This window comes from Cyprinus carpio, chromosome A15 (genome assembly GCF_018340385.1).
Source record: "Cyprinus carpio isolate SPL01 chromosome A15, ASM1834038v1, whole genome shotgun sequence".
Taxonomy (NCBI): Eukaryota; Metazoa; Chordata; class Actinopteri; order Cypriniformes; family Cyprinidae; genus Cyprinus; species Cyprinus carpio.
In genome coordinates this window covers 27410410-27554588 of record NC_056586.1, presented here as the reverse complement: position 1 = coordinate 27554588, position 144179 = coordinate 27410410, and the positions used below count along the sequence as shown (strand labels likewise).

The window sequence follows — 144179 nt, the reverse complement described above, 5'->3', positions numbered from 1 at the left end:
GAAGATGATTCTGAATCAGGTGTGTTAACAAAGAAGAAGACATGCAAAATAGGCAGGAGCTGGGGCTGGGAGCAAGGACTGCATGTGAGACGGTGATAAAAAAAAAAAAAAAAAAAAAAAAAACATGTGAATCAGAATTATAAAATACTTCCATATTCCCATCCATACATTACAATTTGCAAAGTTGGGCAGTTATGTAAGCAGTTTACTAACATAAAATTTACCACCACCTCTAATTCATCTGTGAAGCCTATTCCACGATCTATTTAACATCTGCTGTGGGCAGATCCAATATTCAGCAAATGCGTGTCCAGCCTTTCTTGGCTTATATCTCAGAGATATGAGGAGCTTAGGTTTTGAGATCAGCGGTCAAGACCGGAAGTTGTCACTATGATGAGCTTCCTCGAAGCACATTTATGATAAGGAGGGAATGGACAGAAAAAAGACAGAATTATGAAGCAATTAATTCGCTTTACTGCATGACCTCATGAGCGACAATAGACCATCCCGTAACCCTATAAATGTTCCGGTAACGGCCTACTCAAGATTATCAATGTCAAACTGTTCTCAATATGAAGAGGAAAAAAGTGCCCAGTTTAAGGCTTCAAGTGAAAATGTGGGAGAAAATGGGAAAGGTGGTTAAAAAGGCAGGAGAATTAAAAATTAAAGAGAATTTACAGAAAAGTTTCAGCTTTTCTTTTCATCTGCATTCATTTTAAGTGTGTTCCACTGAGGAGTCTTGCAGAGTAAAGACCCTGACCATATGCTGGGAAAGGTGCCATGGAGAACCGCTCTCCACAGTAAACTCCATGTGGACAGGTTCACTAGGGAGGACACTGAAAGGAGAGAAAAAAATGTGATTCAAAGGTCTTTTGATTGTGTCGAACCACGAGGGAAGTTCATCCAGACATTGCTTCTATGAGCCACAATATCAATTTGGTGTATTTTTTTTTCACGGCTGAATAACAATCATTACTGTAATTTCATTATTGTATGGGTAGGTTTAGTGTAACGGGTCGAACTTAAATATAACACAATCTTCACTAGAGTAGAAAGTCATTGAATGTTTATCTTCCGGCGGTAGCTTCAGACCCTTCTCGCCACACACTGCTCACACCAAGGGGCCACTAAGGGCTGCCAGCAAACGTTGTCCGGTTGGTAAGACTTAAAAATTATTAGACAGTGGGTGGAAAATTATGAGAAAATTATCTAATAAAATAAATAAATGCTACAAAATATTGTCTCTGATTAGGTTGAACCTTCTTAGCTCTATCGATTGTAATGAGGGTTTCCGAGGACAACAGAAATCCGTTTGCAGCTTTATTCGAGAGAAGTGTCAAACAGGCGGAGAAATAGGTAACAACCAACAGGGGTATCAGAGACAAATCCAAAATCACTTGAACGGGTGTACCAGGACAGGAGGTCAGGGCAGGCAGCAGAGAATCCAGAGAATCCACAATATCATCCAAGGTCGTACACAAGGAATCAGGAATACAGGGGAGGAAACGCTCAGTAATTAGCTAGGGCAAAACAAGGATTCACAATGACTGAGAGTGAGTTGACTACTGCTTAACTAGGTCACGGAACATGGGGGAACACCGGTGCAGGCAACAGTTTAGGTGTGGGCTGTATTGTGGGAAATGTAGTTTAAACTAATACTCAGGAGAGGGATCCCTCCGGTGGTGTTCAGGGAGTGCCACAGAGGCCGGATTCATGACAGAGCCCCCTCCCTGCGAGCAGCTCCTGAAGCGAGGGGCGGGGTTCGACGCCAGGCCTCCACGGGGTCGAAGCACAGGCCTGTTGGGATGAGCATGGTGAAAGTCCTCCGTGAGTGTGGGGTCCAAGATATCCTGGGCATTAACCCAAGACCTTTCCTCAGGACCGTAACCTCCCAGTCAGTAAGGTACTGTAGCACCCTGCCTCAGCTTGCCTGCCTGAGCTTCTTGCATGGGATATGAAGACAAAGATCCCTGGTAGAGAGCCAAACCCACTGACCCGGAGCGTATGGGTGACCCAGTCTTCGATGGCGGTTGGCCTGGTCTCAGACTTGGTGTACTGCGTGCTGGAGGTGAACATGAGTGGAGTTCCAGGTCTCCTCATTACGATGCAGCCATCATTAACAGCGGGCAGCTCAGAGGGCTCGCGGACCAGGGGAATAGCGGGGCTGGAAGCCAAGCACGCACTGGAAGGGAGTTAGACCACTGGATGGTTTGCGAAAGGAGTTCTGTGCATATTCAGCCATATATATAGCAACTCCAGTTGTTCTGATTGCTGTGAAATTAGGAGCATAGGAACTGAGTTTCGTTCCTGCTTGAGTCTCTCCACCTGGCCATTGGACTGGGGGTGATAGCAAGAGGTTAGGCTGACGTTTATGTTAAGTTGATGACAGAAAGCAGACCAGACTCTGGAAGTGAACTGCGGTCCGCGGTCTGAGACTTTATCATCTGGCAGTCCGTAGAATCTGAAGACCTGCTCCAGTAAAGCCTCAGCGGTCTCAAAGGCAGTGGGAAGTTTCGTAAGGGGAATAAGGCGGCATGCTTTGGAGAAGCGTTCAATGACTGTCAGTATGGTGGTGGATTTCTGAGCAGGAAGGACGGGTTACAAAGTCTATGGCAATGGGAGCCCAGGGCGTTGAGGTATGGTTAAAGGTTGAAGTAAACCGGCTGGACATTGATTAGAGGATTTGGTGATGTCACAGGTAACACAGTTGGAATGAATGGGGTAATGTCTTTTTTGTAATGACGGCCACCAAAACAGTCCTGCCGTAAAGATACCTGTAGCAGGATAACTGGATGACCAGAGTTAGGGGGACTCCGTGAATCATCTGGATGACTCTCTGCTATCGGCGACCTTCAGGTACATATGTTAGGATTATGTGGGCAATCAGGTGGTGCAGGGATCGGGCCAGATTGAGCCTGTAATCTCTGTCATAATGTCCCATTGTACCGAGCAAGGATGAAGTAGCCACGATGGACTCATTGGAGTGAGCTGACTCCAGGAATCAGAATCCAAATAGTTCTGAGAGAGCATTGGCCTTATCACTTCCATTCTGGCACTGGCGGTAAGTTACACGGAATTCGAACTGCGAGAAAAAACAACAACCATCTAGCTTGCTGTGAATTGAGTTTGTCGGCTGATCTTGATGTATTCCAGATTTCTCAGATAAGTAAGAATTATGAATGGTAGCCATGGCTTCCTCTAGTCAGCGTTCCACTTCCTTTCCAAATGCCGCTTTTCATGGCCAGCAGTTCTCGGGTTCCAACATCATACTTTCTCTGCAGCACTCAGTTTCCTGGAGTAGGCGGTTGCTTTTGGAGGGTTGTGACAGAATGGCTCCAATACCTGCTTGGGGATACATCGTGACTCCACAGGCAAATCTAAGCTCAGGACCAGGATGATGGAGAATGGATGTGGTGGTGAACTGTTCCCTTTAATTGTTGAAAAGGCCTCTGTTGCTGCTGTGGACCAGTCAAGAGACGATGCTTGCTCCCCTGAGTAACGATAGTCAACGGGTGCGGGCTATAGTGCTGAAGCTGCGCTATAAACCGCCTAGAAGTTGGCAGACCCCAGGAAACCTGCAGCTCATTATGGTCCAAGGCAGCGGCCAACTGAGAACAGAATTAGTCTTCTCATCCATCGTCACTTGTCTGGACTGATGATGTACCCCTCCCAGATGTCAGGGTTCGAAGAAACTCGCACTTCATGTCAGAGTTTGATGAAACTCACAGTACCAGGTGCTGTAGAACTGATCGTACCTGTTGCACATGAGATCAGCTTGAGACTATAGCGCAGGATGTCGTCGATGTAGACAATCACCCACCGATTTAACATGTCCCGGAACACATCATTGATGAATGCCTGGAAGACAGACGGACTATTGGCGAGCCCGAACGGCATAACAAGATACTCATAGTGCCCAGTGGTGGTAGAAAAGGCAGTCTTCCATTTGAGTGTACTTCCCTTCGCCACGGCAAGCAAGCTCCTGACATGCAACCTGCGTAAGGCCCTTACGGAAACAACAGTTTCAGATGGATCTCCCGGCTCATCCGGTGAGGGAAAGAAGAGGGGGGACAGGCACGGAGTCGTTAGCACCTGCCCAGCTCATCGTGAGTGAGGTGAGGCGCGCAATTGTTGATGGTGGGATGCGTAACATTGGACCTGAGTGGAGGGACTTTGGTGGTGAGTTGATAGAACCGCTGCGGATCTTGGGTGGTGAAAGGTCTTCGTTAATGAGGGTTCAGAGGAAACGGCGATCCATTGAGGCTTTATTCAAGAGAAGATGTAGGTCAGGGCAGGGGGGCAGAGATATAGAGAATCACAATGTCAGGTAAGGTAGCTACACAGGGCACAAGGAAACAGGGGAGAACGCTCCAGAATGTCGCCGGGCAAACACGGACTTCACAATGACTGAGGGAGGTATGGGATACTGCTTAACTTCCTTAACTAGGTCACTGAACAAGGAAACACCTGTGCAGGCAATCAGTCTCCAGGTGGCGGGGTTTGGTTGTGGGGTGTTATTGTGGGAAATGTAGTTAACTAATACTCAGGAGAGGGATCCCTCCGGTGGTGTGTTCAGGGAGTACAGTGCCACCAGAGGCTGGATTCATGACAATATTTCATCATTGTATTTTATCAATGCTATGGACAAGCTGTTTGTGCATTTTACAAATATTTAAACGATTGTTTGTTGTAACAACCATTTAAAAGAGCTTGTGACACTCTACAAAACCTAGTAACTCCCATTGGATCCTCAAACGGTCACATGCAAGTGTTTCATCAGATATAAAGCCACAAACACCAACTCTAAAAAGATGCACGTAAGTTGTTTAATATTTATTTTTAAAAAGTTAAGAGTTATTCATATATAGTAGAGTAATTATATATATTATAATATTTATCTATATATATATATAATATATGAGATATATATGACACACGGCTCTAGCTGCGGGGGTAACATAGACGCTGGGGGTTAGCCGCGAGTTTGTGGAGTCATCTTCACCATCTGGTTCGTTTGCTGGGTTTATAAAGCTTGATGGGGCGCCAAGGTGTGGCCACTCACCCTTGCCGAGCAGTGCAGGGTGAGCTGCTCGGTTCTATGGGTGTGATTTGTGCACTTTTTGCTACTCACTAAGCAAAAACGAGAGGAGAAAACTTAAACGGTATACGCGCCAGACGTCTGTCCAAAATCCCAGTTAGTATTCAGGCGTACAGACGTGAAGTATGAGACGTTAGACGTCATGGTCACGTGTCGGCGCTGGGCATCACAACCGCGCTGGGCGGCATGGCGGCGATGCAAGCAAAGAAAAGATTTTTTACTTTATAGCTTCGATAACGCAGGCCGCTGGATAAGCCGTACTTCGATAACGACGCTGCGGATAAGCCGCGTTTGATAACGTGACGCCATGGATACAAACGCCTGATAACGTGACGCGGTGGATAAGCCAGCCTGGATAACGTGACGCCGCGGGATAAACGCAGACGCAGGAATAAATACATTGATAATCATTTGGCTTTGTCCTATTTTGCCCTTTCAAGGAAGGCTTTAAGGTGGTAATGGTCATGATAACAGTACTCTAAAGTACACATCTGTCTCCCCCAGTGGCATACGGGTGTGTTTTAATACATGAGAATTCTTTTGGTCCCAGCCCATCTGGATACTGCGACTTTTTTTCTCTCTCTCTCCCTATTACGTTTTCTGGCTAAAATAGTTCAGTTTTGTTTTTTTAATAGAAAAGTTGTCATATTTATTTTTTTCTTTATTAAGTCAATTTAGAAATATGTTTGGAACATTTTGTGTTTGGTAAATTGAGTTTTTGTTTTTTTAAAAGGAACGAGCAGGCTGCAGCGGCGGACAGTGAGTTGAGCATTATGTTGATCAATTTAGCCTTCTCAAACCAACGCGACTTGCCTAAAATAAACAGACATAATACACTTCATGCATTCCACAGCATTAATTTAAACATTTAACCTAGATAAATGAGCGCTGTTAGGCGCATATCCAATCGTTTGTGCGGAGAGTGAGCGCTATGCAGGACATGGAGGCGTCAGCTTTTTTTTTTTTTTTTTTTTAATGACAGTAAAAACTTAAAAACGCCGTCATTTTTTTGCTTATAAAGGTTAGAGTGTGCATCATTCGGAAATGCAAAGGGTCTACTTGTATTTGTGTGCACTCACAATATCAACAAAACCTTATGCTTTGTAAAATAAGGAAAACAAACAGGATGCCTTATTTCCTATTGGTCTTGAGCAGGAGCGATTCACCAGACATGATAAATATATCTATAGAATGCTTTCTATAGAATATCTGTAGAATGCTTTTTGCGTTTTAAATTACTATTTTAAAACGAAATAATTCAAATCGAAAACAAAAACTCTTTCATTTAAAATCTAAAGATGCATTTCTCTCAAGGGCCCACCCAATGGGAGTTTGCTGGGTTTCTTTAAATTAATTTTTGCAAAAACATTGATCGAAACATTGTTTAAAAAGACATAATTCAAAATTCCAATGTTTTATTTTTTTTGTTTGTTGTTTTGGGCCCGGGACAAAAATTTGGGGCATCAGTAAGGCGCATTGTGTGCCCTTTGAAAAAAAAATGAAAAATAAGTTTAAACGTCAAAAATTTTTTAAGAATAAAATGAAAAATTAATAAAAAAATTTGGTTATTTTGTAAAGTAAAAAAAAAGTCCGTGGATCCATTTTTTTTAACTTTTTTTAAAACTTGATTGTGTTTCATGAGACTTGTTTTTTTAAATTTGTTCTGTTTTTTTTTTCAATATGCATTAAAAATTTTCATGTTTTTTTTCGTGTGAAAATTTTAAAAAGGGAAAAATATCATTGATTCAAGGGCAGTACTGAACGAATTACCCCAAAAAGTTTTTGACATGGAGCTATCGCTCCCACAGTCTCCCTGACTGTGATCATAAGGTTCATGATATCAAACAAAAAAGTAGGCTACTATGCATTACATTTTGAAAATGAAAATGAAAGGGTCCAGTTTCAAAACTTTTCCAAAATGGGGCCATGTAAAAACGTTTTAAATTATTATCAATTATAGCCTCTTTTTTGAACATGTAGAGAGCCAAAGAAACGCTCTTTAATAAAAAGCGATGGCATAAAAAAAAAAAAAAACCCGAACTCAAAATAATGAATCTGTGATTACAGTTATCTAGTTTCAGAAAGGGGGTTTGTTGTGATTTTTTTTTTTAGAGGTTTGTAAAAATATTCCAGAAAAATTCTTGGCCAGATTAAAAATTTAGCCCTATTTTTATTTTTTATTTCATTTAAGCTGAACTTGAAAAATTTTTGGACCCCCATTTTAGTCACTGAATAGACTTACAGTTTTTAAATAGATTTTAGGGAAATTTTTTGAAAAGTGTTTTATATAGTGCTAAAAAAAAAAAAAAAACTAAATTTATTTTTCAGTTTATTTTTTATCAAAGCAGACCTAGTGATAAATAACCTAAAGTAAAAGCTGTGATATTAAACTGCCCGCAGGAGGCATTTTAAAGGGAATGGCCCCTTTTTAAAAGTTTTTTTAAAAATAAATTTTCCACATTTTTTAAAAGCGAATGCATATAAAAATTTTAGTTTTAATTTGATGTACTGACGTATATTTTTAAATTTTCCGGTGCATGCTTACCCAAAGTTTTTTCCATTTTTTCAATTTTACAAAAAGGCTGTTTAGTTTTTCCCGTTTCTAACACACGTCATGAAACAATTTCCCCTTTTTCACAACTAAAAAACACTTCTCAAAACAAACAAAAGCTCTTCCAGTAAAAATAAAATTCCCCGTAAAAAAACCATTACACTATCAATACAAATTTTTGGCCTCGATGACAAACCCCACAGTACAAATAAACCCCCACTATAAAACCAATAGTTTACCTTACTTAAATAAATAAGTTATTTTATTATTTTTTTATTTACGGGTTTTTATTAAGTTATTTAAATTTTTAAGGCGAATAAAAAAAATTGCTGAAATGAGTATTTTCTTAAAAATATTCAAGTAGCTACAACAAAACCGATGACATTACTTCCCCGTGAGAGGCAGGTCCAATGTGTTGCTAATCCAACAAAACAACAGAAAAAGAAAAAAGGAGGTTAGAGAGCATGCCCAAAGCGATGTTTTAAATTTTCCGCAAATTTGCTGAAACTGGAAAAAGAGAGAACTGTTGCATTTTACCTTGGAAAAAGACTGAATACTTCTACAAAAATAATAATGGGGAAGTTTAAAATAAAAATTTGGGTGGTGTATGTTTCTGTGTGCTGTAATTTGAATGCTAACTTTAGCCCCCTTGTCACACCAGGTTAGCTAACAGACAGAAAATTTTTTCTATTCTGCTTTTGAAAAAAAACTATAGAAAAAAAAGAATTTGGGGACTTTTTGGTAAATTTGAAACTTTAAGACTTTTTTTTTTCTAAAATTGAAAAAATGTGTTGCTATTAAAAAGAAAGCATTAAAATTCGAGGTAAATTCAAGAACTGCCAAAAGTCCCCAAGATGGGTCAGTATTTTTTTTAAGAAAATCTTTATGTCCACTGATAGTATTAATGTTAACAGTAATCTTTTGCAAAATTCCCCTCTAAAATTTTATAACACGTGGGTTTTTGGCCCACTTTTTAGGTTAAAGAATTTTTCATTTTACAATTTTTGTAAAACTTTTTAATAAATCATAGCATTAGCGATCACCATTAAGTTTTAAAATGAATGAGCTGTTGTTTGCAGAAATTATTTTTTGCGGGTTTTTAAAAAACACTGAGTATGTAACAGAAGAAAATTGCTTTTGAATTGGTTTCGAGAGGTCTCAAGTGATATGTATAGAAATTTTTTTTATTGAAAAATATAAAATACAAAAAACAATTGGTCTTTTTTTCTTAAATTTCCCTAACAGTGTGGAACCCCCTTTATTGAAAAATTTATTTTTAATTTTTAGGAAAAAGCTGGGAAACATTTCTTGAACAGCGATTTTGGGAACATGGGTCAGAACAAAAAAGGAAGGGGTTTTGGTTTTGCCCAATCATGTGTGGCTTTTTTGCAATTTCAAAAAATTTTTTGCAGTTCCAAATACCTGTAACGTTTTCGGGTTTTAACGTATTTTTTTTACAACAAAGGGAACTTCACCCCCAACCCGTAAAATTTTGGCTACCTTAAAGTTTTCATATTTTTTTAATTTAATAATATTAAAATAAACGCATCAATGACTTCTTATTGCACTTGACAAAATGTTTCTGAATTTTTGAATTTTTAAACTTTGTTTTTTTTTTTTTTACTTCAGACCCGATCGACAGAATACAACCACGGGCCTACCGTTTTATTCTGATCCCCCCCAGAAATTCTAAAATTTTACCGCTTTGAAGTTTCATAGTTACCCCTTAAAAAACATCATTTTGAAAAAATACCTGTTTTTGTTGGATATTTTGAGATACTTTTTAAAAGATTATTGTTATTACTACCTAGTTCAATTTAAAAATGAAAAAATGGCCCTTTAATCTCCCTCTGTCTTTTTATTCCTAAAAAAATCCATCTGCATGACCGAAGAAGATATATAAAAAATCTCTGAACCCAAGAAACCATCAAAAACGTCTATAGAAAGGGGCTGATAATCTACATTTGGGCCAAAAATGTTTAAGAATTTTAAGGAGAGTTTTGTTTTTTTCCACTTGAACTTGTTGGCTGGTGATGAACTGTTTTTGTCCAGAGCTCTTAGCTGAACCTGAACCCCGGGTGGAACACCTGGGTGATGTGTGCTCAGGGTTTGGGCGTTTTTTTTTTCTGACCCGTTTTTGTAGCTGGGCCAAAAATGATTTGAGTGAAGTAAAAAGTTAATAGTAAAATTAAAAAAAATTTAATCTTTTTTTAAAATGGGTTATTTACATGGTCCCATTTTTTAAATTTGCATTACTAAGGAAAGAGACACATTTAGTTGCATTCAAAAAAGCTTGTTAAAGCCCAACAGTGAAAAAATTTAAAATATATCCTTTCTGTCACAGTGGAATGGTTAAGCTTTAGAATTAAGAATGGTTTTGGTCTGACAGGGAAAAAAAGGGGAAATCTTCAAAGAGAACGATGCTATATGACAACTGTCAAAGTGTTTTGGGATTAGCATTCAGTTAAAGGACAGAAATTTTTCAGATTTCATGAAAATGTCTTTAGGTGTTTGAAAATAAACAAAGTCATGGGTGATAAAAGATGCATGAATTTTAATTTGGGTGAATAAACAAAAAGTCATGGGAGTGTAGGGGGACAGATAACACTGAAATGATATCCAATTTCCTCCTAATATTTTGGTTATTTGGTTTTTACAGGGTTTATGTTGATGCAGTTGGGCACTAGTATCGTTGGTTGCTGACTTCATGAAGATGAAGTATTCTCCAAAACTCTTTTCCTTGACCCGTGCTTCTGCCATCTTGTTCAGTGTGTAGCAAAAAACAGTCCAGGGTCTACCCAACATTTGCTTTGGACCCCCATTTACGTTTGGATTTCTGGTAAGGGGGATTACCCTGATCGTGAAGAAAAACCCAAAATGATTTGACTTGGGAAAAAAAAAAATTGGCAACTTGGGGTGGCCAACTCATTTTTCATTTGCATAAACAAAAGCAGCTGTTTTTTCTTTTTTTCAAAATTTTTTTTAAAAAAAGTTAAAAAAGCATTGAAAATATAAAAAAAAATATCTTTAATTTGAACGTCATACCTTTGATTTATGGGTAATTTTGGTGTGAAAAATAGAAATTGTTGTCTGAATTTTTAATGGAGTTTAGCGTTTAAATTACGGGTCGTAATAGTTTTTTTTTTTAAAGGGAAGGTTAAAACTAGATTGCTGTTCAAGTAAAAACAACTTAGAAATTCAAGTTGCGGAAAAATTACTTTATTTAGCTAAACTTTAAGAGGTTGTTTGAAATAGACATAGTTATATTGGTAACTTAATCAGTTAGTTGTTTGCAAATGCGACTTCTTAGGTACAAGAACTTGTGTGTAAGTTTACAACAGCTAATAAACCTTTGGTAGTACAAATTTCTATTTCTTATCTTCCTTTTACGTGGTTCTTTTTCAAGGTGCAGTTGGTTTGCATCTTTTTTTTTAAAAGTTTGTTTCCTAATGAGAATGACAGTCCAACACTTTTCCTGCCCAGTGAACACTAGTCGAGCTCAATTCAGAACACTGTACGGATAATGATGTTACTATAGTTACTTTACTGTACTTACACTGTGTGGTTCTTTCAGCCTCTCTCCAGTGCTAGGATGCATTTTAAAGCAAGTCACCTGTGCTCCCTGTTATACTGATGCCTGAGATTCTGACGGGATGTCATCAGGTTTTTGTTACTGAATGGTTTGCTTGATTGATAATTGTTGGGTTGTTATTTTGGAGTTCACACACTGTGACAACTAGAGTATAATTTATTTGATGTGTGAGTGTTTTATGAATGAGAACATAAAATATCTGTAAAATTATGCAAACTTTGGAGAAATCATTAAAAAAATTGGAATGTGTGTATAGATTGCATTCCAGTAGACATATATACCCTAGAATATTGTAATTTCTAAACTACTAATGAATTATTAAAACATTACATGTTAAAGTTGTTTACTCATGGTCCCATCATTAATATTTAGAATTTTGGCGCTTTGGAATTTAACTGTGTTTCTGCATTAAAGCCATTTTTTTTTTCGATTAATGTTTTTCTGGGGGACAAAACACTCTCTTATACATCTGATCCAATCAGATTGTCTTCCTCTCAGTTGGTTTTATACGGACATTTATCTGTTGCCATTAGGGATATATGTTGCTTACAAGAAAGCTGTGAATTGGATTGTATTCCTGGTTGGTGTTTTACCAAGTGCACTCTCCTAAATAAAGATGTAAAGTTCATTCATTAGCTATAATTCAGTGTAATTGTAATTTTAACTCGGCATATTTTCGTCAACGTTCTTAAGATTATTCAATGATTCGGGGATTTGGAGGTGCTAAAATTGTTAACATGCAGCGTTTTTTCTTTACAAACAAAACAAAAAAACTAACCTACAGCAATTAAGACATTTGAACAAAATCCACACACCAACTGTGCTTACAGGTATTACCAGGACCGGCGCAAGCTCCAAATGCCGCTCTATGCAGAGCCCGATCGTGGCCGCCCCCCCTCACACTCACGAATTAGGTAGCGCTTAACGATGCATGTAAAACACAACTTAATATTTTCGTTATCTATAAAATTACACTAAGAACACTGTCCTTTAGCCAGATCAGACCGTTCTCCTCAGCTTTCCACAAAAAGTGTACAACCAAAGGCAAAACGATGCGTCCTTTGCTATATAATAAACCACACCATGGTCTGTCAAGTTTCTCTTCTTCTCCCGCTTAGCTTAATGCTGCTACTGGGTAAGAGCCTCTGGAAAACTCCTGTTCCAACTGTCTTTTGGGAAATTTTCGGCCCGGCCCGACAAGTCACATGTTGATTGACAGCTTTTTAAAAGCCCGAACCCCGTTTAACAGGCCCGATATTATTCAATGGTGCGCACACATACACAGCTCCTTTTTCCTTGTGTCACATGAATCATTTATACATGTTTTTAACAATAATTTATTCATAACTAGGACGTTAGACGTAGACCACTTGGAAGTTGGAATAAAGAATAAAATAAGTCCTCTGGTAACATCGTAACTCTCAGCACTACTAAATATAGGCATAGGCTCATGTTAGCCTAGTAAATAGACCAAACGCATCCAATAAAAACCGAGTCTTTTTAACAAATAAGTGTAAGATAAATTTTAAATTAATGGGGTCGTTGGCAATAACGAAGTTAAGATAAGAGCCGACAGATTTGCTTCGCCGCCAGCTGACTTTATAAAAAAATAATGCCAATATTAGCGTAAATACTGCTGTCCACATTATGCATTTTAGACGTCAATGAATAATTATTACAATTTGAATCAAAACCTTTACTCAGGAAGATTAGAGCTAGGAGCCTCCATTTTTTTGTGGAGGAAAAATATTGAATCCACTGTAGAGGTACTTCAGCGAGTTCCTGCGTCATCACTGATGGGGCTCCATTATTCATTTCATGTCTTCGCATTATAAACAGGGTCAGAACTTTTCCACACCTCATGACTTTGCTTTAGTTGCTGGTGGGCAACCAAAACATAATCGCGCGGAGGCAAGCCCTCTGTGTTACACCTACTCAGCATTCCATTTTCGCATCTTTTCGCGCTAATGCGAAACGCTCACATGGGCCCGCGTCGTTTACCTTTGTGCAAACCGGAGCGCAAGCCCGAGCCCGGCCCGAGCCCGCATAAGATGATATAAATTAAGCCCCGAACCCGGACCGAACCCGTCGGGTCCCATCGGGTCCCGTCGGGTTCGGGCAAAGATCTTCATCTCTAGTCTGCCCTCCTCCAGGACATTACTGCCAACGTCCACACCTTCGCTGTCATTAGCATGGTCGCTGCTGATTTTTACTATGCGGTCCTCTTGACTTCCATAGGCGATGAATTGCAAAAAGGACCTCGTTGTTTCTCCTGTGCTTGCTCTTTTAAAAGCCGTCGTCTTTTGGTACTCATGACCAATAATTTTATTCGTTTTGACAATTTTGAATATACATTAACGAATTTTGCACGCAGTATCGATGCCGCTACTAAGTGTGGTGTGTGGGCAGGGCGCAGAGCCGGGGCGGCGGAATTTTTTTTCTAAATTTAAGTTAATTTTAATTGTATACTATGGGATGGGGAAAAATGCTGTTGATATAAGTGCGATAATTGGTAACCTAATGTAAACAAACAAATTATAAAAAAAAAATGCTCTCTCTCTCTCTCCCGCTTTCCTCTCCTCTCGCCCGCCTTCTCTCTCTCTCTTGCCTTCCCTGGCTGAGCTGCCCGCCCTAGGCGGCTGCCTAGTTCGCCTATAAGGCACGCGCCGGCCCTGGGTATTACAGACACAAGGCGTAGACGGTCACTAGCTTCTCACCCGCGAGAAGGGGGCGTGGAGCTGAAAGTGTCGCGGCTTCCTCATCACACGTCCGTGGTCACGGCAAGGTACGCGACGATCGACACGACTGAGAGCTTAGTTATGGCAAGGTAATGCATAAATCACACCCCATAGGGTTTCCAGGGTGAACGCTGGGTGAGAGCTCGGGACAACGTGTCACAATATATATTATATATATATAAGTATATATCTTCGCCCGGTTTTTTACATTTCCTCATTTCTCCTTAAAAGGAGTTTTGGACAGATAGGTTTTCCGCCTGACAGTGACAATATGTAATTTGTTGTTTTTATCATCACCCAAATGACATACAGCTACCTATAAGTTTGTGTTTCCTACCTGGCTTAAGTTCAAGTTTCACAGTAGAAGGTGAGCACTACTTTTAATATAATATCCAGCTTATAATATGCCATTTGAAGGCAATGAATGTTTGGTGCAAATTTGCTATATTTTTAGTGCGTAGTTTGTGCCATAGGCACAAGTTGTACATAATGAATAAATATTAAATATAAAACCAATATAAAATGTATCTATTATTTAACATGTATTGATTTATACTTAAATGAGTAGGTATTGATTTATCTTTAATGTTGATGTAGTGGTGAGGACGGAGTTATGCATATATTTGTTTTAACTCTCAGAACAAAAATTGGACCTTTCAGGGGGTACAAACAGCTTGTCAAACACCTTCAAGAGGGACACCTTTGTATACCTTCATTACCCCCAAAAGTATGCACACAATTTAAGAGATATCTATAATACCTTAATAGTACATATTACTACTTTAAGGTATTAAATGCACCCTTTAAAGCAGAGGTTCCCAAACTTGTTTCCATTCCACGACCCACCTAGACAAGTATAATCTATTTCACTACCCACCAAAATATTGAGATAAAAAAGACATGTATTTTAAGCCTAATCTTAATTAAAAGTTATGAACAGAAATTAAGTATTTAAGAAAAATAACCATTTTTATTTTAGTGTAAGCAACTGTAAAATTTCCCTGTAATATTAAGTTTTTAATTTCTTTTGTTTACAGATGTTAAAATATGAAGCGTCCTAAAAAACGTGAAAACAGGCTCACTCCATGACTGTAATCTGCGTTGCGTGTTGTTAAACTCATCGCGGGGGTTCAAGCGCAGAATATTCATTCATGGTCCTTCCGTTTGTGTGTGTGTAAGGGACAGCGGCGCACAATACAACACTTTTTTTAGGAAAGCAGAAGAAGGGTAAAGCTGAACGAACTAAAAACAGTTTTGAGATTTAAAATAATTTGTGAAATAGGTAAAAAAAATGTATTAAAATAAACAGAGGAAATCGATCTCATTTTAAAATAAAACACTAAAAAAACGAGATAACACATTTACTTCAGTCAGAAATTTGCTTTTGCAATGGTTAAATAAATGGTCAGCAATAGCTTCAAAAGATCTTTGAACTGTGGCACATTTTTTCTCTATATAAGTAGATGATATGTCAAGGAAATATGTGAGGAAATGTTGTACATTTTTGTTATGTGTAAATTGTTTAAATCTTGTAGTGTTACAATTAAACCCTGCGTTTATGCCTGCTCACAGCCCCATACATGTGAAATGCTTTTTACAGACCGTTTCCCGAACGAGCACAGTGCAGTTCAAACAGACGATAGAAAATGAATGAACATGCGCTACCTGAAACCATTTTCGTAAACATTTGAATTTTCTGGTGGTATGCATCTCATGCAGAATACAGCGCAGTGAATTGAGCGAGTTTTTATTTCTCATTAATAAGGCGGACCGTTTGAACCTTTTAATAATGACGTTGCCGCTGACACCCTCACTGTAATTACAACACTCGCAACGCATGTTTTAAATCGCGGACTTAATGGCAATTCGAAAATCACACTAAGGATATCGCAATTCGTAATTAATGTTGGTAGGCTTTTATCGTGCAGCCGTAGACTGCACTGTGTGAGTGTGTGTGTGTCATTTAAACGCGAAATTTAGCTGCGTGCAGCCAAGTGACTGTGGGACCCCCCTTGCTCCATTCTGCGACCCACAGTTTGAAAAACCCCTGCTGTTTAAAGAACCTTGTGCCTAATAAGTTATGACATGCTGTTTTTTACCTAGTAGGTAAATTTTTTACCACTCCCCCTATTATTAGCGACATATTATTTATAAATAAATTATTTTATTTAATAAGAAATTATAATATTTGCTGGTTCCAGGGGATTGGCTGTATTACTGCTTGTTTAAACCATTGAAAAGGGTTGTAAAAGGATGTCCTTTGGGATTTTGCCCGTTGTGAAATCTGTTTTATTGGCAAATTTGCTGCTATAAAGGCCTAATAATGGGAAGATAGAATAATGTATAGTTTTCTTTTAAGACAGGTGAGATATCTAAAGTTGCTCATTTTATTTATGTCTGGGGTGTAATTTAAAATATTTTGGTGGCTTCATGCTTGTCCCTTAATTACGCCTCTGCTTGTTGCTGTCTGGGTGTATGCTTCCCCCAGCTGGAAATGTGTTCCCTTCAAGTGTCCCTGATCAAGGACTTCCTAATGCAATGAGGCTTCTCCAAAAGGCTATTTATAGTGAAGTGTGTTGACCAGTTTGGATGGTTGAGGGGATGCTTGCTGGATAATATGGTTTAGTTTTGGGGGTTTCACTACTACCCTCCCTGCTCTGCCCAGGCATGGCCGCTTGAATGGGTGTGTGCCAAAACAAACCAGAGTGTTTCAGATAGTCGAATACAATGTAAAGTGGTTTTGTCTGAAATCAAGCAACCAGCTTGAACCCATTATCAGACAAGCTCATGACCTGTAGCCCTTGCTAAAAACTGTCTTGTTAAATGTGCACCCCAAGATACCTGACAAAGTTGATGTGTTAAAGTGTCTCATGTTAATTATTTGAATTTACATTTTGCACGTAGTTCTTATTCTGGATGGATCTGTTTCCGTTACCCGGGGGGAGTTTAATCACTGTGTTTCCCCGTTCTTCTAGACATGCCTGCATGAATGTACGTGGAGTTTTTTTTTGCCCAGAGCAGAACCATATGCCAACACTAAAATAATTACTTCAGATTGTCACTTATGATACCAGACAACAAAAGGGATATTTCTTACAGAATCTGACATCCTGGGCTGGATCTTAATTATCTGTCATGGAGAATCAATCTAACACTATTGACAGTATTTTCTGATTTAATATGTGCTCCTGTAGCTCAAGTGATAGAGCATTGTGTTACAAGCGCAAGGTTGGGGGTTCGATTTCCCTGGGAACACATGATAGGTAAAAAATTAATAGCCTGAATGCACTGTACGTGTCGCTTTGGATAAAAGTGTCTGCTAAATGCCTAAATTTTAATTTAATTTAATATGTGAGTGATAAAAAATAGATATACAAAACCCCAACTGTAAAAAACCTATGACTCTTATATTTTAACAAAATGAAACAATAATTTTGAACCTAGCTTTATCCATTGTTCAGACTGCTGTTCTGGAAATGTAAACAAATTGCATTTTATTAGATAATGCCGTAAATCATTTTCATATTTAAAAAATAGCATTTCATAAAACTTTTACAAATATATATATATATATATATATATAATATTATCTATATATAGTATATATATATATGTAAATGTTAATTCGTTGTATTTTATTTATTTTTTTTTTTTAATGACAACAATAAGCACATTATCTTGTGTTGCATGTATGTCTACTGGTGCATCTCAATAAATTAGAATGTCATGGAAAAGTTAATTTATTTTAGTAATTCAACTCAAATTGTGAAACTTGTGTATTAAATAAATTCAATGCATACAGACTGAAGTAGTTTAAGTTTTTGGTTTTTTTTAATTGTGATGACATGGTTTTGGCTTTTTAATTATGATGATTTTGGCTTTTGATGCCTTGACCCCAGCCTCAAGTCCATTCCTTGTGAAGTTCTACTCAAATGCAAGGATTCTTGAATAAATTTTGCTTGACAATCCTCATTAGGCTGCGGTTTCTCTCAGTTGGTTGTGCATCTTTTTTCTTCCACATGTTTTTCCTTACACTCAACTTTCCGTTAACATGCTTGGTTACAGCGCACTCTGTGAACAGTCATCTTCTTTGGCAATGAATGTTTTGTGGCTTACCCTCCTTGTGAATGCTGTCAATGATTGTCTTCTGGACAACGTGTCAGATTAGGGAAGGTATATTTGCTTCAAAAAAATGAACGTAACTTATAAAACTGAACGTAACTTTTTCAGAAACTATCAAAAATATGCCATTACAAAAGAAAGACAAACACAATGAAAATGAAAAAAAATTAACTCAGTCCGCAAAAATTTTAACAGGCTCTTCAAATATAGGATTCATTCTTTGTTGATGTTTTTCAAAGATTCGTTTTCGCTAATCGTGGATTCTGAATGCATTGTCACAGATTTCGCTTACGCTTTCGCAGTTCTTCGTTTGGTGTTTTTTGACACAAGCCTCTCGTGGGGGGCGCGGCCTTAACAATGATCTACTCTGATTGGATAGTGAGCTTTTGATGGACAGGTTCGCTCTCTGACAGTTGGAAGTGCAGACGTCACTCAGTGACGCGCATACTGGAAAGCTCTCGCGGTGGAAACACAATCAGGATTTATGCAGAAGAGGCACATTACTAATATATATACGGTTAGTTTTAGATGTGTTAGATTATTCAGATTTAATAGGCATCATGATGGTTTCATTTTCTTTTTAGATTATTACAAAGCTTTCGACACATTGGAAGATGAGTTTTTTTTTCAGGCTCTACAAAAAAATTGGCTTTGGCAATGCTTTTTGCAGGATGGTCCAAATGCTTTACAAAAAAAAGAAACAGCTCTATCAAATTAAGTAATGGTACTTCACCTAGATTATTTTTAAAAACAAGGAGTCTGTGCGGCAAGGATGTCCAGTTTCCCCTTACCTGTTTCTAATTGCAACACATTTCCTTAGCACACATATAAACAATAGTCAATTAAAGGATATCACAATTGGTAACACTAAAATAAAAATTTGTCAATTAGCGGATGATACAGCTTTATTCTTGAATGATTGGGTATCCTTTTCTTTGTTCTATTTAACTCTTTATTGTTTTTTTTTTTTTTTTTTTTTTTTGTTGTTGTTGTTTTTGTGGTTGATATTATGTGATGTATGTTTATACTTTTGTATGTTTTTGTTCTCTGCATTAATAAAAAAAAAAAAGCCTCTCGCGGTGATTTGTATTACTAAATATGTAAATAATATTTGACCTTCGATCGTCTCAGTCTGTAAAGATGAGCTTTTGTCCCTTCAAGGCAGCTTGAAGTAAGCTTGTGTTACTGAAGACAATAATAACCTGCAACGAACTGCTGAACACTGTAACATGAATAAAACTTGTATCGATGTTTATTGGTTTACTCAGTAACACAAGCTTTACTTCAAGTGTGCCTTGAGGACAAGCGGAGGAGGAAGATGATGACACTCTCCGTGGTCTCCCCGGAGAGCTCATCTTTACAGACTGAGAACATCGAAGGTCAAATATTATTAACATATTTAGTAAATACAAAGCACGACGTATTGCATAGAAATCACTGTGAGAGCTTTCTAATATGCGCGCCACTGAGTGACGTCTGTACTTCCAGGTCAGAGAGCACCTGTCCATCAAAAGCTCACTATCCGAAATCTGTGGCAATGCATTCAGAATCCATGAGTTTTGGAAAACGAATCTTTGAAAAACATTAACAAAGAATAAAGCGTATTTTAAAGAGCCTGTTAAATTTGTGCGACTGAGTTCATTTTTTTTTGTTTTTTTCATTTTCATTGTGTTGTTTCTTCTTTCGTAATAGCATATTTTTTGATAGTTTGTGAAAAAGTTACGTTCAGTTTTTTAAAGGTATTTTTCCTTGTAGAACAAGCTACTTTTTGAAGCAAATAGAATTCCATATCAGATCAGCAGTCTTCCCCATGATTGTGTAGCCTAAGTGAACCAAACTGAGAGACCATTTTGATGGCTCAGGAAACCTTTGGCAGGTGTTTTGAGTTGATTAGCTGATTGGCATGTCACCATATTCTAATTTTGCTGAGATAGTAAATTGGTGGGTTTTTGTTAAATGTGAGCCAGAATCATCACAATTTAAAAAAACAAAGACTTAAACTACTTCAGTCTGTGTGCACTGAATTTATTTAATACCACAAGTTTCACAATTTGAGTTGAATTACTGAAAAAAATGAAATTTTCCATGACATTTCTAATTTATTGAGATGCGCCTGTATATTGTTTTTTTTTTTTTTCCACAGGGCCAAAAGTAGTCTGTAGCTGAAGAACACACCATCCTTTGTACATATGGTGCAGTCCACAGTAATGGATGTGTCCAGTAATGCTTTGATATATCTTTCTAAGATTTATCACTGGGCAAACAACACAGCAAGCTAATCTACAGAAGACAGGCAGATCCAAGGGCAGTACATCACACTAAGAAAATGACCTCTAAATTAGTACCATTATATTTAACCCCTGGGTGGCTTCTCCTCCAGACCACTGGGACTGGGACCCTCTTTCCCTTTTCTTACTTTGCGGTGAAATACTCTCTATTTTTGTTGTTGCACATCAGCCTTTGTGTTCCATTTTCCAGGACTGTCTGAAAAGAAAGGTTTAGTCAGACTAGGTTAATGATGTGTCTGCGTTTTATGAAGTTGCAACATAATTCTGTTGTCTGTGCTTTCTCTCTCAACAGCATTTTGCCTTTAGGTTTGAACCCTGTCCCCATTCATATTTCTCATACACAAAAAAATGGCAATGGGTCCTTGAAACACATAGGAACAGCTGCTGTAGGTGAAAGCTGAATCCCGTTGAACATCAAGATAAGCTGGGTCTCTCTGTTCCTTCTCATGTTCAGGTGTCAGCCCAGTCCAAGTAAAAAGAGAGGATGGTGAAAATGGGTCAGAGGATGTACTGTAGGTGTACACCCATAGATAGGTCTTACATGAGAGAGGGTTTGCATGGCTCAGGTCTGGTCTGATGGTTGAGACCCTTGGACTCAAAAGCTCAGCAGGAGCAGCTGGATATCCTTGTACTATCTAATATTTTTTATTCTAGTTGCAGGAGGGAGAAAGTAACTTGTTTTCTTCAAGGGTGCCAGGGATCGCAAGGCTAAACTAAAGCTGTACTCAGCTTGGAAGAGAAGCACTACGAGATGTTGTTGCTGTCAAGGGTCATGGTGAGGGTATGTTTATCTAAGTCTGAACTGTTTCTTCTCTCCATGCTTTTTCTTCTTCTCCGCCATGGTGTTTTTGCTAGTTTCTCAATAAAATCTTAATTTAAAAACTAAACACAAAAAGATTTTTTCCCAGAATCTGCACTTATTGTTGGTTTATGGTAGAAATATCACCTCAAAGTGGCTGTTTGAGAGTGGACTGGTGAGTATGATTATTTGTTTGATATATTATCTGGTGTTTCCTTTGCTTGTTTTGCAGGTATATCAGAAGCACCACAAGCAGGATGGTAGTACTTGAATGCTAGGGTCAGTAATGACGGCCCTTGTTTTTCTCTCCCACAAACGGATAAAAAAAAAAAAAAAAAAAAGGGTTTTGCTGTGCTGCCTGCCAAATCTGAGGAGGTAATGACAGGTCCTCTTTTTTTTCCAATGACAGGTAATAAGGAGTATGAGCTCTTAGAGCAAAGAAAAAGGAGAGTAGGAAGTAAACAGGTGGATGGGGGAAAAGGATGGTTGAAAAATAAAACATTAGGGTAGAAGAAGCTTTTAGCTCTCACAATTGTGGTCAAGGAGTTTTGTCAGACTGACACGGTGTTGACACCCCTTTGTATCACTACAACATTGAATTGCACATATTGGGAGATAAAGACTGGTCTGCCTCTACACTGTGTAAGCTCTGAATTTGTGTGGGTTTTTATGTTTAACTTTATAAAGAAAAGAAAAGAAAAGAAAAGAAAAGAAAAGAAAAGAAAAGAAAAGAAAAGAAAAGAAAAGAAAAGAAAAGAAAAGAACAACAACCTGGAAATAAAAGTATCTGGGATTTTTTTTTTTTAATTTAAATTTTTTTCTGAATATGTCATTTTATGTATTGTTTATTTAGTGTGACTTTTGTTTAGTATATGGTTACACAAGACTGTCATAGTGTTCTTTGTGATCCGACACAGCACAGAGAACTTCAGCTTTCCTTTATTCCACACAATTTTCCTTTGTCCTTGTAACGAACATGTGCTAGTCCTGAAGGGTAAATTCTCTTTCAATTCCTCCACATTTGCATATGACATACTTCCACTCATAGTACTGCTTATCTTATTTATTATTTAATTTATTTATTATGTAGTATGTATGTAGTATTTTAGGGCTGGGCAAGTTAACGCGTTATTATGGCGGGTTAAAGCTTAATTAACACCGACAATTATTTAATCGCACCTTAATGCAGTTTACTATTATTGTTACTATGAAAGCCCGTTGCTTAATGGCTCTGAACGTGCTCGTAATCACGACTTAATAAGTGGGAAACAGGAAGTTTCCGACAGCAGAGAAGGGCTCTTGTAACTTTGTAATCGTTTTGTGGTTTATTATCTTGAGTCGTTATACGCAATCGTGCTGCACGTGTCACAGGTCGGAGCGGACCACAGATGTTGTGAGTCACGCCCCTTCCTAATTTCCACCTCGAGGAGGTCCCAAGAACACCCCAATGACACACGAGAGCCGGTAAGTAAATATTAAAACAGAACTTTATTAAATTACTAAAAAAAAGGGTATGGGAAAGGGAGGCTAAAATCCAACCCTCCTTTTGGAGAGAGAGTAACAGTCTCGAGTCTCTTAGACTGCGTCACGGGAGATCTCAGGTGAGTCCTTCACTCCTCTTTCCTTCTGGCTAATGTGACGACAATCAGCTTATTCACAAGTGCCCCTTTGTTCTGGCTTGCAGGACGACTGTCCAGGGGCCCTCTCCTTTCCTCCTGACGTAACAGATACAAGGGTAAGTATTGAGAGTTTGGATGCACAATGGATACCTGCTGCTACTTTTGACGAACTCCAAGGCGACCCAGCGGATTATACTCCCGGTCGTGCCAGATTGCTGGGGGAAACTGCCCAGGGTGCTGCCGGGATCCAACTAAAACCCGTACTGGTAAGTGTACGGGGGGGGGTTCCACGGTCTCTGTATCCTGAGTGACGAGTCGACATGCAGGTAGAAACGCTTCAAAGGGACCCGCTAGATCTAACACAGAGCATAAAGTAAGTGTAACAGGACTGGACACGGATAGTGGACAGAGGGGCCGCTGGCTCTTCACTCGGGGGCACAAGTACGTCCGTAGGAAGACAACTGGGGTTTCACTTGAGCATACAGGCGAGTGTACAACACAATTGGTTGGCTTTAGCTTTGGGCATAAGGTAGTACAATAAGTACATCCAATACAACTGGGACTTCACTCTGGCAGCCAGGCGAGTGTACAACACAATATGGGCTGGCTTTAGCTTTGGGCATAAGGTAAGTACATCCAATACAACTGGGACTTCACTCTGGGCAGACAGGCGAGTGTACAACACAATATGCTGGCTTTAGCTTTGGGGCATAAGGTAAGTACGTCAAATGTAACTGGGACGTCACTCTGGGCGGACAGGCGAGGGTACAACACAATATGCTGGCTTTAGCTTTGGGGCATAGGGTAAGTATCACATCAAAGGTAACTGGGACTTCACTTGGGCATACAGGCAAAAGTGTACAACACAATATGCTGGCTTTTAGCTTTGGGCATAAGGTAAGTACATCAAAGGTAACTGGGACTTTCACTTGGGCATACAGGCGAGTGTACAACACAATATGGCTTGGTTTAGCTTTGGGGCATAAGGTAAGTACATCCAATATAACTGGGACTTTACTCTGGGCAGACACAGGTGGTGTGTACAACACAATATGCTGACTTTAGCTTTGGGCATACGCTTACGGTGAATATACAGGTAAACAGGAATGATGTAACTCACAGACCTTCGAGGGGAATAGAACGTCAGAGTACGTTCCTTTTCTGAGGCTTCTACCAACTGCTGATAGAGAGGCGGATCGAAAACTGTTTGCGTTGGGCCGAACACGGCCTCTGCTGGGCGTAGCCACACCCACAGGAAAAAGAAAGAAGTTGTCCTCACCCGGGCTCTGACTGGGTACTACACTGGACTGGGTCGAAACGCTTCCCTCTTCTTTCTACCAACCGACAAGTCAAGAGATCTAGACAGGGGCGAACCTTTGAAGAACTCCACAGCAGGTAATAATACACGCACAGCTGATTTCCTCCTACAGCAGCCAAACTCCTCACCATTAATACTTCCCAATAGATCCACACTGTTCTTACTTGAAATTGTTTCCCACCACCGTCACGTGGGGGAAGAAGGGTCAGGATGTCATCGACGGCATATAGTTGGAGATGTTTTTTCTTCGCCCGCCTCGTTATTCACTTCCTTCACAGGATTTCGTCGGGCCTGAAAGGTGGTTGTTGACGACACAACACAGCACAACACTGCAATTTTCAAGTGATACACTCACAGCAAAGGACAAAGACTCACCCCACTGCACTCCACCCCACACTCTGGTGAATTTAGGGTCAACACCCCGTATGACCAAAGACTCTTCCTGGGAGTCGTGAAGACACTGATGCCACGAATATTCAGATTTAAACGTTGCCACGCCACAACAGCCCAAACCTCCCTCTCTCACTCACTGGTCCCGGCTCACCCACCATCCTCCTCCACGGTGGGGGCCGCTCACATACTATGCCACAAACTCACAAAACGCTCACAGATGGTTTCACTCTAGATGATTATACGCTGTACGATGGTTTAGGGTACTCAACACATCTGTTACTACATGAGGTCTCTTTTCCCTCTTCTTTCCAGCTCCTGGATAATTCTCCTGCTGCCACGTTGCCCTGTCGAAAAGGCCTCCTTCGGCGGCGATACTTCCGGTGAGGTCTTCCTGTTTTCAACCACTCAGAATTTGTTACACATGTCCATTTGGAGCATTTCACAGTTAAGTAGACTTCCAATATACTCTCAGCCCGGTGTCTGTTTCTGCCAAACCCTTGTCTCCGTCTTTGCCCAGCCAACAATATCCTCTGCCTTCTTTCCTCTGTACTCGCCCAAACGCTCCAACTCTCTCGCCGTATCGGCTGAAATAAAACAAGGAACTTTCCCCCCTCCACTGCAGTTTCTGAGGCCCTCTTTATACTCCTCCTTCTCTTCATACTGCCCAATCCACGATATCGCCCCCGTTCATCTATACCCTCACCTGCGATCAATAAAACAACTGATTTTCCTTCCCGGAGTTCCCGGTGTTTGAGAATTATGGTCCGGGCGGAACCAATCTCCGTCATTTTTTAGTTCCGCCCTTACAAAGTCACTCCGTGACATAAGGCCAGTTGGAGCTAAACTTTTCAGGGCATTGGCCCTCCAGGATCTAGTTTGGAGACCCCTGTCCAACAGAGTTGATACTTTTTGATCATTACAAATAATCATGTAAAATTATTTTTCTTAGAATAGGAGATATGCTGGTCCTACGCAATACATACTTATCAGTAGTTAAGTATGTGGTCTTGAAGAGGATCCTCCATTTTTTTCTCTCATATGGACTCCGGTCTTGACTTGGACTACGAAAAACTTTTGGGACTTGGAACTTGACTTGGACTCGAACCTATAGTGGGAAAACTCAGTCTTGCCTCGGTCTCGACTAGTCCTGGACTTGCAACTTGAACTTGGACTCGACAAAGCTGGACTTGACTACAGCTCTAGCACATGGTGTTTTGTAAGGCAGACAGAAAGCTTGACTAGTTACGTGTTGAAGTAAACACATTATGGTGGCATAAAAAGTGACAGCTGCAGAGGTCAAAAGGTCCAAAATGTGAGAGTAACATAAATTATGAACTGCTTTTTGTGTTATGTTTGTTATAAGTAAAGTTTAATGCAACAGTTGGACCTATTACAACGATTGCAGTTCAATTTCAGGTGTTTCATCATAACCAAATAACGATTTGAGCCTGAACTGTCAGATGTCCAGAGGGTGTCGCAAAGAACTTCATTTGGTTAGCACCTACCATTCCCTGTCATAAGAGAATCCAGCCATCACATGGAACTAAGGGAAACCATGCAGGTCACAAAGGAGGAACAAAAAACTTGAAATTTAAATCAAATCAGCTATTCCAACATAGCCTTTCTGGGTGTGAAAAGAAGATCATGGGAAGAAACTGATTTGCCCTGCAAATGTTCGGGAGGAGACATTTTCAGCTTGTGTTGTTTACGTGTACTAATTTGTACTAAATTGTAACGTGAGTAATTTGTTAGCATCCACTTATTATGTGTGTGTGGGTCTCTGTTGTTTTCTAATTATTGTTGGTTTTCTATTTTAATTTTTATATAGGATATAAAGGAACTAAATGTCACAGTCTTCAGCTGGTGTGCCTTAGATGCCACTAAGAAGGACACTACTGTATCTTTTGTGTGAGAACATGGATTTGTTGTGTGTTTTGTTGGTGCCATGTGAGCTCCGTCTGCTATTATCTGACCGCCGCCCATCTAGTTACCTCATTTATTGTTTCAGTGGTTCCACCTGTGTCTCTCTCGTTTACCCTCCGCTCGTTTTGTCTCTCTATTTTATTCTCCTTGTGCCTGGCTTGTCCTGTGCTGGTTTGTTAGTTTGTCATTATGTATGAGTACCCATGTTGCTACCTTTTGGTGCTGCTTCTGGCCTGATCCTGCCTTGTGCGTGTTGTGTGCCTTGTTTCTGGCCTGCCTGCCTGTTTTTCCCCTGCTGGGTAGTTTTTGTTTTGTTTTTATACATCTGTCATTTGTCTTCTGGTCAGACCATTCAGTATTTTAATATCTGCATGCTAAATTCTGCTTGATCTTTTTTCTTCTTCTGTGTGTGTGTTCTGAATTGATTTGAATTGGTCCAGAAAATTGTGAAAAACGACAAGCTAGGCCCAAATAGATTTTGTAGTCCATTAGCTTTGACTGAAGTGAAATATGCTTTTTTGAGATTTCAGTATTTTTTTGCCGATTCAAATAAAATGGGGAGTTGGTCTTGCTTGCCCAGAAAAAGCTGTGCCCGGGGGGCCATTTGCAAATATGTCCCTGTGTGAACTAAAGGAAATTTTTAAGTTAATATGTTTGGTAGGTCTCTATAGCCTTATCCAGATGGGATTAGTTTTACAATGGAGGAGGTGGGGTTGAGCAATTAATACTAGAGCTTCTGAGATGTGCCATCTCAGTGGACCTAACTGATATATAAGAACACAATATTATAAACATATTTTAAGCAACGTATATGCACAGGAAGCAATGTGGAATTCACAGTGATGACGGAGGTGACGGACGGCGGTGCATAAATGAAGTCACCCCTCCCACTTCCTGGTAGTAAGATATTTTTTTATCCTGTGTGAATTGGCCATAATATACAGAAAATCCAGTGGTAAAATTATTGCATCTACCAATCTAACCCTTGTAAAACTAATCTTGTCCAAATGGTGCTTACTTAAGTCAAACCATCTTACTTAGAAGTAATAGGCTATTTTTTCTGTCCTGTTGTTGAAACCTGGATTGCAAGCACAGTGCAGTTCAGCACAACTAGCCGACAGAACAATTACAATCATGATTCTGTGTACACTGGATGTAGCGCTGCAAATCTCCAACAGTAAACTGATGCCCTGTTTTCTACCTTCTGATGCTCATGCTACTGTACTTATAACATGAAGAAATGGATTCTGCACTAATGAGAGGAACTTTTTGAGTTCTGAAAAGTTACAGATGTTTTTATATCACAATGACCTCTGATGTGAATTGATTTCTCAATTCATGAACCCTTTAAGGCCTAAAAATCATTACACAGCATGTTACACAGCAAAATAAATACTTACTCAGTTTCTGAGGAGGAAATAATACTTTAGTTTCTTCCTGATAACTTTAACTTAACAGTTGCCATGATGACGAAAGCAGATATTTATGTTTTTTTTTTTCATTCTTTTTCACATTGCACCTCAGTGAGCCAAAATCCTCAGTGAGTATTTTTTTTTTTTCGACCATTATTCAACTTGAAATGATTTCTATGATTTCAAAAGCTGCCCCAAAATATGTTATTGACTGACCTCTGTGTCTTTTTTTTTATATTACATTAAGGGTTATGAATATGAGGCTGTTTACACCAACATGTCAGATCTCAACATTATATTAATCAGATTGTATGCTTTCAAATGTAATCACTTTTTGAGTCTGTAACTTGTATTAACTGATTTATTAATGTTGTTGTCTCTGTTCTAACTCTGCCATCTAGCAATTTATTAATCAATTTCATTATCCTAATCAATATCATACTGCATATTTTACAGTAAGTTTGTAAAATATGCAGTAAATGTAGCATCGTTTTTGGGGAAAAAAATGAACATGCATGAACAGAATTGTGATTAAACCAAATATTTATAGAAATAATAATCTTTATAACAATGATTGTGAAAGGAAACAAGTATAACCCCAATCAGGCACAACAGCAGGTCCAGAATGAATGATTAGCAGTGTTACTGTCTTGACTGGTTAGGCACGATGAGAAGAAGCTGATCTAAATGCAACTCTTTCACTTTATTTATCAAACAACACCATACACTGAACTAAGCAGACCGAGGACAAAAAGTAAAAAGGCTAATGAGAACAAAACTAGAGCTGAAACAACTAATCGATTTAATCGATTAAAATCGATTATTAAAATTGTTGTCAACTAATTTAGTAATCGATTCGTTGCTAAATAATTTTTTATTTGCCGTAAGCGGCTCATTTCGTGCATATTTTAAATCTGCGGTGACCAAAGTGTGGCAGTAATGAGCCACCGGAGGTTTTACTCAGCCAGTACAGCAGGAGAAGTAGCGACTAGCCAATAGCTGGCCTCGTTTTATGTCACGTGCTTCCCGCACAGCGTCTCTCTGCACTCTGCAGCATTCAGCGTGATGGGTGAGGCAGGCGGCAGTGGAGTAAGCTCGAGAAAGAAAAAGAAAAAAAAGCGGAAGATAAAACATAATCGGACTGAAGTCATCCAAAATGTGGGAGCACTTTACTTTGAGCCTTCAAAAAAGAAGAGTAACCTGTAAACTGCGGCAGGAAACATATCCTCTAAAAAGAGATCAAGCCTAACTGTTAAGCCCTGAACATTTGGACATGTTTACCTTTTTGCTCTGCAATGCAAAGTTTTTCTCAAATAATGAGTGAATAGTGTTCTGCATCATTTCCCACAGGTAGTCGAATTCCTGTCAGTTCAGGCATAAGCGGTTTTGTTAACATTTTATCGCTTTATTACATTTTTGAATTTTGCACTGTTATAAGGACCACTACATATTTAAATCCGATGAAAATCACAGTGTGCAGACTTTTATTTGTGCAGATTCTGCAGTACAATGTTGTTTGCAAATGTTTAGTCGTAAAAGCTGATAACATTGCTTTTTAACAATTAACATTTAAAGCTTTGTCGTTTACCAGTTCATAATTCAGTCTTGCAGCCTAATTATGACTGATTAAGAGAGGTTAATGTTTAAATGTATTTGAAATGCACTTTTTTTCTAAGTATTCACTGCCCCTTTTCACACAGCAGGTTTTTTGTGTGTGTCCAATTTTTTTTCTGGACAACCTTCTGATGGATTTTACTTTAAATTTTATTTAAAATGTGAGTTCCATTCAGGTTTCATGCCATTGGCACTTTATTCGAAGGATTGTTTACAGTTTCACAGCATAAGCTATAAAGCTGTTTCCCAGGTATAAGCTGTGTGTTTACAGGAAAAAAAAAATAATAAAATGCAATTTACTGCAATTTTATTCTGTTTTATTCTTATTCTTCGTGAAAATATGTTCTGAAAGATTCCTTAATAAGCTTTGTTCAGGATGTTAAACTAATTTAGGAGCCCTAAGGATTGCCATGGTGAAAACATTATTTGAAATCTTCTTGTGAAATTTGCTAGAGTATGTATGGGTCAGGTGTTTTTGATTGCAGAGGAGTTCGACAAAGGATAACTAACACATAATAAAACACAACTCCAGGTATGTTTTTGATGAGGATATGACAATGCAAAATGGTTAAAATCTCTAAAAAGTCTATGTTTAATGATAAAGACCCTTTGTTAATAATTTACTTGGGGGAAATAACTGGGCAAAACTCTAAAATATAAGTACATAAACCGATTCATCGATTAATCGTAAAAATAATCGACGAATTAATCGATTATCAAAATAATCGTTAGTTGCAGCCCTAAACAAAACTAGAAACAGGTGTGCAACATAATCAGGAATGACAACAAATGGGTATCAGGAACAAATGAAACATGAGAATCTTAAAGTTTTGTACTTTGTTTTTAAATTTACCAATTGTATATTATAAAGACCTCTCTTGTCAGAGTCACAGATTATGTCTTTCCTTTCAGTAAATACTTTATTTGAGTGTGGTGTCATGACACAAGTGCATTGTGATGAACTCTGACACTAAATAAGACCAAGGAGACATCTTTCATTTTGCTGGGTATTGGCCTTACACCAACAAACGGGCTGACCTTCATAAAAAAAAAAGAAGAAGACATCTTTCTTCTTGCTGGGTGTGGGCCTCACACCAACAAACAGGCTGACCTTCATAAAAAAAAAAAAAAAAAAAAAAAAAAAGTGAGATATCTTTCATCTTGCTGGGTGTGGGCCTCACACCAACAAATGGGCTGACCTTCATAAAAAAAAAAAAAAAAAAAAAAAAAGTGAGATATCTTTCATCTTGCTGGGTGTGGGCCTCGCGCCAACAAATGGGCTGACCTTCTTTAAAAAAAAAAAAAAAAAAAATTATTTTCTCTTCTCTTTCACTTCTCTTATTTTTTACTTTTCCCTTCTTGGTAACAGGTTATTTCAACAATCCTCTACAGAGGACTACTGAAGAGGTAAGAATGAAAAACTGAAGGATGTTAAAGTATGCAAGTGTGTTAAAGTGCTTAAGAAGAAGACTGAAGGGGGTGAGAGAGAAAGAGAGAGAGAGAATAAATTACTCTGGAAAGCTACAGTATCCACCTTTTTCCAAAAGAGTGTGTTTTAAATTTGTTAAGAAGAATATGGTTTAGTGTACTTGTGTTTTAAATTATTGGTGTAATTATTTTTTAGTGATTTTCTGTTAAAAATGTATTTTCAAATATTTGTATGTTAAGCAAATAATAATTATCTGTCAGTTTGATTGAATGGGCTGTGCATTGTGCAATGTGGTGTTTATCCACCGGGAAAATAATACAAAGCTTGATTTTTAATGTGACCTTGTTCATATATATATGACAACCTTTCATTCTGGTAGCCGTGTTCTGTTCTGTTAATATGAAAAGACAACAGTGTCGTCTGCTCTTCCATTCTTCTCCGCAAATCCTCTCTTCTTTATCCCGGTTTTTCAAACTTTGCTTAAAAACATATCTGGCTCCTCCTTTTCACTTCTTATATCTGCAATGTTTACTGTAACAACAATGTTTCCAGACTGAAAAGTTTTGATTAATGCAACGTTACATAATATAGACTTATTACTGTACAGTATGCTCATATATAAAATAATGGTGCTGAAAGACTCATTTGAGCTTTTGGGGTTATTCATGGTCTGCTGATTAATACCTTTACACTTTTAAAGTTTTCTTTTGATGTTCAGTGGTTGAGTGAGAAGAATAATGTCACATTATTGTATGCTGTTTTTACAAATTATTATTACTGAATATTTGAAGTGAAACTTTAAACAAGTTTGTCAGTTGCTGACTGCTTACATGTTAACAGAAGTTACTCCTATAATTTGCAAAAAGCGTCAGGAAAAAGGTGGATAGCCTAAGTGATAAACTGATAAAATATGCTTAATAGAATGCTGTAGTTTTTAACCACATTAACTTTTAACTTTGGTTTTTGTTTATGTATTCACCCAGGAACATGAAACCATCACTTTTTTTACTTTTTCAAGGTAAAGTGTCTTTTTTCCTCTTTTAGGCATGCTCTGCTACAATAAAACATTTATATGCAATTAAATATATAATATAATAGAAATGCACTGGAAATCAAATACCACATTCCCAAAATTTTGCACACACACACACACACACACGGAAAACTTTACGCACACAGCAGTCAATAATTAATTACACCATACGTCTTATTGACACTAACAGGGTTTTTCATATTTTATTCAGGAATAGAATAAAAATTAATCTATAATACAAACAAAATATACTCATTATAATCAACATTTTGAAAGAAAAAGTTAAACTCACAAGCCAAGGTGCAGAAACATTGCACTTTTGCAATGTAAATGTGTGTTTGTGTGGAATTTTGAGGGCATGTTCCCTCAAAAGTGGTGGTGCTAAAGGACTAGAGACCAAGATGGAGGCTCTCTAAAATCTAAAACACCCAGGTCTCTAAAACACACAACACACAGATCACCTAGCTCTAAAACACGAAAAAAAGAGATTAAATAGTAATGTGGAAAAATCTCCAATTGCTTGGTTTCTTGGAGGTCTTCACATTAGCAAGATACATTTTGTTGAATTCATAGTGTGTATCCATCCGAAAAGTGTAAACAGATTCTACTTTAATTCCTTAATATCAAATTTACTGAATCACTTCAAAACCTTTTCATACTATTTCTCTCTTTATTTTATTTTAATTTTTATGCAAAGACCAAAATGCAACAATGACAAGATATAACCATCATGTAATAACAGCTAGCCGTACATCTTAACACTACATGTTTATAGCAGCCATAAAAAGCTGAATCTACTGACACTTATGCAAACTACTAAGTTTAGTGTGATTTGGTGCCCTACACTAACAGAAAGCAACAGAAAACAGGCAAATGAAAGGCTAAAAATACCAGCTGAAATGAACAAGCAGCCATTTATGACTTCAACTTTTGTCCCACAGGTATCCTGCTCTATGATGCTTTGGGATGGGAAGTGAGAATGCCGAAATACATCCACGGCCTCAAAGGTTCCTGTCTGGTCATACCATGTTCTTTCAGCTACACATCATATCCACCCAAAGACCCACGTAGAGTTGTGTGGTATCAGTGGGTCTCTAAAGGTTATCCTTTAGTTTATGATCCATGGCATCTAAATGATGTCATTGAGAAGTTGTTATTTAAAACTGATTTATATGGGGACCCATCAAATAGGGATTGCAGTCTGTTAATTAAAAACCTGCAACAGTCCCACCACGAAGAGAAATTATATGCTTGGATTGACCCTGAAAATGTTGGATGGCGCACCTACGCATTTTATGATGTCACCTCTACTATTCAAGTTGATGGTACGTAAATACTTTGTTCTTCAAAATTTGTTTGACTTCTTATCTAGTTAATATTATCTTCTTATCTAGCCTAATATTGACATTTCTGCTATTTAGCAAGTCCACAGCAGCCTAGCATCAGTGTTTCTGGAGGTGAAAGGATGGATGACACAATTACAGTAGAATGTTCAACTTTCCACACGTGTCCATACAGCAAACCAGACATCACTCTGAACGGTGTAGAAGGATCTGATCAAACAAAGGATGAACATATTAAAGACAGTCTGTGGAAAATCACTCTGACACGCACAGGTGTTGTAAAGGCAGAAAACTTAAATATTGAGTGTTCAGTAACACATTATGGAGGCATAACAGTGACAGTTACAAAAAACACAAGTGCACAATGTGAGTAAATACAAACATGAACTGATTTGTGTGCTATTAGCTATTCACGGTAAATGTCACATTGAGACCTATTACAAGATTTCAGTTCAATTTCAGGTGTTCATCATAACATAAGAATTGAGCCTGAACTGGCAGATGTCACAGAGGGTGTCGCAAAGAACTTTATTTGTAGTGTCTACCATTCCTGCCAGAAAGAGAATCCAGCCATCACATGGAACTATGAGAACATGCAGGTCACAAAGGGGAGCAAAACACTTTCTGGTTTAAATCGCATCACCTACTCCAACATAACCTTTCTGGGTGCAAAAGAAGATCATGGGAAGAAATTGATTTGCACTGCAAATTTTTCTGGAGGAAACATTACAACCTCTGTTGTTTTACATGTAAAATGTGAGTAAACCCAAATATGAACTGGTTTGTGTACTATCAGTTTAAACATCACAATTGGACCTATTACAAGATTTTAGAGTTCACTTTCAGGTGTTCATCATAACATAACGATTGAGCCTGAACTGGCAGATATCACAGAGGGCGTCGCAAAGAACTTCATTTGTAGCGTCTACCATTCCTGCCAGAATGAGAATCCAACCATCACATGGAACTATGAGAACATGCAGGTCTCAGAGTGGAACAAAACACTTTCTGGTTTAAATCAGGTCACCTACTCCAACATAACCTTTCTGGGTGCAAAAGTAGATCATGAGAAGAAACTGATATGTACGGCAAAATTTTCTGGAAGAGACATTATGGCATCTGTTGTCTTAAATGTGCAATGTGAGTGATTTATTTAACATATACTGTCTCTTCCATGTCTCATCATTCACGTTGTTTTTTATATTGATATTGTTCATTAATTTATTGATTTTTCCTGTAGCCCATACTTGCGTCATTGTTATGCCTTTTTTAGATCAGTTATGATATTATCAGTTGTGTGCTAATAATCATGATTAATCCTTTTATCCCTTTTCCATAATAAAACAGACCCAGTGCTCATTGGACTGGAGACTATTGGTCTTTACATCCTAATGCCATCACTTGTGTTCCTTCTGGTTTGTATACTTGCTGGAGTCATCATATACAAGAAGCGACAAAGGTAACTCTTTATGTTTCTTTAGGCCAGGCATTCCTAAACGTTTTTTTTGTCAGCTGAACAGGTACAGCTGAGGTAAAATATTTACCCTGTGAAATTTTAAGTTAATATTTAAATAATTTAACAACACATGTGCATGATCAACTTATTTTGCTATAATATGTATCATTTTGCACTTTTCTGCAACAAAATTTCATCTCATATGCAAATGTTTTATAGTGCTGCTGTTGAAAGCTTTCAGTCATAAAACTAAACAAAAAAGTCTTTGCATTGATTTTGTACAACTAGACTTGAAAGTGGATTCAGAAACCCATCAAATTGAATTTAATTAATATTGTTAGTGGTGGGTTGATTTGTATGTTTTTTTTTTTTTCGAGAGGATAGTGTGGTGGCTGTTGAATCAGTAAACTGTTATGTTTGCGTGCACTGGGAATCATATCTCAACTAAAGACCACATATTACTAATTTCACTACCAGAACACAAACAAACAAAAGAGGAAAAAAGTTAGTAAAGCTCACAGCATCACCTTCTGTTCTTACACATGTCATCTGTTCCCAGGTCAAAAGATGCAATGTCTGGAAACAAGCCTTTCTCCAAACCTCATATGCCATCACCAAAGAGGTACAGCACATTTGAACCCATTTAAGTGTACAATTTTAATAATAACAAGCAATGTTCCCTCTATTTTTTTTGTCTTGCTGAGCAAAACTTTTCTCTATTGGGCAAAAACATTCTTTATACCAGACCTGTACAGCACGCACGCAAAAAAAGTGTGTAACTTTTAACTTTAATGTGCTATTTGTATTTAATTTGACCCGTGACTAAATTATGTACATTTTAGATTACCTGAGAAAACTCTTTTTTTTTTTTTTTTTTTTTTTTTTTACGGTATATTAAACTGCCATTCAAAAGTTTCAATAATGTTTATTAAAGAAGTTTCTTATGCTCATCAAGGCTGTATCTATTTGATAAAAATACTGAATATTATTTCACAAAATAATATTATAAAATATTATTGCAATTTAAAATAAAAGTTTTCTGTTTTAATATACTTTAAAATATAATTTATTTCTATGAAGCAAAGTGATTTTCAGTATCATTACTCCAGTCTTCAGTGTCATGTTCCTTCACAAATCATTCTTATATGCTGATTTATAATCAATGTTGGAAACTGCTTAATATTTTTTGTGGACCTGTGATTTTTTTTAGGATTCTTTGATAAATAAAAAGTTAAAAAGAACAGTGTTTATTCAAAATAGAAATTTTGTGTTACAATATACACTACTAAAAAGTTTGGGGTCAGTATTTATTTTTTTTATTTTTTTTTTTTTTTTTTTTTTTAAAGGTTTTTTTATTAAACAAGAATGTGTTTAATGGATAAAAAGTGACAGTAAAGACATATATATATATATAATATATATATATATATATATATATATATATATATATATATATAATATAATAATATATATATATATATATATATGTTCCAAATTAAATAAATAAATAAATAAATAAATAAATAAATAAATAAATAAATAAAAATATTAAACAGCACAACAGATTCAACACTGATAATAAATCAGCATATTAGAATGATTTCTGAAGGATCATATGTGATTGAAGTTTGGCTTTGCTCCACGGGAATACATTATATTTTAAAGTATATTAACATAGGAAACCAATAGTAGAAATTGCAATAATGTTTCACAATATTACAGTTTTTCTTCTGTATTTTCTATAAATTAAATACATCCTTGATGAGCATAAGAGACTCCATTAAAAAACAAGGTCAATTATTTATTAGGTTTATAATATAGGCCTAACATAATATAATATAAAAACAAACTGCAGCATTTAAACTGATAGAATAGAATATAATAGAATAGAAAACAAACTGCAGCATTTAAACTGATAGAATAGAATATAAAACAAACTGAAGCATTTAAACTGAGAGCTGAGAATATATATATATATATATATATATATATATATATATATATATATATATATATATATATATATATATATATATATATATATATATATATAAAATAAACGTGAACGTCATTTCTAGACAACCCTGTGAAGTACAGTTTGCACACTACACCTGTGTGTGACTGTAAATGTCTCTGGGTTTTGTAACCGTTCTGTTCCCATCATCCGCTATTTCCACCACTTAATCAAGCCACTCTTCTTTAATACACGATGACGTTTTATTTCACGTCTATTTCGACCGAGTTTCGCGACTCATTTGGCGCACATCATTCTCTATCTATGAAACCTGTAAACCGCATTCACCGGTCCTAACTCTTTCGTGATATCTACTCTGTAGCGGGTTACCCGAGCATTGCAATTCATTCGCTTTCGCAAATGGCTTTCACAACTCATTTATGCGTGTGCGCGACACATTATTTCTTTTGCGCGGCTGCGGTGGAAGAAGTGCGCGCGCGCGCAGCTTAGAGGGAACATTGAAAGATATTTTTGGTATTTAAATGGAATGACCACAAATAAATAAATAAATTAGTGAATAATATAAATAAATAAATAAATAAAAAACAAATAATAATAATAATAAATAATTTTTAATAATGATAATAAGTTATTTTAAATATTGATCTGTGTGTTTATTATTTGCACTGTGTTAGTATGTTGTTTGCATACTGAGATCCTTTGAGAAATTCTTATTGAAATATGTTATTAACTGATGTCTGGCTCTCTGTTCTCTCTTGAAATATTCTATTAAGGGTTATGATTATGAAGCTGAATACATCAACATGGAAGAACTCAACATGTATGGAAATATCTGATGAGAAGCAAAATGGGCTCAATACAGTGGGTTTTTTTTTTTTTTAAGATTAAAAATAATAATTTTATTAATAATAAATTTGTTACATTTATCATGTATTGTATCATGTAAGCAAACAACTGCTTTGATTTATGTATATGAATTATATACTTGCATGTAAAATTATACAGTACTGATTTAGCCTATTTTTTATTAATTTTTTTATTTACTACATTCGCACCTGATTATTAAATATGATTGAATCATACTGTTACGTTCAGACAGTGCCATACCAAACAGAAAGTTAGGCTGTATCTTAGAAATGCTTTATGGTTTTGAAACAATATTTTGTGAATGTTGTCACCGTCCTGAGAGTAGGACTACGTTGAGCAGTATGCGGACAGCTCCACCTACTGGTCTAGAAATCATTTAAATAGGACATTCCGCGTAAATTAAAAAGTGGAGCTGACACCGCTTTTTCTGTTTTCTTCAGTCATCGTGGCCAGTGTCTAACTTTAACATTATCATTAGTTATTGTAGCTATGGAAGGGCACAAACATAATCTGAACAGAGTTAGACCTATTGCCGATATTCGTGTTAAAACCTTTAAATGCCTAAGAGAGCAGTTGTTTGCAGTTTATTTATTTATTTTTTTCTATGATAACAATGTAAAATGGATACTGAGAAAAAAAATTAAATAAAAAGGTTCTTATCGTTCTGGAAGTTTAATTTTAAAAACGTAAATAAACCCTAAGTCTGTTTCTGAGTTTGTATTAAATAGGCCTATAACATGAATTTATGCGTCATACATTATTATGTAGTCTACCTATTTTTTTTTTTTTTTTCTGGTGTGTTTCTCTTGGCAGGTTGAATTTTCTACCTATTAGTTTGTATTTTATGAACGTCTACACCTACCCCTTAAAATAATGCAAAAATAGTAATTGTTGTTGTACAGTGTGAGGAAAATTACGCTATATTGATGTACGCATGCCCAGCAGTTTTTGCTGTATGCCATCTAGACTTTAGAGGGCATTCCTACTCATTCTTAAAAAAAAAAAAAAAAAATAGCTATATATATATATATATATATATATATATATATATATATATATATATATATAGGCCTATATCAAAACACAAAATACCTTTTATATTACAAACAAAGTTTACAACCAAACACAGAAAACATATTTATTTAGGCTTTTTTATTTATTTATTTATTGGATTTCCTTTTAATGGCATAAAGGGTAAAAATCATGTTTTCAAACAATTCAGTTTTGGTTTCGGTTCGGTTTTGATTTTCTCTTAAAAAAAGATGCCAGGAAGAACCACAAAGGGGGTTAAGTGGCGATTCCATAGAGGAACCATTTTTGGTTCCCTGAAGAACCATTTTGTGAAAGGTTCTTTAAAGAACCTGTGTTTTTCTTGGTGCCATAAAGCACCTTTTCAGGTACTACAAAGAACCCTTTTTAAAGGTTCTTCAAAGAACCACTGATGAATTGGTTCTTAATGGCCCCATTTTTTCCGGATTGATATCCTTAAATTTGTCATACATTTTCTTTAATAGGATTGTTCATAAAATAATGTAAAAAAAAAAAAAAATCCAGAAGTAACAAGACTTGACAAGATGTATGCTTGCAAAAAATAAAATAATATATACAGTATATATAACCTGTTGTGCAATGGAAAGGTTCTTTGGATATTAAAGGTTCTTCATGGAACCATACACCCTGCCAAAGAACCATTTAAGAACCTTTTTTTTTTATTATTTTTTTTAAGAGTGTGTGACTTACCCTCCTTGGTGTCGATGATCGTCTTCTGGACAACTGTCAAGTCAGTAGTCTTTCCCATAATTTTGGTTGCATGTTCTAAACTAGCCGGAGGTACCCAGTATTTAAACTCAAAATAAATCAAACTAATCAAGCTCAAAATTGAATATTCTAATTTTTTGATATACTGAATTTTTTTTTTTTTTTCCTAAGCTGTAAGTCATAACCTTCAGAATTTAAAAAAAAAAAACTCTTGAAATATTTCAGTTTGTGTGCAATGAATCTAGAACATAAAAAAGTTTGCTTTTTTGAATTAAATTACAAAAAAATAAAGAACTTTTCCATGATATTCAATTTTTTTTTTTTTTTTTTTTTTTTTTTTTTTATGTATCTGTAAATGTAAATAAAAATACTCACATGGTAGGATTTTGGCTCACTGAAGTGCATGGGGAAAATAAGAATTTAAAAACTGCATGTTTGCATTTATCATAACAACTGTTAAGCCATATACATTTAAAAGACTATTCATAGACCTGTATCTGCCAGCACATAGTGTTTATGTACAGTATTATAATGCATGAAGACATTGATATTACAATAAACTGTGTTCATTTGGTACATTTATAATGACCAAATTGCAGCTTAAAGAAAATCTATAATTGTTTTTTCTGTTATAAAGATTAGTGTTAAAGTGGAAGGAATCCTGCAGTGTCATTGACTTTTAATTTGACACTCTGTTCATATAGACTTTATTAAATACTATTTTGCGGTCTAATGTGAATACTGACAGATTCATACTGTATGTGGTTGAAATGCACTGTACCTCTTTGGTGATGGCATATGAGGTTTGGAGAAAGGCTTGTTTCCTGCCACTGTACATGTGTTGTTTGCCCTGTGAAGAGAGAAGGTTCATCAGTGATGCCACTTTGGGAAAATACTTTCTCATTTCAGTTTAATATGCAATGACAACCATTTTTTTTTTTTTTTTAAATGTATAGTGTAAAATATGACTGATATTATTTATTTTATTAAGAATAAAATACTGACATGTATTCTGCTCTCAGATTTGTATTGGTTCTGGGTGATTGGTGTCTACAACAAAAAGAGAATAAAATTAACAAATTGGAGGATTTTATTATTTAATAACGAAACACTTTTATTTTTAAAAAAGGTGAATACTGATTACCTAGAAAATCGGCTCCAGATGCTCCGTCTGTTGAGATGTGTGTGTCATGTAATGTTTAATCAGGTAATGTATAATATGATTAATTGTTTACATAATTAATGGTTAATTTTAGTTATGTTAAATATATTTTCAATCTGCCTTTGTTCAGGCTTTGGTGGTCTTTTGGGAGCATCTCCAGTGTATCTGCAGATAACACTAGTTAATTCACTGGAGAGAACCAACACTAACCAGACTTTCTTTGTTTTACATTTTCATGATGTACTTGCCTGGTATCACTCCTGTTTCCCCTGTTACTCCAAGGTGCTCTTCCTTCAGGCATACTAAAACGACTTTTTAAATAGTCTCAGGGAGTGTTTTGAATTTTAATATGGTTTAGGGATAAGAGATAAAGAGGTAAAGATGAGAAGATGTGAAGTTGTAACTTGAGAATCTGTTCCAAACTGATCTCCTATATCAAAGAATAGGGTTAAAATTGCCAGTGTATTACAAATCAGAAAATCTTTGCTGTTGAAATTCATTCAGAGATATTCTTTAACATGAATTGATGAGTAAAAAGTGATTTTAAATGAGTATGTCATACATACCTTGACTCAGATCGTGTTAGTGAACCTTGTATATCCTGATGAGGCCGTCTACAATTGATAATGACAATGTGAAGACAATGAGAAGTTGTCAATGCTGACTGATAAAAACAGAAACTAAGCACAGCAGTAGCAGATGCGTAAATTTAATAGCACCATCCGTATTATTATGTCTGGATAAAATTGGTCTCCATGTTCTTTTGAGTTATACGTGGAAACCAGTTCAGAATTATTAGTGATGATAGATGTTTTGAGATGCAGAATCAATTACAACAGACATTTTGAAGAATAAGCCATAAATAAATAAATAAACTTACTTGTGTTGTCTCTTATAAATGAAGACTCCAGGAAATATGCAAATTAGGATGAACACAAGTGATGATCCAATAACATAAAGCCCAATTCCAACCCCTTGAAATCCTATGATAATTAGATTTTTAAAAAGATTAAAAGTCACATCTCTTACAAATCATGAAGTACAGTTTCTAAATATTAAAACTTGTACAAGCCGATCTCATAAACATTTTGTACATGCAAAGATCCCTCCCAAAAAAAATATTGGATTTAACTCTATTAGTCTGTACTTACTTCTAATACTGAGGAAGGCAGTGTTTTCCTGTGTTTTACCGCCCCAAAAGTTGGCAGTGCAGACAATTTCATCTTTCTCTTCATATCCAGTTGGAATAAAGGTCACAGCAGACACTGTTTCCCAGACGCCTCCACCCATGTGACTGTGGCTGATAGTTTCTCGGGCTGTTGGGATACTCCAGGTGATTTGGGGAGGGTGAGAGGAGCATGTGTGGTTAACTGAGCATTTGACAGCGACTCGTGTCCCGGGCTCGATGTCTTCAGGGAGGGATGACATCACAGGTTTGTCAGGAGATGCTTTATAATAAAAATCATAAAATTGTTTATATTAGTTCTTGAATGTGATGGATGAAAAACACTTTCAAAAGTATGTGAACCCAAGTTATATTTCCTCACTCCGCATTATAATGAACACACAGCTGTTGTTGAAGCTGTATCTCTCATTTTCTCTTTCTGCTCGGACGCATAATGGTCCATTGTCTGCAATTTAGATTTTATGCACAGTCTTAAACAGTAAAATTACCATGAGGCAGCACTGAGGAAGACAGAACAAAAGCTTTCACAAATAAAGACCTGACCTGAGAAAAGCCACCACTTTAGATACATTTCTTAAATAGACTTTTTAGATTGTATGTACTGTATACCCTTATAAACAGCATCTACAGTACATGTATGAAGAAAAAGAGAGGGAAAACTGATGCTCCTGTATACCTTGTAAAAGCAGTTTAAGTAGCAGAGGTCCCATCACATTCCTGGGTTTGACCTTAAGTAAAAACAAAAACAACTGTTGTTTTACATGTACAAAAACAAAGGAAAGAAAAAAACTGACCAACAGATTATAACAAATTTTCCCCAAGACTAAATGGTTGTTTTCCGTTACTAAATGCTATAAGTGGAGCCACCAAATCAAAACAAATTGGGCTAAAATGTATGGAAAATGAAACCTTAAGGCATTGGTTAAATAAAATGTAATATACTTTTATTTTTATTGTTACCTTCTTAATGAAGTCTCATTCACAAACACATGGATTGGATAAGAAAAGATGCCAAGATGCCAAGCGCTGCAAAATGTGGAGACTAAAAGACGAAAACACTACACAGTTCTATGAAGAAGAACCTATAAGAGGAGGTGTGAACGCTCTTTACTATGACTCAGAGAGTAACAGAGAGAGGAATATTTTTATTTTCTTCCAAATAAGACTGTCACACCTAGTCTTGCATCGTGATCAAATTGTAGTCAGTCTCTGCTAATTAAAGCTAAGACTGCTGTATAGTCCTCTCCGTACACATACCCATTAAAATGGGCAATAACTTGAATAGTAGTACGTGCTGCTTGATAAAACTAGACAAACCCTTTAGATGCAAATAAAGAATAAAACAACATCAGTCATCACTCTGGTTTAGTATGTTTAGGGAATGTACAGTACAAATTACTTGCTAAACTTTGACAGTTGTTTAATTGATTTGTAGAGGTGTTAAAAGTATCCTGAATCACTAAAATCCCCTAAAATACATTTAAATACTTTTTAGCTGTGTTTAGAAAGTTTTAATGCCTGTCTGTGGTATTGCTAAATGAGGTAACAGTTCAGGTGTTGATCTACAGTTGTGAATATAGATTGATTGTTTATTCATGGGTTATTTTTTTAAACTCATTTTTATTGTGATTTTAAAAAGCAGGTAAATTCTTTGACTCAGAAACGTCAAGAATTTAAGATGATATGACATTCTGGTTGGTGAAAATTATATTCTAAAGCCACCTGTTAAAACAGAGCAGGAATGAGAGAGAGTAAGAGAAATCAATACGCCAAGGAGTAACAGTGAATATATTGCATTGCTTTATTAAACCTTTAGGCTACATGCTACAAATTAAATGTAAAGATGTTATGAAAAAAATAAAAAATAAAAAAAAGTCAGAATTGCGAGATAAGAAGTCGCAATTGCGAGTTATAAAGTCAAAATTGCGAGATAGAATTCTGACTGAGAGAAAAAAAAGTCACAATAACCTGTTTTTTTTTTTTTTTTTTTGGTTTTGGTAGGGTGCTCTTATTTTGTTAGCAAGAAAAAACAAAAAATTTAGACGTAATTGGCTATGTTCAATCCTGTTTTTGACCCTCTCTATAAGGCAGTCTGTTTTTATAGGCGTGGTGCATTCAAGACATTCAAGTAAATGCCCACTGGTATGATTGGCTAAATACGCTTTTTTACAACTAACACTACACAGCGTTTCCACAAAGGCATCTCTCTATGGTTTTGTTGGAGTAATCCTGTGTCTGCATCTCTCTAGCCTTTCCTCTTCTCTTACTACATGTGCAGTTCAGTGGGTGGATGTAAAGAGGCAAAAATATAGAAGTAAGTTAGCTGTTGGTCTTCTTCTGCAGGGAAGGTGAACTTTCCTTGCACTATATTATGCCATAATGGGACAAATTCCAGAACGAGATGAGCTTAAATTCAGCTAAAAGTTAGAATTTTTCTTACATATTAAAAAGTATGTTAAAAGTATAATTTTTTTTTTTTCATAACTTTGCAATGTAAGCATCATAGCAATATGTAAATACAGAAACACTGTATTATATGCATGTGTAGGCATTATTGGTCAGGTTTAAAATGTAACACTAAAATGTGGCATTTTCATCAGAAATTTGCATATAAGTTGAGGTCTGCTGTGTTGGTGTAATCATCATCGTAATTGGGATCCTTAATGGAAAAGAGAGATACAGAAATCAGATTTAATAGGAAATAACACATTTCAGTTATGAGTAATGTGATAAAATGTATGAACAACAAGAAATCAAGCACTAAACAACAGATGTTAACAATACTAAAAAGATTAGTAATGGAAAAGTTATGATAAAGTATGTACTCACAGAATATGATTTGGCCGCACTGATGTGAATCATGTGAAAAGGAATTTGTAAATAAATAAATACATTGATCACAGTAGTTGGCTTATTAAAAAACAACAAAAAAGGGCTTTTTTGCAGAAGGGGTGCAAATACATTCTGAATGTAACTAAAATAAAACATTGATAAAAAATCAAATCACACAAGATACTGGACTGTTGTAGCAAAGAGAATATTTGAGTACTGAGTACAGATATGAGTCATTCAGTGCCGTGATTCTGGGTAATCAGTAAGATATTTCATATGCTCCATACCTCTTTGGTGATGGCATTCGAGCTTTGGAGAAAGGCTTGTTTCCTGACACTGTACATACGTTGTTTGCCCTGTTAAGATTCAGAAACCTCTGTCATACTTCAGTAAAACATGACAAAAAAAAAACTTCGGTATATTGAAGTAAATGTCCATAACACGGTGGATGTGGACAGAAAAAAAGGATGTTTATATATTCATTCTGTTTATATACTCATATATTTCCTTTATATACCATTTCATCAGTTCATGCTTTCTCTGAGAAGCAAACCCATGGCATTGGCATTGCTAGTGCCATGCTTTAATGTTTTACAGAATAAACATTCACAAAAACATTTATTGGCATTGGACCTCCGGTTTTATTAACATATAACACTATGATAAATCAAATCTGGTAAATAATCCTTGAATATATATATATAAATATTTCAAATAGATATATATTATATATATATATATATAAATATATATATATAATTTACAAATAGACATTCATATTAAACATGCAGATACTTACTTGTTGTCAAAATTCCTGTCAATTTGAGTCCTTTGACCTCTCCTTTAAAATACAGGAAAAATAGACATTAGTCTTTAGGATCAGCAAAGTATTTATATGTGTGTGTATATATTTATATAATTATATAAAATATTTTTATAAATATTTATTTATAAAAAATGCATTTTTATATTTAATCTAGTCATATCGTCATTTACAGTACAGATGTTTGACAGCTACTGTACCACTCACAGCTACAATGATAGACATTGAAAAGTGTTAATTTAACAGCTTGTGAAATGGTAATGAAACATTTCTATCTTTATTTAAAAACGAATAGTGTATTCTGTGCTGAATATAGACTTCTTTAGAACAGCACTGTGGCAACTTTTTCAATAACCAAATATACTGTAAGCAACACGGGTAACACTTTAGAATAGGGAACACTTATTCACTATTAACTATGACTTTTCTCTCAATAAATTCCTAATTTGCTGCTTATTAATAGTTAGTAAGGTAGTAGAGCAGAGGTAAGATTAGGGATGTAGAAAAAAGTTGGGTCACTGTACAAATTGTGAATAAAAACAGAATGCAATGATGTGGAAGTTTCAAATTTCAATATTTTATTCAGAATACAACATAGATAAAATAAAATAAGTTGATTTTAAATTTCGTGGCATCAACACATCTCAAAAAAGTTGGGACCAGGCCATGTTTACCACTGTGTGGCATCCCCTCTTCTTTTTATAACAGTCTGCAAACGTCTGGGGACTGAGGAGACAAGTTGCAAAATTTAGGAATGGGAATGTTGTCCCATTCTTGTCTAATACAGGCTTCTAGTTGCTCAACTGTCTTAGGTCTTCTTTGTCGCATCTTCCTCTTTATGATGCGCCGAATGTTTTCTATGGGTGAAAGATCTGGACTGCAGGCTGGCCATTTTCAGTACCTGGATCCTTCTTCTATGCAGCCATGATGTTGTAATTGATGCAGTATGTGGTCTGGCATTGTCATGTTGCATATGTTGCATATGTTGTTCAAGAGAACGTTGGATATACATTTTCAGATATTGATGGTGCCTTTCCAGATGTGTAAGCTGCCCATGCCATACGCACTCATGCAACCCCATACCATCAGAGATGCAGGCTTCTGAACTGAGGGCTGATAACAACTTGGGTTGTCCTTGTCCTCTTTAGTCCGGATGACATGGTGTCCCCAGTTTTCCAAAAAGAACTTCAAATTTTGATTCGTCTGACCACAGAACAGTTTTCCACTTTGCCACAGTCCATTTTAAATGAGCCTTGGCCCAGAGAAAACGCCTGTGCTTCTGAATCATGTTTAGATATGACTTCTTTTTTGACCTATCGAGTTTTAGCCGGCAACGGCGAATGGAACAGTGGATTGTGTTCACCAACAATGTTTTCTTGAAGTATTCCTGAGCCCATGTTGTGATTTCCATTACAGTAGCATTCCTGTATGTGATGCAGTGCCGTCTAAGGGCCCGAAGATCATGGGCATCCAGTATGAGTTTCCGGCCTTGACCTTTGCGCACAGAGATTGTTTCAGATTCTCTGAATCTTTGGATGATATTACTGTAGATGATGATAACTTCAAACTCTTTGCAATTTTTCTCTGAGAAACTCCTTTCTGATATTGTCCACTATTTCCGCCGGTGAATTGGTGATCCTCTGCCCATCTTGACTTCTGAGAGACACTGCCACTCTGAGAGGCTCTTTGATACCCAATCATGTTGCCAGTTGACCTAATAAGTTGCAAATTGGTCCTCCAGCTGTTCCTTATATGTACATTTAACTTTTCTGGCCTCTTATTGCTACCTGTCCCAACTTTTTTGGAATATGTAGCTCTCATGAAATCCAAAATGAGCCAATATTTGGCATGACATTTCAAAATGTCTCACTTTCAACATTTGATATTATATCTATATTCTATTGTGAATAAAATATAAGTTTATGAGATTTGTAAATTATTCCATTCCTTTTTTACTCACAATTTGTACAGTGTCCCAACTTTTTTGGAATCGGGTTTGTAGAATAAGGCATTAATATGTGCTTAATTAGTGAAAAGTGAAAAAAAAAAAAATGTGATTAAAAATGTGTTACCCTTTGCTTACATATAAGACACAAAAAGTTACAAACATTAACACTATGTTCATATTAAAATTAAATTTGCAAGAAATTTATTAATTCCACAGACATGGGATATAACATTAAACTTTAATTGCTATTACTCTTGAAAATTACAACATGTCAAAGTTAAAAGCAAATAATTATAATAATGTTTTATCAAAAATACATTACATTATGACTCACTCCCCCTAAAACCACCTGTCATCAGAACAACTCTGTTTTATATACAAATTCATGGCATCTGTGATTCTTTATGGATTGATTTATATTAATTGTTTTTTTTGTACTACTTCTTCTACTGCTGATAATTTTTTTAATAATAAATAATTATTATTTTTTTGTATAAAAAACAACCAACTAAAATCTAAAACATGCCATAGATTCAGTATTTTTCCACCAGAGGATCTGTTGTGTCCTGGTTTGTTGCAGAAGAACACATTAGGCGCTGTTGTGTACTTGCCTCTGCTGTCTGCCACCAGGACCACTGCTGCCATCACCTGAACGAAACCTGGTGATCACACAGGAGAATGGCAAGATCTTTACATAACTGATGGAGGCTGCTCAATGCAATGCAGCTTAAAAACAATCAGATATATACTAATTACCTGCGAGACATTCTTGATAGTCGACTCCACATTCTAAAAAACATTTAAGACTTAGTAAAACAATTATGATGATTTTTTTTACTTTCAGTCACATTGTTGACGTATGGCATCTTATTGTCATGTTTTATTGTCGTGTTTTAACTATTCTTATTAGGAACTGTATTATTAGATATTGAAAACAGATCTGTGTGCTTTTATCAGCAGGAAGCATCTTTAAACGAAGATGCTTTTCTTTAAAATATGTTAAATATTGTATAAAAAATTTTCAATTGTAACATGTATTAATAACCCAATGAATTTTATATTTCTTTCTTATGTGTCTTCTATTCATTTTCTATTGAAAAAAAATAAATAAATAAAAATAAGTCTTGATGTTATATACAGTACCTGGTGTATCAAAGTTCACTGACATTGACTCAAAAAAAGCTTCATTTTAAAATAATTTTAAAGTCCGACTAATGTACAATAATGTTCCCAGGTAAAACCAGTGTTAATGCTCACCCATTGACATTTCTGGATTCGAGATCTGCAATGCGCCTCCTGGGAACGAGTTGAGACATTAAAAAAAATTAATAATAATATTAATAAAAATAATAATAATAATTAAATTTATAATATATATTATAACTTAAAAGTATGTGATTGTCATAATGCATTCTCAAGTCCTCACATACAAGTGTACATTGTACAATGTTTTCATTCACAGTGTAAAACAGGTTTGGTTTTTGTTTGTGTTTGTTTGTGTGTGTGTGTATATTATATATATATATTATATATATATATATAATATATATATATATATATATATATTAGTCACTGATTTATTGATAGTCACTGTTATTTATAAGTCAGTTCCAGACTCACTTGTATCTCTTGACAATGAAGAAACACAATAATCCAACCAAAAGAGCAGCTCCAAGACCAGAGATGACTGGAATGAGGATGTGACTGAGAGTTGGTTGTTCTGGTAAAAGTAAATATGAATAATAATAAAATTAATTAAAATAATTGTAATTATTATTATTATTATCATTATTATTATTATATTTTTTATTATAATAACCTAGAAATAAATTTCTACTAATATATACATTATTTACACAGAACAGTTTTATTGTTATACCTTTCACAAAGATAGGGTGAGTCGCTGTCATTTCGCCCTCGACTTTCCCGTGGTGCTTGACTGTGCATGTGATAGAGGTGTGATCATCCTCTTTTTGAGGGGTGAAAGTCAGGACAGACTCTGTTTCCCAGTTTCCATGACCAATGTCCTTGTAGTTCATGATGGCTTTTCCAGTGTGGCTCCAGGTGAGAGTGGGCTGGTGGGACGGACAGGTGTGCCGGACAGAGCATTTGAAGACTGCAGTTTCACCCTCCTGCACAGACTGCTCAGCCTGCAGCTCTGGTTTTGATGCTTGCTCTGTAAATGCATTTGGAATGATTCACATTTTGGGCTGTTTTCTTATTTTGTGTCCTATTTAGTTGTTGTAATCGCAGGTTGAGAGCTCAAAAGCACACTTACTTACCGAACATTTTAATCGACACACAGTTTTCCACAAAGGAGTACTTGTCTTTTTTAGATGTTTCTAATTCCACCCTAAAACAATACGGGCCGTTGTCATGGTTTTTGACCTCATCAATCTCCAAGGAACAGTTGGAACCACCCAGTGAACCAATCAGTTTTGTACGACCCTTGAAACTGTCTTTAACCCTCGTAGGGTCTTTGTGAAAAATAATATCATCCCAGTTGTCCTTCATGTGCCACATAGCTCTAATACGATCAGAGGGCTGTTCTTGAACAGGGTATTTGAATGAACAGGGCAACACGACACAAGATGAGACCAGAGCCTTCATTTCAGACTCTACATGCACCTTCCAAACATCAGCAAACACGCCTGTGCAAATAACTGCAAAATAATTAGTATAAAATTAGTGAAAAAAATAAGCATATGATTTTGTGCAAATAAAAATAAAAAAATTAGTGAAAAAATCTGATTTTGAATAGTTCACCCAATAAATAAATAAATAAATAAATAAAATTTGCTGTTGATTTACTAATCAACTCAAGATGCAGGTGACTTTCTTTATTCAGTACAACAGTAAAGATATTGTACTTAGTGATTCATAAAATGCAAGTCCAGAGCTACCGTCACTTTGTGTGTCTTATGAAGCAAACAATCAGTTTGTGAAAGAAATAGAACATTATTAAAAATATTATCATTAATATTATTTTTGTTTTTTTTTTGTTTTTCATATGCACAACAGTACATAATGAGCGTGAGCCTGCGGGACCATTTGCCTGAGGCTGGATTATGTAACAATGTTGTAAATAAAGTGTTCAGTTTCTCATACAAACTGATCCTTTTGCCTCATAAGACCTCAATAAATCGCCAGGAGTTAAGGGGATTCATTTAGTGTTTTTGTATCTGCCTTTTTTGACTCACAAAGTGATGGTAGCCATGGACTTGCATATTATGAAACAAAAAGGACCGTGGGTTAAGCAAAAAATCCTCTTTACTGTTCTACTGAAAAATGTCATCTTGGATGGAATGAGGGTGAGTAATTTAACAGTAAATTTCCATTTCTGGGTGAAATATTCCTTTAATAAATATTCCTTTAATAAAAAAACAACATTTGTACATTTTAACATTTTAATAGAAATAATTAGAAATAGAAAAAAGTATTTCTAATAAAATTCTAAAATTATTCAAATCATTTATTCATATAATGTATGGAAAGAAAGCTTTAAAATCATACTGTGAAGCCAGTAGAGAAGAATTCCTGCCCGTACATCCATGGTGGACTGGACTCTAGAAACAGAAGAGGCAAAAACAATACTGATTTCTTTGCACATACAGTAATTTTTGTCTAGGGCACTGGATAGACCTCACTAATCATATAATTATATAGAGTTTATATATATTAACCTGAGAGTTAAACAGGGACACTATAGTGAACTAAAACTAATAATAAATAATATTAATACATAAATAATATACACTTATGAACTATATATATATATCTCATATCCTTTTTTTATTTAACTTATTTCAGCTAGTTGCTATGGCAACATTTCTCATTTGCATTTAGTTTAACTAAAACTATTAAAAAAACTCATAAAACTTCATATTTTTGACATACATAAATGACAAAAACACAACTAACATAGCTATAACTTAAAAATTATGGAACATTGTTTTTTATTATTATTATTTAAAATGAATTCAAATAAAAAAACAACAATAGTATCTCAATGATACTAAAATAACTGGTTCTCTGGGGAAAAAAATGGACCTGAAAAAATTATAATTTATTGAGCATACTGATGCAAGTGGAATCAGTAGATAATAAAAGATGTTGGCCATTGATATTTGTTGATATAAGAATAATAATAATAATAATAATAATCAATGATTACTTAAAGTGAATACAGAAAATACCAATGATATCTAACAAGTCAGGCAATCTGTACAAGTGTGTACAAGTCTAACACTATTCAAGAGCAAGTTAAAGATAGATTTGGGCCTCGCTTGGGAGATCAAGTGTGCTTTTTTTTCTTTTTTTCTTTTTTTTTCCATTATTATTTTCAGTTCTCTAGAAATATGTATGTGAGCAAACAATACTTTACAAAGAAAAGGAGACAATAATTAAAGAATGATAAATATGCATCTAATATGAATCACATGCTACATTATGTTTTATTTATATAGCACATTTAAAACAACAGTTGTTGGCCAAAGTGCTTTACATATCAGATAAAACATATCTGCAATAATCAATAACATTTACATTTACATTTAATCATTTAGCAGACACTTTTATCCAAAGCGTCTTACAAATGAGAACAATAGAAGCAATCAGACCAACGAGAGAACAACAACAACAGTATACAAGTGCCATGACAAGTCTCAGTTAGTCTAGCACAGGCAACCCATAGCTATGTTTTTTTTTTTCTTTTTTTTTTTTTTAAGAATAGTATAGACAAGAAAAGATAAGTGCTAGTATTAGTTGGTCAAGTGCTGGCGAAAAAGATGAGTCTTTAGATGTTTTAAGCAATCAAACATGATATAAATGAAATGGAAATTAACTTTACCCAAATGTACAGTATGATATTAACAGATGATGTGTTTAAATATATGAAATAACTGCTATGTTTATTTTGAATTTTCTGATTCATCACATTTACTTACTTATTTAAATATATATATAATATATATAGTATATATATATATATATATATATATATATATATATATATATAATATATATATATATATAATATATATATATATATTAGATTTAAATATTAATATATGCTTATTATCAGGACAATTGTCAATTTATTTTATCAAGATGTTAATAATTATTACATGAAGTATTAAAAAGAAAAGAGAGCCTACCTTATTTTTTTTAGAGTGTGACTAATGTGCCTTGACTGACTGACTGAACTCTAATGGAAACCAGAGATATAAACTGCCTGAAAATAACAACAGGAAGTGCATTTATTACCACAGACCTCTGAGAATTCGGACCCTTATTTCATTTCTCGTATTTGAGGATGCTGTGCTGAAGAGCATCAGAGCATAAGTTCAGACCTAAGAGTCAATGAATGTGTACTTGACTTGACAAACTTTGAAATGAAGAGAATATGAAACAGTGAAAGAAACAATGTAAATGGAAAATTCACTTTGTTAGGTTTCTTGAAGCCGCACACACACAGGCTTGCTATTAAAAACTCAAATTACGTTCTTCCTTGCGCACCTTAGAGAGCATTCGTCATTACATTTTTTTTTTTATTTTATTTTTTTTCAGGTGTGTTTGGAGCTGAAATCTTTGAGACCCTGATACTGTTTATGACTGGGATGCTCAACACTATTTAAAATCTAAAAGCAAATGTCCATCTAAAATAAACCCAGTGCACAGCTGGGAAATAGTGCAACCCTTTGCCTTTGTAAAGGAGAAAAAATCATAAAGCGATGAGTATACTGACTGTTGTAGGAGCTCTTGAAGCTGCAGATTTAATCAGGTGTGATTCAAAATTCAGTTTCACTCAAATCTTTAAATCAATCCTGAGAAGTTCCCATTTGTCTTAAAAATGGAACTTCCTCTTTTTCATTGTGCAGTAGCCATGAATTTGATGAACTGCTTTTCTACACACTATGTCAAAACATTTCACAGGGGCAGTTTCTTCATTAGGACGACAGGGTGACACATCACCCAGGTGCAAAAGAGGTTGTTATTTTTTATTTTATTTTCTATCACATTCAACCATGGTGTTACGCTAGCTGTCATTGTTTGTTCTGCCTCTCAATCAGCATCAAGTCACGCTCTGTGGATTACCACCCCTTTTTGTGCCATTTCACTCTGACCAAGAATTGCCTAGAGTGTTCTCATAGACTTCCATACAAAGATTGATTGTTTCTGAACTGCAGGCACTGCAGTGAAATCTATATGGGTTCCGGAAGGGCTAGCACTGATATGCTTTCGTCATCATACATAACCTTAACTTGTGCAGCGATTGGTGGGAACGAAAGACCTTGTATGGGCTAGTATTGGTTAAAGCAAAGCAGTAATGTTTTGATGGATCATGATTGTAATGGAGGTAAAAATGATTACAGTGACATACAGGAGTTGTACATTAAAGCCCTGCTCAGGCCTCAAATTTAGGCCCTTGTCTGACAACTTATCAAAATTCTCACCCGGAGCCTGTCTGGAGCCTGTTTCTCTCTCTCGGTGCATGCTGGGTAGTAGAAGTTCGGGAGGGTGATCACGGTGAGAAGGAAAATTGAATGATTTTTTCCTAACTACTTTCTTTGGAGTTTTTTGGAAAAGTTTCTATGTGTTTTTTTTTTTTCTTTTTTTTTTTTCGCAGGATTAGTTTGACTTTTGTTTGATTCAACAAATTAGTTTGATTCAAAAAAATTGTTTGCGTGTGGTGGGCTGGGGTTGTCGTTGCGGGGACGGAGATGACGTCGCACGTGAGTGTGCAGGCGTCATCTCTGTCGCTCTCTCATGGCATTAGGTGTGTCATTAATGCTGGAGATTCTGTGGAGGACGTGCTGTTAGAGGTGGCGGAGAAAGTGGGGCATGAGAATATTGTTTCTGCTCCCGAATGAATAAAGAGGTGGTGGTTTTTCTGAAGGATGAACAACTAGTCCACCGTCTGATTGAAAGCGAGATTTCGTTATGTGGCGCTTTTGTTCAAGTTCAACCATTAGCGACTCCAACAAGTAGAGTTACAATTTCAAATGTTCTGCCGTTCATTCCTGATCCTGAAATTGAGCGTGAGCCGATGCGTTTCAGGAAATTCGCCATTGGAATCAGAATGGTTCCACTTGGCTGCAAAACGCTAAATGTGTCGTTTCGATGCACATATGAAGGCAGGTCGTTTATGTTATATGCGAGCACAGGTGAGATGCGCTGTTATGAATGTGGGGCACGTAAGGTTATCTTGTCCTGTTAGTGCTGTAGCAGGCCCGAGTGGTATTGAAACTGAAGTGTAAGAGAATTCACATAGAAATCAAACGGTATTCAATACTAATGATGTGGGAAATGAGAAAGAGATTCTTACTGAGGAAGTAAGGAATGACGAGGACATTGTTACTGAGAATGTAAGTATGAATAAGGAGTTGTCTGATGAGAATGAGCAACGGTTGAAAAAGATGAAGTACAGATGTCTGATATAAATGAGGTGGAAAGGGTGGAATATCAGATAAGCAGGGAATCTGAACTAATGGATTCTGGAGATATTGAAAATCAAGGTAATGTCAAGAAAGTAATTTCATGTAAGACAGAAATTATAGGTGAGAATGAGATGAACGAGGTTGATGATGAGGATGGTTGGATGAGATAAATTCTTTTTTTTTTTTTTTTTTTGGTGAGGGTTTCTGAGGTTTGTTGTTTTTTTGAATTTTTTAAGGATTTGAATCTTCAGTTCTATATTGGCAGAGGAGGGTAGGAGAAGAGAAACTGAGTAAACGAAAGAGGTTTCGATTAAAGAAGATTCTCACTAAACTTAGAAAGAGGAAAACCCCAGTTAAACGTAAATCAAACTGATCTTGTGAAATGATATACATACCAAGGGTGTCTTTGCAAAGCTTTCTTTTTTCCAGTCCCTTTCTTTTCTCTCCTTATATCTTCTTATGGATATTTTGAGAGCAGGATCCTTAAATATTAATGGAGGGAGAGATAGGAATAAGAAAGCAATAATTACAGAATATGTTCATCTCAAAGATATTAATGTAATTTTTCTACAGGAAACACATTCAGATAGTCAAAATGAAGTTGAATTGTATAGGTGGTGGGAAGGGCAATGTTTTCTGAGTCATGGAACAAAGTTGAGTGCAGGGTTAGCAATTATTTTTTCTAAACATTTAGATCTGAATATTTTGTCCACTGTTGAATTAGAATTACAGGTAGGTTTTTTTTTGATGTTTTTGGTATATTAGAGTTAGGTTTTATTTTTATTAATGTCTATGGCCTGAATATAGGTTTACAACAAATTGAACTATTTAGGAAGTTAAACACTGGAATTAGAAAATATGTTGATGAGGGAATGTGTGTAATAATGGGAGGTGATTGGAATCATACCACTAATTTTGTATTGGACAGAAATGGAGAAGTACCTCATTCACACTAATAAAATGCTTCTTAAGATTAATCAAGAGCTAGAACTAATTGATATGTGGAGAAATAGAAATCAATTAACAAAACAATACACATGGGTTAAAATATTGGACAATACTGTGACTGGAGAAAGACTGGACAGAATATACGTAAATAAATTAGGAATGGATATATATATATATGGAGTTAGGAATGTTGGTATATCTTCCTGTGTTCTTTCTGATCATCATATAGTGACTATTGATTTTAATATTACAAGGTTATCACATGAGAAAAATTGCAATGCATTTTTATGCTGAACCTTTTGGGCCCAAAGACTGTGATCCTGCAAGTATGAATCAGTTATTGGAAGGACTACCTAGTTTGAAACCTGAGGACAGAAAGACATTGGATAAAATGGTTTCTTATGAAGAACTTTCAGAGGCAGTTATGCAACTGCCCACAGGACATGCCCCGGGTGTGGATGGTTTGCCTGCTGAATTTTATAAATCATTTTGGAATGTTTTAGGAGAAGACTTTTACAGTGTAATTGGTGAATGTCTTAAAAAAGGTATTTTACCCAGCAGCTGTCAAAGGGCAGTATTATCACTTCTGCCTAAAACTGGTTACTTAGGGTTGTTAAAAAATTGGCGCCCTGTATCTTTAATGTGCCAAGATTATAAAATATTTTCTAAATGTTTGGCAAATAGATTGAAAAAGTTTTTAAGTATTGTTGTGAAAAATGAGCAAACATACTGTGTTCCAGGATGAACAATAATTGATCATTTATTTTTTTTTAGTAAGTGATGTAATTGACATCTCTATGAGAAATGATATTAATATTGGTTTATCGAATGATCAAGAAAAAGCGTTTGATTGTGTGGGCCATGACTACCTTACAAATGTTTTGAAAGCTTTTGGGTTTGGAGAAACTTTTATTTCATGGATAAAATTATTATATAGAGGGGCTTCAGTAATGCTTAAGGTGGGAGGGGGATTGAGTTGCCCAGTACCAGTGAAAAGGGGAATAGGGCAGGGTTGTCCACTTTCTGGACCACTCTACATCTTAGCTATTGAGCCTTTAATTAAGCTGAAAAATAATTTGAAAGGTTTTCATATACCAGGAGATGTTAATGGGTCAAGTGTCTCTGTTTCTGCTTACGTTGATGATGTAACTGTTTTTATTACTGGACAGGAGGATGTTCAGATACTGTGTAGTAGTTTAGCTTTATACGAAAGAGCTTCCTCAACTAAAGTAAACTGGGCAAAGAGTGAAGGATTTCTTGTGGGTCCCTGGGGGGATGGTGGGTCACCTCAGCTCCCAGAGGGATTAAAATGGGATAAGGAATGAATAAAAATTCTGGGAGTGTTTCTGGGTAAAGAAAGTTATAGACAAAAGAACTGGGAGGGTATGCTGGAGAAGGTGTCAGCCAAGTTGTCTAAATGGAATTGGCTATTACCTGAACTATCCTACAGGGGCAGACTCTTGGTTACAAACAATCTTGCTGCATCCATGCTTTGGCACAGATTAAATGTGTTGGAGCCACCAAATGAAATGATAAAAGAAATGACAGCATTGGCTACCTGGATCTGCCGTTACAAGAAGGGGGACAAGCTCTGATAGATGTATGAAGCAGGATCAATACTTTCAGGCTACAAACTGCACAGAGGATACTGTATGAAGAGGATCAAGGGTGGATTCGTGTTGCTTGTGCTCTTCTAAGGACAACATCTGGTCTCGGTTACAATAAACAATTGTTTTTACTGAGACTAAAGGAACTGGATTTAAGTAAATTATCCCTGTTTAATCAGTCAAGGTTAAAAGCTTGGCAAAATAATTTCAATGTCAGCAGAGATCTTTCACAACCGAAGGACTGGCACTGTTAAAAATTGTTTTTTTAAAAAAATATAAGTAACTGGCAGCACGGTTTGCCAGCAAGTTATTGTTAAATTAACAGTGTCTTGCTGTTGTTGAAATTTACAGTTTTTACTGTTTTTGGAAATACAACATAAAGCTGTCATTTTCTACATTAACAGTAAATTAATGTCAAAAGCATTAACAGTTAATTAATGTTTATTTGCAATTTTTAACTCTAAACTACAAATATGTTATTATATTGAGAAATGGACTGATAAGAAAAAAAGGTGGAAATATTTTTCTAGATATTTCTTTAATTTTATGAAATACCCCTTAAAAGTCTTGCTACTGTATAACCATATTTTAATACAATGTACAAATATAGCCTTTGAAACATTAAAAAATTTAACACAATGCAGTGTAACTTCAAAATGTGCTTTTATTAAAACTTTGAAAAATATTCTCAAAATTAGTGGCTGATGCAAGTGGAATGACTAAAACCTAAGCCTCAGAATAAACAAAACATTTATATAACATTAGAAAAAAAAACTGAATGAGTGACTCAGAGAACTATTGAGTGAAAAAGAATTACTGAATTATTAGTGAATAAGAATTACCGAATGAAGAAAGGAATTCAATGAAGAATGAAGTCAAAATTTAGGTATGAAGAATGGACACCTGAAAAAATTTGTGCAACTAACACACTAAAAGAATGTTTTTGTTGTGTGTGAAGAGAATGTGTGTAAGTTGTGTGTGTAATATGTCAGTGAATGAGTGGGTTCACTTATATGAAATCCCACTCAAAGTCCATTAGTTTCTTAAGTAGACTGGCAACCCGAGAGTGTTGACTGATTTATTTTTTGTGGGTGACCTTCCCTGTCTGCTTTGAAAGGACTTGTCCACCCTTGGTGCCTTTTTCAGGATTTATACCAATGAAGCACCTGAAAAACAAATACGTACATTCAGAATTATTGTGGGTAAAAGTTTACATAACGAGAATGTGAATAGAAATTAATATATGAATCTAAGCATCTAACCTCTGAATGAATTCCAACGTGGATGCAGCCTCAGCTTGTTACTCCACATTGAAATTGTAGAAAGTCGAAAACACAGCAGCAAGTCCAGACAAAAAAAAACTTGGCTGGATGCCCTCACAGATTATTTACCCCTCAAAACTAATCACCCATTTATGAATGCAGCTTCCTGGTTTTTCACCTACAACATTTCAAAAAAAAAAAAAAAAAAAAAAAAAAAAAAAAAAAAACAATGTCAGGCAATCACATAACATATTAATTTTCTACTGCCAGATTGCAAATAAATGCAAGGGAAACTGAAATACTTTTACCTAGTCACAGAGCCCTGTTCTTTTAACATAACAAATGCATTTCAATATGCTGATTGTGGACTGGTCTGGACAGACACTGAAGTCAACACGTGTATATATACTTTGTATTGTGAATTTGTTGCTGCAATTTGTATGATTTAATTTACTCAATATTTCTGCTCAATATAGTTAAAGGCAGGGGCGTCATGCACTCATTATTTTTGAGGGGGCACAAATCTACTTAATTAACAGATATGGGTGTCATGCCGTAACATATTTTTAATATGACTGAGTTTAATATTTAATGTGAATTTAACATTGAAAGTTAATGTGAATAAAAACATTGCAAGTTAGGCTACTAATCATCAGAGGCAGACTTAACCATTAGGCTAAAGGTAGGCGACTGCCTAGAAAAGCCAAGGGCCCCCTAAAATTCTTTTTATTTATGAGATGCGCATTCAGTGTGGAAACACAAGTGGTTGCTGTGGTGTTGATTACCATCTGCATTAAACGTGCTTCTTGTAGCAAAAATAGGGCCCTATGAAAACAGGGACAAAATTCCAGAATCTTTTTATTAAAAAAATTATTTACTGTGTAACGTGGATGGTCACATGAATGGCACTCGTGGTTGTGTAGCACTTTGTACAAAAAGGGTTTGTTTAATTTTCATTGCATTTAAAGATAGAATAATGTTTTTTTTTTTTTTTTTTTGTATACAAATTAATATATTAAGTTATTTTTATAAATTCAATTCATTAGATATGGTTTTGATTAAACCATTAAAATGGAATGCAGAAAGATTTAAAAAGAAAGCACAGAATTTGGGCCCTAATAATGCAATTTTATTTTTTTTTTTTTTGTTACACTTACACAAGTTTCAAGATTTCAATTAATTAGACATGTTTTTATTACATTAATAGAACTATCCAGAAAAATTAAAACAGAAAAAAAAAAACTGAATTCAGAAAAATTTAAACTGAAAAAATAGATTTTTTAACTTAACTTGGACACAATTAAAACAGATTTCATAGGGCCCTACAAATTAAAATATTATGCTTCTGAAGCTGTATTTTAATGTGTATTGTATGTTTATTGTTTTAAATGGTGCTCACTAATTTCTGTGAAGGACCCAAGTAGAGGACACATGCACAGTTACTTTCTACACAGGCACACTTTGGTTGAAACAATCCTCAAGCATGTAAATGTATAATTTCCTTCAGTTCAGTTTACATTTGCAATTAAAATAAATAAATTAAATGTATTTTAAAGTTTAGAATTTAAACAACATTGCATTGTGTAGACAACTGCTTCGTGTATAGGGCCCCATTCCTGTATTTTGCCTGGGGCCCCCAAATCACTAAATAGCCCCTGCTAATCATATCACTTTTGTCGTACAGAAAGAGTGCAAAGAACATTTACATTATCAAAGATCATTTACATTATCAAAGAACATTTTCACTGACAGTCTAGTTCGAGCACTCTCAAAAACTCCCATTAAAATCACTAAAGCTGTTTACACTATGAAATCAATATCTTATAGATTCGTACACACATCTGCACTTTGTTGTTTCTGACGAGAGAATTCGCCAGAAAGAGGTATTCAGTCAGCGAGTGAGTTAAGAAAACACCGGCATTTTAGCGATGACTCATCTGAACACCTCTGATTGGAAACAGCATCGTGTGTTATTGGTTATAATGCAAAGCTGTAAAAACGCGTCTGTCTCTGGCTCAGCACCAGCCAGCGAACGCAGATTTAAATTTGGCGGCTGACGATATGACGCGCCGAACGTTCGAAATCGGAGCTGCGGTAGCTTGTTTTTTCAAGCTAAAATAATTTTATAAAAGCAACATACAGAATGTAATCTGTAAAAAAAAAAAAAAAACGAGAAATGTTTGATTTAAATAATTTTGTTTAGGTTATATATGGAATGTGATATTTAAAAGTAATGGTCATTATAACGAAGTTCAAACGACATAAATCAAAGCGCGATTTTGCAAGAATTGTAATCAGGCGCTAAAAATAATACCCATTAAAAGTTCGTTGAGCCAATTGGTCAACCTAATCGGGTCCTAAGCGGACCTGATTTCTCATGACACCGGTGTGATTGTATTAAATATAGAAAATATTATTCGGCTAACTTTTTTTTTTCTTTTAGAAGCTGCATTCAAAATCCACTTGGCTCAAAAATCAGAGATGGCACAGGCCCCCTCACTTTGAATGGGCGTGACGCCTCTGGTTGAAGGGTTAAAAAATTAAAATGTAGTAATTAATTAGTCACCCTCACTTTCAAAGTCTTTCATTTTCAAAACACAAATGAAGCTATTTTTTAATATTCTTTCATCATTTAGAGTAAATGGAAACTCAAACGCGCTAGCCTGACAGACGAGAACAAACCTCATGTTCTCAGGTCAAGCAAACATGTTTGAGCTTATTTGCTATATGTACAGTATGCTCAGTGATGAATGTTTATACATGAATAAACATTTAAATGCAAAGTCGGCAACACCAAAAGCTCCAAAAGTATAAAAAAATGTATTATTAAAAAGCTATCGCGCAGCGTAGAGACCTTTCGAGTACGCAGGCTCTTCATCCAGAACCAGAATCAGAATTGAACACATATTTTAAACTTACTGTATTAATGATATTCAAATGTTTTCTGAAATATGGTCTGCTGGAGGAGTCTTGTGTGAGGTTTTGGAAAATGGTATGTTGTTTTTAAAGTTTTAAAGTATTGCCAGAGCCGGATTAAATAAATGGACTACACTAGGCAGGCTGCATTTTTTGGGCCCCCCTCCATCGATGTTATTTATGAATTGAAATCTGAAACTTACCAAAGTTACTAATAAAAGTTAATTCACATTTTACATAGCCTAGTCTTTGGTTACAAATTGGTTGGTTGTGTTGTATATTAAACAGTCTATCAGACTATTTTTTGATATTCATTATTTATACGTCATTACACGGCTCTATTAAATGGTATTAAATTATCCTCATCCATTGGGAGTGTCATTGTTAAGGCAGTAGTACCATTTTCTTGACAGGGTTTCTCCATTTAGCTTTTTTCTAAAGAAATGTTCCTTGGTTAAGCTTCTGTTAATGTCTCCATATTTCCTCTGTGATGCAGAGAAATCTCCAATATTTTGACATGGATGGTTTAGTGCAAAGTACTCACGCATCCTGTCATCAATTTGGTCCCACTTTGCAGGTTCAGATGGGTAGCTTGTTAATACCCTTTCTGGGTCTAGAGGCTCCTGCTGCAAAACGATATTGGGCTCACTTCTGGCTGGCTGCTGTTCTTCCATCAGTTTGTCGTTGTGACGGCGCTGATGTTGACGGCGCGGGCGCCACAGTATCTTCCGCCGCATTTCCCGCCGCATCTTTCGCCGCGTCTTCCGCCGCATTTCCCGCCGCATCTTCCACCGCGTCTTCGGGCCGTGTCTCCGGGCCTGGCTCAGCCTCTGGCTCTGCTGACTCGAGCAGGTTCACAGCTGTCGGACGGCTGCCCGACAGAAACTTCTGTGAAGCCCCCCGCTGTCTCTTCTTTTGTTCCTCTTCATTTTTTTTTTCTTTTTACGTTTTGCCGCACCCGAAAGCATCTTGAATGTTAGCCTACTTTTACTGTCTATGCTCAAAACACACCTGGCTGCTAGCTTTGTTATCCCGCTCTGACCTCTGACCGCCGCTGACGTCTCCTCGGACTTAACTGGCTGGCGCCTCTATATAAATACAGTCATGGGCTGATGTTAATGTGAAGTTATGTAACAGTCTATGGTTAAGATAAACATCGTCACTATTTTTAGTTAATTAATAAATATTGAAATAAATTGTAGATAGGACATTTGTACATTTTATTTTATTTTATTTTTATTATTATTATTATTATTATTATTATTTTTTTTTTGTAACTCTATCTGGGCCCCATCCCGCCAATCGGGCCCTAGGCACGTGCCTAGTTTGCCTTTGCGTTAATCCGGCTCTGAGTATTGCATTTATAAGTATATATAGAAAACGTATAAATGTGAATATGTTTGAATGTGTTATCATATGTGATTTTGTTAACTACTGTATGGTCGGATAAGAAATCTGGAAAAAAGTTAAGGTTTTAATAAAAGTTGTATTAAGCCTCTCTCTCTCTCTCTCTCTCTCTCAATCACTCACTCTACATTAGGCCTATATTACTGATGCAGCCATGGAAAAATTAAATTAAAAAAATAAGTTTACAATTACAAAAATGTTTGCAATGTTTGCAAATGTGAGCATGGTCTTGCTTGTGTCATACGCAAGATTAGGCTTTCTTTTTGAGCCTGGTATCTGCTTCTAGTCTGAAACACACAAAAAAAAAAAAAAAAATAAATATCTGTACCACAACAAAAAAAAAGAAGAAGAAGAAGAAAAAAAGCATTTAATTATTATTTATATTATTTATTTATCAACATTAAAGGGATAATTTACCCAAACATTACCATTCTGTCATCATTTACTCACTCCCAAGTTGTTCCAAACCTGTATAAGTTTGTTTCTTTTGCTGAACACAAAATAAGATATTTTAAAGAATGTTGGTAATCCAACAGCTGCTGGTAGCCATTGACTTCCACCGTATGGGTGGGGGGGTCAATAGAAGTCAATTGCTACCAGCAACTGTTCGGTTACAAACATTTTTCCACTTTTGTATTCAACAGAAGAAATTTGTACAGGTTTGGAACAACATGAAGGTGAGTAAATGATGACAGTTTCATATTTGGGTGAATTATCCCATTACTAATAGAATAGAATAGAATAGAATAGAATAGAATAGAATAGAATAGAATAGTTTTATTGTCATTGTTTTTGAAGCAATGATAGACTGTTTAGTAGCTCACAAGGTCTGGTATAATAAAAAAAAAGTACCGATACAAATAGAGATGTTAAACAAGAATATAGGTAATCCAGAAAGTAGTATATATTGATAGCATAAAATATCATACTATAAAATATATACAATAGTTTGTGACAGACAGTGTACTTAGTGCAAATAAACAAAGTACTGCTGAAAACAATATATATATAGATATATATATATATATATATATATATATATATATATATATATACATATATATATATATGTGTATAATTATTAAGGATAGAAATATATATATTTCTAAGGCGAGGTAGAAATAGAATAGAGAGTTCTATTGTATTAGAGGGTCAAGTGTGGCAGAAAGTGTCTTTAGCCATTTCTTGAAGATGCTGCAATTAGATCAGGTTGGCAGGTCATTCCAACAGCAGGGAACAGTTAAGGTAAAAGTCTGTGAAAGTGATTTTGTGCCTCTCAAAATAGTCATATAGTGTATACTGAAATATAATGTGAAATTGTAATGCATTTGCAGATCTTATGCCGTAACCTAGTAGAAGACTAAGCTGTTAGTCTTAGTAAAATTAGTGTTTTAATTCATGTAGAACATGACCAAAAATACCAAAACACATAATCTTGAAAAGCATCTTGGTGTTTAATTTGTACTATATAGCCTAAAGGTTTAATGAAGTGCAATGCAGCACCTTCACTGTTATCTATTTGGCATTTGTGCAGGTGGCCTTTTTTAGATCATGTTTTTAGTATAGTAAATCACGATCGGTACTCACAAAATCAGTGCTCTTTTTTGTTTTACTTTATGTTCATCGTTGATGGGAAAAGACACAAATGTTTTGGCTCAAAGCATTCCTCAGTGTGCAAAGCAATTCAATCCCTCCACCCCCTTTTTAAATCACTAATTATATTGACGTCATCATTCATAAGCCACTGTTCAATTACTAAAATCATTAAATTGTTTCCATTTAAATATTAGACAATTTCATCTTATATTTATCACTATTATACAGTCTTGTAATTTAAACAATCAACCATTAGTATCTACTCCACCAACTGACTTTAAAATGTATAACAATGGAAAATTCAATGATTTAAAACATCAGAAATACATTGTCATAAACAATCATTGTTTTAGTAGATACTCAAGATTTATTGTACAATATATTATTGATGAATTCGACCAATTATAATTCATTAAAGGAAGACAGAAAGTTCTAATTCCTCGTTCATGCCATTTGGGGTCAGTGATCTAAGTTTATGAATCCAAAATTCTTCTTGTTTCAATAGTTCTTTATTTATGTTATCTGCTCAACTTGACCCCAAAACTTCCTTGATTCCTAACATTCCAGTTGCTTGATGTCTTGTCCCAATTCGACAGTGTCATGTGTTCAGTTAAATTTACTTGCAATGATTTTGTTAATGCTTATCTGTTCTTGTCAGTCACTGACAATGTCTCAGTTTTACAGTGTCATTATTGATTGTAATCAGCACAGAACAATTGTCTAAAAGAGCAAACAAGGGTGATCGCGTCTTTATAAAGATGTCTTATCACCCGTGCATTTCTGGATGTGGTCGCTATCTGGCGCCTCAGGATGGTCACGATCACTGTCTCACATGTCTGGGCATCAAGCACGCTGAGCAGGCGTTTGTGGACGGTGCTTGTTCTCTTTGTGGGGTCTTAAAAGTTCGTCTCGGTAACCGGGGCGATGCTGCTTCCGGTGGAGTCAGAGGTGATTTGAGTATGGTGGAGTCAGAGGTGATTTGTGGCTTCCTCAGATGGAGGTTGTCACCCCTCAAGCACTCCGCAGGCGGTAGGGCAGCCAGAGGAGTGGTCTGACCCATATAGTTTCTCAGCACCCCCTTCCGGTGCCATTCTTCCCGGAAGTGTATGAGGAACTCACAAGATTGTGGAAGGCACTTTTTATTGCCCGAAACAAGTCTTGTGGCTCCTCCGCTCTCACCACCCTCGACGGTGGAGCTGTGTGGGGGTACCAGGCATTCCCTAATTGGAATGCACGGTGGCCATGCAATTGTGTCCTTCGGCCACTTAGCTTTGAGTGACGAAGGTGACTGCGCAGTTCCTGGGCCGTGCGATGTCCACATTGGTGGTCCAGGAGCGCCATCTCTGACTGTGTCTGGTCGACATGAGAGAGCAGGATAAGATACAGTTTCTTGAATGCTCCCGTGTCCCAGACCGGCCTCTTCGGCGATGCTGTCGAGAGCTTCACCCAGCAGTTCTTAGGCACACAGAAGCAGACTGAGGCAATTAGGCACATCCTGCGCCAGAGGAAACCTGTTGTTTCCGTTCCGGCTGCAGCCCCTCAGCCTGCTCGTCACCGAAGGGCCCCCCCCCCCCTGCGAACGCCCCCACTCCCGCGTAGCAACAGCAGCCTTCAACCAGGCAGCATCATGGAGCCGGTCACAGGCAGGACGCCCAGGCTGTCCAGGACCCCGCCGAGCCTGGTGGCAAGCCCTAGTGCAAGAGACCCTGAGACGGGCAACCCAGAGATGGACGAGTCTGCTCATCGGGAGATGGTGACTGCACCATTCCCTCTCCCGGAGGAGGGCTGGGTGGAGAATCTTTTGTTTCATTTTGTTTTTGTTCCACCGCTGGCCCAGCAGCCAGCTTTGTTTTTGTTCTTCAGTAGGATAGCAGTTTTCTCAGTCTCTGGGTCTCAAGGGGAGGAGAGTTGTGAACTGTGCACCACAGGGGCACTTCCCTCCTCCTCTCTCGCCAGCGGGTGGGTTGCCCAAGAGTGCCCCTCCTGCCCATTCGTGGAACCAGGTACGGGCTATAGCATTCAAGTCCCCGTTCAGGTCGTCACACACGGGCTGTCACAAGCCCCAAGCCGGGAGCCTGCCTCTTCTCCCACAGATAGGGGAATCAGGTGAGTGTTACACTCCACACCCAGACTCCACCCTCTGCCATCACAGGCCAGGCCATCACAGGCCCTGGGTCAAGTCCCTGTGTTCCACCACGCTGCCCCACCATGAGGTACATCAGTGGATCTGTTGGTTCCTCTGGTACTGTCTCTCTGAGCCTGGTTAGCACTCCCCAGTCCGTCTCGGTGGCTCCAGCGGACCATCAGACTCGGCTACGCGATTCAGTTCGCCCGGCGTCCCCCCAGGTTCAGAGGCATCTGATTATGCCCCTGTCTTGCAAGAGGAGATCGCAGTCCTGCTGGCGAAGGATGCGATAGAGCCAGTCCCTCCAGCTGATATGAGGTCAGGGTTTTACAGCCTTTACTTCATTGTGCCCAAGAAAAGCGGTGGGTTACGACCAATCTTGGATCTGTGAGTTTTGTACTGTTCACTTCACAAGCTGCTGTTCAAGATGTTGACGCAGAGGCACATTTTTGAATGCATTCGTCCCCAGGATTGGTTTGCAGCGATCGACCTGAACGACGCATACTTTCATGTCTCGATCCTCTGGCGGCACAGGCCATTCCTGTGGTTCGTGTTAGAGGGCCAGGTATATCAGTACCAAGGTCCTGCCCTTCGGGTTGTACCTGTTGCCTCATGTCTTCACCAAAGTCATAGAGGCAGCCCTTGTTCCACTCAGAGAACAGGGAGTGCACATTCTCAACTCATTCTCATCTCGATGACTGGCTCATACTTGCACAGTCTCGCGATCAGTGGTGTGCACACAGGGACCTGGTGCTCAGCCACCTCAGCCCGTTGGGTCTTCAGGTCAGCTGGGAAAAGAGCAAACTCGTGCCAGTGCAGATGATCTCTTTTCTCGACATGGAGTTGGATTCGGTCAGTCAGACAGCACACCTCACCCAGGAACTTGCTCACTCGGTGCTGAACTGCCTCAAGACCTTATCAGGCAGGATGGCAGTCCCACTGAAATCCTTTCAGAGGCTCCTGGGGCATATGGCAGCGGTAGTCCTGCTCGGTCTGCGCCATATGAGACCGCTTCAGCACTGGCTTCATGGCCGAGTCCCGAGGTGGGCATGGTGACACGACACCCACCAGGTTCAGATTACACAGGCTTGCTGCAGAACCTTCAGCCCATGGTCAGATCCCTCACTTCTTCGAGCCGGAGTGCCCTTAAAACAGGTATCCAGGCATGCTGTGGTTTTCACGGATGCCCCGGCCACAGGCTGGGGCGCCACGTACAACGGACATGCAGTGTCAGGGGTTTGGACGGTCCCCAACTGCATTGGCATATCAATTGCCTTGGGTTGCTAGCAGTACGGCCTGCTCACACAGACACTGTGCAAGATCAGGGAGGATGAGGAGCAGGTCTTGTTAGTGGCTCCATACTAGCCCAACAGGACCTGGTACCCGAAACTCATGCTCCTCGTGACAGCCCCTCCCTGGCCGATTCCTCTGAGGAAGGATCTGCTCTCTCAGAGACGGGGCACCCTTTGGCACCCACATCCAGATCTCTGGAAACTCCATGTGTGGTCCCTGGACAGGACGCAGGAGGTAGCTCTCACTATCGCTTCAGCACGAGCTCCATCCACAAGACAGGCCTATGGGCTGAAGTGGAACCTGTTTGTTGAATGGTGTTCCTCCCACCAGAAGGACCCCTGGTGGGTAAAGTGTATGTTGCTGCTTTTTCGGCCCATCACGGCCCCATAGAGGGGAAGTCAAAATTAATGGATGGAACAACATCCTCTGTGCATTTGTTAATGTAGCATATCACAGAATCTGTATTCCTGTATGTTGTCTCCTGCTGCATCTTGAAACATCTGCCAGTCTGTGGATTCAAAGCAGTCCTGCAGTGTGGAGATGGCATCTTCACTCCATTTGTGAACTGTTTTAGAAACCGTTTTTTCCTGTTTGAGGCATTGTCTGTAGGCTGGTAACAACAGTATGCTAATGTGGTCACCTTTGCCAAATGCTGGACGGGGGACGGTTTGTAACTGTCCTTTAGTGTTGAATAGCAGTGATCTAATGTCTGATCACCTAGTGTGGGGAAATTTATGTGCTGGTAGAATTAGGGAAGAACTTTCCTCATATTCACCCTGTTAAAATCCCCAACAACGATGAGAGTCAGGATGAGCAGTTTCTAATCCATTTATGGTGCTGTAAAGTTCGTCCAATGCTTTAGTTTAAGCGTAAAGCATACGCTTAAATATTACATCATCAGGGCCATGCAGATGGATGATGGTTTGAGTCCAAATAACATCTCGGTTACATACGCAACCCTCGTTCCGTGATGGAGGGAATGGAGACGTTATGTCAAATGACATATGGTGTCTCACTTGGGAGGCCAATCATCTCTGAGTTTAAGAGAAAACACCAATGAAAATTGGCTATTGGATTTTACATACCTGAGCCACTCCCCGTGCCTACGGGTATAAATAGGCGACAGGTGCATCCACTCATTCAGGTTTTATGCTGAGGAGCCGAGAACGTGTCCCGGCAACAGCGAATGGTTCAAGGTTGTGGCATGGGGACATAACATCTCCGTTCCCTCCATCAGGGAATGAGGGTTATGTACATAACCGAGACGTTCCCTATCTGTCGGTCACTATGAGTTATGTCGAACGACATATGGGGTCCTATGGAAAACGCCACAACCTGAACACCATCATAACCCTGCGGCGCTACAATTGTCGACAAGCCGTGGCGTGTCACAAAGCTACGCTTAAGGTCATAACCTTCCCAAAGCCCTAGCGCAAATTCATTGACCTTGGTACCGAAGGGGACCAAAAGGGTGAGTACATCGCTGCTGGAGAAGGCCATGTTGCTGTTCTGTCCACAAAAAGTTTTTGGAAGGGATTTCAACCTTTAGTGAAGATTGCTTCGGATATTTCCTATTTGTTCTTTCAGCTTGGCAGAACGATGGGGAAGCGAGCCTTAAGGAAAAGGTCGGTACGGAGACCACATCCTACACGTAGGGAGGTGACATGTGGAGATGCTGATATTGACTGACCCAGGGAGAAGTTCTACATATGGAATTGGACTCTGAGGCATGTAGTTCCTTAGAGTAGGGATGGAACAGCTGCCAAAAGAGACTGACAGAGCGGGTCTGTCAAGGGAAGACACAGGTTTACCAAGAGGGAAACCTTACCATGGAAAAATACACATATGGGATTACCCGTAGGGAATCAAGCCATATGGACACCTAGCCCAGTACAGGGACTGACCGGGACTCCGGGCATGCTAACAAAAGTACTGGGCCTGGCGCCATACTGCTCTGCCAAGTCTGACCTCCGAGGGTGCTGGAGGATGCTAGACCAGGGTACGCCAACCGGGGAACTCTACTGGGAGGAGAGAGGTGCTTGCATCCCTGTGTTAGGGGGAATGGCGCAGCAAGCGTGACACTGAGCCAGTCCTTTCCGCCAATTACCTGTTACCCAACACACAGGAAGTGCTTGCAGGTTCACCACCTGGTCTCAGAATGGAGTGGTGGGAACCTTGGGCATGTATCCTGGCAGGGGTCTCAAGACAACGTGAGAGTAGGCCGGCCTTAACACAGGGCACTCTTCACTTACCAAAAAGCTTGGAGATCCCCGGCCCTCTTGATGGAAGTGAACGTGACCAGGAGCGCTGTCTTGAGAGACAGGAACTTGAGCTTGACTGAATTCAGCGGCTCAAAGGGACCCCTCTGAAGTCCAGCCCAGCCAGAACAATAGAGAGGTCCCAGGAGGGTATCAGGGGTGTCCTAGGAGGATTTAACCTTCTGGCACCCCTCAGGAACCTAACGATCAAGTCATGCCTCCCCAGGGACCGGCCGTCCACTGAATCGTGATGGGCTGCAATGGCAGCCACATACACTTTAAAGGTGGAGGTTGAAAGCCTACGCTCCAACCTTTCTTGCAGGAAAGAAAGCATGACTCTGACCGAGCATCTCCGGGGGTCTTATCGATGAGAAGAACACCAATTCGTTAACAGACTCCACTTCAAGCATAGGTCTGCCTCGTGGAGGGGGCTCTAGCCTGAGTGATAGTGTCTACCACTGCCGGTGGCAGATCACTTAGGTCTGCTGCGTCCCGTCCAGAAGCCACACATAGAGGTTCCAAAGATCTGGACGCGGGTGCCATATGGTGCCCATCCCCTGAGAGAAGAGGTCCCTCCTCAGGGGGATGCACCAGGGAGGGGCTGTCATGAGGAGCATGAGTTCCGAAAACCAGGTCCGGGTGGGCCAGTAAGGCGGAACCAGACAGGACCTGTTCCTCATCCTCCCTGACCTTGCACAGTGTCTGTGCGAGCAGGCTCACTGGGGGAAATGCATACTTGCGCAGAGCCCGAGGCCAGCTGTGTGCCAGTGCATCCGTGCCCAGGGGGAGGACTTGTGGGAAGCAAACAGGTCTACATGGGCTTCCCCGAATCGACTCCAGATCAGCTGGACCATCTGGGGATGGAGTCGCCATTCCCCGGGGAAAGTGAGCTGTCGTGAGACCACGTCGGCTGCACGATTGAGCTCCTCCGGGATGTGGACAGCGCGCAGTTACTTGCTCTTTTAGCCGAAGCGCCCAGGGGACTCACTGCTCCAGGAATACCGCTGTACTGCACCGTCACACCAACCAGTAACAGTTCCACAAGATGAACTGGCTTTGTAGCGAATAACGACATCGACTACTCTGCTCCGAAGCAAAAATCTGAATGAGTGAATGCACCTGTCGCCTATTTATACCCGTAGGCACGGTGCGTGGCTCAGGTATGTAAAATCCACTATCCAATTTTCATTGTCGTTTTCTCTTAAACTCATAGATGATTGGCCTCCCAAGTGAGACCCCATATGTCGTTCGACATAACTCGTAGTGACCGACAGATAGGGAACTTTATTTCTCCATTCTGTCCACCTTTTCAACATTACTGTTTTATAAAAGAAAGATAATGAAAACAAATAATTTATATGCTATTATGATATTATGAAGTGATTCCTTTTAGAATTGTAAAAGCATAAATAGTCTATCTTGAGTCAGTATAGTTTGAATTGAACATACTTTTATGCTTCACACATTATTCTGTAAAATCACTTTTTTGTTTTGTTTTTGTGAAATGCATTGCATAAATTATGCTTGTTCTACTATCATTTTAAAATAAAGAAACAAACATGAAGCTTGTGGCTAAAGCATTCACAGTATTTTTTGTGTCTCAAAGATGATTTGAATATGATAGCTCAAACTGTTGTTCAAAAACTGTACTTCATGATCTGTGAGAGATGTGACTATCCTTTTAAATAATATTATCATAGGAGTTCAAGGCAAGTACACCAGGCTGCACCTGGGGCGTGGCTCAATTTTGTTGCATTAGAAATCTTTCTTACTGGAGTAATATTTTATTAGTCTTTCTCTACTTTAACCCCAGAATGGGGTTTGTGTAGCCTACTCTGTCCACCAGGAATAAACCTTTCATAACTAATTTCTCTTCCCATTTCTAATGTTAGCTGATTTTGTAATCTTTTGTATTCTACATTCTTACACAATCCATTGTTTGAGCAGGGAACTAAGAATGGTAAAAAAAAAGGGGGAAATTCTGTTAAATTTAAGCAAAGGACATGAGTAATAATTTATTTTGAAGCCACATTCACTTCTCTGTATGGTAGTTTCTGGTGGTTACAGAGAACAGCTGGAAAAAAACAAAGATAGGCAGAAAGTCCCTGCAATTTTATTGGTACACTAGTGTTTCTCCCTAAACGAACATTTCCATTCTTAAGACAGCAATTCGGAGAATGGCAGAATATTTGTTACTTAATTTAATTTTTCAAAGTACAGTCAGTTTTCTTTGACATTTACATTTGGTAACACTTTATTTAAATATGTCTTTATTACACGTTACATGTACTTACTATTATGATAACAATTAATTATGCATAATTACACGCAAGTAAACCTAAGCCAAACCCTAATCCTAACCATATAGTAAGTACACGTAGTTAATTAATATTATTCAGTACTTAAATGTATAATTACACTGTAACCTTACATTTTAGCTACTGTACATTTATTTATCCAATTAAATTATAACTTTAGAATGTTAAATGCCACATGCATAAAAGTTTGAATATTTCCAAAAACAACTGCAAGAGCGTCAATAACAGTTCAGAAAACAATATAAACTATTCAAATGACTATTGACCAGAATTAAGAATTCATTATAATAATTACACTCTTGAAACATTGTTGTTTGCAGTGGTCACAGAAACCATTGTATATTGTAGTCTATTATTCTAATAATAAAAGTAGTAATAATACAAATGTTATTAAACTGAATGTAAAAACAGACAGCTGCCATTAATGCTCCCCAATGTCCCACAGGTGTTATGCTCTATGATGCTTTGGGATGGGAAGTGAGAATGCCAAAGGAAATTAATGGCCTCAAAGGTTCCTGTCTGGTCATACCATGTTCTTTCAGCTACACATCATACCCACCCAAAGACCCACGTACAGTTGTGTGGTATCAGTGGGTCTCTTACGGTTATCCTTTAGTTTATGATTCATGTATCCAAATGATGTCATTGAGCAGTTTTTAGGAAATACTTATTTATATGGAAACTGAAGTTGGGATTGCAGTCTGCTGATCAAAAACCTGGAACCGTCCCACCGCGGAGAGAAAATATATGCATGGATTGACCCTGAAAGAATCCAGAAAGACCACCTAAGCATTCTATGATGTCACCTCTCAATTCTAGTTGATGGTATGTAAATACTTTGTTCTTCAAATTTGCTTAACTTCTTATCTAGTTATGAGAGTGTGTTGCCTAATTGTGACATTTCTGCTATTTGTAGCAAGTCCACAGTTACCCAGTATCAGTTTTTATGGAGGTGAAAGGACGGGTGAGACTACCACAGTAATATGTTCAGCTTTCCACACGTGTCTATACAGCAAACCAGACATCATTCTGAACAGTATAGCAGGATTTTTATAGCAGGAGCATTTTAAAGATGGCCTGTGGAAAATCACTCTGGCATGCACAGGTATCATAAAAACAGAAAGCATAACCATTGAGTGTTCTGTAACATATCATTGTGGCATAACTGACAGCTACAAAAGACAAAAATGCACAGTGTAAGTGATTTATGCATTTATGTGGATTTTTGCAGTAATGGGTCTTTTGGATCATTATGAGAATTTCAATTGTGCACTAATAACATTGCCTACTCATTTAAGCCCGTGTCTATAAAGATGCAGACTCACACTGGATTGGACTGAATACTATTGGGCATGTATGTTACATAGCTCCATCACTTGTGTTCCTCCTTGCTTGCATAATTGCTGCATTCATCATACACAAGAAACCACACCGATAACTGTTTGTGTATATGTTACTTTAGGCTAACATTATTTCTTCATAAATGGAAAGTTTAGAATTAAGTATTTCTCTTTAATAATAATTTTTAGCTTCTCACATTGTTGTTATTGATTGTAGACAGCCTATTAATGATATGCAAGATTCATTAGCACCATTTGAACAGAGGTATGTATGACATTCATTTCTTTTTTACATTAATTTACTTGAAAACCCATAGATCACATACAGTGGAGATAAAAATTAGAGAACAACCTACAATTTCTTCAATTTCAAGGTCACTGCTTAGTCCTGTTTGAACTTATCCTAACAGGAGTAGAGGGGCAGTTTTCATAAATTCATTGTATTCTGAAGCACAGTATAGAAACTTAAATGAGATATTTGAAACTGCAACTGGGATAGCTTGCCAGTTTAGTGCTGAACAGGGTATGGATCTGTCTCGGACTGAAAGCACTCTCTGCAGTAACCAAGCTTCTCATCAGCAGAAAAAAATTAAAAGGCTAGACTCACCTTTGCTGCGGAGCATGTTGTGTGGAGAGAGGAAAACTGGTCCAAAGCTTAGTAATGAGAGCAAGTTTAATTTATTTGGGTCTGATGGAAACATTTTGTTTGGCATCAAACTGGGGTAAGACTGAATCCTAAGTGCTCAAAGAAGTCAGTGAAAGGTGGAGGAGGAAGTTTCATAGTTTGGGGGATGCTTTCTGCAGCAGGAGATGGGCCTCTTATACAGCTACATTGCCATAATGGTTACAGAGATTTATGTGATTTTTGAATTGAGATGTTTTTGTTATTTTTTTGTTTGTATTTCACCATGATTTTTAGATAGTCAAAAACATATTCTGATTATTTGATTTCAAATGCTGTCATAAAATATGTTATTGGCTGACCTCTGTATCCGTTTTTTTTTTCACAAAATATATTAAGGGTTATGATTCTGATGCTGAATACACCAACATGGATGAACTCAACATGTATGGAAACATCTGATGATGATGGACAACACCAAGTTTGTCACAGTGTTTTTTAAACGCTCAAAATACATACATACATCAGATTGTATTTTTTTCGAAATAGCCAGTCTGCTTTTCTTAGTCAGTCAAGATGCTTGTATTGAGTTTGTTGTTGACTTGCTTTGATTTTACATATGTTGTTGTCTCTGCTCTTCACTGCTGTTTGTCTACGTTTTCCAGCATATTTCTGTGAGAACATAATAACCATAAATATAACAGTAAAAACAGATCAGAAAGTTCCATCCATTCTTACAACTTGATTTATTTGCATAAATTATCAGTGGGTGGGACATTCTCATTCTAAACTAATGCATTTGATTAGACAAAAATCTGTAGTGCATGATAAGTCATATTATACTATATTATATTGTTATACTTGCTGTATATCATCCATAGAAGACCGAAGTGCATGATAGGTGTCAAGATGTGGAAGCTCCTGACACCAAGACAAATTCCTTGTGTATGTAAACACACTCTTACAGCTCTTTCTGATTCTGATTCTTATGTCAGTATCATTTCATAGCTGCTAACTTTCCGTTGCAGTCAGAGAAAGTCCAGAATCCAACACTGTGTGTTTGCACAAAAAGTTTAGGAGAATGAATTTGCCATAAAGAGAAGAAACACCACATGCATGTTGCATTGCCCACATTTCCCAACAGACCATCAAAATACAGTTTAATATATTGTTTTAATTGACTTTGATTCTATGCAAGTGCATTTATAAATATGAGCAGTTTGTCAATATAGAGAAAGACTGAGTGCTATGGAGGGGAACCAGTTAATGCCTTTACTGTATGTACAAGAGGCCAAAGGTCTTTATGTATCAGATGTCAAAGTTCAGTTACAGTGATTAATTAATACTGTTAGTCTGTAGATGTAGAATATGGTAAAGTTGCAAACAGTAAACTATTGCTATATACATTAATGCAAATTTGTTTCACAGTGTTTACAGAATCAGTGACAGTATTAACAGTATATTGTGTGATTGTAATTAAACCAAATGTTTTTTTAAATAATAATTTTTATAACATTGATTGTGAAAGGAAACTAATCAGGCATAACAACAAGTTCAGATTTAATGACTAGCTTTGTTTCACAAACAGTAATTTTATAGTACACATAATTAGCACTAGTGTATTAGTGTATTATAACGGTCTTAAAACAGAGTTTTATCAGACTTTTTTTGTCAGTCACAAATGGTGGTGTTCTTGTCATGAAATACTATATTTGACTGAGTAGTCACAAACAAGTGTGTTGGTGTGATGAGTTTGGAAGCTTTTTAAAACCAAGGAAATATTTTTCATCCTGAGGGTGGAACTCACATCAAAATACAACACATACACACACACACACACACACACACACACACACACACATATATATATGTTTCTCACATTTTGCAGTAGATGTTTCATCCAGTTGACTTATTTGCAAGTGAGACTGCCAAGAAGGTAATAATAAAAAGGATAAGAATATATTACATTTGATGTAACATTTTAAAGTGATTTTTGGATAACGTAGGCTAAAACAAAAGACTTAAGATTTCAATTTCCATAAGTTTTAGCATCCTGTTTTCTGGATTTGTTGGTCAAAACTCCATTGGATAGTATTCAAACATTTAAAAGAACCATTTAGGATGTGCACCAGTCTCTTGAGTGACATTTCTGTTTATTTGGAAACTGAATGTTTACATGTAACACAACAGTTGTTTTTGATTTCACCTCAGGGCAAACCTGGGAACATGATGGGACCTCTGCTCATCTGCTTTTACAAGGTATAGCATATGTTTTCCTCACTTTCCTCACTCATATAATAAATGCAGCTGATAAGGGTATACAGTATGAAAAAAATGTCACTGTAAATATTTTTAAACATTTTCTAACCTCAGAGGTCAGGTATTTCAGCACCTTTATTTCTGAAGATTTCTGTTGTCTTTTCTTGTGCTTCTTCTTTTCATTTTACTGCGTTGCACAACAGACTAGCTGTCTGTGGCTAAATTTAAGGCCATGCATTTTTAGAGCCTTGCTGCAGTTGGTTGGTAAAACGGTTCCGTATTTATGTGAGATCAGCCAAGGAATTCTTAGCCAACATAATTTCAATTTTACATAATAACACTGTACACTCTTAAGAAAAATGGTTCTAAACAGTACCAGAAAAGGGTTCTTAAGCTTGTAACAATAGCAGAACCCTTTTTGGTGCTAAATAGAACCCTTTTTATAGGGTTCCTTAAAGAACCATGCTTTGAAAGTGCTATGTAGAACCTTAATGGTGCAATAAATAACCTTTTTAATGATAGTTTTCAAATTCTGTAGTGAATATAGCTTAGAAAGCGAGCAAATAGCGCTTCCAAAATAATCACTAAAAAGCTGTCGCACTTCAATATATCTCACAATGTACCTTATAATAAATGAAGCTCTTTAAACTGCACATCTTATTTCCATCGTGTCTATGTGAGGCATTTGGTATTGAGTGAATTTTCGTTATCTATAAAAGCTCATTGTGGTTTCTCGGTTTGGACCGATTTGAGCATCCATAAACAAAGCAAAATATAGCCATTTTGAGTTTCTACTATCACTTCCTGCCCTCCAGCTGCATTTCGCGCCACAGCAATGATGTCATGTGTCATGTGTGTTTTTGTGTGCATGCTCTAGTTTTAAATGATAAAACTAAAAGTTTCTATTTACAATGTGTTTTTGTAGCATTGAGTATTGTAGCCAATCACAGGCATATCTGTTGAAAACACTGGCCAATCAGAGCTGTTTACTGTAGGATATTTAGAATCTGAACTCATTTTTGTTTTCGCAAGTTTAAGGAGTTATACACGCTCACAGATCTTCCTATTATAACAATACAAAAAGAAAGCATACACTGTGTAAATAAGATATTTATTGTGTTAGTTATTGATTATATCAGGAGTTTTGATGTGAGTGAGCTCAGCCATTTGGACTGTAAGGGAAACGCCTGCTTGGTTTCTCTACATACTTAATTCACAGTTTGAAGAAAAGTTTTGTTTGTCTAGGGGCCAAACGTCCACGTATACTGTTTCAGGAATGACAATTGCGAGTGTAAAAAATATTGCGAGTGAATCTGCTAAATTGTGCCGCGAATCATTGCTATGATTGACAGTGATAACTAGCAATGGACGGAATGGAATATCTAACAAGCCGATGTCAAAAATAGAGCTGTGCATTAAGGGATATCACCTTTTTCACCCATTAAGAGTTTGCATCCATGGATGTTCCTAATCCATTCATTCATTCATAGCCTATAATAATTACAGATAGAGACATGGTGCATTTATGTCATTGTAAAGTGTTTAAAGTGGGCCTCACCCTATGTATGTATGAAGCGATATGATACAACAGGTCCACCTTCAAAAACCTAGCAAAACGCACACAAAAACAACACATAATTTAAAGTAGGTTTGCATGGAAAACATCTGCCAGTCAAATCACTTTATAGCAGATAATGCATTTCTACGAAGTACTTTTGTTATAGAAAGCAGAAAATATATTGTTTGAAAACAATAAAGAAAATATATATTTTTTGTAAGTTTCATTAATCTACCACACAGCTTGAAGAACAACATTAATGTTCTTCAACTTTTGCCCCACAGGTGTTCTGCTGTATGATGCTTTGGGATGGGAAGTGAGAATGCCAAAGGAAATTCATGGTCTCAGAGGTTCCTGTCTGGTCATACCATGTTCTTTCAGCTACACATCATACCCACCCAAAGACCCACGTAGAGTTGTGGGGTACCAGTGGGTCTCTTATGGTTATCCATTAGTTTACGATCCTTTGCATGCAAACAATGTCATTGAAAAATTCAAAGGCAGAACTGATTTATATAGAAAATCAGGTAATTGCAGTCTGCTGATTACCGGACTGGAACCATCCCACCATGGAGAGAAATTATACACATGTATTGACCCTGAAAATGTTGGATGGAGCACCTACGCTTTTTATGATGTCACCTCTACAGTCCTTGTTCATGGCATGAAAATATTCTTGGAATCACCATGGAGAGAAATTATACACATGTATTAGAAATATTGTGTGGTCAGTAACAATGGACGTAAGAAAATGCTTCTTCCAAGGTTACATCTTTTCAAAACATCAAACATGAAATTAATTTAAAATTTAAAGTAAAATATTGCTCAAAATGAAGACAAAAGAGTCTTGGATATTTTCTGGCTGTACAGCTTTGTAAAATGTGTTGTTTTGTTTATTAATAGGAACTTCATACATCACGAAAAATGACCTCAAGACTAGATGGTAAAAAAAGAAGAAGAAAAAAAGTGTCTAAGAAAAGGGAAGATAGGTCTGAGAAAATGTCTAGCCAAGTGTTTTTTTTTTTTTTTTTCTCTCTCTCTAGCACAGCGGTTCTCAATTCCAGTCCTCACGCCCCCCTGCTCTGCACATTTTGTATGTTTCTCTTATGGCTTCAGGCGTTTGTTCTTTTCGAATGTAAGTGCCCTGCTAAGTGGACATCACAAGATATTCTGCCATCATCCAGTTCGAAGCCAACGTATATGTTTGTTCCATTCCAAGTGCATTGAAGTGTGCGAGAAGTGAATTTAAATTGTATTTATTTACCGAGGTATATGACACTTGTCCGTGTGTGAAGACGTTGCACAGCGCAAATCCATGAATGAATGTTCCGAAGTGAAGTTTTCCACCTGCTCTGGCAAGTGAATGCTGTGTAGGGACCATGTCAATGGGAACACAGTTCATGCATGGAGCGCACTTCTAACGAGCTGATTATCTGAATTAGGTGTGTTAACAAAGAAGAGAGACATACAAAATATGCAGAACTAGGGGGCGCGAGGACTGGAATTGAGAACCGCTGCTCTAGCAGATGCCGATCAGTCTTGTATCTAATGCAGTGAAATTCAGATATTTGTGAGTGTCCAAATATTGTAGGGGCCACTTTTTAAAAATGATATAATGTAGGCCTACCAATGTTTCTGTAAATTATAGCAAGATCACAGCAGCCCAGCATCAGTATATATGGTGGTGAGAAAATGGGTGATACCATCAGAGTAGAATGTTCCGCTTTCCACACGTGTCCATACAGCAAACCAAAGATCACTCTGAACGGGATAGCAGGATCTGACAAAATCAAGGATGAATCTATTAAAGATGGCCTGTTGAAAATCACTCTGACACGCACAGGTGTCGTAAGGGCAGAAAGCTTGACTATTACGTGTTCAGTAACACATTATGGTGGTATAAAAGCGACAGCTACAGAGGTCGAAAGGTCAAAATGTGAGTAAACACAAATATGAACTGCTTTATGTTATGTTAGTTATAAATTCACTTTAAATGCAACAGCTGGACCTATTACAAGATTTCAGTTCAATTCCAGGTGTTCATCATAAAATAACGATTGAGCCTGAACTGGCAGATGTCACTGAGGGTGTCGCAAAGAGCTTCACTTGTAACGTCTACCATTCCTGCCAGAACGAGAATCCAACCATCACATGGAACTAAGGGAACATGCAGGTCACAAAGGGGAACAAAAAATAAATAAAAAAAATCAGATCAGCTATTCCAAGATCTCATTTCAGGGTGCAAAATAAGATCATGGGAAGAAATTGATTTGCCCTGCAAAATTTTCTGGAGGAGACATTTCAGCTTTTGTTGTTTTACGTGTACAACGTGAGTAATTTGTTAGCATCACTTATTATGTGTGTGATCTCTCTGTGTTTTCTAATTAGATTGGTTTCTGTATTTATTTTTATAAAGATATAAAGAACTAAATGTCACCTTCTTCAGCTGGTGTGCCCTAGATGGCCACCAGAGGACACTGTCTTTTGTGTGAGCACATGGATTGTTGTGTGTTTGTTGGTGCCATGTGCTCTCCTGTCTATTGTCTGACCCCGCCCATCTTGTTACCTCATTTTTGTTTTAGTGGTTCCACCTGTGTCTCTCTCATTACCCTCCTCGTTTGTCTCTCTATTTATTCTCCTTGTGTCTGCTGTCCTGTGTTGCATTGTTAATTCTTGATTGATGTACGAGTATCCATGGCTCTGCTCTGCTCTTGGCCTTGCCTTGCTGCTGGCCTGCCTGCCTGTTTTCCCCCCTAGGGGTAATTTTTGTTGGGTTTTATTTAGTTTTTTATTATCAAAAAGGCCCATTCTTCCTACATTTGAGTCCTTGCTTCATTTCTTCATCCAACCCATGACACTGAAGAAATGTAAAAATCTGTCATTGTCTTATGTTCAAACCATTCAGTATTTTAATATCTGCATGCTAAATTCTGCTTGATTTTTTTTTTTTTTTTTTTTTTTTTTTTTTTTTTTTGGGTATTCTGAATTGTGAGTTGAATTTGTCCAGAAAATTATGTGAAAACGGCAAGCTTGGCAAAATTGATTTTGTTGTCCATTAGCTTGACTGAGGTGAAATATGCTTTTTTGAGATTGCAGTATTTTCCAATTCAAATAAATAGGAGTTGGTCTTGCTGGCCAGAAAAAGCTGCCTGGGGTCATTGCAAATATGGCCGCTGTGGTGAACTGAATGGACTTTTAAGTCAATATGTTTGTAGCAGCTTACCTAAACGATAACACATCTGGTTTAATGGCACAGACATTTGAAGGAAACTCTTTCGCCCTTTTGAGCATTGATGCCTGTTTAAGTGTGTTCACGTACTTGTGTAAAGTATGTTTTCTAAGGTTTAAATATGACTATTTTTAGGAAGCATGGTTTGTCGTTCCATTGCTTTGCCAGATGACACTCAAATCTATCTGCCCTTTAAAACAGAGTGGTATGGAAGCACTTATGACTTGCCTGTCTGATGTGAAAGCTTGGCTGTCTTGAAACACTAAAACTGAAATAATTTTGTTTGGTCAGTCAGATTCTCTTAGTTCACCAATATTAAATCTTGGTGATTGATGCCTTGAAATTTGACAAACAGATAAATACAGTGGTCAAATCCGGCTTCTTTCAGCTTTGACTACTAGTGAAAGTAAAACCTATTCTGTCTAGTAAAAATTTTGAAAAAGTAATTCATGCTTTTATTACATCTAGGCTGGACTACTGTAACTCGTTGTACTTTGGGGTTAGCCATTACACCGGTTTTTTACGTTCTCTTCATTGGTTGCCTGTCCGTTATCAAGTTAATTTTAAAATTCTTCTTTTAGTGTTTAAATCGTTAAATGGTTTGGCCACTCCTTATCTTTGAGATTTATTGACTGAGCATCATCCAGTCTCGTCTCTCTGGTTGTCTACCCAGAGATTATGTATCCCAAAGTCAAAGCTAAAGTGCAGGGGTGACCGTGCTTTCTTAGTAATTGCCCCCAGACTGTGGAATGCTCTACCCTCAGTATTAGATCTGCATCGTCGCTATCTGTTTTTAAATGCAAGTTGAAAATCTTTTTCGTTGATTTAGCGTATTATTAATGAGGATTTTTTTATTGCACAGTTTTTAGTCATTATTCTCTATCGTCTTATGTCTTTTTCTGTTTTCTTTTTTTTTCATTGTGCAGCACATTGATCAACCTATGTTGTGCTTAATAGTGCTTTATAAATATAAATGACATTGACATGACACTTAATTTGCACCAAAACCATAAATAAAACTCAAACCTAATTGTTAAAAGCCTCAGAAACCTAATTGTTACTTATTGTTTTCTACTGATTCTCTCACAGAGTACAAGAAACCAGTCCAGATCCTGAATGAAAGTATGTGGGTTTTTTTCCCCCTGACACCATACTCTCATATTTATATTATTGTCCTGTACTCATAGACCTTTTGATAATAAGCAACAATACCTCCAGTTCCTGGGAAACAGTGTTTGCTGTGACCTTTATTCCAACTGGATATGAAGAGAAAGATGAAATTGTCTGCACTGCCAACTTTTGGGGCGGTAGAAAACACTGCCTTCCTGAATATTAGAAGTAAGTACAGACTGATATTAATGGGATTGCCTTGTGCATGTTAGATGCTTTGGTCCATTTTTTAATATGATTGGTCAAATAGAAACTGTATTTCATGATGTGACTTAATCCTAGTAACAATAATTTTATTTTAGGAGTTCAGGGGCTTCGATTGGAGACTATTGGGTCTAGTATCATTGCTCCCACACTTGTGTTCATTCTCATTTGTGTACTTGCTGGAGTCTTCATGTATAAAATTCTACGCAGGTATTTTTTATTTTTTTTGGGGGGGGGGGGGGTGAGGGGATGGGGGGTTATACTTCAGAATGTCTGTATTTAAAATTAAGCAAAATATTATAAACATATTATAAGCAACGTAGTATGCACAGGAAGCAATGTGGAATGCACATGATGACAGGGAGGTGACGGCGGTGCATAAATGAAGTCACCCCTCCCACTTCTGGTAGTAAGAGATTTTTTATCCTGTGTGAATTGGCCATTAATATAACAGAAATCCAGTGGTAAAATTACTGCATCTACAATCTACCCTTGTAAACCTAATCTCGTCCAAATGGTGCTTAAGTCAAACCATCTAGAGCCACCAAGAAGTCAAAGTTGCACTGATTTCTGCTTGTAACTTAAATTTTGTCAAAGACATACTTTTTTGAACTCATCTTAAATACTTTATCAGATCATCCCCAACTCAAGGAACCAGATTTACTGACTAGATGCGCATGATCATATCGTTAGATATATCGCCCAGCCCTAATCCAGATATGCAAGGATCACAATTCTGAGGAGGTATGTGCAGTATGACATGAATTTGTCCATTTTCACTTATTATTATTGTTAAAACCTTTGGATTTATAATACACTAGCAATTTCAACCCTCTTCCCCTGATGTAGGAGGTCAGTTTGGAACAGATTATCAAGGTGGGGTTTTCTTTACTAAACTTATCTTTTTATCTTTGTATTTGTTCCTGAGACTAAATTTAACATTTCTCTCCCAGTAGTTTAAGAATGTCTGACAGAGGAGCAGCTCGGACTAATAGAGGAAACAGGAGTGATAGAAGGCAAGTAAAGTATAGAATGGTAAGGTAAAAGTTTGTGTTTTTTTTTTTTTTTAGTGAACTAACTAGTGCCATCTACAGGGACCACTGGTGATGCTACTCAAAGACAAATGAGGGGTTATCAAAGGCAGGTTGAAAATATAATTATACTTATAATTTGTATTACATTTGTAGTCAAACTATTTAAACGTCACATCTCTCATCAGACGGAGCATCTGCAGCTGATTTTCTAGGTAATGAATGTTCACATTTTTATATTAATTTCATGTGTTTCATTAAAATCTTAATCTTTTTTTAATTTTTATTTATTTATTTATTTTTTGTAGACACCCAATCACCCAGAACCATTGCAAATCTGAGAACAGATTACTGGACAGTATTTTTATATAGATATATATATATATAGTATATATATATATATATATATATATATATATATATATATATATATATATTATATATATAACATTAAAAATATAATAACAAAAAATAATTTCCATAAGAAAGTAGTTTCTATACATGACTGATAATCAACATTAGTGATTATTGATTCAGTTATTAATTGTGCGGCACATTTAATTAACTACAAAAATTATTTCTCCAGTTACCCTTTGAACATTACACTTCAGCCACTCAGGCCGTCATTTTGTTAGCATCACAATGTTGACACTGAGAGGAAATCATGTTAAAAAACAATTCCTCACAGCATCACTATTTTTTGCATCTATCCCCCACTCACTAATGAAACTCTCTCTTCACAGAACAAATCAACATTTGTATGGTGTCAGAAAACCAAGCCTTTCTCCAAACCTAATATGCCGTCACCAAAGAGGTCAGTGCATTGAACCACATCTATGTTTCTTAAAGGGTCATGAACTGCAATTTTTCTTCTACATTTTATAATGTTCTCTGAGGGCCGCTTATAATGTTAGCAAGATTTTAGAACTTAGAAGTAATTTAGGAGTGCTGTCCTGTTTTTGAACCTGGATGCAAGTTCTAGTTCAGCACAACTAGAGACAGAACCAATTACAATCATGATTCTGTGTACACTGGATGTGGCGACAGTAAACTGATGCCCTGTTTTACTTCTGATGCTCATGCTACTGTACTTATAACATGAAGAAATTGATTCTGCACTAATGAGGAACTTTTGAGTTCTGAAACTTACAGGATGTTTTTATATCACAATGACCTCTGATGTGAATTGATTTCTCAATTCATGACCCCTTTAAGGCCTAAAATCATTACACAGCATGTTACACAGCAAAATATTACATACTCAGTTTCTGAGAAAAATAATACTTTTTTTTTTTTTTAGTTTCTTCCTGATTCCTTTAACTTAACATTTTACCATGATGATGAATGCAGATATTTATATTTTGTTTTCTATTCTTTTTCACCATGCACCTCAGTGAGCCAAAATCCTCAGTGAGTATTTTTTATTTTTTATTTCTACCATTATTCAACTGGAAATTATTTCAAAAGCTGCCCCAAAATATGTTATTGACTGACCTCTGTATCCTTTTTTTTTTTTTTTTTTTTTTTTTTTTTGGTTATTTTTTTTTATTTGTTTACTCCAACATGGAAGATCTCAATGTGTATGGAAATATCTGATGATAATTAACAACACAAAGTTCAACAGCTTTTTTTTTTTTTTTTTTTTTTTTTTTTTTAAATGCTTAAAATAATATTAATTAGATTGTATGCTTTCAAATGTAATCACTCTTTTTGAGTCTGTAACTGGTATTGACTGATTTTATTAATGTTGTTGTGTCTTTTCTACTCTGCCATTTATCAGCGCTTTGCAGCATATTTGTGTGAAAACATAACTATAAATATAAGTTACATCCATTTATCAATTTATTTATCAATTTCATATCATATGAATAACAATATCATACTGCAAATTTTACAGTAAGTTTGTAAAATATGCAGTAATGTAGCATTGTTGTTGGAAAACAAATTTGCACTTAAAATTCTTACACTATTACTAGTATTGACAGCAATCTGCATGAACAGATTGTGATGAAAACAGTAATCTTTGTAACAATGATTGTGAAAGGAAACAAGTATAAAAACCCCAATCAGGCAACAACAGCAGGTCCAGAATGAATAATTAGCAGTGTTACTGTCTTGACTGGTTTCGGCAGGATGAGAAGAAGCTGATCTAAATGCAGCTCTTTCACATTTATTTATCCAACAACACCATACACTGACACTAAGCAGAAACCAAGGACAAAAAAGTTTAAAAGGCTAATGAGAAACAAAACTAGATAAAACAGGTGTGCAACATAATCAGGGAATGACAACAAATGGGTATCAGGAAACAAATGAAATATAAGAAACTAAAAGTTTTGTACTTTGTTTTTAAATTTACCACTTGTGTATTATAAAGATCTCTCTTGTCAGAGTCACAAATTGTGAAATTCTTTTCAGTAAATATTTTATTTGAGGGTGGGTGTCATGACACAACTTTTCTTTTTTTGTGTGCATTGTTGGGTATTTTGCTGGGTTGGGCCACACAAAAACAAAAATGAAGACCTTCTTTCTTTCACTCCTCTTATTTTTTACCTTTCCCTTCTTGGTAACAGGTTATTTCAATCCCCCTCTACAGAGGACTACTGAAAAGGTAAGAATGAAAAACTGAAGGATGTTAAAGTATGCAAGTGTGTTAAAGTGCTTAAGAAGAAGACTGAAGGGGGTGAGAGAGAAAGAACGAGAAGAAATTACTCTGAAAAGCTGCAGTATACACCGTTTTCCAAAAGAGTGTTTTTTAAATTATGGGTGCACTTCTTGTTTAGAGAGCTTCCATTCAAAATGACTGAAACAAATCATTTCAAATAATAAACCAAGCAACAAATAATAATTATCTGTCAGTTTGACTGTGAATGGGCTGTGCATTGTGCAATGTGATGTTTATCCACTGGGAAAATAATACAAAGCTTGATTTTTTTTTTTTTATTTTTTTTTTTTTTTTTTAAATGTGACCTTGTTATCACAAGAATATATATGACAACCTTTCAATCCGGTAGCCATGTTCTGTTCTGTTCTGTTCTGTTAATATGAAAGGACAATGGTCTGCTCTTCTCCGTAATTCCTCTCAACTTTGTCCCAGTTTTTCACACTGTGCTTAAAAAACATATCTGCCTCCTCCTTTCTACTTCTAATATCAGCAATATTTACGGTAATATGGAGCTGGGAAATACAAACATTTATCTTGCCAAAAGGAAAGCACTTTGAAATGTTCATCAGTGTTCCAGTTAATGACTGAAAAGTTTGGATTAATGCAACGTTACATAATATAGACTTAGATATTACTGTACCGTAGGCTCATATTAACAATGCTGCTGAAAGACTCATTTGAGCTTTTGGGGTTATTCATGTTCTGCTGATTTAATGTCTTAACACTTTTAAAGTTTCTTTTGATGTTCAATTGGTTGAGGTGAGGACGCATAATGTCACCTTATTGTATGCTTTTTTTTTTTTTTTTTTTTTTTTACAAATTATTATTACTGAATATTTATAGTGAAACTTTAAACAAGTTTGTCAGTTGCTGACTGCTTATATATTAACAGAAGTTACTCCTTGAAACCTCCACACACAAGACTGGGGGAGGGTTTAACTCTGGAGGCCAAAGTAAATCATTACACTGGGCCAGAATTTTCAGTGGAGCAAAACTTAAGTTTCTTTATTTGTCATTAGGCAGGTAAAGGGATAAAACTGTAACTCAGGTAATTCTTCTTTCTCAGTTGCTCCTTGTTGCATTAGTTTACTTTGGAAGAGAGGCAGCAGAAGAGGTGTAGGATTACTGGTCCAGACGCCTAGGCTGGGCCTGAGATACCCCACAATGCGTCTGTTCTATTCTCCTGCTTCACCCTTTACTGTGGCTTCTTTGTTACTCTTTTATGTGATTGTTAATTGGGCCCAACAGCCTGCAGCTGAGGCTCCCTGTCAGAAAGGGAATGGTGCACACTGTTTTAGAGCTGTCCTTGGTCCTGAACACCATGTTTAGCCCAGACCTTGTGTCCTCTGATGGTGCTCTCCATGGTGCTGCAGGTGACTGCTGCGTTGTGATGGACTGTGTTTCCTTTCGGCCACCACATCCGATAATTTGCACAAAGCATCAGGAAAAAGGTGGATAACCTAAGTGATAAACTGATAAGATATCATGCTGAACAGAATGCTGTAGATTTTAAACCTTATTTAACTTTTAACTTTAGTTTTTGTTTATGTATCACCCAGGAACATGAAAGCATCACTTTTTTTTTTCTTTTTTTTTTTAAAACAGTTGTCTGTTTTCCTCATTTAGGCATATTCTGCTTTTTTACAATAAACGATTTTATGCAATTAATATATAATCTAACATAAATGTACATAAATTGAGGCTTAATCCACGGGGCTACTTGAGGGACCTTGAGGGTGTGGACAAATATGAATTGCTTTGTGTGCTAATGCATTTCATATTGTTCATTGCAGTGGAACTGGCAGATGTCACAGAGGGTGTTTCAAAGATTTGTTTTTTTTTTTTTTTTTTTTTAGTCTTACATTCCTGGCAAGAAAGAGAATCCAGCCATTCACATGGAACGATGAGAACATGAAGGTCCACAGCGAGCGAACCAAAACACTGTCTGGTTTAAAATCAGGGCACCTACGCCAACATAAACCTTTCTGGGTGCAAAAGCAGATACATGAGAAGAAAACTGATATGTCCTGCCAAATTTTCTGAGAAGAGGACAGTATGGGCATATGGTTGTCATAAATGTGGCAACATGTGAGTGATTTATTTAACATATACTGTCTCATCAATGTCTCAACATTCACATCTGTTTTATATATTGATTGTTATTTCTTTATGTTATTTTCCTGTAGCCCATACTTACATCATTGTTATGCCTTTCAGGATCAGTTATGATATTATCCAGTTGCTGTACTAATATATAATGACTAATCCTTTTATCCTTTTCCATTATAAAACAGAGCCAGTGCTCATTGAAAACTGGAGGACTATTGATCTTTACATTCTAACGCCATCACTTGTGTTCCTTTCCTGGAGTTGTATACTTGCTAGAGCATCATATACAAGAAGCGTCAAAGGTAACCTCTTTGTGTGTGTTTCCTTTAGGCCAGGCATTCCTAAACATTTTTGTCAGCTGAACCCCTTAAAGTTAATATTTAAATATTTTAACACAACACGTGGCATGATTGACTTATTTTGCTATAATATATATTTTGCACTTTTCTGCAACAACATTTACATCTCATATACAATATGTTTTATAGTGCTGCTGTTGAAAGGCTTTCAGTCATCAAAATGAAGAAAAAAAAACATTGGCATTGACTTGTACAACTGAACTGAAAGTTGATTCAGGAAAACCAGTCAATATTGAATACAGGGTCCGTCTCAAAAAAATTAGCATATTGTGATAAAAAGTTCATTATCTTTCCATATGTAATGTAAATGATTTAAAAAAATTAAACGTTCATATATATTTAGATCATTGCCACACCAACGTGAAAATATTTCAGCGGTCTTTTATTGTTTTAATACTGATGATTTGGCATAAAGCTCATGAAAACCCAAATTACCTATCTCAAAAAATTAGCATATCATGAAAAAGGTTCGTCTAAACGAGCTATATAACCTAATATCTGAATCAACTAATTAAATATAAACACCTGCAAAAAGATTCCTGAGGCTTTGAAAAACTCCAGCCTGGTTCATTACTCAAAACCGCAATCATGGGTAAGACTGCCGAACCTGACTGCTGTCCAGAAGGCCATCATTGACACCCTCAAGCGAGAGGGTAAGACACAGAAAGAAATTTCTGAACGAATAGGCTGTTCCAGAGTGCTGTATCAAGGCAACTCAGTGGGAAGTCTGTGGGAAGGAAAAAGTGTGGACAAAAAAAAGTGCTGCACAACGAGAAGAGGTGACCGGACCCTGAGGAAAGATTGTGGAGAAAGGACCGATTCCAGACCTTGGGGACACTGCGGAAGCAGTGGACTGAGTTGGAGTAGAAAAAATCCAGAGCCACCGTGCACAGGCGTGGCTTTTGAACCAGGAAAACAGCGGCAGAAGCGCCTGACCTGGGGCTACAGAGAAGCAGCACTGGACTGTTGCTCAGTGGTCCAAAGTACGTTTTTTTCGGACACAAAATGAAAGCAAATTTGCATGTCATTCGGAATCAAGGTGCCAGAGTCTGGGAGGAAGACTTGGGAGAAGGAAATGCAAAAATGCCTGAAGTCCAGTGTCAAGTTACCCACAGTCAGTGATGGTCTGGGGTGCCATGTCAGCTGCTGGTGTTGGTCCACTGGTGTTTTATCAAGGGCAGGGTCAATGCAGCTAGCTATCAGGGATTTGGAGCACTTCATGCTTCCATCTGCTGAAAGCTTTATGGAGATGAAGATTTTTTTGTTTTTCAGCACGACCTGGCACCTGCTCACAGTGCCAAAACCACTGGTAAATGGTTTACTGACCATGGTATTAACTGTGCTCAATTGGCCTGCCAACTCTCCTGACCTGAACCCCATAGAGAATCTGTGGGATATTGTGAAGAGAAAGTTGAGAGGACGCAAGACCCAACACTATGGATGAGCTTAAGGCCGCTACGAAGCATCCTGGGCCTCCATAACACCAGCAGCAGTGCCACAGGCTGATTGCCTCCATGCCACGCCGCTTGAAGCAGTAATTTCTGCAAAAGGATTCCCGACCAAGTATGACAGGCATAACTGAACATAATTATTTGAAGGTTGACTTTTTTTGTATTATTAAAAACACTTTTCTTTTATTGGTCGGATGAAATATGCAAAATTTTTGAGATAGGAATTTTGAGGTTTTCATGAGCTGTATGCCAAAATCATCAGTATTAAAAAAAATAAAAGACCTGAAATATTTCAGTTGGTGTGCAATGAATCTAAAATATATGAAAGTTTAATTTTTATCATTACATTATATGTGGAAAATAATACAACTTTTATTCACAATATGCTAATTTTTTGAGAAGGACCTGTATGTAACATACAACCCTAATAAACATAACAGATAAGAAAAAAAATGAGAAGAAACAGTTATTTCAAAGAAAAAAACATCAAATTTAAAACAAAATTTGAAATGCACACACAGAGAATTCTGGGAATGTCAATTTTACAGGAAAATTACTGTTAACCATTTGATGCTGTGGTGTTGCAAATGCCTAATAAGTTAGTTGACTGACCTATTTTCTCTTGAAATATTACATAAGCGTTATGATTATGAGGCTGATTTCTGCCCACATGGATGATCTCAATGTGCATGGAACATATCTATGAACATAACAAGGATCAACAACGGTTTTACTTTTTTTTTTTTTTTTTTTTTTTACTTTCATGCTCAAAATAAATACATACAGTAGATTGCATACTATCAAAAACATAGTCTTGAAGCAGTGTATTGATTTTATTTAATGTTGTTGTTCTGCTGCTCTACTCTGCTATTTATCAACACTTCCCAGGCATGTTTGGTGTGAGAACATAAGTATAAATAAATATGGCAGTAAAAATTGCCATCCAGTCTAGCACCCTCAATTTATATAATAATCCAAATAAGCATCATGTGACTTTTAATCATCCCTAACTCATTTGCATTTGTTCCATACATTAATAGACCAAATGCGGTGGTAGGTGTTAATGACATCAGTATATTTTCATAACTTGCTCACTTTCCATTGCAGTCATAGACAGTTCTCTACAGCAACCAACACATGCTTGTTAAGGCAGTTACATTTATGGCTTTTAAATGAACTTGACAGAGAAGAAACACCACATGTATTAGTCACTTTTTTTTTTGTTTGTATTCAACACATTTCCCAACAGATCATCAAAATAGTTTTCTTCACCAAAATATTTTTTATTGACTATGATTATATACATAGTTGTTTTTAACATAAAATGCAAACTAAATGCAAACTGAAACTAAATCGCAACTGCAAACCTCAGGATTGTTGAAAAGTGATAAACTCAGACAAAATGCTTATGTGAAAGTGCAATAATTTTCTACATATTCTAAAATGACTATAATCATGATTAATAAGTGTTTATTAAAATTTTTTGAGCCAAAATAATTGGCATATAGATTTAACCATTATTGTGCAGCCCTTGCTATTTTGCGCGTGACATGAAATAAGCTTCTGAGGAACTGACTTCAAAACATGCAAAAAAAAAAAAGACCTCATGACCAGTTGGTTTAAAACGATTTAAAGACTGGCTCAGAACAAGGGAAGTTAATTCTGAGAAAGGCTCTATTGCTGTATTTGTTTGCAGAGCCACTTTTATCTAGAGGCAATTCATAGATTTTCCAAATTTTCCAAATTCATTTTGGAGCCATTGTGTAGTTATCAAGGTGATAGTTATGTACAAACCCGATATCCAAAAATGTTGGGACACTGTACAAATTGGAGTAAAAAAGGAATGGAATAATTTACAATCTCATAAACTTATATTTTATTCACATAGAATATAGATAACATATCAACAATGTTGAAAGTGAGACATTTTGGAAATGTCATGCAAAATATATGGCTCAATTTTAGATTTTTCATGAGAGCTACACATTCCAAAAAAGTTGGGAAGGTAAGCAATAAGAGCACCGGAAAAGTTAAATGTACCATACTGTATAAGGAACAGGGCTGGAGGATCAATTTGCAACTTATTAGGTCAATTGGCAACATGATTTGGTATCAAAGAGCCTCTCAGAGCGGCAGTGTCTCTCAGAAGTCAAGATGGGCAGAGGATCACCAATCCCCCCAATGCTGCAGCGAAAAAATAGTGGCGCATATATCAGAAAGGAGTTTCTCTCAGAGAAAAATTGGCAAAGAGTTTGAAGTTTATCAATCATCTACAGTGCATAATCATCCACCAAAGATTCAGAGAATCTGGAACAATCTCTGTGCGTAAGGGTCAAGGCCGGGTAAACCTATACTGGATGACCTTAGACAGCAACTGCACTCACATTACAGGAATGCTACTGTAATGGAAATTCACCAACATGGACTCAGGAATACTTCCAGAAAACAAAAGATGGTGAAACACAATCTAAAACTCTATAGGTCAAAAAAGAAGCCATTTCTAACTGATCCAGAAGCACAGGGCGTTTTCCCCTCTGGGGCCACGGCTCATTTAAAATGGACTGTGGGAAAATGGAAAAACTGTTCTGTGGTCAGACGAATCAAAATTTAAAGTTTCTTTGTGGGAAAAAACTGGGACGTTTGCAGAATGTTATAAAAAAGAAGAGGGAGGGGATGCCAAACAGTGGTAAACAGGCCTTGTCCCCAACTTTTTTGAGATTGTGTTGATGCCATGAAATTTAAAAGCAACTTATATTTTCCCCTTAAAAATTATACATTTTCTCAGTTTAAACATTTGATATGTCATCTATGTTGTATTCTGAAATAAAAATATGAAATTTGAAACTTCCACATTCATTGCATTCTGTTTTTTATTCACAATTTGTTCAGTGTCCTCAACTTTTGGGAATCGGGTTTGTAATAAATTTGAATGTTTTTCTTGAAATTATAGAAAGGCACAGCAAGCCCAGCATAAGTATTTATGAGGTGAAAGGACGGGTGACACAGTCACAGTAGAATGTTCAACTTTCCACGCGTGTCCATACAGTGCAAACCGACATCAATCTGAATTGGTATAGAAGGATTTGATCAAACAAAGGATGAAAAATATTAAAAATGGACCTTTTTTGGGGAAAAATCACTCTGCCACCACACAGATTGTCGTACAGGCAGAAAACTCAACTATTGAGTGTTCAGGAAAAAAAAAAACACACATCATAGTGGCATACATAACAGTGATAAGCTACACAAGACAAAAGTGTCAAATGTAGGTTAAATTACAAATATGAACTGCTTTTATGTGCCATTTACTACAGGTCAACTTAAAGTGGGCCCTATTACAAGATATTTCAGTTTTCAATTTTTGTCAGGTGGTTTCATCAATAACATAATGATTGAGGCGATTACATTATATGTTGAAAAAAAAAAAACCTATTAGCAATATGGGGCAAAAAAATTCATGGAAAAAAAACATTCACTGCTGATTGTAAAAACAAGTTATATTTTCATCTTATGCCCTCTGGGATATTTCTCAGTACTGACTCCTTTGAACCTATTGGGGTTGCGGGGTGTCCCTGTTTGGGAAAAAGGGGCATTTTAAATGCAAATTATGTCTCCATATGTATGTGTAAAGTTGCCCATTTAATTGCTGTGTAATATGTTACTTTTTTTAAACTAATTATTTATGTGGATTATAACATTTGTTTAAATGTCTGTTTTGGTTACAATAGAAAGACAATTCATAACATCTTTGAAAAAATAAAATAGATATACTAGCAGGTCTACGAAATCAGGGACTTTATGCCATCTGACTCCACTGTTTGCAAAGACCTCCCAACATATGTGGACAGCTGGGTTTTGGTGACATTGAATTAACAACTAACCTTTTTTACTCTAAACTTTTAGTTTTAATAAAATACTAAACATATCATACTTTACCTTGTACATACAAGTTTTTTTTTTTTTTTTTTTTTTTTTTTTTTTTACATCAATTGACCCTCCTTGTATAACAAAAGTTTTTCACAGAATATACCTGGCGCATTTAGCACATGGCCTCTCGCTGTCAGCCATTTTGGATTTAATGATGTCATCAAGCAATGAATATTTGGGAATGCAAGATAGTAGCCATTGTTACAAATATTGCTGCCAACTCTACTGACACTGCCCTCAAGTGGTTTGGAGAAAATTACCATGATAACTTAACACTAAATGGAGTTAAATTAGCTGTCCACAAATGTGGCAAACACCATGCATGAAAAGGTTAAAAAAAATGTAAAACTATAATAACCCTGACACAAACATCTTTCACTGATGCGTGAGGAGGGGGATCCACCAAATGAGGTTTATCTGAATTCGGAGGTGGGACCCGGACCCAGCTTGTTCATTACACCCTGACTACGAATTAGGGATTTCGGCTGAACGCGGATGCACGGCTTGAAACATTATTTCTGTTCTCTTAGTGAAAATGATGATAGGTAACACATGATAGATGTTAAAATTGATAGCCTGAATGCACCTGTAAGTCGCTCTGGATAAAAGTTGTCTGCTAAAATGCATAAATGTAATTTAATTTAATTTTTAATTTAAAATGAAATACAGAGACTTGTGCTTTCCATGTCCTGAACATTTTTTTTTTTTCTAGGCTGCTTACTGGGAATTCTCCCAAATCTTCCCATGGCCACTTCAGGCCCCTGCATCCACTTAATTTGCTTTTGCAGCTATAGTGGTTATTTTTTATTAATCTATTTTTTACGTTGCAGTAGGAAAAAAATTAAAATAATAATAATCAGAAACCAAGCCCGTGTCTGCTTTAATTTAATGCAGTTGTACCAATAAATAAAAGCTCGCGCCGGACCTGCTTCAGTTGAATATGGTGTGTACCGTAGCCTGCTTTTATTTAAAAATAAATAAATAAATAACGGACAATTTCTTTATGAAATAAATCTGACGTCATCATATCATTTAATTTTCTTAGCACCGCCACTTATTGGTCTAAACCCCCATCCCCCCATATATATAAATTAAGTATATTGTTAAAGTAGATTGTTAAACATTTCTTTACTACTTTTGTACCTGACTATTAAAAATTATTCAATCATATTATGTCCAATTAAAGTTCATATTAAATTATTTTATTTGTGAACAATTATTTGCTTCTCATGTTATAACAAACTTGTGATACAATTCCTTCCTGAAATCACTTAGCCTGGGAGACTCTTTATTTATTTTGTCTGTTTGTCTGATTATTTATTAATTCACAGTTTTTATGAAACCAATCAAATGCTCTCAGCTTGGCAGTTCCAACAATTCAGTAAAAAGCAAGTGCTTTACAGTGGCAAAATACAGATTTTTTTAATGAAATTACAAAGCTATGCTGTTGCATTTCACACAAAGCAGTAAAAAAACTAAATTATCACACCGTTTTTTTTCCATGCAAGAAATTGAATCACACAAATATTATGGTACATTGATACATAATAAAATAAGTATTTTTTAAAAACATATCTATCTATCTATCTATCTATCTATCTATCTATCTATCTATCTAGCTATTCATCTATATTCAGTATTATATAATATTTTCACTTTCAAATAACACTATATAGACTAAAATTATAAGTATAATACAGATTATGGATATAAATATGGGTATTTAATACTTAAATTGGAAACTCCTTGTGTTTTATGCTTTTATGGCTGAATATACAGTTCTGTCTTCTTCATCAGAGCTTGAACTGGCAGGCGGGCTCTTCTGGTTATGTTTGGGTTGTTGTTTAGCAGCAGGCTTGGCAGAATAAGACACCGTGGAGTAATTCACCTCATCTTCTTCACTGGTATCAGACTCCCAGTTCATATTTGTGAATGGAAGCTTGGCACACATGCAGAAAAAAACATTCTCATAATCTGGATTTTCTGTGTTGGGAATTCTAGGAAGATGAAGAAATAATAAAACAAATGTTCTCTCGAATATACAGTTTTATGTAAAAGTGCTCCATATAATTTTCTGGTTTATCCTTATTGTGAACAATTTATTGTTGTTCTGAAGACATGGAAGAATATATAATTATTAAAATAAAAAAAACTTTTTTTTTTTTTTAAATTAACAGTATTTAAATAATGAGCGAGTACATCATAACTCCAATCTTCCAAGCCGTGTTTTTTCTCTTACCCTGAATTATTTACAGTAAGCCTTTAATAACTATTTTATATTTTAGACCTATCGTATCGGATTTCGCGGGAAATTGCATACATAATCAATTCACCTGTGCGTGTCTCGTCATATCCGTAAACAGAGAGAAGTAGCTCTGGATATTCTGGCGCGTGTATGGTGTGGGAGTAACATAAAGCTGAAAAACATTTCACACGAGCACAACGAGCGAGAAATATTGACCATGGACCGTGAAAACGATCGAAATCAGCAGTTTAAAATTCAAAGGAACTCGAAGAGAGCAGAGCAAGCAAAGAAGGGAAAGCGAATTCCCTAAAAATTAGGGAAAGTCCCTAATATTTTTGTAAACCCGAATTAAACATGTTTGTTTTTTTTTTTCTGGTGATGGATTTAAAACCAACCAGAGATATTTTTTTTTTTCGTAGTAGGCCTAGCCTACTCAACAGGTAAGATATTTTATTTAACTCATAGATAAAAACATATAGCGTGTGTTTGTTATAACGTTAACTACTGAAAGAGTCATTTCATTATGGGTGCTGTGCTGGATATCATTTTTACGGATGGATTGCGTAAATTATAAACACAAGTCAGCAAATTAACAATTAACGCAGCTACTTCTTTTCTTCTTTTTAAACACTTTCAGCTGTATAAATAGACAACTTTATCTCTTGAGCCTGTGTTTTGATTGCGTTTCATTCACAGAGTTTGATCTGGCAGCTTGTAAACGTCATTAATAAAAAAAAAACAAAAAAAAATCCAATACTATTACTTAGATGTAGTGTATTTAGAGTTTCTCATCCGCGCAGAGGCGAAGCACACTATATTCTTCCGCGAGGCGCGTGGCGTTTTATTTTTCAACCGCTAGAGGGCCACAAACTACACTGTGTTACTTGTAATATTCTGACGTATTCCAAAGAAGGTTTACCGTTGTCTGCTTAATTTTTGACACCGTAGCGTAGACTGATGAATCTTCAGGCACTCTAAAATCACAATCATACATTTAAAAGCATAATTGGTGCATTTGTCATATATTTAATTGAGCATGGAAATTGTACTTTCCCCCCTTGATTTCATAATAAATATAAAGTTCTAACTGATGTTTAACTAATGATTTTCATTTTCCCTATCTGTTTTACCTTTTTTCTGGTTCATTTTGTCCCTTGAAATCAAGAGTGACATAGTTTAGAGTAGATGTAGCTGCATCATTGTCCATATATCCAGCTTTCTGTTGTTTTGGGGGACTGTCTTCCCTGTAAGGAAAGAAAAAAAAAATTGCGAAGCATAAAAACATCCAGATGTTTGTGATATTTATGTTTCAACGACCTTCTGTTCCAAAAAAAATAAATAAAAATAAAACAACAACATTCTCTCACCTGTTTCATTTGTGGCAGTTTAATGGCAGCATACACCGTGTGGATATTAGATTTCGGTTAAGAGAAAAAAAAAATAGTTAATTTAATTGCACAAAGCGGGTGTCTCCATCAGTTCTGCTGCTGTTACCTTGGATTAAGGTCTCGTGCTTGTGTAGGATCTTGGGAATGGGGTGTCTGACGTGATTGATCAACCCGTCCATAACCTGGATCAGGAATGCTCTCCACTGACAGATTTTCCTGGGTATTATTATTTGATCCCTAAGTGTTTAAATATTCCCAAACAAAACAGGATTTATCTCTTAAGAAAACCAGATATATTTCATTGTTTAAAAAATGCATATTAAGGTGATCTCAATATACTGTAAATAGCCAGTTGTGAAACAAACAGAAGTAAAATAACCAATAAAAGTAAGTTTGTCACTGTTGAAGAGCGTTGCGGGGAATACTGGAACAAAGCACAAAGGATATCTGCTCCACTTTGCTGATCTGATCTTGCCTTAATGATAGTCCTGTAAAAATAACAAGCACAATAATTGGAATAACTGACAACTTCAAACTCAATAGCTAATAGAACTACTAACATACAGACAAAGTAATAAATGATACAAGTTTATTTAGTGATATTTTTCACTTAAAATAACATTTGGAAAAAGAAAGAGCAATGCACCTGTGTATCAGAAAGGCGGCCACAACAATGAGAATCAACAGGAGAATGATGGGTAAGATGATCTTGTAGAACACCGTGAGAGAGTTACCTAAATGAAGAGGTTTTTAAGACTCAACCCTTTATGATTTAATTTAACCCAAATTCATGAATAAACCCAGAAAACCAAGAAGTACAACATGTTGAAGCATTTGGCTTTAAACATGCATTTACGATGTGCTCATGCATAATTGTAACTTTTTTTTAAAAAGGGGAAGTATGTAATATTAACAGCTAGCGGTGAAGAGGTACTGCAGTCCAAATTCAAAATATTGGGAAAAGGTGTTTCTACTGCTGCCCCCTTGATGCTCACACCGGTTGCCAGATTGAGGGCACGCAACAGGAATGATCCTTACATTGTAATTTGATTAATTGATTTATCAATGTTTTAATATGCCTCTGTTCATAGAGCTTTTTAGATGGATGACGAGGCATTTTAGGTCGGGTAGAATCTGCGATCTCTGACCCAGTTTGTTTGCTAGCTTCCATGGCCACAATATGCAGTGCCTTTCCACCAACTGGCAACCCCGGCTGTTGAACTATATTATTGATTAAATTGGCAGTGGCCAGAATCACACATTTCAAAGTAGAACAACTGGCTTTTACATTGTTTTTTAGAGAAACAAGTTTGTGAACTTGGCATGTTTCCTAAGTGTCTTAAAACATAATGGTATTTTTATGCTTTCATAAAGATTTCATTAAGGTTTAATGGAATGATATGCAGAAAATTGCCCTACACCCTGAAAGATATCATTAGAATATTAGGTAAATAAATTGCTTGGTCATCATGGTTACACCAGAGAGGGCAGTTGTAGAAAGACGGCCATAAAGTCTAAAGTCTGCGGTGGAAGAAGTTCTAGAATAGCTAAATGCAGCTAACATTTTATTCCAATTTGTAAATTAATAATACATTTTATATGATGTGTTATTTCATACTTACTGCTCATAAATAACTTGATGCTTTTGGATTGTGATTTTCCGATAGCATTGTCTGCTGTACAGTAATACATTCCTGGGCTCTTTTGCCAAACAGTGAAGTTCTGCTGGTGTGATACTACCGTGGTGTTATCCTCCTCTCTGTACCATTTGTACTCCGTGGCGGGAGGATACGCATCTGCACTGCAGGTCAGATGAACGGGAACTCCCAGTTCCACTGAATTGAAGTTGTCATGTTATGGACAATATTTATGTTTGGAGCATCTATAGAAAGAAGGCAAACAGACATGATGATACTCATAATGTTATGTAGATGGAAAGCATTGATTATGTGGTTTATTGTTATAATTGAAAGTCGTGGACAACAACAAATTTTTGGACTATGTAATATTACCTAGCTACTGTATCTTGAGAAACTCATTCATTAGACTACGTAAACAAATCAAAAACATTGGACAATCTTATATCTGTCACAAAAGTCAAATATCAAAAATGAAGAACATTTTGCCTCTAAAAGCTGAAGTGTGTCATAACTAGTAGAAACGAGTACTCACACTTGACCTTGATCTCTACAGATGGGGATTCTGTTATTCCAATGGAATTATGAGCAATACAGATGTACAGACCAGAATCAGTGATTTCCAGAGAGTTAAATTGTAGTTCCTGTTTATGTCCGACTGTATTTATCGTCCCATTGAAGTGTTTTCACTCATATGAGGATGGAGCAGGTTTGGAGTGAGCATTACATGTAAGGGTCAGCTCACTCCCAAATCTCTGTTCTCCTTTAGAACTTACACTCACATTTTTAGGTGCATCTATACACACGATATATAAAAAGATCCAAATTATTTAGTTGAAGTAATCCTATTAATCAGTTTGGTCGATTTCAATAAATTAAAGCATCTCATGCTCCTCAAAAGTCCTTGAAATGTCTTTTAAATAATTGTACATATTTCAATTTTGACTATTACTTACACAACAACACAATAACCTCTTGTATAGTTTCTGAATGTCCCTCTGAGTTTTTTGCTTTGCATGTGTACATTCCTGCATCTGACTCAGAGACATTCATGAAGACAGTCAACATGTTCGCAGGTGCAGTGCTGTTCCTTCGATTGTTCTGAATATATCTCAGATCACCCTGAGGTCCTGTCACTGTGAGGTGTGAGTGAGGAAAGCTTTGAACCGTGCAGATAATGGAGATCACTTCAAACTCTCTCACTTCCTTCTTCATGATCAAACTGAGATTAAATGGAGGATCTGCAGCGTTCAAAAGAAAAAGTGACAAAAATGATTTGGCTATTTGTGAAATCATTAACTTTAATTAGTTAAGATATATATTTTAGAGCGAAACAGACTTACAAAGCACATCAACTTTAATTGTGTTTGATCTTGTGCCAATAGTGTTGGTAACTTCACATGTGTACTGCCCTGCATGTTGAATTGTCACGTTCTCAATGTTTAACTGTCCAGTTTTTATTGGTAATGGGACAGAAGACAGTGCAGGTTTGTGCTTCCATGTGTACATGTGTGGAAGAGGGTTAGCATCAGCTGAGCACGTCAAAGTCAATGGGAGTGCCCACTTTTTACAGAGGTCACGCCCTCTATGTTGATGTTTCTTGGTGAATCTGTGAGAACAGAAAAACTAAAAATTAGAATAGCGTCACACTCAGTACAATATAAATAAAATATTAACGCAAGTTTTGGTAAGAATATATATTATTGTAACTTATTTATGTGAAGAGATTTATCCTCTAACATGCTTTTTCATTTAAAGCATTTAAGCATTTAAATTAGTTTATTTTGCGGAAGTTTTCCAAATGAAAATGAGTAACTTTAACTTTTATCATAACTTTAGTTTGATATCATATTTAGCAAATAAACCATTAACATTTGTTTGTTGATGGAAAAAATAAAGTGATACAAATAATGTAATACTTACACTTTACAGAAACACTGAGGTTATCTGATTTTGCTGTGTTTATCCCATTATCAGCCTGGCAATGGTAAGATCCTTTGTCCTCTGCAGTAACCGTTACGGATGATGATTGTCTCGCTGGTTTCACTCTGGACTTGGGAATTTTTGTACCACGTAAACTGATTGACTGTTGGGTTACTTTTCTGGACTGAACACTTGAGTGTCAGTTTGTCTCCCTCTTTGAGATCTTTAACGTTGACCAGAGATTGCACTGTGACACCTTGTGGAGCATCTAAAAAATGTAGTGCACAGGCACAATAAATGCATATTTATTACATTTTAAAGTAAAATTTAATTATTTAAACAAGTGAAGCACTATAGTTCATAATCTTTATGACTTTCTTCAAAGGTATCTGTTTACATAAAACATAAGCTCACACTTCACATCAATTTTAATGATATTTGATTCATTTGCTCCATGCTTGTTTTCAGCTTTACAGTAATATTCTCCACTGTCTTCTGGTTTCACACTAATTAGTGTCATGTTAGACATTTGAGCTTTTTCTGTTTTCTCTTTTTTGAACCACGTGAAGCTGACATCAGGGTGACCTGTGCTGCTGCAGGAGAGAGGGACAGAATCTCCCTCCTTTACATCTTCAGAGCTCACGGTTGCCTTTGTCTCTTTAGGTGCATCTAGAGAAGAAAAGAGATGAAGACAGCTGCTGTGAATAATGCTCAGTCAGTGACTGTGTACAGTAAATATAGAGTGTTTGTTCATAAACACATGATGTACACACTCACATTCCACAGACAGTGTGAAGTTCCTGATCTGGCAGCTGTCCTCACTATTCGCTGGACGACAAGACAGAGTCCTGTTGTCATCCTTCCATGTCACCTTGAGCTTCAATTTGGTGACCTTTCTTCCTCCTTCTTCTTCAGTCTCTGTGATCATATCAGTTGACGAGGAAATCCTTCTTGCTTTTGTCCTGATGTATGGACGAGCCATTCAGGATAAAGATCACAGGAACCAGATGTGGAACAGTGAACAGTCAATTCTTCTGACTCCTGGAGTGGATTTTTCAGCTCTGATGCTTCAATGTGCACCTTACAAGGATTGTCTGGAATCAGGAGAATAATATGGATTGAGAACAAGTGATCCAGAACAAAAAAAAAATAATAATAAAAAATCTATTATCTCTAAGATATAATATCTTGGTTCAAAACATGCTTTATTTTCTATATTTCAGTAGAACATACAAAATTTCCAGAAGTGACAAAAATCAAGGCTTTATGGCACAATATTCTTAGGTCATATGACAGGTTTGTGTACATTAATCACTGATGATCTACTCTGTCGTAGTTTATTTATGTGATTTAAAAGACATTTACTCTATATTGGAACATTGTCATTGATTATGAGATACATGAGAACCAGTGACATCTTCACTGGTATCATGAAGACTTCAAATATATTGTCTGGTCATATGAACTATTTTATTAATTACTTGCTATTTGTAATTTTTAAAGCTCCTGGTCAGATTAAGTTTCATTGTTTAAAAAAAAAAAAAGAAAAACTTTCTATTAAATGTCTGTTTTATGTTTCATGAATGAAAGCAATATGCAAGGACACGAAGGTGAATAAACTGACAAAATTTTTATAAGAAAACAGCCTTTAAAACAACATTAAATGAATAACATTCAATAAATCATTGCTCACCTGTAACTGTGAGAGTCAGAGCTTCACTCATGTACTTTTCTGAACCAATAATTCTAAATTTGTATTTCCCACTGTCTGTCTTTTGAAGATCGGTGATTCTTAAATCAAATTTTATCAAGTTGTTATTCTGCTGTGCGTTTGCTGCATCGGTGATGTTGCATCAGTGATGTATTCCACTCTGCTGGAGTAAGCTGGTGACTGGGGACGTTCTACTGTGTTACTGTATACAATAGTCCCATTAAACATTTTTGACACGTTATCATATTCTGGATCTTTAAACCACAACAGTGTATATTTTCCATCATTTTCTTTTTTGTAAGTACAGGGGATGGTCACACATAATCCTTCATTAATTTTTTCTATTTTTTCAGGCACAGTTATTAGAATTTCTTTTGAGCTGGTGCAGAAGACCATAAGAAGAACTGCAGGAAAAAAAACATCAGTGATACTTTCATTTATATTGATTAATCAGGACAATCATTTACACAAAAAAAAAAAAAAAAAAAAAAAAAAAAAAAAACAGTATAAAATAGAGACAATACAAACCAAACAGAAGCAGAGGAATCCCTTCAGGAACCATCATTCTGTCTGCTGCTGATGAAATAAAGACCGTTATACTCTGACAGCACATTTGGTGTTTGTCGTTCGTTGTGTGTGGGGGAATGTGTATTTTTGGTGGTCACAGCTGTTAATGAGTCAGTCGGTTTCTCCTTCCTTTTGTCATCCTTGCATGCCAAAAATGTCATTTTGGCTTTACAACATGCAATTTGTTAAATACACCAAATTGTTAATTACATCTAATTGTTTTTTTGTTTTTGTTGTGTTTTTTTTGGACTTGTTACCAATAACAGCAGCAAATGAATCATGCCTACTGCTCCAAGCTAAATAATTTGTTGCTGTAATAACTGACTACTTTATTCCTTAAACAGTTAAACATTTATTACAATTTGCTGACACCATAAATGTTTCTCAAACATATGCACGCTATAATGACACGATCACATGCCAAAAAATGTTTTGTTCGAAGAATCACAGTGCTTTTTATGCATGAGCTTTTACCGTTTAACAGATTATGATCATTATCTGACAACAACCAAATGTGTTTTACCACAAATAACAAAGACAAGAAAGAAAGAAAGAAAAGAAAGATGAAAATATTTTACCTTCAGATTGAATCCGTTGTTCTCAATGGGCGTCCTAAAAACATTCAAACCGAGAAACAAAAGGAGAACTTCACCCATGTGTTTTCTAACTTGTTATATTTGTATAGGTGAATTTTCAGACATAAAAGAAATAGGCAAAAGCACACATTCCTGATAGAGATAAAGAGATACGTTAATTCTGTCTTCTAAGCGTGAAGCTCACTTCCTGTGACAGTGGTTAGTTCTGTCAAAACTATTGAAAAAATAAAAACTCACACTAGGCGATGTATTTAGGATTATAACCGTCTGCTTCTCACCTTACTGATGTACAGGAATTTTAGTTTGCAAATTCCTCCATCAACATCAGCTGCCTCTGTAGTAATCATCTAATACGTGCAGCGCAATCAAGTGAAAATCCCTGTCTGTTGTTCTTCAGAAAAATCCTCCAGCTCCTGAATTAGATGGGTTGAAATTGAATTCAAAGGGTTCAGATATGCAGAAGATGCTGGAAAACCAAAGAATGTGGAGGAGCTGGAGGATTTTTCTGAAGAACTGCTCAGGACCAACAAGGGACTCATGAACAACCATCACAAAACATAAAAACAGTTATAGATCATCCAGGAAATGACACACAGTATTAAGATTTAAGGGTGTGTAAACTTTGAATGGGGTCATTTTTATAAATTCAGTTATTATTTTGTTTTGTGGAGTATATATAAACATCTGTTATGTGAAATTGCTTCTTCAATTGCTTCTTTTAATTTGTCCTTTCTCTTTGGAGTGTTACAAGCTCTTGGTGCATAAAGAAGATCTGTAAAGTTGCAAAGGCTAAAGTCTCAAATCCAAAGAGAGATCCTTTAAAAAAGTTAATACTCGTCCACACACCCCTAAAACAGCTCGTTCTAACACGCCCCCACATCTCTACGTCACTGTGTGGGAAGATTTGCATAATGCCCCCCGGGTTATAATCATTGTAGTATTGTTGTTGCTGCCGCCGCCATGTCGTATAGACGCTGTGGGTTTCACTGTGAAAGCAAAACTACTTTGTTTGGCCTTCCAAAAGAGGACAATATCACCTTCTTTATGCCTGGAGCTGATCCGTGCTGGTCGCTAAGGAAATACATCAACTATGCACTGTGGATCGCTGAATCAGCTTTCACTGTGGATGAAGCGAAGTCCAGCCCAGGGTCGTCACATGTGGTTGATGCAAGACCAAGGTATGCTTCTTCGTAGAAGCCGCCGGCTGCTCCGTTCTCAAGCCGGCCGCGGCTCACTCTAGGCCTCTGCTCACTCAAGGCCACGGTGTGTGACGCTGTTTCGTTGAGAAAGCAAAACTACTTTGTTTGGCCTTCCAAAGGAGGACACGACTAGAAATCATGTTTATATCATGGGTTTTATGTTTATTCCTCGTCGCTCCCGCCGGACAAGGCATCATAGTATGGTAAGGGGTGTAACATTAACGCTTGAGGTATTCGGCCAATCACAACGCACTGGATAGCTGGGCAATCGGCGCACACCTCGCTTTTCAGACCGATGAGCCTTGTAAAAATCATGTTTGTGTAACATATGTGTTTGTGTGCGTATGTGTATATATAAATATATGTGTGTATAAACAAATATGTATGTGTGTGTGTATATATATATATATATATATATATATATATATATACGTACTGTATAGAGAGATGGGAAGAAAAACTAAAATTGCCTTCCGTAGAAAAAGATAGATATACAAAAATGTATTGGAAATACATTTATTTCATGCTAAGTATACTACAAATACCTCTACATACTGTATGATTTACATATTACTATACTTAAAGTCTGTTAAATTGGAACAAAAAAAATTCTTAATGCACTTTAATTGTAAGAGAGAAGTGCTGAAGTCCAACTAAAGACATACTGAACTATTTGACTGTGTTAAAAGTGGAACTATTGCAAGTATATTTTAGGTACACTTTGAATATCTTGCATTTAAATATTATTCAGAGATCATACAATCCTCATCAATAGTGACATTAAAACACATTTTAGGCTTAATATTGATAAATGTGCATTGTGCACAAGTAGTAGTCCAAATAAAGTTTAATTATAATTTTTATAATTAAATGTCTGTAAATAGACAATAAATAAAACAAATAAATTGTTAATAGATAAAATGTCAGTATACAGTATTACTAATGTACTAGGGTTTGTAATAATAAAAACAAATATATATATATATATATATATATATATATATATATATATATATATATATATATATATATATATATATATATATATATATATACCATTAACTGAATGATACTGAAGTAATGAATTGCATAACTAATTATGGTTAACAATAATACTAATAATAATCCCTTCTCTGCATTCTCTCTCTCCCTTGTGGCTAAGCAGTAACTGAGTGCCTATATACCATTAAAATGTAAGTTATTGGTTACTACATGCTAGTTAGCTATACCTCACTGACATTGAATGCTGGATATTTCAGTTTTCTCCATCATCATCCTGCTCTTTGTCCCAAAATATGCTTAATAATACATCTTCAGTAGTTAGAAAACTGCTGTCTTCTCGTGGTGCAACTTGTTGTGTCAGCCATTTTGACTCATGTGCTATCCACAGGCTTTACCCACCATACATTTCTCGATGCTAAAGTGGAATAAGTGCAGTTATGCCCTTTTGGCACCAACTGGCTTAGCATTTTCAGTGTTAAGTCTTTTGGTTTCTAACAAATAACTCCAAAATTATTATGAATTCACTTGTCCTTTTGGCAGTAGAAAGAGCTTTCATTTGAGATATATACATACACACACTGCATGTAATTTTTATGGTAGGTTTATTTTAACGTATAGAGACAGAATACAAGCCACAAAAATAAATAAATAAATAAATAAAAGAAAAATAATAATATATTATATAAAGGTTAGATTTTTTTATTTTTTTATTTTGCATTTCAGTGAGTGAAATAAGTATTTAATGCCCAAGCAAAACATGACTTAGTACTTGGTGCAGAAACCCTTGTTGGCAAGCACAAAGGTAAGACGTTTTTTGTAGTTGGTCAACAGGTTTGCACACATCTCAGGAGGGATTGTGATCCACTCCTCTTTACAGACCCTCTTTAAATCCTTAAGGTTTCTTGGTTGTCTTTGGCAACTCGAAGTTTTAGCTCCCTCCACAGATTTTCTATTGGATTGAGGTCTGGAGACTGGCTAGGCCACCATAATGTGCTTCTTCTTCAGCCACTCCTTTTTTGCCTTGGCGGTATGTTTCAGGTCTTTGTCGTGCTGGAAGACCCATCCATGACCCATCTTCAGTGTTCTGGCTGAGGGAAGGAGGTTCTCGTCCAAGATTTTACAGACCATTTGCCCGTCAATGTGGTGAAGTCATCCTGTGCCCTTAGCAGAAAAACAGCCCCAAAGCATAATGTTTCCACCTCCGTGCTTGACTGTGGGGATGGTGTTCTTGGGGTTATAGTCAGCATTTCTCTCCCTCTAAACACGGCGAGTCAAGTTAATGCCAAAGAGTTCAATTTTGGTCTCATCTGACCACAGCACTTTCTCCCAAACCTTTTCTGAATCATTTAGATGTTCTTTGGCGAACTTTAAATGGGCCTTCTTGAGTAGGGGGACCTTGCTGGTGCTGCAGGATTTCAGTCCATTGCGGTGTAGTGTGTTGGCAGTGTTTTGCTTGGTGACTGTGGTCCCAGCTGCCTTAAGATCATTAACAAGCTCCTCCTGTGTAGTTCGGGGCTGATCCCTCACCTTTCTCATGATCATACTTACCCCATTAGGCAAGATCTTGCATGGAGCTCCAGACCAAGGCCGTCTGATGGTTGTTTTTTATTTCTTTCATTTCCGAATAATCACACCAACAGTTGTCTCCTTCTCACCAAGCTTCTTGCTGATGGTCTTGTAGCCCAGTGGTTCTCAACCACATTCCTGGAGGACCCCCAACACAGCACATTTTGCATGTCTCCTTCTCCTTCTTGTAGAATTCCGGCAGTGTAGACGCTGCTGAGCGTATTACTGCCCTCCACAGGTCAAAATTTAAACTAAATTCTTACATACAGTCCTGTATCATGCAAGAACTGAAGAACTGCCTTGGAGATCAGTTTATGCTCATCACTGTGACCAAACAAAGATAAAAGAGTAAAAGCCTTAACTCCAAGTCCTGCCAGTTTAAAAATTAATATATTTCTTTCTGCCCTATACTTCCTGCAATTTAGGAAAACACTGCCCTACCGTCTCAAGACTCCCACATTCACACAATCCAGAAACATGCTTTCCTACAATCCACAAAGAATAATTTAACGCACAGTGCCCCAACCTCAATCTACACATTATAACTGAGTCCCTGCGGGGCAAAATGATATATGAACATCTTTTCTTAACTATAGGTTGTATTGAAAAGTAGTGTCTACCCCTAATTTTCCTTTTCCCACCCCCTCTGCCATTCATTTATTAAGCCCGCTTTAATTTGTTCCCTCAGTTCCACTCTCCCTAATAATACATGGACATCTACTTCTCTTCCTAAGCTCTCCTTTGCACTGTTATCCACCCGCTCATTCCCCCTCACCCCAGCAAAACCTGATGTTGCAGACAAATCTAATTCTAAACAACACAATTAAAATATCATTTACAATGTCAGGACGAGCTTTTGATTTTCCTACTTTTAAATTTTCTAGAGCAGCTACAGAATCAGAGCAAATAATGACTTCCCTAGGTTTTCCTTCCTCAATCCACCATAGAGCCCATAAAATTGCCATTAATTCAGCAGTGAGAACAGAACTTCCGTTAGAAATACGTCAACCAATTTCCAACCCTAGCTGTTCCACATATACCCCAAAACCAGCTTTCCCACTAACTGGATCTCTAGACCCATCTGTAAAAATTAATCATAGTACTTCTACTAATTGAATTAAGATATTCCTCTATTTTTGGTGCCACCTCCAATTTATCTTTTTCCTGATGAAAACCAAGCTCAACACACATTTCAGGTATCAACCAATAGGGCATAGGTAACCAACTTGTGTGTTCTACGATACTTCCGTGATCCATACTCATCTTCCCTGCCCACTTATTTATTATGACAAAAAAATTATTGTATCTATTATTTCCAGCATCCTCTTGCAACAAACACCTAGCTGGGACGATATGATTACACCCACTAAGTTTAACCCAGTACTGTAACCCTAACTTAATGCGTCTTAACCATAAGGGCATTTCTCCCATTTCAATGAGCAGGCCAGGTTGCATGTCTCCTTAGTCTGACACACCCATTTCAAGTCTGTGAGCCTCTACTAATGAGCAGGTGACCTGAATCAGGTGTGTTTGATTAAGGAGACATGCAAAATGTGCAGTGTTGGGGGTCCTCCAGAAATGTGGTTGAGAACCACTGTTGTAGCCCATTCAAGCCTTGTGTAGATCTACAGTCCTCTCTCTGACAACCTTTGACAGCTCTTTTGGTCTTGCCCATGGTGGTGGGAGAGGTCGGAATGGAAGATACAGATTGTGTGGACAGATGTCTTATACAACTTATGAGCTGGCATTAGGAGGAACTACTTAAAGTGGCAGGACTAATCTGTGTTCCACATGGGCACATAACCAATCTGTGGGAGTTCATGCAAATCAATTTCTAACCTTTTTATAGTGTTTTTTTTTTCTTCTGGAAGTTTTTTTTTTTTTTTTTGGTTGATATATCAACCAAAAAAAAATAAAAAAAAATCGAGAAAAAAAAACACACTATAAAAAGGTTAGAAATTTATATATATATATATATATATATATATATATATATATCAATCTCAATTTCACCCAAAATGTCACTTAAACCCTTCTGGTTCTCACCCCTCCATATGTAAGGATACAAATCTTATCTCATTCCATATAGCAGATTTTTATTTTAAACTATATGAAACAACCCACTGCCTATTCTCAATTCTATTTCTTAAGTAAGAACCATATTTCATATTTCAATCTAATATGTTTTTTTTTTTTTTTATTTCCTTTGAAGAAGTTAAAGAAGGCATTAATAAATTAAATAATGCATCTCTAGGGAGTGATGGGTTGACGTCAGTAAAACTTTTTTTTAACTACTCATTTTGGCATATATTCTAGCAAAATTACTTTAATTTGGCCTTGATGATTTGATTGATGAGTACTATGTTACTCCATTTCAAATGAACTAAATATTATAATGTTTGAAAATCATTTAATCATTTTTAGCACATTCACATTAAAATAATACAGCAAACACAAATTCTGATGGACTGGGACCAGAAACTGTCTTTTAATGTATAGCCTATAATACAAAGTATTCAAGACAATTAACATCACTTCAGGTGGTTTAATTAATCCTCTTTAAATGATTCAGCTTGCCTCTATCCTTTGATCATTTTTACATACTGGTCATACTCTGTAGTTATGCTTTACATGGCTGGGAGGGCAAAAAAATAAAATAAAAAAATAGCATGACATTCTCACTGATGCTGCCCCAATTACTTTCCCCCAACCTCGTACTGGAATCATCACAACCAATATTCTGTTTATTCTGATTTTGAAATGCACAATTTGTAAGGTAATGTTCATCCTTTTCACCTCTGCATCACTGCTTTTTTACATTTTTGCTTTGGGACACTGGAAAAGCCTTTTTCAGAATCAGTCAATGAAGGCGGTGGAGCACAAGCAACAACCTCATAATCAGGTTCCTCTCTTTGGGAATTCTGGGAAAGGGAGATATTATAGTACTGTGAGAGGTTATTTCAATGGTCATTCTGAATCTGTTAAACTGTTGAGTTTTTCACTCTGTTCAGCTTGTGCTGCATGTTTGGTGTAATCTGAACACGTACCTTTGACATTTTATTTTCAGATGCTGTGGTTTGGACTTCTGCTTCGGTAACATTGTTTGCCGCAGAAGTGCCATGAAATATAATCATATATTTAAAATTAACAACAGTGAAAAGAGAAGCTGCCAGAAATACTTGTCAAAGCACATCACAACTGCGATTGAATTAAAACAGAATATGGAACTAAATTTATAAACTGTATCTGACAAACTTTATAAAAACACACACAAGAGCATCATGAAAGCAGCATGTGGAACCTCATAGATCAAAATTAATAGAATAAGTAGTGATTTAATTTATTATCAATATCAAGATGGACCATTTTAATTAGCATTCAGATTTTAGGAATAAAATCAACTTTATGTGAAGCAATCACATATAATCCTGAATGCATATTGTAATAAAAAAAAAAAAAAAAAAAAAGTTTTAGAACTAAAATTACAAAATAAAACTAAAATATTGGGTGAAGTATTAGTGTTCATTCAACTCAATGAGGACCAGGAATAAGATCATTAGACCATGTATTGCTAAATGTAAGCAATCCAAAATCATGTGGCCCTTAGCAGTAATGGATCCTTAAAGGGGTCATGAATTGAGAAATCAAATTTTTTTTGATGTTTTGATGCGTGAGAAGTCATTGTACTATAAAAATATCCTTTGAGTCTTTGTTAGTCCAAAAACAGCTTTTATTGAAACCAAGCTCAGAAAACGACTTTCAGATTTTGTCAAATTATTATGACGTAATAGTGTAACAAAATCCCGCCTCTACATCATCACGTCTTTGGCCCCACCCACTGGAGTGTTATTAAGATGATAAGGAGAGAAGAGCAATACACGAGCAATCAAATAATCCTAATCCTAGGAAAGTTTATTTAACTACGTGGATGTCTAAGTAGAGCATCCGTCACAGTTTTGATGCAGGCTTTGCAAACAGACTTCTACTGTAAGATTATGGACCTGACAAGTAACAGTGTTCATTCTAATGCCTAATCTTAAGGCTGTCAATCACACAGTGCGAGTTTATATTCAGTGACGCAGTCTACACTGCACAATGAATCTCTTATTTACATTGTGTTAGCACTGTTAGTTGTGATGAAAGCATTTGTGAAAGTGCAAAACTCAAGTTGCAAATAATGAGATCACTGCATTCGTCATGTGCTCAGCAGTGCCATGATCCAGTTAATGATATCTTTAAGATCTTCGCTGTGTTTTGTGATTATTTTAGGTGTGATGATGGGTACTTCTATATATTAAGAGATTTCAGAAATCACCACTTGCATGTGAAAATAGCTACATATTGAATAAAGAAAAATACCTATTTGTGCTGACAGTTCCATAGTAACATACAGTAGTAGTAGTTTCGGATGGGATTAACTGGAAAAGGTAGAAAGGATCTGCTTCACTTTGTTGATCAAATCTTGCCTTGATGATTAACCTGCAAAATTAAAAACACATTAATTAAAAATGTAATTTAGAGGGAAATAATAACGGCCACAAACTAAAATCCCCAAAAAAGAGCTGCTGCTTCACAGGAACAATAAATGTAATAAATGACAAGCTGTAGGTCATGTATTTCTTTCACTCGGATATGGTTCTTAGTTGCATATGACCCATCCGTTTCCTTAAACTCAAAAATCGCTTTGCAAATTCTGTATGAGTATTTAATGTTTTGAAAGAAAAGAATAAAAGAGGACCTTACCTGTGTATCAGGAAGATGGTCGCCCCAGTGAAAATCAGCAGGAGAAAGATGATGTGATAGAGCATGAGAAAGTTGCCTAAATTTAGAGGGTTAGAAAACAGATGATTCAAAAACAGAATTGCCTCGGCTGTGATTATTGGGATTAAAAATGTAATAAATGATCATTAACAATCTAGCAGTCTATGAAATTATTAAAAGGAGATATACAAGTGAAGTGAACCAAAATGTATGCAGCATAAAATGTGCAAATAAAATGGCATTATTTCATTATTTGATAAATGCTATTTCATACTCACTGCCGATAAATAACATGATGTGGTCAGATCGTGATTTTCCGATAGCATTGTCTGCTGTACAGTAATACATTCCTGGGTTCTCAGGCCAAACAGTGAAGTTCTGCTGGTATGAGAGTACTGTGGTGTTGTCCTCTCTGTACCATTTGTAGTCAGTGGCGGGAGGATACGCATCTGCACTGCAGGTCAAGTAGACTGGAAGCTTCCAGTTCCACTGAGTAAAGATTGTCATGTTATGGACTATATTTATGTTTGGAGCATCTATAGAAATCAGGCAAATGGACATGAATATTCATAATTAACATTTTGTATGGGAAAAACAGTGATTATACAATTTATTGTTATAATTGAATGTCATTCATCAACAAATTTGAGCAGTGTAATATTAAACCGTTCATTTAGCTACCATGACAAACTTAGACTATTTAAGATAACTAAAAAACATTGGACAATCTCATATCTGTCAGTAAAGTCCAATTTCAAAGAGAAACTGAGATTAGATGGATGATCTGCAGCGTTAAAAGGAAAGAGTGACCAAATGATTTAACTATTTTTGAAATCATTAACTTTAATTAGTTAAGGTATAGATTTTTGAGCGAAACAGACTTACAAAGCACATCAACTTTAATTGTGTTTGATCTTGTGCCAATAGTGTTGGTAACATCACATGTGTACTGCCCTGCATGTTGAATTGTCACGTTCTCAATGTTTAACCGTCCAGTTTTTATTGGTAATGGGACAGAAGACAGTGCAGGTTTGTGCTTCCATGTGTACATGTGTGGTGGAGGGTCACTATCAGCTGAACACATCAAAGTCAATGGAGTGCCCACTTTTACAGAGGTCACGCCCTCTATGTTGATGTTTCTTGGTGAATCTGTGAGAACAGAAAAACAAAAATTTAGAAGAGCGTCACACTCAGTACAATATAATAAAATATTAATGCATGTTTTGGTAAGAATATATTATTGTAACTTATTTATTTGAAGAGATTTATCCTCTAACATGCTTTTACATTTAAACAGGGTGCTATTTGTGAAAAAAAAACAGAGGGGGGGGGATGTTTTGAAACATTTTAATTCATAAAAATAAATCATGAGAACATGAACTTCATCACTGCATTTGCAGGAATTGTAAAATCTTTTTTCTTATTAACTCATGAAGCAGCCTAACGCAATATTTTTACTCTAATAGCTTATCTTTCCCCACACATATGAACTGTGATCATGCACAATGAAAAGAAAAAAAAGAATTAAACCCCCCTCCCAGTAACATGGATAGTGCCACTCGGCTAGACATGTCAAAACACTTTTATGAATGGTAAAACTAAATGGCACAACGTAGTGTCACGTGCTTGAACAGTAGAGGGCAGGGAAGCTGCAGGAATCCAGCCAAATTCAAGCATTCCTTCACACAATATTTAAAAAATAATACGAAAGAGACAGACTGCTTTTATTATATTGCTGAAAAAGAGTAATACTACATAATAATCATCGTATTGTATGACATATATTAGATCATTTGGTCGATATATTACAATTAGTACACATATTTTAAATGTTAAATGGCAGGAGGTCACATTTGCAAGTATGAATTTATTAATATTCTATTATATATAATTAAAAAAAAATGTTTTTCATTTATTTTATTGAATTAGTTTTACAAAATTTTAGTTATTTTAACTTTACATCGCGATGCTGAGCTACAGTGAAATGATAGAAAAGACAGATGCATTATCTGTGTTAGTCAATTCGCCTCATTTGCGCGAACTGGACGCGCCCGCGCCGCGCTAAACGCCTCATTCGCGCCGCAGGACCTTTACATTGACTTAACATTGAAATCACTCACGGCAGACGCTCAAGAGTGAGTGAGTAATCAAAAAACCTTTGCTTTAGCCTCAATAGAATGAAACACCGTATGTGTAACTTCGGCCATTCTCAGTGGTGTGACTGGGACACTAACTCTGCTTGTCATCATAGAAACAGATAATCAGATTGTGATGTTTATTCCCGCTTCAGTGATATGCTGAATATGCTGCCTTCCTTTGTTTCGACCATGGTTTCGACCATAGACTGTATAAAAACATGGACGTAGTGTCCGTGACGTCACCCATAGACTCCTGAAGAGCGGTTTTGAAGCTCAAAGTGTGCAGAGTGGGCCGTCGCCATCTTGTCAGCGCGTCTCCGCGTGACTCTCCCGGATAATCGAAAATGGACAAAAAGGCGGGAGCTGGTTACTGAAGCCACACCCACCTAGCGTGACAGCATTGTCAGCAGCAGCAATCCACCTGTCACTCAGTCGGCCACGCCCTTAATTATGCAGAACTTTAAGGCTTAATATAATTTAATCGGATGAGTTATAAAAAAATTCACCCCCCCTGGGACATTGAGCAAGTCTGCAGAGTAGTGAATACAGAGAGGCTGCGCGGCAGCTATATCAGAGCCAGCCAAAGTAGCGCATTTTAAAATAAAATTGACATTGATCAAACCACGGGTCCGTGATAAGTTTTGTGATCCGTCTCGCCACTAGTGTAGCACTGATCACTTTGAGGGGGGGATAAATTTTTCCCCACCGGGGATAAAAATAATTAAGCAGAGGCAGGGATACATTGACCAGAAAGGGGGAAATCCCACGCATCCCCCCCCGGCAAATCGCACCCAGCATTTAAAGCATTTAAGCATTTAAATTATTTTATTTTGCAGATGTTTTCCAAATGACAATGAGTAACTTTAACTTTTATCATAACTTTAGTTTGACATCATATTTAGCAAATAAACCATTAACACAGAGGAACAAATAAATAATATAAAGTGATACAAATAATGTAATACTTACACTTTACAGAAACACTGAGGTCATCTGATTTTGCTGTGTTTATCCCATTATCAGCCTGGCAATGGTAAGATCCTTTGTCCTCTGCAGTAACGTTACGGATGATGAATGTCTCACTGTTTTCACTCTGGACTTGGGAATTTTTGTACCACGTAAACTGATTGACTGTTGGGTTACTTTTCTGGACTGAACACTTGAGTGTCAATTTGTCTCCCTCTTTGAGATCTTCAACTTTGACCAGAGATTGCACTGTGACACCTTGTGGACCATCTAAAAAAAATGTAGTGCACAGGCACAAGAAATGCATATTTATTACATTTTAAAGTAAAATTTTATTATTTTTACAAGTGAAGCACTATAGTTCATAATCTTTATGACTTTCTTCAAAGGTATCTGTTTACATAAAACATTATACTCACACTTCACATCAATTTTAATGATATTTGATTCTTTTGCTCCATGCTTGTTTTCAGCTTTACAGTAATATTCTCCACTGTCTTCTGGTTTCACACTAATTAGTGTCAAGTTAGACATTTGTTGAGCTTTTTCTGTTCTCTCTTTTTTGAACCACGTGAAGCTGACATCAGGGCGACCTGCGCTGCTGCAGGAGAGAGTGACAGAATCTCCCTCCTTTACATCTTCAGAGCTCACAGTTGCCTTTGTCTCTTTAGGTGCATCTAGAGAAGAAAAGAGATGAAGACAGCTGCTGTGAACAATGCTCAGTCAGTCACTGTGTACAGTAAATATACAGTGTGTGTTCATAAACACATGATGTACACACTCACATTCCACAGACAGTGTGAAGTTCCTCATCTGGCAGCTGTCCTCACTCTTCGCTGGACGACAAGACAGAGTCCTGTTGTCATCCTTCCATGTCACCTTGAGCTTCAATTTGGTGACCTTTCTTCCTCCTTCCTCTTCAGTCTCTGTGATCATATCAGTTGATGAGGAAATCCATTCTTGCTTTTGTCCAGATGTATGGACGAGCCATTCAGGATAAAGATCACAGGAACCAGATGTGGAACAGCGAACAGTCAATTCTTCTGACTCCTTGAGTGGATTTTTCAGCTCTGATAGTTCAGTGTGCACCTTACAAGGATTGTCTGGAATCAGGAGAATAATATGGATTGAGAACAAGCGATCCAGAACAACAACAACAAAAAAAAAATCTATTATCTCTAAGATATAATATCTTGGTTCAAAACATGCTTTATTTTCTATATTTCAGTAGAACATACAAAAAGTTCCAGAAGTGACAAAAATCAAGGCTTTGTGGCACAATATTCTTAGGTCATATGACGGGTTTGTGTACATTAATCACTGATGATCTACTCTGTCGTAGTTTTATTTATGTGATTTAAAAGACATTTACTCTATATTGGAGCATTGTCATTGATTATGAGATACATGAGAATAAGTGGCATCTTCATGAAGACTTCAAATATATTGTCTGGTCATATGAACTATTTTATTAATTACTTGCTATTTGTAATTTTTAAAGCTCCTGGTCAGATTAAGTTTCATTGTTAAAAAAAAAAAACTTTCTATTAAATGTCTGTTTTATGTTTCATGAATGAAAGCAATATGCAAGGACACGAAGGTGAATAAACTGACAAAATGTTTTAAGAAAACAGCCTTTAAAACAACATTAAATGAATAACATTTAATAAATCATTGCTCACCTGTAACTTTAAGAGTCAAAGTTTCACTCATGAACTTAGTGTCTAAATGAATAATTCTAAATTTGTATTTCCCACTGTCTGTCTTTTGAAGATCGGTGATTCTTAAATCACATTTTATCAAGTTGTTATTCTGCTGTATTTGCTGCATCGGTGATGTTGCATCAGTGATGTATTCCACTCTGCTGGAGTAATCTGGTGACTGGGGACGTTCTACTGTGTTACTGTATACAATAGTCCCGTTAAACATTTTTGACATGTCATCATATTCTGGATCTTTAAACCACAACAGTGTATATTTTCCGTCCTTTAGTTTTGTGTAAGCACAGGTGATGGTCACACATGATCCTTCATTAATTTCTTCTGTTTTTTCATTAACATCTATTGGCTTTTCATTTGAGCTGGTGCAGAAGACCATAAGAAGAACTGCAGGAAAAACAACATCAGTGATACTTTCATTTTATATTGATAAATTAGGACAATCATTAACAAAAAAAAAAAAAAAAAAAAAAAAAAAAAAAAAACAGTATAAAATAGAGACAATACAAACCAAACAGAAGCAAGAGGAATCCCTTCAGGAACCATCATTCTGTCTGCTGCTGATGAAATAAAGACCGTTATACTCTGACAGCACATTTGGTGTTTGTCGTTGTGTGTGGGTGAATGTGTATTTTGGTGGTCACAGCTGTTAATGAGTCAGTCGGTTTCTCCTTCCTTTTGTTCATCCTTTCATGCCAAAAATGCCATTTTTGCATGACAGCATGCAATTTGTTAATTAAACCAAATTGTTAATTACATCTAATTGTTTTATTATTATTATTATTATTATTATTATTTACTATTGAACTTGTTACCTTTTTTTATGCAACCTGCAATTACAGCAGCAAATGCCTACTGCTCCATCAAGCTAAATAATTTATTACTGTAATGACTGACTACTATTTTATTTATTAAACAGTTAATTGTTTATTACAATTTGCTGATGACACCATAAATGTTTCTCAAACATGTGCACGCTATAATTATACGATCACATGTCAAAAAAAATTTATTGTTCGAAGAATCACAGTGCTTTTTATGCATGAGCTTTACCGTCTAACATATTATGATCGCAATCTGACAACAACCAAATGTGTTTTACCACAAATAACAAAAAGGAAAAAAAAAGAAAGAAAGATAAAAATATTGTACCTTCTAATCGAATCCATTGTTCTCAGTGGACGTCTTAAAAACCTTCAAACCGAGAAACAAAAGGAGAACTTCACCCATGTGTTTTCTAACTTGTTATATTTGTATAGGTGAATTTTCAGACATAAAAGAAATTTTAAGCACACAGTCCTGATAGAGATAAAGAGATATGTTAATTCTGTCTTCTAAGCGTGAAGCTCACTTCCTGTGACAGTGGTTAGTTCTGTCAAAACTACTGAAACCCCCCGGTGTCAGTCATGCACCGCCTTCAAACCAGCCGCGCTTTTTTTGGCATGCGCGTGTAATCATGCCCTTACGGTACGGGTGCTGCGATCAGTCAAAATGCATGTAAAGAAATTGTCATACACACGTTTCCTTTATACTTTTGCTTATTTTAAATACTTTATTTTTGTACATAAACGTTTGTATTGTCAATTAATTATTATAAAACGTTTATTAATGTTTATAAATGTTAATATTAATGATTTTCATTCATTGTTTTTTCTCATGTTTGTGTGTGTATATGTGCATATATATATATATATATAATATATATATATATATATATATATATATATATATATATATATATATATATATATATATATTATATGTGTGTGTGCAAAATCACCCAAAACAACAAAATGCATCCTAGCAATTGTGTGTCCCATATTCCAACACACATAAAAAGTGTTCCTTTACAGGTTAGCTCATTCTTTCAAATCATATGTATTCAGAGTGACCCTTACTATCACTGTATTCATTTTCAATGAATTTGGCTGTATACTGTAGTTTAGGAGAAAACTAAAAGCAAAATCACCCAAAACATCAAACTCCATTGTTGCACTTGCACCTTTTCCCATTTTCCAACATTCATAAAAAGGGTTCCTTTATAGGTTAGCTCATTCTGTCAATGGATATGTATTCAGAGTGAGACTGACTATCACTGTATTAATTTTCAAGGCATTTTACTGTATAGTTTTGGAGAAAACTAAAAGCAAAATCACCCCAAATAAAAAAATGCATCCTAGCAATTGCACTGTGTCCCATTTACCAACACTTATAAAAAGTGTACCTTTATAGGTTAGTTCATTCTGTCTTTCAATGGATATGTATTCAGATTGAAACTGACTATCACTGTATTCATTTTCAAGGCATTTTACTGTATAGTTTTGGAGAAAACTAAAAGCAAATTCACCCAAAACAAAATGCATCCTGGCAATTGCACTGTGTCCCATTTTCCAACACTCATAAAAAATGTTCCTTAGGTTAGCTCATTCTTTCAATTCATATGTATTCAGAGTGACCCTGACTGTCAATGTTTTCATTTTCAAGGAATTTTACTGTATAGTTTTGGAAAAAACTAAAAGCAAAATCACCCAAAACATCAAACTCCATTGTTGCACTTGCACTTTTTCCCATTTTCCAACATTCATAAAAAGTGTACTTTACAGGTTAGCTCATTCTTTCAAATCATATGTATTCAGGGTGACCCTGACTATCACTGTATTCATTTTCAAGTCATTTTACTGCATAGTTTTTGAGAAAACTAAAAGCAAATTCACCCCAAATAACAAAATGCATCCTAGCAATAGCACTGTGTCCCATGTTTCAACACTCATAAAAAGGGTTCTTTAATAGGTTAGCTCATCCTTTCAATGGATATGCATTCAGAGTGACCCAGACTATCACTGTCTTCATTTACTAGTCAGTTTTGGAGAAAATTAAATGCAAATTCACCCCAAGCATCTGAGTGCATAAGCACTTTTACATCACGTCCCATTTTCAAAACACTCAAAAAAATCTTTCATTTATAGGTTTGCTCATTCTTTTTTCAAGTCATTTTACTGTATGGTTTTTTGTTGAAAATTACTGGCAAATTCACCGTTTTTTACACCATGTCCCATTTTCAAACACTCATAAAAGTCTTTCTTTATAGGTTTGCTCGTTCTGTCAGTTGATTACTGTTCACAGTTACCCTGACAATTACTGTATTAATTTTCACATATTTTTACTGTATAATTTTGAAGAAAATTAAAGGCAAATTCACCCAGCATCTAAGTGAATAAGCACTTTTACATCATGTAGCATTTTTGAACCCTCATAAAAATCTTTCATTTACAGGTTTGCTCGTTCTTTTGATTGATTCCCGTTTACAGTCACCCTGACTATTACTTTATTATTATTATTATTATTATTATTATTATTATTATTATTATTATTATTATTATTATTATTATTATTATTTAACATTTACATTTAGTCATTTTGCAGATGCTTTTATCCAAAGCGACTTACAATGACTGTACAATAAAAACAACAACAAATAAAAATAAAGGAAAGGAAACCTCAACATTTTTTTCTATCAAAACATGAACATGACTGTTTTCTACAGTTCACACTGAAACAATAATAGACTAATATTAATAATAGCAAATAATGTTTGTTATATAATACTTACTATGTGTTTATATGTTTCAAATTAGGGCATTTGACAGGATGCAAGAGCTAAATTAGTTTAGCCAGGTCTTATTTTAAATGTCATCAAATAGAACTTTCCTGACTTCTTTTTATGCTCTTAATTACTTATTATTATTTGAATTAATACAGTAATAATAGTCAGGGTGACTGTGAACAGGAATCAATTGAAAGAACGAGCAAACCTACAAAGGAAAGATTTTTATGAGTGTTTGAAAATAGGACATAGTGTAAAAATGCTTATGCACTCAGATGCTTGTTTTTTTTTTTTTATGAAGGTTTGAAAATGGGACATGTTGTAAAAGTGTTTATTCACTTAGACACTTGTGAATTGTGAATTTGCCTTTAATTTTCTCCAAAATCATACAGTAAAAATGTTTGACATTTTTTAAAGTGATAATCTGTGTCACTCTGAATACATAAGAATTGAAAGAATGAGCTAACCTATAAAGGAACACTTTTTATGAATGTTGGAATATAGGACAGTGCAAGTGCTAGGATGAATTTTGTTGTATTGGGTGAATTTGCTTTCAGTTTTCTCCAAAACTATACAGTAAAATGCCTTGAAAATGAATACAGTGATAGTCAGGGTCACCCTGAATACATATCCATTGACAGAATGGGCTAACCTATAAAGAAACACTTATTTGAGTGTTGGAAAATGGGACACAGTGCAATTGCTAGGATGCATTTTGTTGTTTTGGGTGATTTTGCTTTTAGTTTTCTCCAAAACTATACAGTAAAATGCCTTGCAAATTAATACAGTGTTAGTCAGGCTCACTCTGAATACATATCCATCGAAAGAATGAACTAACCTATAAAGGAACATTTTTTATGAGTGTTTAAATATACTGAAATAAACAAAGTGCAACAAAGGAGTTTGATGTTTTGTGATTTTGCTTTTAGTTTTCTCCAAAACTATACAGTAAAATGCCTTGAAAATGAATACAGTGATAGTCAGGCTCAATCTGAATACATATGATTTGAAAGAATGAGCTAACCTATAAAGTACACTTGTTATGAGTGTTGGAAAATGGGACACAGTGTAATTGCAGCTTCTTTACATGCATTTTGACTGCTTTCAGCACCCGTTCCGTAAGTGCATGATTACACGCGCATGGCCAAAAAAAAGTGCGGTAGTTCTTGACCGTGTATTTTCAAAGCGCGGCTGGCTTGACCGCAGTAAATAAGAACGGTCAAGAAGCACAGTTCTCAATTCTTATATAGTGAATTAGCACCTCAGTGCTCAAATGCTGATATTGCATCATTCACGCTCATGCACTTTGAATATATATATATTTTATGAAATCTATATATATAATGAAATCTATATATATATATATATATATATATATATCTATATATATATATATATATATATATATATATATATATATATATATATATATATATATATAATGAAATCTATATATATATATATATATATATATATATATATATATATATATATATTATGAAATCTAAAAATATATTAAATATAAAAATATAAACATTATATATAATAATATATATTTTATAATATTGGGGGAATAATATTTTGAACTACTATTATTATGATGTAAAATAACGTTTTTCTATTTCAATATACATTAAAATCTAATTTATTCCTGTGACACAAAGCTGAATTTCCAGCATCATTACTCCAGTCTTCAGTGTCACATGTACCTTCAGAAATAATTCTGATATGCTGATTATCAGTGCTGGAAACTTTTGTGCTACTTAATATTTTTTTGGAACCTTTGATTTTTTTTTTTTTTTTTTCAGGGATTCTTCGATGAATGAAAAGTAAAAAAGAAGAGCATTTATTTAAAATAGAAATCTTTTCTAACAACATACACTACAGTTCAAAAGTTTGGAGTCAGTAAATTTTTATTCTTTTTTTAAGAAATTAAAACTTTTATTCAGCAAGGATTTGTTGAATTGTTAAGAAGTGATAGCAAAGATTTATATTGCTAGAAAAGGCCACAAAAATAGAAGAAAAACAAAATGGTTTAAATAGGAGTCCCCTCGCCTTTTTATTTGACATTCTTTGCACCTGCATTCTGACTGCAATTTAAACAGATTATAGCTAATTTATTCTTATGATGTTAAGTTACACAGAGGTTGCACAACTTTTGCTGACATACTTTACTCATGGTAGCCTATGCACTTTTGACTTTGTGGGGCATTTCATATTCAGTATTCAGTGTAGATTAAAATCAGTATTGTGATGATAAGGCTCTGAAAATGACTGTTTCTTGCTAGAATTAAAGCATTGTTAAATCTGGCCTTTTGGATGTGTTAGTGGTTTGTGGCTAAAACCAAAAGAAATAATCCAATGTATTGTGGCCTGTCTTTCTTTTTCCTGTATGCTTACTGTAATTCAGATGTAAGCGGTTTGATGTTGCACATGGAATTGAACTTATGCCTGCTTTGTAAAAAGCTGTGCAGTGTAAGAAGGAAATTAAAGGCTAAATAAAGTCCAGTTACATGTGGTTATGACCATGTAAGACATTGAAACAGAACAAGAAAAGGAAACAGAACAAATCACAATTTATATATATATTTTTAAAATAGCAGAAGTGTACCATTGCCCTTAAGTCTAAACAACATTCTCATGGTAAATCAACTCTATACAGACTTTTTACACATATACAGAGATGCAAACTTGTGACCTATAGACAAAAATAGACTTTTTGAAACCAAAATATGTCATTTGTAGATCTGATGGGGGATTTTTATTGCACAGTATAATAGTATTATTACTACAGTAACATTTTTATTGCTTTATTTAAGTTTATGATGATAATAATAATAATAATAATAATAATATTAGTGATAATTTGATTTTGCACTTGAAATAAATCATGTAAATATAAAAGTTATTTGGTTATTTTTTAATTATATTTTTATTATAAAATTGACTGAAAATCCACATTTGAAACTGATATTTAAAAAAACTGGGGGTCATGAATTTGCATCTCTGATGGGCATTTATGATAGTAAACTATTAAAAATGAACTGCACTGAAATCTAATATTATAAGGCATATTAATCAACTAAATGATGAAAATGAAGAGTGTTATTCTTTTTTAAATTAATATATTTTGCTTATAGTTTAAATGCTATAGCTATAGCCCATTTAGGTATCAGACCAAGTTGAATGTACAGGGCATGATGTAAGTATGTGTATTGATACTGCTCAATCTACTGTCCCTCTCCTGTTACCATAGCAACCACCTTTTCAGCATCAGAACCCATATCATCAATAGCAGTGTTGAGTGCCTGCAGCATAACGGTGAAAGATCGGCTAACGGATCTGGCGTGTCTCGGCATGGCTAGTTCCACAAATCTGGTGGTTGCAGTGCTGGTGTCTTTCTCGGCTTCCGCGAGTCGTCTTTTAACTTCACTCTTGCTGACCTCCACAGAGAGAGCACAAGTCCGCAGGGCCTTCAGCCTGGCTGGGTCGAGACCCCGCTGCCTCGCCAGCCGCTGCAGAGATTCGTCATCCAGGCAAAATGAGATCTGAGCCTTGTTCAGAATCCGTATGGCCACCGTAGCGTCCACCATGGAGGCCACCAAAGGTACGGGAATGGCAGAAATGCCACCGGATAATGAGGCAGCGGCCCACACCAGTGCCTTAAAGGCATCTTTCTTCTGAGTGACCAAGGAATTGGAGAATGTAGGAAGTGCTAGAAGAAGAGCATGCGATCTGATCTCTGGAAGGTCACCTCGCATGACTTCTAAAAACTTCAGAAAGTCCAGCTTCTCCAAAGCTGAAGGTTGTACCAGAAACACCTTGGGCAGAGGAACACCTTCTGCCTTGAGCACTTCTAAGCTTGCTGTCTTCTTCACCTCCAATGTTTTCTCAGTATCCTTCATAGATGATAGTAAGATGAAGTAAACTGTCTCTTTCTGCAGTGACCTCACTTCCCTCCACACCACCACACTGTTAACACTAGGTTTCTCTGTAAATGTGATAATGATGGAGTTGTATCTCATAACTTTGAAACGTTCGACATAATCCTCAGCCTCAAAAGAAGCATTGCTAGAGATGGATGGCAGATCCCAAAGGCGAAAGTCAGGATGCTTTGGATTCGGGAATACGGCTAGATCTTCTGGGGCAGCGGATGATGGGGTACGGGCTGCGGTTTCATCTTCTTGGCTCAGTCCTCGAAGTGAGTTTATAAAAGTGGCTTTTTCTGCATTTCTGTCCCCAATGATCGCAATGTTGATTCTGCTGATCAGCATGTCCTCCATTGCATCTCTTATATCCGAAATGTTGTTCTTTTCAATGGACTCCTTTAGTGTTTCTAGCAGGTTAAGGCTCCTCAACACATCAGCCATGTCTTGTAGGTGATAACTTATCTACAAATGCAAAGACACATCATTTACAGTGTTTGAAAGCCGAGTTGGGGTTATGTGTGGTTCAGACATTTGGAGTCTGTAAGATTTTATACTTTTATTTAGCAAAGATGCATTAAATTTATCAAAAGTGACAGTAAAGACATTTATGGCATTACAAAAGTTTACATTTCAAATAAATGCTGTTCTTTTGAATTCCCAATTCACCAAAAATCATGAAGACAAAAAATGTATCACTGTTTACAAAGAAATATTAAGGTGCAAAAACGTTTTCAACATTGATAATAGCAAGAAATGTTTCTTGAGCAGCAAATCAGCATATTATAATGATTTCTGAAGGATTATGTGATTATGTCCAGTAAGACTGGACTCATGGCTGCTGAAAACTCAGCTTTACGTCACAGCAATAAATTACATTTTAAAATATATTCAAATAGAAAAGAGTAAATTTGAAATTGTAATAATATTTTACAGTTTATACTGTAAATTTGATCTAATAAATATTAGAGACATAAACAACTTTTTTTCAAAAACATTTAAAATCTTACAGACCCCTAACTCTTTAATAGTATTGTAGGGTTTTTTTTTTTTTTTTTTTTGAAATAATGAATACAGTAACAAATTCATTTTTTATTTGATTTTGTTTTACAAATAATTAAAAAAATATATATTTTACTATTTTATTTAAAGTATTTTCACATTTAACATCAAAGACAGACAATTTATTTGACATAAATGTAATTTATTTACTGACAAATACAAAATCTAGTAACTCTACAAGTAGAGCAATGTTTATCCAGGGTCATAATAGTTGCATTTAAACATTACATGTTGCAGGCAAATGCAGGTTTAGAGCAAGAAATATATTTTGAATTTCAAAAGCAGCATGTCAAGCATAATGCTACTAGAAATAAGAGCAAACTAAAGTGAGAATAAGTTACAAACTAACACATTTCTTTCCATAAAAAGTAAAAATGAACCTTAATTAGTTAATATAAGTAGGAGTATTGCAATAATGAGTACAGTATATAAATAACAGCTTTGAAGTGGTTTTCGGTGTATCCATTCTAACACATACCTTCTTTCAGATCAGGATGACAGCCAGTGTGGTGGACCACAGAAAAATGGTTGAAAATATCAAACCACAGCAAGACAACCAAGACACTGACACTCTCACAGGCTATTTAAGGATTCCCTGTAGTGTGTGGAACATTCTAATCCTGTTATCTAAGGCCTAATCCTGCTCACACACGTCACCCCAGAGGAGCAATGAGCAGGTATGCTGATTTACAGATCTTGAGAATCATCTAATATCAAAACATACACACCTTTTACACAAATCTAAAGAATGTGAATTACTTTTCAGCGTTAGACCAACATGCCCCAAATGGAGTAAGTCTGAACAAACAATGTCATATTGAACAGTGCTGTTGATCTGTTAAAAGTTTGTGAGTTCCTGGCATGCATTGCATTATGATTAAATTATGCCTTTACTGTTATATACTTTTGCTGTTTATGCGGTCTGTGTTGCTTGTGTCTTCACAGTTAGTTATTTGTTGTGCGACGTTGCTAATCATTTTCTCCGTCATTCAGGTTTGTGGATTACGTGTTAAGGTCTATGTGTGACTCTGTGAAATGATTGTATCACATCTGTGCTTTGCTCAGTTGCAAAAAACAGATGTCACTTTAGGTCGTGTTTTTCGAAAGAAGAATGGAAACTATCCTTGATTGCTAAATCGTCAAAGCCCTATACTGTATGTTGACAAATAATAACTCTGTACAACAGTAAACAATTTAAATGCTGAATTCATTATGAATTTGACACTTTTGTACCAATAAAGGCAATGAAGCGGAAGGTAACTATCTGAAACTTTATTTAGTTTACATAAAAAATATTTGCAGCGGTTGCAGGAAGCTCGAACTTCCTTAAATGCATATTAGAAACCTTATACAAAAAACAGACCAAAAAAAACAACAACTTGAAAGAAAATGGGAAATTAATATTTTCACACATTTAAAACAAATAAACAGATGTTGGAGAATAATCTAATGAAATTTTATGCAACTATTAAGTTAGACACATAAAAGCTCAAAAATAATACATTCTATACTTCTTAAGCAACTGAACTTAATATATAAACATTATCTTAAAAATTGTAATATTGTTGGGTGTAGTTAAGACTGTAGTTCCTTAACTTTTCAGCTCCTGTGAGTTGGAATAAAGTTCCTCCTCTCCATCCATCTGGTTGGGTGTTTCAAGCTGGTCATCTCCATCCTGAAGGACTTCCCTTTCCTTCCCATCTCCTCTCCTGTCCCTCTTGATCTCAGCGTAGTCTGTGTCTGTAGGTTCCGTCTCTTGCTCCTCAGGCGGTCGGTCCTTTAGAAGGGAGTAGTCGATGCTGGCGTAGTCGACCTCTCCTGCTTCCATCCCGACTGCTTCGTCTACCTCTGCCCTGTCTGTCGGTTCAGCCGTGTTTGGGTTCCCTCCATTAAGCTGTCCATGAAGAGGTGTTTGCTCATTGGTTCCAGTCTGAGCTACGTCTGTCTGCACCATCTGATACATACAAAATATATCTTTATTCTTTTGACATGCATTTATGGCGGAGAAGTCATTAGAGAATTCTGTCAAGTGTAATTTTTGAATATTCTGTTTTGCGTCATACACATATGTTTTACTTTAAATTGCTAGCATATACATAATTGTGAGCCCCATCATTGATGTTAAATCTTGTGTGACATGTCATAAAATATAAAGTTATATCAACTATTTTTATGGCAGTGGCTTTTGAGAAACAAAAAAAAAATCAAACGTGTTCCGAATGGTAGGTTGAGTAAACAATGACGCAATTTGTGTTTCATAAAAGATGGATAAAGTAATGCAATCCTCCAGAGTGACATTTTGACACAACAGCGTAAGATGTTTCCGTATGAGAGTGTGTTGAAATTAAAAACGACAGTTAAACTTTACAAAATGTGAACATTATACTATATACACATATTGGTTCCTGTATTCATGTTCAGTAATGCTTATTGATTCTGTTTTACCTCCAAATTGACTTCAGTGTCCAGATTTGCAGTTGGCACTTTGTGTTTGCCTCTGTTAAGAAAAGATTTTCAGCTGATGAGACATGAAGCAAACATTTAAACTCTATAAATTATAAGGACAAACTTGGTTTGATGAAGTTTTAGGCACTATTTAGGAGAAGGAGGAAGTAAATGATACTCGCCTGTGGCAAGACACCCAACAACACAAAACCATTGAGAAGATGAGCGCTGAACACACCATTCCCACCACAAATGTGAGTATCGTTGAGACGGTCAGATTCTTAAAGAAATCTTTTATACCTTGAGTTTCTGAGACACAGAATTGTTAGCAATATCTATAAAAGTATATAGAAAATACCTGTTGTTCAGAGATGGGAGCATCAGATTTGTCCAAGTAGGACATGTTTCTCAAATCTTTTGTCTTGGAACAACATTTAAGCCAATATCTAACCATAAATTGTGTTTAAATCAGAGAAAACTGATAGTTTGATAAGAATTTTGTTCAGTCCTCAATGCCCAGCCCTGGTCCTAAACATAACCATGTCCCTAAACCTGCTGCTAATATCTGATTGGTTGAAAGCAATGTTGTTCAAGAACCTGCAAAGATGTCAGACAAGGAAAATGTCCTAATTGGCGAAATCATAATCGCCCTGAAATAAACACTCAGTGTCTGCAGTATGTGAATTCTCTGTATTACCTGTAGTTTTTGTTGTGGTGTCATTCAGTGGCATGTTTTCACTTCCAGGACTGTTCATTTTCAGTTTATTTGTATCACCTAGCATGCAATGAATTTGATATTAGAATCAGTAAACACATATGTTTAGGCTTTAGGGCTGCCCCCTGCAAAGACGTGTGTAGCAATTCAATATTTCAACAGCTGCCGACACATTTACACATTTTCATTTTATTGTTAAGAAGTTCATTGTTTTTGACACCATATTGACTGGTATGCAAGAAATAAATCCTTTTAATTCTACTTTTTGAATATCCCAGAGATACTCTACAGAACATCCAAGAAGAGTAGAAGATGGAAGTCTTCTAAACTGAACATTTTGCTGTATTTCTGAAATTTTGTTCTATGTAATGGTCTAGTAGTAATAGTTGTACTCACACATGACTTCGAGGGTCCTACTTGTACTGATGTTTTTGCTTCCGTAGCTCACTTCACATGTTACAGTGGCATTGTGCAGGTCAGAGGTTGGAGTTAAGGTCAACGTTGAGAGGTAAAGGCTTTTGGAGTTGGTCAGAATGATGTTATCCTTTAGATCCATGATGTTTTCCTCTCTTGTCTTGATCCACCATGTTATTTTAGGAGGAGATTCAGGGCAAGGAAAAGGAGCTGAACATGTCAGATTGGCCTCCTGTCCTTCTCTGAGAAGAGGAACCTCCATTTTAGGCTCATCTGCAAATAGAGGTACACAACAAAAGTTATACATTGCCAACATTTACCACAGTCTAAATAACTGAGTCATTCTTTGAGTACAGATTCATATCATACAAATAAATTGCATATTGTACTTCAAGAAATTGACATTATGAAATCATTATAACAGCAGAAGTATGCAGTGTGAGCTCTGAAATTCAACAGATAACTGAAAGAGAACATCAGACTACACAAAAACGCAGGACCTGTTTAACATTGCCAAACATAAGTAAGCGTTACCTTGGATTATGATCTTTACTGTGAGGTTATATGTGTTTCGACCAGACTCCTCCAGTCTGAGCATATATTCTTTTTTATCACTTGCTGTTATGGTTTTCATGATGATGCTGCAGTTGTTTTTGGTCAGATCAGGTTCAAGCATCTCAATCCGTCCTGGTTTAATGTTTTTCTTTTCTTTAGTCCCATTCACCTTTTCTTCTGTCACATATCTTAAGTTGAATATTTCATTCTTACAGTTTCCTTTTTTATTACACTCATTCCACAGAACATTACTAAGTTTTGCTTCATCTGGATAAGTGAAGGTACATGAAATGAGAACACATAATCCTGCAACTGCAGTAACTTCTGGTGGATTGAAGGTGATGTTCCAGTCATTGTTTACTTGGCCTTTAATAAAACAAGCACTTTTTTAAGCATTTTTAATATAATCTACTTTTTAACATATTGAATAAATATTTTAAGTTAAATATAAAAAAATTGAAACATCACAATAAGATGTATACCTGTACACAATGTATTTAATATCAAAATAAAGAGGATTGTACAAGTTGAGATGATCTGCATTTTAAATGTGTTTCACAAATCTGCACAGAAAAAAAAAAAAAATACAAAAATATTATTGCATTTAGCATTTCTAAACAAACTATACATTGACTGCTATAGAACATATGGATATGGCACTAAAGAGAGAGCTTCTTACCGTTTTCTCAAGTCAACCGCTTCACAATGTTCTTAGTAGCTTTATTTCTGCGAACTGCAAAAGCACACAAGTACAATGTATAAAATGCATCCTTCCTCTTGTCATGTTACTTCCTCTTTAAAATGCCTCATAAATGAGTTTGCACCAGCATGCGGCTGGGGGGTTTGTGTATTTTAAAATATACATAGTGTAATATAGCATGTGGGGAACGGGATAGCAGGATAAAACAAAGCATCCTTGGCCAGATATATAGAGAGCACAGAACTCTTCTGCAAAAAACACAAAAAAGGCCATCATTTTTCACAGGTTTAACCATGTTCTCATTCAGAAAACACAAGCACACAATATAATTAACTCAAGCACCAAAAAACTCAAACAGCACACATTTATCCATGTGTGAACAATCAGTAGCAAAACTGATGACACACAGATCAGAATCTCAGGGTGATATGCAGGGCCGGCCCAGGCTCTATTGGTGCTAGGCGAGATTTTTAATTCAACCCCACCCCACTAAAAAAAATAAAAAAACAGTAATTCAGATTTTCATAACATAACATAAAATAACATAACATATATACTGATAAGTAGTAAATAAATAGTGATAATACATAAATGGAGATGTTGAGGTGGCTTGTAGGTATTTTATGAGTGAATCTGTTAAAATAGCCTATTAAAGAGACCAGACATGAGCCAGGCCTACTCCCACAACTATGCCTACAGTGACAAGTATTTATTACAACAAAGAGAAATATGAGCAATATGAAATGCTTAAACCAGTATAATAGACAACAAAGGCAACATTTTGTAGCTTATTTGTAGATGTTAGCCAGCTAGCTAGCTAGTTAGTCTAATTAGCATATCCATGTTTCATTTAAATTTTGTGCATACAGTGGAAGATGACATTTTAACCTAATTATTTATTTTTATTAATGCTAGATTATAGTCGTAGACATGGTCTTTTTCAAAATACATTTGGACATTTTTTGGTGAATTAAAAGCAAGCAGTAATGTAACTGAAAATAAAACAACATCACAGAAGCTTACATTTATTTTAAAGAAAATAAAGTAAAATTTAAATAAGCAGTTAACTCAAGCAAAAATGTTCCACGGTGTCAGTGTTGCCAGTTAAGATGTTCTAAAAAGGCTATTTTAAAAAATACTACATAAACACAGGAAAATATTCAGTCCTAAACTTGTGATTTTTATCTCTATATTGATATTTTTTTCTGCTCCACTTCTTTGTGTCGATTCCTGCCTTGAGCCCCTAAAATTTAATTCTTTCACAAATTTTTTTTTTTTTTAGAAATGAAAAAAAAAAGTGTTTAAATTAGTCCAACATGACATGTTGCCAAATCTTATGATTTTTCGTTTATGTCTATTTTATTTTATTCAAACATTATTTTAATCAGTTTGATGATGGGTCAGTACTAAAATTATGTTAATATAATTGGGGAAGTCGAGGCCTAATGGTTAGAGAGTTTGACTCCTAACCCTAAGGTTGTGGGTTCGATGTTACAGTCACTGCCCTTGCCGGCGTCCAGAATAAAAGAGAACATCGCAATCAAGTGAAGAGATTTGTGGAAACTGTGTTTCCTAATTATTGTGATCCAACATTTGCCTCGCAAACATTTCAGGTGAAGAATAATCCACTTCTTACCTCCGAGACTGTGTTATGATCTATATGACTTTATTATTTTTATTGTGAGTATTAGGCTCATCATTATTGCTGATCACTGTTGTTTTGCTGTGTTATTGTAATATTTACCTTGATATAATCAGAGGAGAATAGAAAAGTTTATGAAAGTGACACTCCACAATACAATAGCAAAATAAATAAATATGTATAGTATTTATATGTTACATTAATCAGTGTCTAGCACACCTTCCTAAGGAAAGGATATGGACCAGAAGACATTGCAATTACTAAATGATATTTAGACAGACTTAAAGAAGTTCCAGATCTATAATTGTGCTCCTATTATTTTAGTTATTTTGCCTTTAATGCAAATAAACATGCAAACAATATACTTACTATACTTAAATCATCGTCAGAATAGTGCATCTGCCATCAGTGATTCCACCGTAACGTTATGAAGTGACGAGAATATTTTTTGTATGCAAAGAAAACAAAAATGATGACTTTATTCAACAATACCTCTCCTCTGTGTCTCTCCAAATCAGCGTAGCGCCATTTTGACAAATCTGAGCAGAACGCAGGCAGCGTACGCTCTTCTGTGTCTGTGTGATAAAGAAGAGCGTACGCCGCCTGCTTACTGCTCAGACACATAATATACACAAACACAGGACCAAACAGGAAACAGAACACAGCTGAACCAGGTAGACACTAATGAAAATACAGCATGATGGGAAATGGAGTCCATAACCAGAACAGGCAGAAACACAAAACATAGGAACGCCCCCTAAAGACTCACAGTGGTGCAAGCAACCAGGCGTGACAGAGACAAATAGGAATAGGAGGGGAAAACAAAAACAAAGGGGATGAGGTCAAAGGTCATTTGTTCCTGATGAAATACAAAGCACTATAGTTGACCATGTTCTTCTGCATGGACTGACCATGAGCGATGTTGGCCTACAGGCTCATCTACAGGGTTTCAATGCTACTTACACAATACACATAAAATATAATTACAGTTCTGTATATAGCAGCAGTACTTCAGATGAGAGAACTTTTTTTATTATATGTACATTAAGTATACTGTAAAGCGTTGTGGTATTTTAATCTAGTGGGTTTTTTTATTATTTGTAGCCAACTAGTCCTTACATGTACTGTATTTTTGCAGAACTGAGAGATGACTGTCTTTGGGGAGGCAGAGAAGTCTTTTGTTAGAAGACTAAGAAACTGCTATAACAAATACTGTAAGGATACTACCAATACTGTAATGCAATTTGGCAGAGGATGCTGAATGAATTTATTTATTTATTTATTTACAGTAACTGACAGTATGTTCCAACGTGTGTTTACCATATATTCAGTTGTTTGGTCTGAACCTTTCTCTTCTAGTGCTTTTTAAGTAGTGCTTTTCATCTACTGTAAGATCTCTTTACAGTAGTGTAATGACAGTAAACTTTTCTTAAAGTTTATTGCTAAATTTTACTGTATCTGCACCCCTCTATTTACGCCATAAACTGTAACAGTCATTGACTAGCAAAAGGATTCCTATTTCCCAAAAGGAGGTTTTTGTAACAGTGTTTTGAAATGATCTCACTAATGTTCTCTAGGCAGGAAACAGTCTGTGTATCTGACAGGCTTGTGTGTCATCTGAGGCCAAAGTTTGAGTCTGACAAAAGTAAAATATTTGATTTTGACCTGGAAGTTTGAAGTTTGCACAAGTTGGTGTGTAGTTTTGAGACTGTGTTTATAGTTGTGAGAAAATGGTGAATTGTTTCATGAATTGTGTGTTAGCAATCGAGAAAAACTGTAATTTGCATTTCATGATCCGGTCACAATTGGTCAGCCCTAAAAACAGGTGTAAATCATTTATAAAGTGTTTTGTGATCAGATCACCACATTGCATTTAGGCCTGTCTTTGATTAACTAATGGGACATACTTACAACATAGTGTTGTTAAAATGAAAGTAAAGTTTTTACTGAGCTTTATTTACATGTTTTGTACTTTTAATTCTTTGCACTTTAAAATAAATTTCTTAATTTCTGTTCAGGAGTCCCTATGATAGTTTAACTTTGTAGCTTTTAAATAAACAATAAAAAGCAGTTGTAAACATTTTATAAAATGAATATACTCATCTCTGCACCAATGAAATGTTCAACACTTTACATTAATTATGTGTAATATCTATTTAAATTTATGTGCACTGCAAAGTTTTCCTCGACATCTTGTGATTTCAGGGCACGTGTGGATTAAGTGTGTGTTAAGGGCACGGAGCTTTGCCATTTTTCAGACCTTGGACAGTCTTGTGCACTTACATCCTGTCACATGCACACACTCTCAAGTGGCCAAGACCACTAGTGGAGGTATTGGGACGGGTGACAAGACCTTTGTAAATGAAATGCATCCGTCCTAAATGTGCTGTGGACTGCAGTGAAGCTCCACCCACTCACCTCATGATACTGGTCACAGGCATCAAATGAAATCTAATGTTCATTTTCTTTAAGCAATTTAAAGGAATTAAAGTGAATAAAGAACAAAGAAAAAAAATAGAGAATTAACTACAGTTTATTGTAAAGTAATGCATTTGAAAATCTTTATTTTACTAAAAGACTTCCAGGAATGTCAAGGAACCACATTTATTTAATTCATTTAAAATTTGCACATATTCATTCTTAATCTTTTACCTGATATACCTAATATATTACTTGTATTTTTCAAATGAAAACCCATGCATTTCCATGTTCTGCACAGCTTCTCATGTGCGTGGACTGTGCAGTACATCTGAGTGGTCTAAAATTCACTTTAGTCCTATTAACAGCCTCTAAAACACAGAAAGGATTAAATTTAAACACTTTGAATTAATTCACACTGTTTATTTTATAAAAGAACATCTGAACAAGAAGAAAACATTTGGGAAAGGCAAAAATAAGCTCAGATAGAATAAAGTTTCTGGATCTGTGAAGAGACAGTGAATTAAAAAAATATACACTATTTTACAATTTCAGAATAATCAATATCCAAGAATTAAAAAATAGCATATAAGGAGTTCCTTAAAATCAAATTATTAATTTCACTCTTTCATACTATATGTCCACATATTTTTTCCTGGAAAAACCTCCAGTACAACTTCAGTGTATCTGTCTGTGGCCACCACTTGATGTGTCTTGTCTTTGCTGGAAAAGATATTCAGGCAATAAGACCAAATCAAAGCAAACAGAGTAAATGATTGAATGTCAGAGATTACAATAATGATTATCTGTGTTTGTGGACAGTAGTATTAATGCTTTCTCACAGACCAAAAGCCCATTGAAACAAAGCACATTTGAGCAGTGTGAGACAAGTATACATTTTGTTGAATGTGTTATACATTTAAGCATTTCAGTTATGAATTGTAGGTGATACCTTTTCCAAGACTCTTGACAGCACAAAACCACAGAAAAGATGACTGCTGAAATGGATATTCCCGTCAGACATGCTGTTATTATTCTGATGTCCACATGCATTTGAAAAGCTGCTATATATTGAATGTAAAATCAGAAGGAAATAATAGTTTCTTAAGAATATTGTTCAACAACAATTAAGCCAATATCTAACCATAAATTGCGTTTAAATCAGAGAAAACTGATAGTTTGATAAGAATTTTGTTCAGTCCTCAATGCCCAGCCCTGGTCCTAAACATAACCATGTCCCTAAACCTGCTCCTAATATCTGATTGGTTGTTGAAAATGTTGTTGTTGAAGATGCTGAGATGTTGTAATATGAGAAATGTGTTATTTTTCGAAATCATAATCGCCCTGAAATAAACACTCAGTGTCTGCAGTATGTGAATTCTCTGTATTACCTGTAGTTTTTGTGGTGGTGTCATTCAGTGGCATGTTTTCACTTTCAGGACTGTTCATTTTCAGTTCATTTGTATCACCTAGCATGTAATGAATTTGATATTATAATTAGTAAAGACAAATGTTTTGGCTTTAGGGCTGCAAAGACGTGTGTAGCAATTCAATATTTCAACAGCTGCTGACACATTTACACATTTTCATTTTATTGTTAAGATGTTCATTGCATTTGACACCATATTGACTGGTATGCAAGAAATAAATCCTTTTAATTCTACTTTTTGAATATCCCAGATATACTCTACAGAACATCCAAGAAGAGTAGAAGATGGAAGTCTTCTAAACTGAACATGTTGCTGTATTTCTGAAATTTTGCTTTATGTAATGGTCTAGTAGTAGTAGTTGTACTCACACATGACTTTGAGGGTCCTACTTGTATTGATGTTTTTGCTTCCGTAGCTCACTTCACATGTTACAGTGGCATTGTGCAGGTCAGAGGTTGGAGTTAAGGTCAACGTTGAGAGGTAAAGTCTTTTGGAGTTGGTCAGAATGATGTTATCCTTTAGATAAGTGATGTTTTCCTTTCTTGTCTTGATCCACCATGTTATTTCAGGAGGAGATTCAGGGCAAGGAAAAGGAGCTGAACATGTCAGATTGGCCTCCTGTCCTTCTCTGAGAAGAGGAACCTCCATTTTGGGCTCATCTGCAAATACAGGTACACAACAAAAGTTATACATTGCTAACATTTACCACAGTCTAAATAACTGAGTCATTCTTTGAGTACAGATTCATATCATACAAATGAATTGCATATTGTACTTCAAGAAATTTACATTATGAAATCATTAAAACATCAGAAGTGTGCAGTGTGAGCTCTAAAATGCAACAGAGAACTGAAAGAGAACATCAGACTAGACAAAAAAGCAGGACCTGTTTAACATTGCCAGACATAAGTAAGCGTTACCTTGGATTGTGATCTTAACTGTGAGGTTATATGTTTTTCGACCAGACTCCTCCAGTCTGAGCATGTAATATTTTTTATCACTTGGTGTTATGTTCTTCATGATGATGCTGCAGTTGTTTTTGGTCAGATCAGGTTCAAGCATCTCAATCCGTCCTGGTTTAATGTTTTCCTTTTCCACTTTAATCCCATTCACTTTTTCTTTTGTCCCATTTAAGTTGAATATTTCACCACATTTACCTATTTTATTACACTCATTCCACAGAACATTACTAGGTTTTGCTTCATCTGGATAAGTGAAGGTACATGAAATGAGAACACATAATCCTGCAACTGCAGTAACTTCTGGTGGATTGAAGGTGATGTTCCAGGGATTGTTTTCTTGGCCTTTAATAAAACAAGCACCTTTTAAGCGTTTTTAATATAATCTACTTTTTTAACATATTGAATATAAATATTTTAAGTTAAATGTAAAAAATTTGAAACATCACAATATAAGATGTATACCTGTACACAACATATTTAATATCAAAATAAAGAGGATTGTACAAGTTGAGATGATCTGCATTTTAAATGTGTTCCACAAATCTGCACAGAAAAACAAAAAACAAACAAACACTACTTTAATGTAAAAACAAACTATACATTGACTGCTATAGAAAATATGGATATGGCACTAAAGAGAGAGCTTCTTACCGTTTTCTCAAGTCAACCCCTTCACAATGTTCTCAGTAGCTTTAGTTTTTCGAACTGCAAAAGCATAAAAGTACAATGTATAAAATGCATCCTTCCTCTTGTCATGTTACTTCCTCTGTAAAATGCCTCATAAATGAGTTTGCACCAGCATGCAGCTGGGGTTTTTGTGTATTTTAAAAATCAATAAACATAGCGTAATATAGCATGTGGAGAACGGGATAGCAGGATAAAAGAAAGCATCCTTGGCCAGATATATAGAGAGCACAGGGAGAAAAAAATTTAAGATTTTTGATTTAAAAGAGGTATATATATATATATATATATATATATATATATATATATATATATATATATATATATATATATATATATATATATGTGTGTGTGTGTGTGTGTGTGTGTGTGTGTGTGTGTGTGTGTGTGTGTGTGTGTGTGTGTGTGTGTGTGTGTGCATGTGTGCGTGTGTGTGTGTGTGTGTGTGTGTGTGTGTGTTTTCTGCAAAACTCTGCACAAAAAGGCCATCATTTTTCACAGGTTTAACCATGTTCTCATTCAGAAAACACAAACACACAAGATAATTAACTCAAGCACCAAAAAATGAACTCAAACAGCATACATTTATCCATGTGTGAACATTCAGTAGCAAAACTGATGACACACAGATCAGAATCTCAGGGTGATATGAACAAGAGCACAGCTGATTATGTGTTTTGGAAAATGAATCCTGGTAGTGGGAGACAAAGAGGAATAGGAGGGGAACATAAAAACGAAGGGGATGAGGTCAAAGGTCATTTGTTTCTGATGAAATACAAAGCACTATAGTTGACCATGTTCTTCTGCATGGACTGACCATGAGAGATGTTGGCCTACAGGCTCATCTACAGGGTTGCAATGCTACTTACACAATACACATACAATATAATTACAGTTCTGTATATAGCAGCAGTACTTCAGATGAGAGAACTTTTATTATTCTATGTACAGTAAATACTGTAGCACACGTTCACCCGTACACCCTCAAACTCATCACTGTTGAACAGATTTGTAGCCAAGTAGTCCTTACATGAACTGTTTTTGCAAAACTGAGAGATGACTTTCTATGGGGAGGCAGAGAAGTCTTTTGTCAGAAGACTACGTTTTTTTCAATTGCTTACACACTAAAATTAAAACTTTCCCACAATTAGCACAACCTTACACTCAAGGAGCAAAACACCGGCCTAGATTTGCACAACTGTAAGCACATTGTCAGCTTCACAAATTTTGCAAAACATTACTCACAGTGATTTGCAAAACACTAAACACACTTGTATGCATTTGATACAGATATTTATCATGATGTCATTTTCTTGCAATTTCAAAGAAAAGGCTTTCAAATGAACACACCCACGAACATGACACACTGGTGCTTAATTGTAGACACACCAATCAGGTTTAAGCGCTTTAAGAAGGCAACAGGTAAGTTCACCTGTCTTCAATAAACATGGACGGTGTCAGAGGAAGTGGGAAAGTGCGGATTAGAAGGGGAATCCGAAGAGAACAAGGTAGAGGAAGAGGAAAGGAGAGGGGAGAGGGAGAGGGAGAGGAAGACCTAGAGGAGGGGTAGGACATGCACAAAGAAGACGACAACCAAATCTGTGTAACAAAATTCGTTGTCCAATTGTTGACCATGTAATAAACCAGGGATTAACAATGAGGGAGGCTGGACTGAGAGTACAGCCTAACCTAAGCAGGTACATGGTGGCATCAATAGTTCAGACATTTCATCAAGAGCACAGGTGAGAAACTTATCTTCTGTCAACAGAAAATTTATAGCCTACTGCATGTACTATATCAACAGTTTTGATATCTATTCATGTTCCGTTTTACAGTAAGCTACATGTATTTTGTTTGGCCAACACTGGATTGAATGTCGAGAACACCAAGGAGGGAGGGGCCCCATATTCACACAGGAGCAACGAGGGAGATCATAAATCTAGTTTTGGCAAATTATGCAATCAGACTTAAAGAAATTCAAGCCCATATTGTCAATGATCACCCTATTTTCAATAATGTCCAACAGGTCTTTCTGTCAACAATAGCCTGTATCCTTAAAAAACATCAAGTTCTGATGAAACAACTGTATAATGTGCCATTTGAAAGAAATTCAGACAGGGTGAAAGTCCTGCATTGTGAATATGTGGGGGTATGTTTTGTTCACTGACTGTAGTATTGTGTACTGCACACATAACCTTTTTACTGTACATGTAATTTTACTGTATAGCAGACCTCCCTCTACACAATGTGATATTTTGCTGTACTTCAGAGAGTTTCGCAAATTGAGTTTATATACATTGATGAGGCTGGATTTAACCTGACAACAGTGAGAAGAAGGGGAAGAAACATCATTGGCCACAGGGCTATTGTCAATGTACCAGGGCAACGTGGGGGTAACATTACCCTTTGTGCTGCCATAACACAGAATGTGGTCCTCCGCCGCCATGCATACCTGTCAACACTCCCGTTTTTCCCAGGAGTCTCCCGTATTTCACACCTATCTCCCGCCCAACTCCCGTTTTGTTATTTCTCCCGGGAAACTCCCGTAATTTGTATGGCCCTACCTCGTTATATGAATAATCACATCAATACTTTATTCCAAGGTTGTCCAGTTGCCAGATCTTGTATGAAACGCATCCTACTCAAACAATAGATACATCATACAATTTTGAACCCATTTGTGACCTCATCCTGGCAACCTACAGCTCTGTTGCGCAGTTGATATCTGCGCAGGTAGACGAGGGAATTTGAATCAAGCGTCACTAAAAATGGCATTAGAAAGCTCAGGTGGTGCTACGGCGGAAAAAACTTAATATAGCTGCAAATATAACAACAGCTGGTCGGAGGAATGTAATTTCTTATCACGAAGCAGCATCGACAATTCCTACGCTTTTTGCAAAGTATGTCGCACTGATTTCAGTATCGGACCCGGTGGGAAAAATGACGTAACACAGCACAATAAATCCCAATGGCACAATCGATCTGTGGAGGCACAAAGGGCTTTATCTAAGTCTGCTTTCAAACTTTATCTAAGTCTGCTACTTATAATTATAATTCTGGATGTAAGAAACACTAGGAAACGCCTTCATGTTAAATACATGAAGTAGCCTACTTTACCTCATGTATTTAACATTTAACATGTACACTTCAAGTACATGCAATTTCTTGTTACATGTTCCACATGCCACACATTGTTTCCTTTTATGTAATATAAAATTTGTTATAATAAAGATAAAGAAAAAAGAAACGTGAATAAGTCTCATTATTATCACAATAATTCTTATTAATAATTATGTATTATGTATTTACTTATGTGTATTTAACTTGCCTCTGACCCGCCCCAAACCCAACCCCAATCTGTCAAGTCCCGCCCCCGCAACCACACCCCCCAAACCGCCCCGTCCCCTGGAGTATCCCGGATTTCGGTATCCAAATGTTGACAGGTATGCCGCCATGCCAAGTTGGGTCCTTACAACACTGACCTCATTCTTACATTTTCAGAAAGATTACACAATATTATTACAACAGCAAACCAAAGAGACCAGATGCAATACATTTTCATCTGGGACAATGTAGCTTTCCATCAGTCTGCTTTGGTCCAAAACTGGTTTCATCAACACCCACAATTTACAGTTCAATACCTTCCATCATACTTCCCCTTCCTAAACCCCATCGAGGAGTTCTTCTCAGCATGGCGGTGGAAGGTTTATGATCTCCAGCCCTATGTCCAGATGGCCCTCATTCAAGTTATGGACGAAGCATGTGATCATATTGAAGCAGCATCCATACAACGGTGGATTTGTCACTCCAAAAGATTCTTCCCACGTTGCCTTGCATATGAAAATATAGCCTGTGATGTTGACAAGGTCCTGTGGCCAGATCCAGCAAGGCGGAGAGATGTTTATTTTTTTTATTTATTTTTTTTTTTTTTTGTTATTCGGTTCTGAACTGGATAAGTAATTTATGTTACAGTATTACTGTAAGCTTAAAGTACAATGGTATGTTCAGTAATACTGTATGAAAACTGGAAAATGTTTTACTATAAATGATTTGTTGAAATGTTCGGTATTGACTGACCTGAGTACATGAAAATAAATAAATATTTTGACAATATTTTTGCTGCAATGTGGTGTTGGTGAATTTATTTTTACACTTTCTCTGTGTAAATGCTAAAAGTGTTTTAGGTTGAGCACAGGAGTGTTTAACTGATTCAAACAGAATGTGTTTGTTATGACAACAAAATAAGATTTTATAAGACATTGTATAGTTTTGACAAAAATGTTCCATTTTGCCAATTATCTGAGGTGTTGTGCTAATTGTGTGAAGGGGTTTGAAAAACTGGGCCCTGTTTTCTTTTCTTTTCTAATGCTTTTTACATTGTGCTTTTCATCTACTGTAAGATCTCTTTACAGTAGGGTATTGAAAGTAAACTTTACTTAAAGTTTATTGCTGAATTTTACTGTATCTGCACCCTTCTATTTATGCCGCATACTGTAACAGACATTGACTAGCAAAAGGATTCCTTTTTCCCAAAAGGAGGTTTCTGTAACTGTTTTGAATTGATCTCACTAGAGTTCTCTAGGCAGGAAAACAGTCTGTGTATCTGACAGGTTTGTGTGTCATCTGAGGCCAAAGTTTGAGTCTGACAAATGAGAAAATGTTTTTGACTAAACTATTTGATTTTGACCTGGAAGTTTGAAGTTTGCACAAGTTGGTGTGTAGTTTTGAGACTGTGTTTATAGTTGTGAGAAAATACTTACAACATAGTGTTGTTAAAAATGAAAGTAAAGTTTTTACTGAGCTTTATTTACACATTTTGTACATTTATTCTTGCACTAGGGGAAGTTGTGGCCTAGTGGTTAAAGAGTTTGACTCCTAGTCCTAAGGTTGTGGGTTTGAGTCTCAATACCACGGCTGAGGTGCCCTTAAGCAAGGCACCGAACACCCAACTGCTCCCCGGGCGCCGCAGCATAAATGGCTGCCTACTGCTCCGGGGGTGTGTGTGTGTGTGTGTGTTCACTGCTGTGTGTGTGCACTTTGGATGGGTTAAATGCAGAGCACAAATTCTGAGTATGGGTCACCATTCTTGGCTGTATGTCACGTCACTTTCACTTTAAAATACATGTCTTAATTTCTGTTCAGGAGTCCCTATGACAGTTTAATTGTGTTGCTTTCAAATAAATGATAAAAAGCAGTTGTAAACATTTTATAAAATACATATACTCATCTCTGCACCAATTAAATGTTCAACACTTAATTATATTAATTATATGTAATATCTAATTTCATTTATTTGCACTGCAAAGTTTTCCTCAACATCTTGATTTCAGGGCACGTTTGGATTTAGTGTGTGTTAAAGGGGTCATATGATGCTGCTAAAAAGAATATTATTTTGTGAATTTGGTGTAATGCAATGTGTTTGTGCAGTTAAAGGTTTAAAAAACACATTATTTCCATATAATGTACATTATTGTTTCTCCTCTATGCCCCGCCTTTCTGAAACGCGTCGATTTTTGCAAGGCTCATCACTCTGAAAAGCGAGGTGTGCTCTGATTGGCCAGCTATTCAGTGCATTGTGATTGGCCAAATGCCTCAAGCGTGTTAAGAAATGTTACGCCCCTTAACATACTATGCTGTCTCCCAGGCCAGCAGCACGAGACTCAGTCCAGCTGCTCTGGTTGTGCACATCCCATCATCGGTTCTCTTTTTAGCAGTTCAGCCAATGTACTGTAAGGAGTAACTGAATAACTCTGTATATTGGTTTATTTCACGTCAGAGGTAGTGTAAGGCACGATTATAAACTGAATAATTTAAGTAATTTGTGGATTAGTGT

At 36.2% G+C, this 144179-nt stretch overlaps 4 protein-coding genes, 2 long non-coding RNA genes and 3 pseudogenes across 10 annotated transcripts; 3 read left to right on the top strand and 6 right to left on the bottom strand.

Annotated features, from left to right (window-relative positions):
- Positions 1 to 30849: 30849 nt before the first annotated feature.
- Positions 30850 to 35442, top strand: LOC109101909 (sialoadhesin-like). The gene is made up of 8 exons (XM_042771635.1): positions 30850 to 30874; positions 31880 to 31914; positions 32871 to 33254; positions 33351 to 33638; positions 33735 to 34028; positions 34119 to 34412; positions 34620 to 34731; positions 35288 to 35442. Exons 2-8 carry the CDS (start codon positions 31884 to 31886, stop codon positions 35373 to 35375), a joined length of 1491 nt encoding a protein of 496 aa, XP_042627569.1. The 5' UTR covers positions 30850 to 30874; positions 31880 to 31883; the 3' UTR covers positions 35376 to 35442.
- An 8230-nt stretch (positions 35443 to 43672) lies between these two features.
- Positions 43673 to 74568, bottom strand: LOC109086570 (sialic acid-binding Ig-like lectin 14). 2 transcript variants are annotated; one of them, XM_042771640.1, is made up of 13 exons: positions 74396 to 74568; positions 55114 to 55200; positions 50793 to 50845; positions 49562 to 49942; positions 49159 to 49455; positions 48900 to 48999; positions 48537 to 48575; positions 48036 to 48068; positions 47891 to 47938; positions 45308 to 45349; positions 44796 to 44864; positions 44506 to 44524; positions 43673 to 44335 (listed from the first exon to the last, which is right to left on the bottom strand). In XM_042771640.1, exons 3-13 carry the CDS (start codon positions 50830 to 50832, stop codon positions 44273 to 44275), a joined length of 1131 nt encoding a protein of 376 aa, XP_042627574.1. In that variant the 5' UTR covers positions 50833 to 50845; positions 55114 to 55200; positions 74396 to 74568; the 3' UTR covers positions 43673 to 44272. The 2 variants fall into 2 exon arrangements, with proteins under 2 accessions (XP_042627574.1, XP_042627575.1); XM_042771641.1 differs by lacking the exons at positions 55114 to 55200; positions 74396 to 74568 and adding an exon at positions 52436 to 52476.
- Positions 74569 to 76281: 1713 nt separating this feature from the next.
- LOC122147756 lies at positions 76282 to 78798 on the top strand. The gene is made up of 3 exons (XR_006161826.1): positions 76282 to 76346; positions 76622 to 76669; positions 78512 to 78798. It is a non-coding gene; the product is annotated as an uncharacterized LOC122147756 (long non-coding RNA).
- A 4725-nt stretch (positions 78799 to 83523) lies between these two features.
- Positions 83524 to 83847, top strand: LOC122147757. The gene is made up of 3 exons (XR_006161827.1): positions 83524 to 83574; positions 83652 to 83706; positions 83784 to 83847. It is a non-coding gene; the product is annotated as an uncharacterized LOC122147757 (long non-coding RNA).
- A 13689-nt stretch (positions 83848 to 97536) lies between these two features.
- Positions 97537 to 100457, bottom strand: LOC122147828 (annotated as a pseudogene).
- LOC122147752 lies at positions 100455 to 104735 on the bottom strand (annotated as a pseudogene).
- Positions 104736 to 110479: 5744 nt separating this feature from the next.
- LOC109075883 lies at positions 110480 to 119194 on the bottom strand (annotated as a pseudogene).
- A 5338-nt stretch (positions 119195 to 124532) lies between these two features.
- LOC122147751 (interferon-inducible GTPase 5-like) lies at positions 124533 to 127489 on the bottom strand. The gene is made up of 2 exons (XM_042771632.1): positions 126860 to 127489; positions 124533 to 125784 (listed from the first exon to the last, which is right to left on the bottom strand). The coding sequence occupies exon 2, from the start codon at positions 125761 to 125763 to the stop codon at positions 124624 to 124626; it is 1140 nt and encodes a 379-aa protein (XP_042627566.1). The 5' UTR covers positions 125764 to 125784; positions 126860 to 127489; the 3' UTR covers positions 124533 to 124623.
- Positions 127490 to 127638: 149 nt separating this feature from the next.
- LOC122147750 (sialoadhesin-like) lies at positions 127639 to 138457 on the bottom strand. 4 transcript variants are annotated; one of them, XM_042771631.1, is made up of 8 exons: positions 138314 to 138457; positions 138125 to 138205; positions 137621 to 138004; positions 137069 to 137359; positions 136662 to 136739; positions 129009 to 129135; positions 128827 to 128878; positions 127639 to 128335 (listed from the first exon to the last, which is right to left on the bottom strand). In XM_042771631.1, exons 2-8 carry the CDS (start codon positions 138183 to 138185, stop codon positions 127973 to 127975), a joined length of 1356 nt encoding a protein of 451 aa, XP_042627565.1. In that variant the 5' UTR covers positions 138186 to 138205; positions 138314 to 138457; the 3' UTR covers positions 127639 to 127972. The 4 variants fall into 4 exon arrangements, with proteins under 4 accessions (XP_042627565.1, XP_042627564.1, XP_042627563.1 ...); XM_042771630.1 differs by lacking the exons at positions 136662 to 136739; positions 137069 to 137359; positions 137621 to 138004 and adding exons at positions 129524 to 129601; positions 129938 to 130228; positions 130490 to 130876 and having other exon boundaries at positions 138314 to 138451; XM_042771629.1 differs by lacking the exons at positions 136662 to 136739; positions 137069 to 137359; positions 137621 to 138004; positions 138125 to 138205 and adding exons at positions 129524 to 129601; positions 129938 to 130228; positions 130490 to 130876; positions 130993 to 131073 and having other exon boundaries at positions 138314 to 138382.
- Positions 138458 to 144179: the final 5722 nt, after the last annotated feature.

Excerpts from the sequence above, each read along its gene's own strand:
- LOC109101909 (XM_042771635.1), top strand. The coding sequence starts at position 31,884 with ATGAAACCATCACTTTTTTTACTTTTTCAAG. Across the intron at positions 31,915-32,870 it reads ACTTTTTTTACTTTTTCAAG|GTATCCTGCTCTATGATGCT; the intron begins GTAAAGTGTCTT and ends TTTGTCCCACAG. Across the intron at positions 33,639-33,734 it reads AAAAAACACAAGTGCACAAT|GTGTTCATCATAACATAAGA; the intron begins GTGAGTAAATAC and ends GTTCAATTTCAG.
- LOC109086570 (XM_042771640.1), bottom strand. The coding sequence starts at position 50,832 with ATGGATGTACGGGCAGGAATTCTTCTCTACTGGCTTCACA. Across the intron at positions 49,456-49,561 it reads TGTGTCGATTAAAATGTTCG|AGCAAGCATCAAAACCAGAG; the intron begins GTAAGTAAGTGT and ends ATGCATTTACAG. Across the intron at positions 48,069-48,536 it reads GAATCCAGAAATGTCAATGG|AATGTGGAGTCGACTATCAA; the intron begins GTGAGCATTAAC and ends AATGTTTTTTAG.
- LOC122147751 (XM_042771632.1), bottom strand. The coding sequence starts at position 125,763 with ATGGCTGATGTGTTGAGGAGCCTTAACCTGCTAGAAACACTAAAGGAG.
- LOC122147750 (XM_042771630.1), bottom strand. The coding sequence starts at position 138,185 with ATGCAGATCATCTCAACTTGTACAATCCTCTTTATTTTGATATTAAAT. Across the intron at positions 129,136-129,523 it reads CACCACAACAAAAACTACAG|AAACTCAAGGTATAAAAGAT; the intron begins GTAATACAGAGA and ends TCTGTGTCTCAG. Across the intron at positions 128,336-128,826 it reads ACACTGAAGTCAATTTGGAG|ATGGTGCAGACAGACGTAGC; the intron begins GTAAAACAGAAT and ends TGTATGTATCAG.